This window comes from Delphinapterus leucas, chromosome 4 (genome assembly GCF_059928025.1).
Source record: "Delphinapterus leucas isolate spDelLeu-1000000601 "Yukka" chromosome 4, BTC_Dleu_Yukka2, whole genome shotgun sequence".
Lineage (NCBI taxonomy): Eukaryota > Metazoa > Chordata > Mammalia > Artiodactyla > Monodontidae > Delphinapterus > Delphinapterus leucas.
The window spans coordinates 10,618,966-10,763,144 of NC_143132.1; the positions used below are offsets into that span (position 1 = coordinate 10,618,966).

Consider the following 144,179-nt stretch of genomic DNA (forward strand, 5'->3'; position numbering starts at 1 on the left):
CCCCACCCCGCCCAGTCATCAGGCTTTCCCTCTCTACTGGGTCATCCTCATCAGTGTGCAAACCTGGGGTTTCTTCTCCCGTCTGTAAACACCAAAAAAACACCCCAAAACCTACAAAACTCTTCCCTTCCTCCCACTTCTTCCAGCTACTGTCCCATTTCTCTGTGCCCCTCTACAGCACAACTTCTTCAGTCACTTAAAGTCATCGCCTCCAATTCTTCTTATTCCAGTGGCGCATTTACCTCCCACTATTTCTCCAAAATTTCTCTTGCCGAGGTCAGTAATGACTTCCAAACTGTGAAATCCGAAACTCACTTTCCAAGGGTCCTCAAAGCCAGCCTTTCAGCAGCATTGGACACAGAGGACCTTTCTCTCCTCCGTGAAGCCCTCTCTGGCTTGGTTTCTAGGACACCCCACCTGCCCAGGCACCTGCTGACTGAGCTTATACTCCTCACTCCCTCCAAGGGAATCCCTCTCGACAGCCTCATGCCTTTAAATCCCACCTAGAGCTGCATCCCCCAATGCATGATCCCAGCCTTCTCCCCTGAACTCCAGATTCACTATCCAGTGGCCTCCCTGACAGCTCCCCTTTCAAGTCTAAGTGGTCTCTCAAGGTTAAGTTGCCCCTCTGTGAGCTCTTGATAAATGCTCTCTCCCCACGTGCTCCTCTCCAAGGGTAGAGGCAGCCTCTTCCTGGCAGCTGCGCAGATCACAAGCCTTGTAGTTAACCTTGACCCCCATCTTTCTCTTAGTGTGACATATACAATAACGGTCCCCCCAGAAGATTCCCACATGCAAAAACCTGGAACCTGTGACTATGCTACCTTTCAGGCGACAGGACTTTGCCGATGTGATTAAGGTAAGAATCTGGAGAATTGGGAGAGGATCTAGACCATCCAGGTGGACACCACAGTGTAATCCCAAGGGTCCTTATAAGAGAGAGACGAAAGGGCCAAGGTCAGAGCAGGACATGTGACGGTGGATTCAGAGGTTGGAGTGACACACAGGAGCACAGCTCTGCTGACCCATTTTAGACTTCTGACCTCCAGAACAATAAAATAATTTGGGGGTGTTGTTTTAACCACTAAATTTGTGGTGTTTTGTTGCAGCATCAATAGGAAAAGAATACACTAAGGAAATCCTGTTGGCCGACCTTCAAAATATAGAGAGACTCTTAGCACTTTCTCACAACTTCAGGTCTTCCATCCTGATCTGAATCCCCATCACTTCTCACCTGGATTATTGCAGTAGCCTCCTGACTGGTCCCCAGCTTCCACCCTTGTCCCCACACAGAGAACTGGGCACATAGCTCCTGAGCGAGCCCTCCTGAGAGTCATAAAAAGTCAGAGCATGTTAGTTGTTTTCTGATCAGACCTTCCGTTGGCTCCCCGTCTCAATGGGGGTGAAAGCTAAAGCATTCACTGCACCTTACAAAGCCCTTTAAGATCAGATCCTACCACCTCTCTGACCTCAACATTACTCATGCCCTGATCACTCACCCCAGCCACGCTGGCCTTCAAATGATCCCTTCAACAGGCTAAGTAGGTGTTGCCTCAGGGCCTTTGCACTTGCTCCTGTCCCTGGAATGCTCTTTCCTAGAAGCGGGCATGTTACCCTCTCCCTTCCTCAGGTATTTACTCATGGTCTTCCCTGGCTGACCTAACTGACATCCCTCTCCCACCCCCCACACACAATTTCCAATCACTCTTCCCTGCTTTATTTTTTGCTCCTCAGTACTTATCAATGTACATCTACATGTCATATTTATTTATAACCAACAACTACACGTTGTCTTTATTTATCTTCTTTATTGCCCCCCCCACCCGTCCACCCCCAGCAATCACCCAAGTACATTTCATGAGGGCAGGGGTTTCTGTCTGTTTTGTGTACCACCATATCCCTAGTATTCCAATGAGAAGGGGAGTCCCCAGAGTCAGAGCCAGGGTGGGTTTGGGCTTGAATGCGGCTGGCTTGGTGTTGTCACTTTAGCCCTGCTCCTGGTGAGTTCTCCAGCACCAAGTCGCATTATGCAAAACACCAGGCACTGTTAGGTGTCACAGGCAAGTCACATGCGGCTCCTACGCTATAGGGTAAAATCAAAGAGGGAACCCATCGCAGTGGTTAAAACCATCCCTGAGCAAGGGCACTGGGAGAGGCACCAATGGTGTCCTACCCTGACCCCTAAAACGAATAATGATGACATCAGCTAGATATCAGGACAGGCTCGCCCAGCACACACAGGCGGCTTCCAAGGACAGACTGTCAATAGACTGGGTGTGAAGTAGGACAAATCATTAATGTACCATCCATCTCACAGTCTAAAGAAGAACTCATAACAATTACAATAAGTAACTCGTCCCTAGACCCAGCCCCTGCCCTGGTTTCATTCCCTAGAAGCTGGCCAGAGGGGAAGATCGATTTACCTGTTATTCCTATGTTAAAAGACTTTAACATAGAGGAGAAGGGGGTCCAAGTGGAAGACCACAAGTAGAATTCCAATCCTTCCATTCTGAGCCCCTCCTCTGTGCCAGGAAGCGGCTCGACAAGGTTTCTAACCCCGGCAACACTTCTGAAAGGAAGCTATATTTCCATCACCTATCTGTACGAGAGCATTTGGAGACTCCGACACGTCAAGTGTTCCCCAAGGCCACAGAGATAATAAATAAAGGACAGAACTGGAATTTAGACCAGATCTACCTGGCTTCTGGAGCTATACAGGAGACTGTGTGATACTATCACAGGAGTGATCATTTTATGTCAAAACAAAGGGAGACATTTTGAACCATAAGCGCTCACTGAAAATGCACGGGCTACGAACTTTCAGAAATGGACACCCATTTGCATACACACCCATCCCCCTTCTCCAATGGTCTCAAGATGCTCCAAATGACAGCCTGGCTTCTGGACAGCCATTGAGGTCTGGTTTCTAGGACCTTCCCAAGGCCTGGCTGCATTCCTGCCTTTGGCTACCATGAGATGCCTGACATCTTTAATTTAAACCAGCTCCAGGGGTTTTGGTTACTTGCAACCAGAAGAATCCTAACTCAAGTAAAAGCCACACAAGTGTCAGCAATTTTGAAAGAGAACTTAGAGTAAAATGTAAAAGTCAGTGAATTTTCTTTCTAAACTCGGAAAGGCAAAGTAACCAAATTCCAATATTTCCCCCCAAACCTAATTTATAATTCTGGCTTTCTGATTTAAAAAGCACCAGAAGACCATTAAAAATAACAGGGATTTTTAGGGGATTGAGAGGTACAAACTCTTCTGTATAAAATAAACTACATGGATATACTGTAGAACCCAAGGTATATAACCAATAATTTAAAAAATTACAGGGATTTTTAAGAGGGGATTGTAAGAATGAAACTTGAGTAGGGAAAATCATTCCTTTCTCTAAAACAAACAAAAACAGCAACAACATAGGACATATTTTCATTCATTTGACAGGAGGTAATAAAATGGAAATTTTCAGTTGGGTTATTTAAAGGGTTTACTGGTTTGAGCAATCTTTGGAAAAGTTTATTCTTCGTAAAAGCAAACACTCAAAGACAGCTATTTGCCTTCTATCTTAAGTTTTTAAATGTCTATAATTTCCCGGAATGTGCAGAAATGCCTTTGGTTCATTTAATAAGCATTCAGTGGGTGCCTCCTGCACACAGCCCCCTTCCATTTCCAGAACAAAATAGGAAGAGATTGAAAGTGTCCAACAGCGAAACTTTCCCACCTGGCAAATGAATAGACTGGTTTATCTTCGCACAGGCATGTTTGCATAACTGGGCTGCGTTAGATGCAAGAGACAGGTGCTGAGAACAGAAATAACCAAATGTGGCTTTCTCAGCACCTCTTCGCCTTCTGCATTCTGTATTTGTGATGGCTGACACGAAGGAAGTGTGAGGGGAGGAACGTGAATGGGAGGTGGTAGTAGGATACACTAATTGAAATGTGCATCCCTTCCCTCGTTCCAAAAAAAAAAAAAAAAAAAAGAATCACTGAGAGCAGCTCTTTACCCATGTTGGGTTCCCTTCTTTTCTGGGTATCTAAAGATGTGGATCAAATTTGCTCCTTCAAGCCAATGAGGAGGAAAGGCTCGCTGGATAGAGGCCAAAGCAGGAAGCAAGGACAAATCTTAGATTCCACTGCCACTGTTAGAAGAAGAGGGACAGCTAAGAATTCCCAAAGGATGCCTCAGGAATTTTGTATCTGTGTTATGGTGAAATAACTCTTAAAAGATTACCCTCTCAAGTTTAATTGATTTCATCCTTAAAAATGTCTGCACTTGGGAAATTCCCTGGTGGACCAGTGGTTAAGACCCCGAGCTCCCATTGCAGGGGGCGCAGGTTTGATCCCTGGTTGGGGAACTAAGATCCCCACATGCAAAGAGGTGTGGCCAAAAAGAAGACCCCTAAAAGAAAAAATAGAAATGTCTACACTCATACTTAAGTAGCATGTTTTGCTTCGTTTCTGCCTGTGCTGTTGACAGCTCGTATTTTCTGTTTTTTCCTCCTTGGGAGAGACCACTGATTGCTGATGTTAATTGTTAGAGTCAGTGGGTGAAGGCATAAGACACAGCGTCTGCTATTCTTAAAGACAGAAGTTACTATAAAATTTTATTTTCTAGATGGAAAGGAGAATCTGACATTTTATTACTAAAGAGGTCTTCTGCGGTAGGGCAAGAACCTTGGGCACCCAGATGTGGAAGGCATGATGCTAATCCTATTTATTGAGAGTGTCAGTGGAAAAATGTTGCCTGTCGTATCAGTAAACAAAGAATTTTGCAGCCATCAAGCCATCACATTACAGCCTCCCCAAAGGTGAGCCCTGAGGGAACGCATAATAGAAATAGGATGCCCACCATCAAGCCATCAGGCTGCAGCCACCCCCAACAGTGCCCCCTGAGGAGACTCACGATGAGAAAGCACAGTATACTGGCCCCAGATAGCTAAGGTGCATATCAAAGGAATGATTGCACTGAGCCCAGATTCTTGCATCTTCCCACATAGAGAAAAGTGATCAATTCTTTAACTTGACACGTCTGGTTTTCTTGATTTAAGAGTAATCTTTTGATGTTCCAACTACCTGGTCTTTTTTGCAAAGACTCCTTTATATCCTGGATCCTCCCTTACCTCTTTGGAACTGTCCCTCAGAGCAAATCCTTGGCTTAAGTCCTCAGTATGTCCACCGAATAAAACACAATTCTCAACTTTTAGGTTGTGCATTATTTTTTCAGTAGACAAGAGCTTCCATGATTTCGCTCTGATATTTTGAGAGCTCTCTCTGTCTCAAACAGCTCACGCAGCACTGGCCCTGTATGTGTGAGAGTGGGCCCTGCCTGGCCGGCTCTTCCAGGCATCATCACTTTGAACTGCCTGAACATCTTACTTTCTGCTCTCAATCCCCTTACCTCTCCCTTTCCCCTTCTTTGTCTCTGCTTTATTTTCCCTCTCCTCCACCATTTTGCTTTGGTTCCTTCCCCTTTTCTGTTTCCTATAGTCCCAAAGGGCAGAGGCAGTGCTGGGATGAGAGAAAGAAAGCTGGTGTCCTGCTTCGCCATTTGCTGTGTGTTTGCTTATGGGGAGGTCACTCCATTTCTTGGAGCCTCAGTTCTATGGATCTGGAGTCATATTAACTGTTTGTGAGAACGAGGTGAGCTAGTTTAGGTGTACCCCCATTAACTCTTTAAGAGCCACCCAAATAAAATTGATGTTATTACTGCAGACATACAAACAACTACACAATATTACCCTCTTTGCCGCCTGCGGAGGGAGAGGAGAGAGAGAAACGTGGGACTCCGAAGTCACTGAAGGAACGTGTGAACATTTTGTGTCTTAGTGATGACTCATAGCGTTCCAAAGTCAATCACAGGTAACTTTGTCTTCGTCACTTGCCTGAAGTGGAACTTGCTCTTTCCTCTCTTAGCTCAGTTTCTTTCCTTTGTACTTTGTGTCCACCAGGCCCAGTCCGCTTGCGTCAGTGGTCTAGGGAAAGCCGGGATTGAAAGAGCTTGCTGTCCTAAGGGTGATGACAACACAGACCAACCCGGCCATGGTTTGGCTGGGTGTTACTTTTCAAAAGTGGTGCCTGAGGGGCTTCCCTGGTGGCGCAGTGGTTGAGAGTCCGCCTGCCGATGCAGGGGACATGGCTTTGTGCCCTGTTCCGGAAAGATCCCACATGCCGCGGAGCGGCTGGGCCCGTGAGCCACGGCCGCTGAGCCTGCGCATCCGGAGCCTGTGCTCTGCAAGGGGAGAGGCCACAACAGTGAGAGGCCCGCGCACCGCAGAAAAAAAAAAAAAGAAAGAAAAGAAAAAGTGGTGCCTCATCCCCTTTGTTAGTTTTTTCAGAATGTCTGGCTGAGCTTTCAGAGAGTTTTATATTCTGTGATGTCACCCACTCTGCCACACTTCATCTAACTCCTGATGGCCTTTATTACATTCTCTTTTCCGTAAATACCAGCTTTATTGAGATACAGTTCACATACCATAAAATTCCGCCTTTAAAGTGCAATTCAGTGATGGGTAGTATATTCATGGAGTTGTACACACATCACCACAATCCAAGTTAAGGAATTTAGTGCTTTTCTAAGTATGGGAAGATGCAAGAGTCTGGGCTCACTGAAATCTTTCCTTTGACATGCACCTCATCCTATCTGGGGCCAGTATCCTCTGTTTTCACATCCTGAGTTTCCTCAGGACTCACCGTAGGGAGTGGCTGCAGTCTGATGGCTGTCAGATGGCAGGTATTCTTTCCTTGCTGAGTTTCCTCAGGGTTTACCAGCTCACGTTGGAGAGCTGCAATCGCTGATGACTGTGCCATCCTTTGTTTACTGATATGGCAGGAAATATTCCATTTCTCATTCCCCCTTCTTTATTCTCCCAGTCCCTGGCAACCACTACCTACTTCCTGTCTCTATGAATTTGCCTACTCTGGACATTTCATATTCATGGAAACATACAATAGGTGGCCTTTTGTGACTGGCTTCTTTCACTTACCATCATTTTCAGCGTTCTTCATGTTGTAGTATGTATCAGTACTTCATTCCTTTTTATGGTTGAATAATATTCCATTGTATGGATCTATATCCGGTTTACCCATTCATCAGTTGATGAACTTTTGGGTTATTTCCACTTTTTTGGCTACTGTGAATAATGGGGCTATGAACCTTCCTACATAGACTTTATTTTATTTTATTTTTTGCGGTACGCGGGCCTCTCACTGTTGTGGCCTCTCCCGTTGCGGAGCAACAGGCTCCGGACGCGCAGACTCAGCGGCCATGGCTCACGGGCCTAGCCGCTCCGCGGCATGTGGGAACTTCCCGGACCGGGGCACGAACCCGTGTCCCCTGCATCGGCAGGCGGACTCTCAACCACTGCGCCACCAGGGAAGCCCCTACATAGACTTTTGTGTGGACATATGCTTTCATTTCTCTTGGGTAGATACCCAGGAGAGGAATTGCTGGGTCATGCGACAACTCTCTATGCTTAACTTTCTGAGGAATGGCCAAACTGGTTTTCTGAAGTGGCTGCACAGTTTTACATTCTCACCAGCAATATGTGATGGTTCCAATTTCTCAAGATCCTTGTAGCACATTCTCTTTCATGAGTTATCTCTGCATGCATACCACTACTCGCCTTGGATTTAAACTCCTGAAGTGCATGAACTGCACTGAGATTGTCAGAATAGCAACCACAGCACACGGCAGGTTCTGAGTAAATCTCAGCTGTTAGTTGGTTAAACTTTTAATTATAATCACTACAGTTCCTAACTAGAGGCCTACGTTAGGAGAAAATACAGGTCTAATTTCATGTCTTCCAAAGACACCTACACATAAACAGTACTGCCATTTATTGGGCCCTTACTGTATTCTTACCATATATGACGTAATTTTTCAGATGAGGAAACTGAGATTCAGCTTACTTGTCCAAGTAATTAACAGCAAAGCGGAAATTTAGACTCAGATTTTCACTGAACCACATTGCCCTTCACAGTGAAGGAATTCTATTTTGCAGGAAAGGTGGAAGGGGGAGAGGGAGAGAGAGAGACACTTATTAGAGGACCTCCGTTTTCTATCTGTAAACTCCCCAAAGGAAAGGACCAACGTTTTACTTCTTTCGTTAGCTCATATTGTTCACAGTACATAGTAGTAACTCAATGAAAGTATTTCTGATTATATAAAATTTGAACAATGATATAATGACTAATAAGCTAAAATCTAAAAGTAAGGTATTGTCGCAGGGGGGTGGGATGAATTGGGAGATTGGGATTGACATATATACACTACTATATATAAAATAGATAACTACTGAGAACCTACTGTATAGCACAGGGAACTTTACTCAATACTCCGTAATGACCTACATGGGAAAAGAATCTAAAAAAGAGTGGGTGAGTGGATGTACGTATACATATAACTGATTCACTTTGCTGTACAGCAGAAACGAACACAACATTGTAAAGCGACTATACTCCAATAAAAAATAATTTAAAAATAAAAAAAGTAAGCTATTGTTAACCACGGTCTCATTCAATTCACTATTGCGGCTATATCTGACAATATACGGTAAGTATCTAACCACTTGCCAAAGGCCATAGCCAGGACTATATCTCGTTTAAATCCCTCAAAGTTGGCCTATGTGCCTCAAAAACGTCACCCATGGGAACCACAGAAGCGCTGATTCTCCAGCTATTAACCCTGCGCCCAAGACACTGCCTGGCGCCTTCAGCTGGCATCGGATGTCAGAAAAGCGGAACTGGCTGAAGAGACCTTTGCCCCTAACCAACATGGCCGCTCTGAGGCTTCAGCTGAGGGCGGCAGAATGATGATCACGTGAGAAGAATCCCGATCCTCTATTCGCTTTCTCTTCCGGACGGCGGCGGGAAATGACCCACGTGGGCCGGCCTTAAAGGGCCCACGTCTAAATCCGCCGGAGCTCCGCCCTCGTTGCCGGGCGGGCCAGGCGCGGAGCGGAACGGCGGCGGGCGGGGCCGGCACTCCGAGGCCGCGTCTCCGGGAGCCGTGGTGACCGCAGCCCGCTGCGACGCAAGCCCGAGGAGGTTAACCGCCCAGTCGGCGGACGGGAGAGCGCGAGGATCCCGTGCGAGCCCGGCACAGCCGGCGGGGGCGCACGGCCGCGGGGATGGAGGACAGTTTGGCCGGGCCCCGGCTCGGGGCGGCGGCCGAGGCGCGAGCGCAGCCCGGGGTGACGCTGCGGCCCTTCTCGCCGTTCTCGGGGGCTGCCGAGGCAGACGAGGGCGGCGGCGACTGGAGCTTCATCGACTGCGAGATGGAGGAGGTGGACCTGCAGGACCTGCCCAGCGCCACCATCGCCTGCCACCTGGACCCGCGCGTGTTCGTGGACGGCCTGTGCCGGGTGAGGGCCGGGCGGGGCGGCCGTCGGGCGGAGGGCGGACACTTGTTGCCGGGAGGAGGCAGCGCCGAGGTCCGGCCGGCCCGGGGCAGCCTCTCCAGCCGGGCCGCCGGCGGGGCGGGAGGCCACCCCCGGGGACGCGGCGACGTCCCTGGCCGCCCTGCCGCGGTCCCCTCTGTCCCGGTTGGGGTGGGGGTGCTCTCCCCGAGGTCCCAGGTCCCCAGCACCTGCCGGGCCGCGCGCTGCGCGCCCAGGGGCTAGCCTTTCACCTGGGCTAGTAACCCCCTCCTAGCGACGCTCCAGTCCCCGGGTGTTAACTCGGGTGGGGAGGGGGGCGACGTAGTAGGAGACAATCGGAGGATGAATTAGCTCCCCGAGCGGCCGGCGAGCTCGTATCGTCACCTTGGGGCTTGGACCGTGCCGGGCACTTACTCCTTTGAGGAGGGGGTCGCCTCATTCATGGGGAGGAGGAAACAGACGTTGAGCGGCGACGTGACTCAGTGTTACAAACAGGACGGCGTCTCGGCATTCTCAATCTGCACGCCTGGAAGCAAAGCCAATGTTTGGGTGAGGATCCGCGGTTGCTCATTATCTTGCACTTGGCCAGTTTTGGTGGAATGGTGTTGGGGGGAAGGGGCCCATTCTCTACGCCTTTAGGACATTTAGTCTGGAATCTTGCTCCCTGAAGGGGTGACAGGAGACACTCAGTACAGGGAGAGTTGGATTTTTTTTTTCCTCTACATCCCCAGGGTTTAGACATGTTGGAGGGAGAGGGGGCAGGTATGAGTAACCAAGGGCGGTGGGAAGGAGGAATTTATTTGGAATCTGCAATTAGCGTGCAGAATAAAATTTGGACAACGTAGGCGTTGCAGAATAAAGCCTGTCTTTGAGAGAGATGCCCCATTAGGAGAGCAGCTGTCAAAGAAAGTGCTGCTTTCAGTGCTTGGCTCTGAGTCTGCATACTGTCAATGAACTGTAGTCAAGGTGGCTGCCAAGAGGAACACCACCGTGGAACAGAGAATGGTGTGCTTAAGACCCATTTATTTATAATGTATAGGCTCATCTACTCTCAGGATTTACAGTGGCTGTGTGCTTAGATAAGGTTCCATGCGTGCTTTCTAAAGGAACTATTGGCACAAATACAGGGTCTCACTCATTTTACTCTCCAACCTTTTCCCTTCTTGAGGCTAAGGTCTAACAGCATATCAAGACTCTTTCTTAAGGGTCCTAGGCTCTCATGCTAAAGAAACAAGATCAGATCATGTAAGATGCTGCTTGTTTGCCTAGCAATTCATAGTTTTACGGTCTTCCCAGTGTTGGGGACCATCCTGAAATTGCTTTGTCTGAAATGTTGCCCCCTTTGGTAGCTCTTCATTTTAACTAATATGTGTGGAGATTCTGCTGTGAGCCGGGCACTGTTCTAGGCTCTGAGGGCACAGCAGTGAATAAAATAGCATTACTGCTTTCAGGGCTGGCATTTTTGTTGGGGGAAACAGACAGTAAACAAATAGATAGCAAATTTGTTAAGAGGTGTTGGTGCTATAGGAAAAAGTTGGCCTTGGAAGATGGGGGGGGGAAGGGGAAGATTGCTGTTTTACGTAAAATGATCAGGGACAGGCTTACAAGGTGCTGTTTTGAGCAGAGACAGTGGGCTAGCTTTCATTCCTTCATTCACTCGTTCATTTATTCTTTTGCTGTTTATCGAATGCTTACCATGTTCCAGGTACTGTTTTAGGCCCAGTGGATAGAGTGGTGAACACAATGGGCTTCCTGCTTATGTACTAGCAGTTGAGGAAGAGATAGACAGTCAAAACAAGTAAGTGAACAAGGTGATTTCAGATGGTGGTCAGTGCAGTGCAGGACATACCCAGGATGGTGTGATCGGGAGTGACCAGGGAGAGGAGAGGGACCCGGTGATATCAGTCAGGGCCAACAGGGACCCTACGGTATCAGCCAGGGCCTAACAGGGACCCTACGGTATCAGTAAGGGCCTAACAGGGACCCTGTGGTAACCAAGAACTGGTTAATTGGGGCAGGACTGAGGGAGTGTTGGGAGGAAGTCGTATTGCTGGAACCCTAGGAGAGGAGCCTCTTGGCAGGAGCTACAGACGTGGAGGGATGGAATTGAGATGCTGAAGCCGCGAGTTGCAGGTAAGAAATACCCCAGCTTGCCCCAGCTTTCTGATCTCGTTGGCAGAGCCCAGCTGGCAGCCAGGAGGCCAGGGAGTCCAACCAACGCAGTCCGTAGGTGGGTCAGCCTTCCAGGGCCCAGAGAAGAGTGGAGAGAGCAGAGAATGGCTCTGGGATCAGTGCAGGTAAAGAGGGCGTGCGGAGAGGGTCAGCCTGCGGCCGCTTTAGACTGAGTGGCCCCAGAAGGCCACTCTGCACAGCTTGGACTTGCCTGGCAGGAAGAAGCTCCTCATGTAGATTTTGTGTGGCTGGCGTCCAGGCAGAGGGAATAGCGAATACAGAAGTTCCAGTGCAGGGATGAACGAGTGTGTGCAGAGGGCCCAGTGAGGGCAGTGGTGGTGGCCGAGGTTGACACAGCCGGGGAACGGTTCCATGGGAGCCTGGAGGCCCTGGGAGGGATTCGGATCCTGTTCTAGTTGCAAAGCTAGGTGGAGAATGTCTTTGGGGGAAGGAGGTTGGGTGGGCAGGAGAGGAAGCAAAGAGGCCCCTTAGGAGGCTCTTGACTTTGGTTGTCAGGGGAGCTGTGAAGGTGTCTGGACTAGGGTGGAGACGTGGGAGACAGTGCCTGTCCTTTCCATTCAGGGGTCAGGAGCCTCAGAATGTGGACAGTGGGAGCTCTGTGCCTTGGTTGCCCATCTCCAGGGTCCTGCAGAGACCGTTGGTAAGCCTTCCAGTAGAAAGATAAATTTCTCATTTAGCTGAAACCATTCCTGCAGGTGGGAAGATGTGGCTTCTGAGATTTCAGCCTGACGGCCTTATTATTTTGAAGGCCATTCTTATTAAAGCTGGAGTGTCACCTTTGGGTGGTGTAATGAAAACATGATTCTACTTCAGGTCAGTGGTATCTGACCCTTGAGTCGGCGGACCATTGACTGCATTGCCAACAAAAGTCCCTGTGCTGGTGGTGTGGCCACATCCTCTCTTTAACCAGTCTGTTGGAGGATCATCTGGGTGAGTGATGGTGTCTTAACCTGTTAGGGCTACTGTAACAAAATGCCACAGATTGGATGGCTTATAAACAATAGAAATTTATTTCTCACAGTTCTGGTGGCCAGCATGGCTGGGTGAGGGCCCTCTTCTGGGCTGCAGACTTCTTGCTGTGTCCTCCCATGGTGGAAGGGATAAGAGAGCTCTGTGGGGTCTCTTTCATAAGTGCACTAATCCCATCATGAGGGCTTCATCCTCATGATCCCTAATCACCTCCCAACAGCTAATACCATAACCTTCGGGGGTGAGGACATCAGTATATGAATTTGGGGGAAACACAGACATTCAGGTGGTGGCAGATGGTGTGAAGGAAAAAGGCTATGTCAGTGTTCTTTACGTGTGTTCATATCAGTCTCTAACCTTAATTGTAAAGTAAAGAAAGAAATTGACCTGAACTGCCAATTCATTTGGGAATTTATATTGGAAGCCCGTTTTCTAACTGAAACAGTTGGATCTGATATGTAAAATTTGTTTTTGTTAGCTGGATCATCAAATTATTATAAATAATTTATAATTAACATGTTCATTAAATGTTTATCCAAAAAATAACTGAAACTGTATCGTCATTAATTTCAAGCAATATTATTAGAGAGCTTCACACCATTACAAATGAATGAAAACTTTTATTAAAATAAGGTTATTTTTGGTTGTACAGGTATTTGCTTAGCATATTCCATTACTGTACTTTTTGTGAACTTTTTTCTTTTTACTGAGAAAGCAAAGCAGTGCTTTGAACCGGTAATTACATGTGCTTTGGATTGTTGGCAGTGGTTCGTTGGTTCCCTAGAATAAAGGTTCCTTCAGTTGTCACCAAGCTAACCAGAAAGTTAGAGTTCTCAAATAATATTGTTAGTTTCCAGGCAGTAGATATAATTTCATAGAGTAATGGAAACGAAGGCCATTTTTCTGTTGTCTGAGACCTGAATGTATATTTGATTGACAGCTCTGCTAGTGGCTCACCTTTCTTAAAACAAACGCCCACATAAGATTTATGATACTGGCGTGACTTTCTTTTCAAAACATGAACTATTCTGATAAGGCATGAAAGGTGGTTGAGGGGTGTCCTTAAATTCTTTGTATCAGTGAAGACCGCTGAGAAACTCTCATGCCCAGGCCTCTGCAGACCAATTCCAGTCTCAGGGGCTGGGAACCACCTGGAACGCTCCCCAAGGTGAGTCTGATTGGGAGCCAAGGTTGCGGCCCATTGTCTAGCCAGAAGGGGTCTAGCCTGACCAGAGTCATTGTTGTATCATGAAAAGATTATTGAATAATTGATCATTGGTTCCGCTTTCAGCCAGATCTGTGCCTCGATTTCCTCTAGTCCAAAATGGGAGTCAGGCCCCTAGTCGGGAGCCTCCCTTCTCCTAAGTGCCATTTGACCTTGTGGCTGGAAAGCAGAATGACCGGCTGTCAGCCTGAGAGCCCAGCCTTTGGGCGGGTGACACACGAGATAAGAACACATACCTGAACGTGGGGTCGCCTCGGGGCTTTTGTACACATCCTCTCGTGCTGCTGCTTGCTCTCCACCAGACGTCAGATCCCGGGCTCGTCCCCCCAAAGCGTGTATTTCGGTAGACAAGATATCACTCAGTAGCAATTTGATGATTGAAATGTTTGAAGCTCCAAGGTGGCACAGCTGAGATGCATAGTTTCCGCCTGTATGGTTGTATATGCTTGGCCGTGTATCTGCTTGTTCCCATCACAGTGTGTTGTAAAATGTGACATTCCAGCAGGATGGTAACAGTTGGGGGTTCTATTACAGTGTAACATCCCCGCCTTCCTAGGCCATTTTCACTTTTCATCCTAGTGTCACAGGCATGTGGTTTCTGAGATTTAAATGAAGCATAAAATGTCCCCTGAAACCTCCTCAAGTGTGGAGAGATATTAAACCCAATATGGTATGGTTTCATTTATTTGGGAAAGTTCAGAATGTTGTAAGTTTAAAAAAACAAAAACCTGCATATTACATATGTGCAAAGTTTACTTTAGAAGTTATCCACTATTTCCCTAATTTTAGAATTTCTGACTCTTAACTCTATCTATCTATCTACATATGTATATATATTTTTTTAACGTCCGTGAGGTTCTTTTGATCTCTCCTCTCCGCTTCCCTCCCTAACAAGGGTTTGGTCCCCTTTTCAGCACCATCCATTGCTCAAAGCATTTCTTCTTCAGTAGCAATAGCTTTCAACGTTATTGCCAGCAACTCCCAAGACAATTACATAAGGGAGCCAAAAAAAGAAAAAAAAAAAATAGGTTTTGTGATAGAATAGCTAAAGCAGAGGCTGTTTGATTCCAGTGTTTATATTTCAGGCTCTATTCTTTCCTTCTTTCCTTTCTAAAAATGTCATCAGATGGCACAGTCCCCTCTTTTGCATACATGCCACTGAGGGGCCTATTTGCCCTGTTCTGTGAATGCATCCCTCCTGTTACAGTGACTGCAGTTGTGCACGCATCAGTGTGTGTGTTGGGGGTAGGAGCAGGGAGGGGACTCCTCCGTGTGCGTTTTCTGTGCACAGTTGTTAGGACCCATTTCAAGGGCTGAGGGGGAGTGCCGGTCATTTGAAATACAATTCAGTTGTGACAGAATTTTTTCCTTTGTAAATATGAATCACTGTCCAAACATGGGGACGCTGACAGTTAATGAGACAGTAAGTGACTCTGCTCTATTCTCTGAGCAGTGATGGGCTATACCATGGCCGTAGGAAGTAAAAATAGCTCTTCTACCCTTCTTGGGCAGAACAGAAACATTTTCAAACTTGAACATCAGGAAAATATTAACTCCCTTAATTCAAACTTTGACGTGGAAGAAAGGGTTGGCTTCATGTTGTGTAGATTTCAGTCACTGTAGAAATCCTTTATTTGATTTAGTTGGTGTCGAGTGTTTTTGTTTATATTTTTAACCTCTAAAGATTTCCTTGGGTTTAAAATGCTCACATTCCCCTTTGAAGTGTGTCCGTGCGGAGGCAATGCAGCACGATAGTTAAGGGTATGAATCTGAAACACACCTTTACCACTAACACCAGTGTGACCCTGGGGAAGCTATTTACCCTACCGTGCCTTCACTTCCCTACCTGTAAAATGGAGGTGCCAGTAGTACTAACACCTTACGATGTACATAAAATGCTTGTCCCAGGGACTAGGACATAGTAAACACATAATGTAAGTTGTGTATTATCTACTGCTGTGTAACAAACTAACTCAAGACTTAGTAGTTCAAAACAATAAACATTTATTATCTCACAGTTTCTGTGGGTCAGGAATCCAGGGATGGCTTATCCTGGTGCCTCTGCCTCCACATCTGCAACAGAGTACCAGCTGCGGTCTCATCTCACGGCTCAACTGAAGGAGCGTCTGCTCCTAGATTGACTCACGTGGTCTTTGGCAGGATTGCATTTCTGGTGGGTTGTTGGACTGAGAGCCCCAGTTCCTCAGTGGCTGTTGGCTAGAGGCCCCCCTCAATTCATAGCCACACAGACCTCTGGCTTCCATCAGAGCAAGGGAGAAAGGGCATGCAAGATGGAATGCAGTTCACAGTCTTCTTGTGACCTAATAATCTCAGAGTGATATCCCACCACTTTTACTGGATTCTCTTCATTAGAAGTGAGTCAGTAAGTGCAGCTCCCACTCAGGGGGTGTGGGGGGCTTACACCAGGGCGTGAGTCCTGGTAAGTGGAGATCGCTGAGCCCATCTTACAGGCTGCCGACCACCGACCGTTACTGTTTATTAGGACATTTTCTTCCTTGTAAACTTTTCTGACTTCTTGGAGCAGTTAATGTTCAGAAATGTTTATGAAGGTATTTTCTCATCTGATTTTTTTAGCTTCAGCTCTATAAAGAATATAGTTTTAGACTCTACTACTTAACATAAAATACCTCATTGATAGGTTTATAGCTAGGTTCATAGCAAAAGCCGTCAGCCACTACACTTCTGAACCAAGAGCTCAGGAAACTAAAGCTTTTTTATGTTGAGAAGGTTCAGTACTTTTCCTTTCATTACTAATTTCAGCAGGTGCAATGTGAAGTTCCCACGTGTAATCATAATTAACACCATAGGAAGAGGTGTTTGAGGTTGGCCTGAATTCAGAATTAAAAGACAAAAATGTTATTTGATTCAGAAAGCTAATTTTGGATTTTTTTCATGTGACATAACAATAGCTTGTTTTACTTTATTACCTTTATAATTTTTGTTGACTTTTCTGCTTTACTTTACAGATAATAAAATAGTTTCTATTCATTAATGTGAAGTGCTTTATGTGTAATATGTATCATTTCATCTTTTTATAAGAACTCTATGAAATAGGTACTATTATTCCCATTCTGTGGACATGGAAACTGAGGCCAGAGGAGGCCAAGTAACCTGTCCCAGATCACATAGCCAGTAAGTGCTGGCCCTATGATTCAAACCTGGTTTTAGCCAACTACAAAACCTGTGCTGGAATCACCTTGTATGCAGTAATGCACATGAATTTTTCATATCTCTCACACCTTATTTAAACCCTAGGATATCTCTATGAAGAAAGTGCTTTTATCCACAGGAAACTGAGGTTCATCGGAGTTATAACTCTGTTATTCTCTAAGCCGTTTATTTATATTTAACAGATCTATTTGAGTGCGTTTTGTACATCAGTGGCAGCCCTGATGATATTCTCGAATTCAAGTGGAAGGCAGTGCCTGGGCGCTGGAGTCAGGCAGACCCGGATTTGAATCCTAGCTCCATCACTTCACTCATTCATTCATTCATTCAACAAGTATTTCTGAGGGCCTCCTGTGTTCTGAGCACCGTGCTGGTTGCAAGGCCAGCTGTGGGGCCCCAGGTGAGTCAGTCAACCTCCCCAGGCTTGGTCTCCCCCATTGCAGAAGGAGGACAATAAGCCCTACCCCACAGTCACGGTGAGGTCAGTGTGAGGGGGCCGCGGCCCTTGGTGAATGACAGACACCGTCTCTCCCTTTGTGAGGCTCACAGGCCAGCAGGGAGGACACACACTTTTTAAATTGTGTGTGTTATGTAAATATAACCAAAGAGCTTAACAGATCCATAACAAACCACACGTCCTTGGGCAAGATATTCACCCAGACCTCAGTTGCTTCATCTATGAAGTGACCGGGGTTGAGCCCGCATCATCTCAGCGAGGTCACTTCCAGCTCTTCTATCAGTGGAGCGCTTGCTCCCCTACAGACCTTTCCCAGTAGCAATTGACTCAAGAAGAGAATCTTTCCTAGTGTGACTCTAGTTCTCTTCCATCCAGCTTCCCAGCCTCCTACCTGCAGGGGAGACGGAAGTTTACCTCTGTCCATTCTAGGTTTTCAGCTGTGGCTCTTTAACGAAAAGGTGGGTCACAAGAGAAAAACAGAAGTCATTAATGCGTGCAGTACATGTCAGGTGGGAGAACCCTCATCATGACGTGGAGGCTTAGAACTTGGCTTATGTAGCCTCTTCGGCAAAGAATAAATTGATAGAGAAACGGCAGGAGGGAGGAAAGCAGTTTCAGGCTTCCACATGGCAGCACACTGGGGAAGTAAATACGTGGGAGGAAACTGATGGGTGCGTTTGCAGATTCCTCTGTAAGAGTCTGGCGTCATCTCCATTAAAAGGGGCATTTATATCCCACCTATAAGCAGAAAAGAGGGACAAGATAGAGCTTTCTTGCATATGTGCCTCATAATTGCATTCAGCTTCAAATACCTTTTATGTCAGAGAGGCATATTTGGGGGGTGACATTCTGGTTTCCTCCATCCCCACTCTCATGCCTTGTCCTGCACTGGTCCGTGGGAGGCCTGTCTGCTGGTTTGTGGGAGAGAGGAGGTAAATTTCAGTCACTTACACTTGTGTCTGCAATTGGTCTTGGAAATTTCACCCATCGGAGAGGAACCTGTGTCGGAGACCATCTAACTGAGGCCAGCGCCGATTCTGTCCAGTTGCCATTTGAGGGTTTGCCAAATATATGACCTCGCAAAGCCAGAACAATTGAGTGAAACTTTTTTTAAGTTTTTCCATTATTGGGAACTTTTCCCAATCGCCCAACAGCTGTTTCTTATGGATACGGTGACAGTATGTCCCAGTTTGTCCATCTGGTTCATGCCTGTTGTCCCGGGAAGGTTACTAGTAGTCCCCTCCTTCACTCTTAAGTTTGGGTCATCAATTATATATGTAGTTAGTAATTAAACAATTCAGGGACTTCCCTGGTGGCACAGTGGTTAAGAATCCGCCTTCCAGTGCAGGGGACATGGGTTCGAGCCCTGGTCGGGGAAGATCCCCACATGCTGTGGGGCAACTAAGCCCGTACACCACAACTACTGAGCCTGCGCTCTAGAGCCCGGGAGGCACAACTACTGAGCCCGCGCGCCACAACTACTGAAGCCCGTGCGCCTAGAGCCCGTGCTCCGCAGCAAGAGAAGCCACCGCACCGCAACGAAGAGTAGCCGCCGCTCGCCACAACTAGAGAAAGCCCGCGCGCAGCAACGAAGACCCAACACAGCCAAAAATAAATTTAAGAAAAACAATTCATGAGAAGCACCCTGTTTACTTAGCACATACTGTTTGTCAAATATTTTATGTACATCATTTCATTTCATCCTTCTTACAGCTTTCTAAGATAAATGCTATATTTGCCCATTTTATAGATGTGGAAGGCTTCTGCTCCCTTTGCAAAACTCATCAGCACGTAGAATCCCGCGGCAGCTGGGCGTCAGACTCTGGGCGCAGCTACAGAACCGTGGCAGAGAGGACCTCAGGCTCAAGCCTTCAACTTCTCCAAGGAGGAATCTCAGAGCAGTGGCCACATTTCCTCAGGGGAGCTCACTAGATATTGGCAGAACTAGAATTTTCTCCCGGCCCGCTGGTTACATTGCTCATCTAATTTCCTGGGAAATGATGTCCTCGCCTGCCACACCTCCCACCCCGTGCAAAGAATCCGGAGCATGAGGCAATGAGGAGGACAGCTAGAGCCCCGGCAGCTGAAACAGGCAGAACTGTCTCCTGTGCCACCGTTAGGGGGCTGCTGGAGAGCAGGGTACCTATGGTCCTTCCTGGTGGAAGGACAGAGGAGGCTGTGCGAGAGCTAGTCCAGGGCTGTTCAAACACCAGCGCCTGCCACCAGGGGGCGGTCACCTCACATAAGTTCTGCGATGGAGTCTGGTGGTTGCCTTCGACTTTATTTCAGGCATCACAGACAGAGCGTGCGTTTTCGGAGGGAGAAGTCACTCCTTGTGCTGCAGAAGAAGCTGTTATAATGATAAGTGTGTAGCTGGAACTTGAAACCGGAGACACACCCCCTCTCTTCCATTCTCCCAGCAGAAAGCCAAGGGAGGGGACTCTCCCTGCTGCTGGGCAATGGGACCCCCTTTGGTTAGAACAGGAAACAGGGACGCTGTGCTCGCCTCAGAGAGTGACCCTCTTTCACTGTGCCTAGTACACATTTGTGACATTCTCTGCCCCGTGCTCTGATTTTTTGTGACTTACTCGGACTATGACTCAAATGATCAGCATAAAGAAATGTAAAGAGGGAATTCCCTGGCAGGCCAGTGGTTAGGAGTCAGTGCTTCCACCGCCGGGGGGCCCGGGTTCAATCCCTGGTCAGGGAACTAAGATCCCACAAGCCAAGAGGTGTGGGAAAGAAAGAGAGAAAGGAAGAAAGAGAAAGAGAGAGCTCACTCAGATGAAACAAACACTTCACTTCAGAGATAAGGGGAATTTTCTGAGCTGTCTTCAGCTATTAGGTTGCTATGGAGATTACTTTTAAAAGGCAAAGCTTGTGCTGCTACATAGGTTGTCAGCCCCGCGTGGTGGACCCCTGTCCTCGGATGAATTACCTACTGCCCAAGCCATGTAGTGACAGTATTCTTCTGGGCTGGAGTCAGGATTTGGGGGAATTCGGGTAGATCTCAGCTCTGCTCTCATAACCACTTTTGCACCTAAGCTGCAGATCTTGGATGGTGATGGAGAACCCTCAGGTGTGGGTCAGCAGTCTATAAACTACTAAAAACAGACCACTCATCAGCGAAACTCACTGGGTTAGAAACAGGTCATGAACTGGCCTGGAGACCCTTGCAAACGTTTGGCAACATCAGGGTTGGTTTGTATCTATATCTCTCTTTCCGGAACAGCCCAGTCCAAGATATATCTTTCAAACTCAACCACCTGTTTGACCCTGACACAGCATTTCCAGAGTGGATTTCATTTTTAAAATCAGTTCTGAATTTGTGTATTTCTTCGAAGTGATTCCTAAGTGCCCCTAATGTGCTCTGTTATTCAGTTATCTCCTTGACATATATTTGGGCAATATCATTAATGGATCTTCAGATACGTTGTAACCTCCACATTCGGAGTATTTCAGTTATTTACAACATGTTCAGGATAATGACCTGGTCCTCAGCACCACGAGCCTGCCTGAGACGGTGGTACAGGTTAGGTGGATGGGGATAGAGAGGTTGTATGCTGAGGGGATGACTTCCTGCATTTGTTGGGAGGTAGTTGTGCAGAGGGCAGAATGGAGATCCGTGCTTCAATTCGCGGCCTGGAATGAAGCAGTAGCAGCTGGGCCATGGCTGAGATTCTGAGCACATTCTTTATCTTATATCATAAAACAAGGGCTGGGCGGTCCTTCACCTTACTAGGATGCCTGTGACAATTAAATACAGCAGGACAGTTTGTGATAGAAGCTGAAGGCAGGAGATGCCCTGAAATGATTTATTTAGTCTTTATCAAGGACTTCGTTTTAATGTCATTGACTGTATGACTAGAGATTTTATATTGAGTAGCCATTTAATTTTTGTTCATTTCCTTTCTTTTCCTCTGTTTTCTCTGCACAGGGACTACATTGGCAAGATCACCTACTTGTAGGTTTTCTTCTTGCTACTTATCTCATTTTTATGGCTTAGCTGAGAGTAAAAATGTATAAGAGAATATACACGTATTACCCGTGAGGGCCCACCTTCTTTGTGGACAAATACCTACCTTTCTTTGGAGCTGTGCATGTTAAAAAGGCAGTAAGATGCGGTAGTTAGGAGGGTGGACCCCTGAACCAAGTCAGTCTGAATTCAAATCCCGGCTCTGCCAGCAACTAGCTGTGTGACCTTGGGCAAGTAACAACTTCTCTGTGTCTCAGTCTCTTTGTAAAATGGGGTAATAAAAGTACCTACCTCATGGGGTTGTGAAGATGAAAAGACGACATATAAATAAAGGGCTAAGGATAATACCAGGCTTGTAGTAAGTATTTTGTAACTGTTAGCAATTTTATTTAAATGATTATTAAAATGCAAGGCCTACGGTGTCTGTATTGCGTACTGCTATAGTCCTGTGCCTAGGACAGTGCCTGCCACATAGTAGGCACTTAAATATTTGTGCAGCAGTGGAAGTAAAACGCTAACATAAAAATAAAAGTCTTGCTCTTTTAAGTTCATTAAATATTAAGCCTTATTTTCCCAGGAGTAGTTTTAGGCACTTCCAGAAGTTGCATAAACTATCTCGGGCTAGAAGGCTCTGCAGCTTTAAAATCATGGCAGTGATTGTGTGTGTGTGTATGTGTGTGCACGCGTGTGTGCACACACGTGTGTATGAAATTAACAGGCTGAGATGTTGCTGAACATTTAGAATGCATTTAGAGCTGTATTATACCAGAAGACTAGCATGGCTTGTTATCACCTGTAATGCTTAGAAAATCATGTTTTAACATGAATGAGCGTTGCTACAAAGTTGGAAACAAATTAAAAACCTAAACCCTTTAAAAAATAAATCTCGGGCTTCCCTGTGGCACAGTGGTTAAGAACCGCCTGCCAATGCAGGGGACACGGGTTTGAGCCCTGGTCCGGGAATATCCCACATGCCGCGGAGCAGCTAAGCCCCTGCGCCACAACTACTGAGCCTGCGGTCTAGAGCCCGCGAGCCACAACTACTGAGCCCGTGTGCCTAGAGCCCGTGCTCCGCAACAAGAGAAGCCACCGCAATGAGAAGCCCGCGTGCCGCAACGGAGAGTAGCCCCCGCTCGCCACAACTAGAGAAAGCCCATGCGCAGCAATGAAGACCCAACGCAGCCAAGAATAAATAAATAAAATAAATAAATTTTAAAAAATAAAACTCAATAAGATAATGGTTTTTACATAAAGTTGCTCTGAAGCATAAAATCATTATTTATGGTGGTAAGAAATCCTAGGCTTCCCAAGCACCATTTTTTTTTTAAAATCTATAATTGAGAAATGTCATGTTTGCTGGTGAGGTTTTCCCCTCCCTGCCTCCCTATTCTCTCTCTCTCTTTGCTTTCCCTCTTTCCATTCTCTCTTGTTGTTCTTAGAATGACTTTTAGGGAATACACAGATCTTTTCAGAAATTCATTGTCATCTGCTAAATCCCATCTACCAGCCAGCCTCTAGCACCCTTGATAGAAGGAGGCTGGTCATTCTTTGCCAAATCTCATCCTAAGGGGGCAAAATCAACCTGTGATCTTATCTCTGAATGCTGCCCTGTTTTCCACTACGTTGTACCAGGAGAGGTGACCTTCCTGAATGAAACGCATGCTGTCTGCTTAGTGCTCAGCGGCCTGCTGTGCTTTTAATTAAATGAACCAATCTTTAAAAACTCGAGTCTTATCCCCAAAGCAGCATGGCACTCACAGTCTATCCCCAGGTCAGACATTCCAGATGGTTACATCATAGGGTGGCACCAGTGAGCACTGAAGATTGGATCAAGGGGCTTTAGCATGGTGTGATCTGGGCTCATCGTTCTTGGAGCCATTTCTCTGTGCTTTTGGTCCAGGATAGCTCAGCCCTTATCCAGCCTTCTAGCCAGAGAGTAGAGCCATGACATGCTGACTTTAGCAAGACGTTACCCACCACTGTATTACGTCTACACTGTGCTGGGGTAAGGGTATATTATGTCACTGGGGAAAACTTTCTGAAGATCACAACTCATAATGAGTATTATTTGCTGAGTACCAACTATAGGTTATTACATTTGTCTAGATTGCTGTGTGCTTTGAAGAGTAATTCATTGTAAAATTTATATTTGATTGTTAAAGTGTTAACTAAAAATTCCTCATCCTTTTCTCTCAACCTGTTTCTTAGAAATAACCTCTAAGTTTTATGTGTACTCTTTCACACATATTCTATATATGCCATGTGTGTATATTTATAAATATCATATTACATATACTCTTTTGCTACTTGCCTTCTTAAAATATTGTGGACATCTTCCAACGGACTCAATGGAGTCTGTTCTTTTGATGACTGCCTGGCATTTCATTATAAGAATGTAACATAATTTAACCAGCAATTCCTACTGGTAGACATTTAGTTTGTTTCTAGGTTGTGGGTTTTTTTTTTCCTATTGTAAACAATGTCGCAAGCAGCATCCTTATACACGCCTCCCCAGGTATCCATGGGGGACCAGTTCCATGACCTGTGGATACCGAAATCTGCAGATGCTCAAGTCCCTTATAGTAAATGACATAATATTTGCATATAACCTATGCAATGTAAATGCTCTGTAAATAAATAGTTGCTGGAAAACAGCAAATTCAAGTTTTGCTTTTCAGAACTTTCTGGAATTTTTTTCTTCCAAATGTTTTTGATCCATTGTTCGTTGAATCTGCAGGTGTGGAACCCGAGGAGCCAGAGGGCCCACTCTGCATATATCTTTGTTGACTTGTGTAAACATGCTTGCAAGATACATTCCTAGAAGTGAAATATCTGAGTCAAGGGTTTTGCATTTTGATAGATACTGTGAATTTGCTATCCTGAATGTTTATACCAATTTATATTACCACCTGTGCGGCATGACAGTTCCCCTTTCCCCACATTCTTGCCAATACAGGGGATTATAAATCATTTGGGATCATTGCCACAATCTTTGATAAGTGGAAAATAGTATCTCTTTGTTTTAATTTGCTTCAGGTTGACCATCTTTTATTCATATTGGTCATTTGTTGTTGTTTTCCTGTAAATTGATTGTTTATATCTTTTGCTATTTTTGTGGTAAGTTTTCATCTGTATTTGTGAATTTTTCAGAGTTTTGTTGTATATTAAGGAAATTGTTACTTAATCGCATATATTACCGATATTTCCCCCAGTTTGCCATTTGACTGTGGTGTTTTTACCCCATAGACATTTTTGTCCTTTTTATTTGTAGTTCTGATGTAGAAGTTTTGCCTTCCTGTGTTCTGGGCTCTTATACCTAGAGAGTCCTTTCCTGGGCCAAGGTGTGTAGGCGTATGTTTTCTTCTAGTACTTTTACATTTTTATTTGTGATGTTTGCCTTTAATTCCCTGGATATTTTGGTGTAAGGAGTAAATTCAGTTTCTGATTTGCTTTTTTGCATGTTACTTGCAGGTTCCAAATCCTACAGATTTGACATACCAGCTAAATGGTCAAGTGTTCTTGAATCAGGGCTCTTCTGTTCATCTTTTTGTCCATTTCTGAGCCAGTTTTGTATTATTTACAGTGGAGCTGATTCTCCCCCATTCTCTCTTTCAGAATTTATTTTCCTGGCCCGTTTCCTTTCCTCATCTCCTTCGCAAACTTTAAGAATCATTCTGTCATTTCTAAGTATCCTCTACCACCCACAGAGAAGGAAAACAAAATGCAACAACCAAACCTGTTGGTATTTTGAGTGAGATTGCTCCGGGTTTACAGTTACTTCAGGGGAATTGACATCTTTAAATATTATGTTCTTATAATGTTGTTCTACTCATTTAAGCGATCTTTTATGCCACCTGTACAGGATTGACGCTTTCCATATACATATATATATATTCTTCACATACATCGCCTATATATTTTAGTTTGTTTTAGATATTTCAGTATAAATATTTTTATGTAAGCTTAAGAAATGTATTAAAATATGAGCTCTCTTTTCCATTATACTTACTTTTACTTTTATATAAAGGAAATTGTTTCCTGCATATTAACTTTGTAACCATCTGCCATACTAAAGCCTCTTACTGTTGCTAATAATGTTACAGTTCATTCTTCTGCATTTTGCAGGTATTAAATCATATCGTCTGCAAATAGTGACGATTTTGCCATCTTCTTTACAATACCTGTTTTATTCTCTAATCCACGTGGCACTTTGACAGTAGATCATAGCGTTGGCATATGGCATCCTTGTCTTATACCCAGCTTTTAAGGGAAACGTGCTAGTGTCCTACCATTAACCTTAACCTTGGCGTGGCAGTGTGGCATTTTAACTCACCTTCCTTCCGGTATCTTTGACAAATACTTTCCTGTCCTAGACCTGGTTACACACAACAGACACGTCAGCTCTCTCATTGCTCTTTTGTAGGCTCTTACCTAGCACTCAATCCTCCTTTTAAAGAAGCGGCTTCAGCCTTTTGGCCAGAGCCGTCATCTTCCAGTAATTCATCAAAATGACCAACACAAAGGGAACGAGGAGAGGCACCTGCTTTAGGTTCTCTAGGCCTCCTAGAAAACATGGAGCTGTTCCTTGGGCCACATACATGTGAATCTACAAGAAAGGTGATATTGTAGACATCAAGGGAATGGGCACCGTTCAAAGTGGAATGTGCCCCCAGTGTTCCCATGGCAAGACTGGAAGAGTCTACAGTGTGACCTGGCATGCTGTTGGCATTGTCGTAAACAAACAAGTTAAGGACATGATCCTTGCCAAGACAATTAATGTCCACATTGAGCGTATCAAGCATTCTAAGAGCCGGGACAGCTTCCTGAAACTCGCGAAGGAAGATGATCAGAAAAAGAAGGAAGCCAAGAGAAAGGTACTTGGGTTCAACTGAAGCGCCAGCCTGTTCCATCCAGAGAAACGTACTTCGTATAACAGAAACCCATGGAAAGGAGCCTGAGCTGCTGGAACCCATTCCCTGTGAATTCATGGCATGATAGGTGTAAAAAAATAAAAGGCCTCTGGACTATAAAAAAACAAAGAAAAAGAAGTGACTTCAAGAACACGAGAACAATTTTTTAATTGAAGTATAGTTGATGTACAATATTATACGTTACAGGTGTACAACGTAGTGATTCACAATTTTTTTTTTTTTTGCCATACGCGGGCCTCTCACTGTTGTGGCCTCTCCCATTGTGGAGCACAGGCTCCGGACGTGCAGGGTCAGCGGCCATGGCTCACGGGCCCAGCCGCTCCGCGGCATGTGGGATCTTCCCGGACCGGGGCAGGAACCCGTGTCCCCTGCATCGGCAGGCGGACTCTCAACCACTGCGCCACCAGGGAAGCCATGATTCACAATTTTTAAAGGTTATACTCCAGTTATTATAAAATATTGGCTGTATTCCCCGTGTTGTAAAATATATCCTTGTAGCTTATTTATTGTACACATAATAGTTTGTACCTCTTAATCCCCTACACTTTCTTGCTCCTGCCCCTTTTCCCTCTCCCCACTGGTAAGCATTAGTTTGTTCTCTATATCTGCGATGTTTCCTTTTTGTTATATTCACTCATTTGTTGTAACTTTTAGGTTCCACATATAAGTGATATCATACAGTATTTCTCCGTCTGACTTATTTCACTTAGCATCATGCCCTCCAGGTCCATCCATGTTGTTGCAAATGGCAAAATTTCATTCTTTTTTTTTTGTTGTTGTTGTTGTTTTTGCGGTACGCGGGCCTCTCACTGTTGTGGCCTCTCCCGCCGCGGAGCACAGGCTCCGGACGCGCAGGCTCAGCGGCCATGGCTCACGGGCCCAGCCGCTCCGCGGCATGTGGGATCTTCCAGGACCGGGGCACGAACCCACGTCCCCTGCATCGGCAGGCGGACTCTGAACCACTGCGCCACCAGGGAAGCCCGAAATTTCATTCTTTTTTATGGCTGAGTAGTATTCCATTGTGAAGCGGAATTTTACATTTTATTTCATTTTAATTAATTTAAATCATGACCAGCTATTGAGCACTTAAAATGCGGCTAGTGCTACTGAGGAACTGAGTTTTTAATTTTGTGTAAGTTTAATTTAATTGAAACAGCCACGTGTGACTCTTAGCTCCAGAATCAGGCAGCACCTGTTCCTCAATCATATCAATAAAGGATAGGACGTGAGCATAGAAAGGACCTACACAGTGGCTGCTCTCTGTGCCCAGAGAGGTTGAGATTGGCCCCAGATCACACAGCAAGCTCATGATTAAACTGAAGTAAGAAGCCAGGCTCCTTGTTCTTGTCTCAGGCTCTCCCCACGTTCCTTCTTTAAATGACAACCAAAGTCCAGGTGTGTACGGACCTATACACCTTCAGTAAACGTGTCTCACCCCACTGACTTCTCCACTATGTCTGGGTTGACCCCCGGGCTGGTTCAGATGTAGAGTTTTCAGCTGCATCTTCTCGCACTGCAGGGCAAAGGCTCGCTCGCGGGAAGGACAGGTGCAGCGGGCCTGGGAGGCCAAGCCGCACGGCTGTTGGTCCAGGTTCTGCGTCTGGCCTCTCTGCTGGTGGGATTAAAGCATCATTAGGCACCGTATTCCAGCATCCTCAGGAAGATTAGTTCTGTGCCCTTTCAGTTCACATGTATTTTCTAGTCTTTTTCTTCAAAGATTGCAGGCATCCACGCTTCCAGCAAGACAGCGGGGTGTTGCTTCTCGCCCCTGTGACTAATCTAAACCTTAAGAGAATTCATGTCCAGCAAGTTAGGGAGTCAGAGAGGAGGATAAAGGAAGGAGAACCTTTGAGAAGGCCCTCAGACGGGGGCCGCAGCAGAGAAGGAGGGCCTCTCAGCAACGAAGCACCCACAGCCTTGCTCTCGAGGCATTTAGAATCTTCCTGCCTCCGCCAGCCCTTTCTTTTCCTCAGGGGTCCCTGGTCAGTCACTCAGGGTCACTGCTGGTATCCTCCTTAGCTGTCCTTCCCAGCCACTAGTTGGCTGGAGGGGAAGCAGGAGTGACCCACCCTGGAAGGAACTCTTCACGTTTTCCGGCCAACAGGAAGACCCTACCTTCGCGTCTGAAGGTCATTGGTCAGCACTTAGCAGTGAAGAGTGCTGGACCGCCTGGGGTCCAGCCCAGCTCTGCTGCCCCTTCCACGTGGCTGGGCGACTCACCACCCACTCTGTGCCTCAGCTTGCCTGCCTGGAAGTTGGGGGGGCATAACCACACACACACACACCCCGCCCAGGGCTCCGGTGAAGAGTACGTGAGTCCATAGGTGGAGAGTGTTCAGAGGGCACACCTCCACAGAGGGTCATTCTTCACACGGGAGAGGTGATGGCTCTCCCTGCCCCGAGGGCAGGTGACCTCCAGGCTCGGTGTCCCTCTGCCCCTCCGTCGGAGCTCTCGATGCAGGTGGGTTTGGGGAGCCCTGCCTGGGTGCGTGCAGATGGCTATACCCATGGCCCCAGAGAGTCCCTTTTCCTGGCTGCATCACACGAATGTCCCGGCTCGGCAGAATGGCAGCCGGTGTATCTGACAGCAGGGTCCCAGGCCCCTTGGGGCAGCTTGTCCAGCCCCAGTGACCGCGTTGGAGCTGTCGGGATGCTGGCTCGAGGCTCATCAGGTAGCATGTTGGTGTTGGCAGCCATGCCAGTGAAGCGGCCAGCGAAGGCGCACGCGCGTCTGAACCTGTTTGCCAGTGAAGACGTCAGCTCCTCAGGTGGACAGGACCCACCTCCCGGGAGCCTGATCACAGCCCGCGTTTCTCTTTCTCAGCCCGGGCTTCCACCCACCTGCAGAGCCTGGCCCCCCGGATGCTGGAATTTGTGATGAATCCGTGGGTTGTGTAATTTGCTAAAAGGTCAAACTCGGCTTGATCAGAACACAACATTTCTAGGATTCTACTCCTTCTTGCGGACGTTGCTCCATTTTCTTTTTTCATGCTCAGGGAAGAGTCTTGGAGAACTTTCTTTAAAACTGGGTAATTTTTCCTGCCTCTCTGGTGATCCTCTTTCCCTGTCTCCCAGCACACCCAGAGAAGGGAAATGGCTGTGGTGACTTTCCCCACCATCTCCTCAGCACCTACTATGTGCCGGTCCCCATGGCACGGGGCTCATGTGCATGAGTGAAGTAAACGCGTGTATGGTGTTTGTTCTGTGCCAGGCGCTGTCGTATGTGCTTAGGAACGTGGACGGATTCAATCCTCACACGAACCCTGGGAGGGAGATGCTGCTATTGTCCCCATTGGATGGCTGGAGTAACTGAGGCAAAGGGACCTGCTCATTGTTGCACAGCTGAGTTGTGGCAGCAGGATTTGAACCCAGCCTGTCTTATCCCGGAGTCCGTGTTCTTAACCGCTAACCGCCGCCACCCCACTGCCTCTCCACTCTGGTCCCTCACTTTGTTTGAAGCCAGCATCCCTGGGAGGTACACACTTGTTGCATGAAGACGCGGAGGCCTGGAGAGTTCGTGGCCTGTGGCCTGCCTGGGGTTCAGACGCCACACCCGAGGCCCTGACTCCAAACCCTGCTCCTCCCCAGGTGCCTGGCAGCCTCTTCGGCATTACCATCCCAGCCCCTGGACTTGGCCTCACCGCCTCCTCCCGTTGTCTGTCAAGTACAACCAACTGACTTCAGGGGGCTCCAGGCTCCCCTAAAGGGGGCACGTCTCTGCTCCTTCTCTATGGAACATTCTCGTATTCTTTGTTTTTTCTGCTGTTCTTCCTTCCCACATGCGTGTTGACTGGTTCGGTTTCCTCTAGCTTATTTCCTCTGGACGGCTCATATCCTTTGCCTCTTCAGCTGCTGGACTGTTTACTTTAGGCAGCTCCACTGTCCTGCTGAAGGGTCAGGACAGAAATTCCTCTGAGTTCATCAATCGATATATAACATCTTTGTCCCTTTTCTGTCCTGTGACGACTCTGAAAATAATCACGAGTGCCCCTAATGCTGAATAAGGGAATGAGAACGTAGACCTTGTTCATCCCCCAGCTCTTCATCCAGCCTCACAATAAAAACCAAGTGTAGGGGCTTCCCTGGTGGCTCGGTGGTTAAGAATCCACCTGCCAATGCAGGGGACATGGGTTTGAGCCCTGGTCCGGGAAGATCCCACATACCGCGGAGCAACTAAGCCCCTGCGCCACAACTACTGAGCCTGTGCCCTAGAGCCCGCGAGCCACAACTACTGAGCCCGTGTGCCTAGAGCCCGTGCTTCGCAACAAGAGAAGCCACTGCAATGAGAAGCCCACGCACCGCAAGGAAGAGTAGCCCCGCTCGCCGCAACTAGAGAAAGCCCGCACGCAGCAACAAAGACCCAATGCAGGCAAAAATAAAATAAATTAGTTAATTAATTAAAAATAAAATAAACCAAGTGTAAACTGGCAGTCTTTTCCCTGCATGTATTGTAGACGCATATGTCTGTCTGGGGCAGTGGTCGTCCAGGGCACAAGCCAGTCCTCTGATCTGTACACCCATTCCTTGAGGGCGGGGCTGTGCCTAGTTCACCCTGCACCCCAACCTGGGGCCTGAAGTGCAGGAAACTTCCACAAGTGTCTGTCAAAAGGAATGGCTGTGGGCAGCTCAGATGTATTCAATGGGAAGGCTCAGGAAAACAAGCTGGCCCAGAACTTCCCATGCCCACAGCAGTTTTCTTCTTAGTTTTCTAGACATTTCCCCATATGTGTATTTCCTGAACCTATTTCCTGTTCTGAAAACCATGCATACCTTTTCTGCATGTACCAGTTGGCTCTGCAGCCAGAGGGCCCCTTAGCACATCATAGAACTCACTGAGGCCCAGTTCCCCAATCTCTGGGAGGCTCTGTGTCCGTGACTATAAAACCCACACAGTTATTCCAATTCAGGCCTCCTCTCGCTCCCCTCCCCTGCCTAAGAGAGAAACCGAGTGGGTTCATGCATGAGAATGCTTCATATTCTTAGTAAATCCAAGAGACGAGACAGCAGAAATACTAGCTAACTTAGCATCCCTTCGTAACTTCCCTAAAAGGAAGCTTGTGATTCGGGGTGGGGTGAGCTTGGGACCTCAGCCCATGTCACAAGCCAAATCGAATTCCTAACAGTTTAATTATTTTACAATTTGTGATGATACATCTGGGGATCGGCCCAGCAAGGCTGAGCTTTGCACGTGGTAAAAATAGGCTGTGCCTTGTCCAACAGTGATAGGCACTCTGTAAGTACCTGGCTGTCGGGTGGGAGGGCTAATTAGTATTATATCGAAACACATGAAATTGCCAAGATCTGAGTATTTTTGACCTACAAATACTGGCACTTCACTCTCATGCCTCCCTCTGTGATCAGGTTTCTCGTGTAAGACCATCTCACGGTGAACTTCTTCAACTAGAGCAGGATTGAGGTCAGCATATGAAGTCCCAGTCTATATACGCTCAGGTTAAGTTTTATTGTGATCTAGGTGAGGGAAGATATAGCTCATTTTGGGGAGAAGGCCAACCAACATGCGTTTGGGATCCTGTCCAGCGCTAGCGCGTGACTGGGCTCATGGGCCCTCGGTGTATCGAAGCCCCTGTGACTGCTTAGAGCTCAGGGCCCGATCCTGTCTTCAGGCCTCCAGATGCGCTTAAAATGATCAGCACCGTGTCCCCTTCCCAGGTCCTCCCGGCTCTCCAAATTAAGTCAGGCCATTGAGGTTTTCCTGTGATTGCAGTGATGGTAGTGTGACGTCTCCTATAAATCACTAAGTGAGCAGAAGTCATAGGAAAATCTGGTCAGGGACAAGACGGCCTGAGCCAAGCAATGTTTCTTCTTGGAATCAGAAATCACAAGGAACAGACGACTGGGTCCTGTGTGCTTTTGTAGGCCTCACAAATCAACGTGGTCCTTGATACATGTCTGTGCTCCTGTAGGCTGTGGGTCCCAGTGTAGGACAATGACAGGCCCCTCGACGGCCCCAGAAAGGTGGCTCGGATAGAAAAGGAGGTCTGGGGTTTGATGGGTGTGTGTGGGAACAAACTGTCCCACTGAGTTGACTTGCCAACTAATCCTGGTGCTGGGAAAACGGGACTGCCCCTCTCCCACCCCCAACTTTAATCACCTGACGGATGTTGTATTCAGGGCAGCAGCCTAAATACCGATCCTTGGGTTTTATCAAATCTGTTTTTAGCCAGTCAGTCAGGGACAGTGCCAGCTGGGTGTGGCCATGTGCTTGGGTGCTGTCACGCTGAAATAAGGAAGGCGGGGCTATTTGCGGAGTAGGCCCCAGCCCGGCAGGGGGCGTCCTGGCTCTTCTTGACCCCCAAGTGCGCTGCGAGGCTGGGCGTTCCTCGCTTCCCCTCCGCCCCAAGCAGCCCTTCTCTCCAGAATGAAACTTCAGATATTTGGGTGAATTGGGTTCGTTTTCTCAGGTTTTTTGGCTCCCCGTCGTTTTTTTTCATCTATCTAGAGAGGAAGATTTGGTACAGACGGTGGGCTCTGAAAGCCTAGCAGGGTGCAAGGGGGTGGGAAAGCACCACTTTTCACCACTTTTGGTGGCATTTTTACAGCTCAAATCCTGGGCTTGCTGCAGCTTGCTGTGTAACCAGCTGTGTTGTACTGGAGGTGGGGAGAGGGGATGGGTCGGGTTAGATGACGGCTCTTCCGGCCACCTCCTGGGAGCTGATGGCCCTTCGGGTATTAGCCTGACCATCATAAGATCCAGCTTGTGGGGACCACGAGCCTTTAGGTGGATCAGTTATAACCGAATTGGGATTCAGCGGCGTTTAAACGACTTAAACTCTGTTTAGTCTCAAAGTAGTTGTGTTTGAAGCTCAGCTTTAACTTCCGTCGCTTTATTCATACCCTCCAGGGTTTCCCTTTTCCCCGGAGTCCAGCGGCATCCCTGCAGTGGCCGGTCCCTCTCCACTGCCTCCATGTGTCCCCAGGCCTTTGTGCTTGCTCTTCCCTCCTCCTGGAGTAGTTTTCTTCCAGAAAGCCGTAGCTGGCTTCCTCACCCCTCTGGATCTTGGCTCAAATGTCACCATCTCAGGGAGCAGGTCCCTGGCCATCCTATTTCAACTGTACCCCCTTCCCCTGCACCTTCTGTCCCCCCCCCCCGCGGCTTTGTTTTCCTTTGTGCCACTTATCCCCACATGACATGCCACTTGCCTTACTTATTTTTAATTTATTTTACTTATTTATTTTTGGCTGCGTTGGGTCTTTGTTGCTGTGCGCGGGCTTTCTCTAGTTGCGGCGAGCGGGGGCTACTCTTCGTTGCGCTGCGCGGGCTTCTCATTGCGATGGCTTCTCTTGTTGCGGAGCACGGGCACTAGGCGCGTGGGCTTCAGTAGATGCAGCACGCGGGCTCAGTAGTTGTGGCTTGCGGGCTCTAAAGCACAGACTCAGTCATTGTGGCGCACGGGCTTATGCTTCGCAGCATGTGGGATCTTCCTGGGGTCTTCAGTTGCTGAGAGGGGGAGGTTCGTTAACCTGAAAAAACGTGTGTCAGGATAATGTGGAGAAAAGACTCAGTTGAAGAATGCAATTTAGAAAGGGAATTCAGAACGTTTTTCCTTAGGTTTCCGTTCTCATCCCCTTTTAGGTCAGAGCCCTGAGGTTGATATCCTGTGAGGCGTGCTCATCGGACATTCATTTATTCATTCACCTGTTCGTCCAACCAATATTTACTGAACTCTTCTGGCAATGTCCTGAGACCCAGGGGAAAACCAAGCCATGCCTTTGCCATCAGGGAATGTACACTTCATGGCAGAGACAGATAATTTTTAAAAATTTTAAATACTGCTGCAAGTAAAGCCAATGGGGAGCTGCGAGGAGCAGTAACAGGAGGGATTTCGTGGGGGCCCGGAAGTTTCTCTGAGGAGGTCTGAGGGGTGCAAAGAGGCAGGTAAGGTCCAGGCAGGGGGATGGCTGGTGCGGAGAGGCCTCAGCAGAAAGAGTGCGGGGCATTCACCCAAGAAGCCAGTGTGAGCAGGAAGTAGGGAACAAAGGGAAAGTGGGTAAGTATTGAAAAGTGTTTGCTGGACTTCTGTATTAGTCAGCACTCTCCAGAGAAGCAGAGCTCAGAGGAGAGATGTGTATCTACAGGCAGACCTCAGACACAATGTGGGTCCAGTTCCAGAGCCCCCTAGAAAGCAAATGATTGCAATGAAGCAAGTCACGCGAATTTTTTGGTTTCCCAGAGCACATAAAAGTAATGCTCACACTACACTGTAGTCCGTTAAGTGTGCACTAGCATTGTGTCTAAGAAACAACGTACATACCTTAACTAAAAAATACTTCATTGCTAAAAAATGCTAATCATTATCTGAGCCTTCAGTGAGTCATGGCTGTTACATCAGAGACCGCCAATCACAGGCGCCATAACAAATGTGATCATAATGAAAACGTTACCACAAACCTGCGATCCGTGAAAAAACGCAGCATCTTCGAAGTGCAGTGAGACGAGGTCTGCCTGTATCTGTATGTATCTATGTGCCTATGTACGTATAGAAGCGAAGCTAATTTGCATATTTATAGATATCGGTACAGATAGCCTTACTCAGATGTCAGTTCCTCAGAGAGCTTCCTTGAATCGCTAGCTAAAGCGCTGCGCCGTCCCCCTATCCCTTCCCATCTGTCCTCACAGCTGTCTTCAAACAACTATATAAAACTTTAAACCATTGCCCCTTCAGCTTGCGGAACTGGTATCCACTAAATGCACATCAAAGCATGGCCCTCAGATAACAGATAATTCTTGTCTTTAGTACCTAATGTCACACATTTACGTGAGGCTGGAGGGAGTAGTACGTAGTGTGCATTTAATTTTTGTCATCCGCATTCAGGATGCTCTTATGAATCCTCTGGTGAAAGTCAGACTTAGGAAACAGAGGTTTCTCCTCAAAGAGACTATCCCCGGGAGGCAAGCAGTTACTTGCTTCTGCGGTGGTTTGAAGAAGTCTGGCCTGCGAGCATTTTTTAAAATTTGTAAGCACATGATCCAAAGTTAAAAACAACTTAGGATCTTCTCAGTATTTACCTCCTTTGGAGTGATGCCCTCTGCATCCTTTGTAATTTCCCCCCCCCCCCGCCCCGCTGGCTGTCCCTAATTATGCCAGCTCACCTAGCAATTTGATGAAAATCTTAGTAGGTGTTAATATCAACAGGATTATATTTCGTAGGGGAATGTAATTTTCCACTGCAGTCAGCGATGAAAGAAGAGGAGGTTGGTGAAAGAAAACCTTTTGCCAGAAGGATGTATTTGAGGAGTTTTTCACAAGAACACACTATAATTATGAAGTTTTATTTTTACCGAGACCAATTTTTTTTTTTCACCATGGTAATGTCTGTTTTCTTAGATTTGGTAGAAACACTAGGAAAGAGAAATACTTTTGATGTTGGAAGGCTTGTTTTTCATCATTATTTTGCTGTGACGTTGTTTGCTGCATTCATCATGAATGAAGAGAGGCATTTTGGATACTTCGGGCTAACTGAGTTTCTGATTTCCCTCGGGTTCTTAATGTCCTCTGAGAGCCAGGATGGGATATGAATAGAGATTTCTTGAAATAGGTGTGACTTTTCTGCATCTAGAATTCGGGCAAAGGTGAAGCTCAGCAAATTGTTGCCTGATGGCAGGCAGTGGGCTGGGCATTCCAGAGGGCTCTTGTAAGCTGTCTCTGGCCAGCCCTGTCCTTGGGAATCCGTACAGGAGCCGGAGCCACTGTGCCCTTCAGCAGGAAGTTCAACGAAAAGTTGTTCTTAGGTAGTTGGGAATAAACAGGTAGCTCTTGGTTAGACTTCTTAATCTGTTTAACTTCACGTGCCTGTGCCTGCGTGCGTGCGTGTGTGTGTGTGTAGTTTTTTTTTTTTTCTTTTTTTTTCCAAGAAGATGTTGGGGGTAGGAATTTATCAATTTATTTATTTATTTTTGCTGTGTTGGGTCTTCGTTTCTGTGTGAGGGCTTTCTCTAGTTGTGGCAAGTGGGGGCCACTCTTCATCGCGGTGCGCGGGCCTCTCACCATCACGGCCTCTCTTGTTGCGTAGCACAGGCTCCAGACGCGCAGGCTCAGTAGTTGTGGCTCACGGGCCTAGTTGCTCCGCGGCATGTGGGATCCTCCCAGACCAGGGCTCGAACCCGTGTCCCCTGCAAGGGCAGGCAGATTCTCAACCACTGCGCCACCAGAGAAGCCCCACGTAGTTTGGTTTTTTAATGGTCAGCCTTCAGGTCTCTACAGTGGCTGATCTGGTAACAGGATCTCTATAAAGTGTGGTTAAGTTTATCAACCTACAGATATTCAAAACAACATAGAGGCTCTTGGTATTAATTTGCCAGGGCTGCCATATCCAAGTACCACAGACTGGGCAGCTTAAACAACATACATTTATTTTCTCACAGCTCTGGAGACTGTAAGTCCAAGATCAAGGTATCGGCAGGCGTGGTTTCTCCTGAGGCTTTTCTCCTTGGCCTTGTAGACGGCTGCTTCTTGCTGTGCCTTTGCCCTGTGCGTGTCTGTGTCCTAATTTCCTCTTCTCGTAAGGACACCAGTCATATTGGATTAGGGCCCACCCCAAAGGCCTCACTTTACCGTAATCACCTCTTTAAAGGCCCTATCTCCAAATATAGTCATACTCTGAGGTACTGGGGGTTAGGGTTTCAAATATGAATTTTGGGGGGTGCGTCACAATTCAGCCCATAACACTATTAGTGTAATCTTAGCTCTCCAGTTGAAACAGAGTGTAGAATGGGGGTTATCAGGACTTGGGGGATGTGGGGGAAATGGGGAGATGTTGGTCAACGTCTTATAAGTTATAAATTGGTCTTACAACTTATGGCAGTACAAGATGTAGAAGTTCTGGGGACCTAGTGTACAGCACAGTGGCTGTAGTTGATACTCCTGTAGTGTATACTTGAAAATGTGCTAAGAAAGTAGATCTCACCATGCACGCGAAAAAAGGGGGTAACTATGTGAAGTGATGGATGTGTTAATTAGCTTAATCATAGTAATCATTTCACACTGTATGTGTATATCAGTTCATCACGTTGCACACCGTAAATATATACAATTTTTATTGTCAATCAGACCTCAGTAAAGCTGGAGAAAAAAAAAGTATCCGCAGGAATTTATTAGCACTGTTATTCCTAAAACACGCAATAGGCGTTCCGCCTTTGACCCTCAGCTGCTTTCCCCACACCTCACATCCAGCCCAGGTGCGAGGCCTTTGGGTGTCTCATCAGAAGATGTTCTGAGTTCACCTACTTTTCAACTCCACCTCCCTCTCCACCATCTAAGCCAGCATCATGGATTGCCTGGATTATTGCAATGGCCTCCTAACCCTGTCCTCCACCCTTGCCCCTGCTGGAACTCTGGCTCTCCACGTAGCAGCCAGTGGTGGTTTTTGTTTTTGTTTTTGTTTTTGTTTTTTGCGGTACGCGGGCCTCTCACTGTTGTGGCGTCTCCCGTTGCGGAGCACAGGCTCCGGACGCGCAGGCTCAGCGGCCATGGCTCACGGGCCCAGCCGCTCCGCGGCATGTGGGATCTTCCCGGACCGGGGCACGAACCCGCGTCCCCTGCATCGGCAGGCGGACTCTCAACCACTGCGCCACCAGGGAAACCCCCGCCAGTGGTGTTTTTAAAACAGAAATCAAATCCGCTCACGCCCTTGCTCAGAATTCCCCAGCTGCATCCCAGCACATTTAGTGCAAACTCCAGAATGCTTTCCTGGGCCTATAAAGTTGTCCATGAACTGGCCCCTGTCTGCCTCTCCTCCTGGTCTCTGCTTCGGTCATGCACCCACCACACTGGCGCGTTATTTCTCCAACGCGCCAAGTGTGGTCCCTGCCCCAGAGGCCTGGAATCCTGGAATGTTCTTCCCAATCTGCACACATGGTATACTTCCTGTCTTCTAGGTCTCTGCCCAGGTGTAACATCCTCTGAGATCTTCCTTGAGCCCCCGGCTAAACTAGCGCACTGTCCCGCACCCCGCCCCTCCCGTATGTACTCACAGCTGCCTTCAGAGCCCTTGTGGCTCCCCGTCCCTCCACTGCCACATCTGGGTACATAATGGCGTATTTCCTGTCTGTGCTGGACTGTAAACCTCCCGGAGGCTTCCGTCCTGTTGACCCCTAGATCCCAGCACCCGGAACAGCGCCTGCTAATGAATGGGTGGGAAATCACAACTGAAATTCTGGGGCTCACGGGAAACTTTGGTCAAAGGCCGAGAACGCAGAGTGCCTTTGCCCGTGAGCAGACTGCCCCTCTGGTCCAAAGTGGTCACAGGGAGAAACCTTCCACCCAGACTCCACTGGGCCTGGGCCAATTCGTTGAGAAATTACCTGCAAGAGTAATGACCCTTCTGGCTTGAAGGAGAGCAGACCTGTTGGCATTTTGATAACAAATTCAGAGCTGGGAGGTCACAGACAGTCTGGTCCCTAATTCTGGGGCTCAGTGGAGAGGCACCTGCTTTGTAGGAATGAAGCAAGCCCCCCCCCCCCCAAGGAGCCACCCAGAATGCACGCTCAGCTGGCATGCCGGCCACTTCCCCATCTTCCTTTTTTTTTTTTTTTTTTTATTAATACCCTGTTGGAACTGTCATGCAAGGTATCCTGATTGGGTTTAAATTTTTCAGCTCCTGTAAGCAATAGGGACTTTTCATCTCCAGTGAGTTTTGTCACAGATGATGGGATTGCCATCTGGGAATAACCGCTCTTTTCCTTTGGGGCTCTTGGCTTCCAGGATCAGAATTTAGCAAGTGGTGCCAGGAGAGTTGGGGGCTTGCAGGGGAGGGAACTTCCTGAATTTCCTCTTCCTCCTCCCCCTTCTTCCTCTTATTTTTTTCTTCTTCTGTTCAAGGGAACTTTTCATGTAAGAGGAAAGAGCGGGTATGAATAAGACTTTCTCAGACTGACAAGATCTTATTTTTTTTTTTTTTTTGCGGTACGAGGGCCTCTCACTGTTGTGGCCTCTCCTGTTGGCTCACGGGCCCAGCCGCTCCGCGGCATGTGGGATCTTCCCGGACCGGGGCACGAACCCGTGTCCCCTGTATCGGCAGGCGACTCTCAACCACTGCGCCACCAGGGAAGCCCTGATTCATTTTGTGAATCTTGGAGGTGTTCATGTTTGTGCTGCTTTGCGTTTCAGAAGGCTTTACACTCTCCTTCCTTGCTCTGCCCAGTTCCAAGGTATCTGAGCAGAGGCGGGCAGGACCCTAGAAACAGCGTCTTGATTTGACTGGGATGTTAGAAACGGCATCTTTCAATTCTAAGACACTCTGACGAAATGATGAGGGAGGCTCAAACACGTTGGTTACCTAAACTCTCCAGGTTGGATGCATGTCCGGTTGCTCTTTCCCACAGAGAGGAAGACAAATCTGGGGTGACTCTGGGCCCGGCTCTAGAATGGCCTAGAACTCCAAACTCACTGCTCAGTGCTTTTGTTTTTTTGTGGTTCTTCTTGTGCTTGTATAAAGGCCATATTTGGGGAGAGTGGGATGCATTGGGAGATTGGGATTGGTATATACACACTACTGTGTATAAAATAGGTAACTAATGAGAACCTACTGTAGAGCACAGGGAGCTCTCCTCAGTACTCTGTGGTGACCTAAAGGAGAAGGAAATCCGAACAAGAGGGGGTATAGGTATACATATAGCTGATTCACTTTGCTGTACAGTAGAAACTAACACAACATTGTAAAGCAACTCCAATAAAAATGTTAAAAAATAAAATTGAAAAATGAAGGCCATATTTGAAGTTTTGGCCTAAAACCCCGCCCTGTCCTCCTTACCTGTCCTGTTCCCAAGCCTCTCCTGTGTCGCTGGCCTTTCTCTGCTTTGCCTTGACTCACAATGGTCTTTCATACCCATGTGAATGGGACACAAGCAGAGTGGTGGGAAGCTCCCAGGTCTCAGGCTTCAGACCCAAAGGGCCCGGGCTTGGGGTCCCTGCTCTGTGCAGCATCAGTCAGGTCCTTTAATCTCTGTGGGGTTCGATTCCATCATCCATAGAGCAGGGCGAATACCGCACACCTCTTAGGATCACGATGAGGCTCCCACCAACGCGAGCGGCCTTGGAGAAGCTTCCAGAGCCCTGCCGGGCACTTGGAGGGTGAGGAGTGCAGGCGGCCACCCCCCCCGCCCCGTCACCTCCCCCACCTCGGTTGTCCGGAGCCCATCCCCCTCCTCCTGCTTTTGCAAGTGCTGTCCGTCCAGCTGCCTCGAGTCACAGCCCATAATTCCTGCGGCCCCAAAGGACGTGCCTGGATGATATAGCCTGTCAAGTGAGCTGCACTGATATTTGAACACGAGCCTCGATCTGATTATGCTTCAGTCATTCAACCCCAGGCAAGAATGGATTCATACTTTCCACTGCTGCCTGCGCCAGCCAGTTTCCATATCAGCTGGAGCCTCAAGAAGATGCAAGGACACACTGTCATTCTTTCCATCCCTGCTGACCCTGCTTGCTATCGGGGTGAATGCCAGCACGTTTGGCCAAAGGAAGTTGCAACTGCTGACCGGGCCATGCAGACCGGCCTCCCTTTCCAGCACACTTGGGGAGAGATAAGCTGCCTCTCGTTGTTCTAAAGCTGGACTCGCCTTGCCTGGGAAAGCAAAACGAATTCTCCTTGGGAATTCTTGGTCGGGTTCTCTTATTCTGAGCTGTCGACGTAATTGCAGTGCAGACGCTTTGAGTCTGAAAGTAACGCAATATGACATTCTCCCCTGTGTTCCCTGGTGTTAGTTGTAAAGAGTGAGATTGATAGCAAATTCCATATGGATTCTTCCCAAGAGCCCTGGGAGACAGATTGGAGGTTGTTATTTCTAGTTTACAGAGTAGAAAGGCAATTTTTAAAAAAAGCAAGCAAGAAAGAAAAATTCTTCTGCTCGGGAATATCACTGAAAAACCAGTGGCCCAAGTGGAATCAGGGTTCACGGCCCTGGACCTGCCAACCCTGCCCCTCCCTCCTCTGAGCTCAGGGACGTTGGTTGCTGATTCTGTTTCAGTGTTAGAAAATTTGTTCAAGGGAAATGAGACACGGGTCTATTTCAGGACCCCTGACTAATTTTGTTTTATTCTGTTTTCTGTAAAGCAAAGAGTTATTCATCAGTGAGCATAGGTGACGTCTGAGTGACGCAAGCACACTGGGTTAGGTTTGGGGTCACGGTTATTGAATTGGTCGTGAGCATTTATTAAGTACATGCATTGAATCATATGGTGTAAGAGCTGGGAGGAACTTAGTAATCATTTAACCCAGTGGCTCCCAAACTGGGCTGTTTATCAGAATCACCTAGAGAGCTTATCTAAAACACAGGTGCCCCAGAACCACTTCAGGCCCCGGGTCAATGACCTGGCCTGTCTTTAGCATTGCATTTCTGACGAGCTCCCCAAGTGCTTCCTCAATAGCCAGCCTAAAAGTCCCTAAAGGACCCGCATTTGAGAATCACTAAATACAAATCTTTCTTTTTCTCATCTGCTTGTTTTTTTTATTTGTTTGTCTGCTTATTGCTTTTGTTGTTCTTGGGGTGAGGAACCCAGGGCCCAGAGGCTCAGTGACCTTGCCTGGGGGTCACACGACTAGTCAAGTGTCAGAGTTGGGACTGGAAACCCGGTTCTGCTCTTCCCAGGGCATCAGTGTGAACGTAGCTCGACAGCATGGCCAGCAGAGGCTGGTGGCCAAGACGCCGTCTGCACACCTGGTGACGTGTGCCCCAGGCTCCTGCAAAAGTCGCTCTGGCCAGGATGGACCTCTCAGAGGACCTACTAAGTTCAGGAGATTCTACCCCGACGCTTTGGAAGCATTGCTTGTGGGAGTGTCTAGAAAGCCGTCTCCGTCTCTGCGCAAGCCCACCTCCCCAGGGCACAGATTGGACCCACCAAGACCGGAGCAGGTGCCAGGGCTCGGCCCTGGAATAGAGCTGGTGTGTCCAATCTACCTTCTGCCCTGCGACAGCACCCTGCCTGGGAATCCTGCTGTTACACAACCGGTTCAGTCGTTGTAGATAGTGAACTTCGCCTGTCAGTGCCTTCAGTTATATGGCCCATTTAATTTTATTAAAAACTTTTATTCTAAAAAAGAAAAAAAACCCAAACCACTTTTTCCTCCAGTTTTGTTGAGATATAATTGACATACAGCACCGTCTAAGTTTCAGGTGTGCAGCATAATGATTTGACTTAGATACCTCGTGAAATGACCAGCACGGTAAGTTTAGTGGCCGTCGTCATCTCACATAGATCCAAAGTCAAAGAAAAAAATTTTTTCCTTGTGATGAGAACTCCTAGGATTTACTCTCTTGATAACTTTCACAGATAACACACGGCAGTGTTAATTATGTTGTACATTACATCCCTAGTACTTGAAGTGGCCCATGTAAAAATGATTGTCCAGTTGGCTTTGGCGGGGGCACCGGCTATCTAATTACTTATTTGGCTCAGTGGAGAGGTGATAAGAGTGTGTAGTTTGTCCTGTCTCAGATTTCCAGGGGGTCTGGCTAATTGCTACTAGGAGTAGGAGAACTACTAACCTATGATGTAATACATTGGTTAATTTCCTCCTGCAAGATAATCCTGATGTTTCTCTTCCATCCCTCCCCCTTCCTGGAGTTTCTCAATCTAATATTCTAACTTATTTCGAGATCAAATAGGTAGAAATTTTCCATATTGTACCCACCCTTGGTACTCATTTAACATGGATTCCAGTATGATGTCCTCATTGTCTTACCTAAATTATGCATATTGGTGTGTGTCGGGGGATCATGAGGTGAGTAATCAGAGAGATACAGGGGCAAGGGCAATGTAAAATCATCTATTTCCACTGCACACGTCTTTGTGTGTGTGGTGTCTCTATTTCTTTATTCCCATTCAGATATAAATACAAACTTTTCTGTTCAGTTAAGAGCAAACATGTCAGTATATGTTAATAACTAAAGATTCCAAGGTCTAGGAACCGTATGACCTGAATTCCATCCTTACCCATGGTGTGAACTTACTGCCGACTCTGAGCTAGCCTCTGCCCCTGCCTCTCTGGATCTTACGTTCTCCATCCGCAGAATGAACGGCTGACTGAATAGCAGCTAAGGCTCCCTCCGACTCTAACATTTGAGAGTTGCATCTCTCTAATGATGCAAACAACGCTACCCAAAAGCCACACTTTTAACTCCTATTCGATTGTAAAAACATTGCCCATTCAAGTCATAAGAGTAGGAAATCAAAAGCAGAGAAATGTGTTTACAGTTGTCTTTTAGAAGTTGCAAATTCAAATGTCTACAGGTGACAGGCTTGCATGCAAATGGGTGAAGCCAACCATGAGCACGTATCTTGGGAACCAAGGAGCACATGCCCCGTCTACAGAGGGCAACTTGTCAGCTCCAGTCTACTGTCGCCATGCAGGAATGCAAGTCACCATATCATCAAGAGAAGTCAGACACCCAGCCTTTTCTGTTAGATTTCCTGATAGTTAAATCTCTGCCACATGCCCCTTACCCTTCTGCCTTTTTGAATCATCACCTCCATGTTGGTTTGTCCTCAGGACTCTAACCGTAGCTGCCTTGGCTTCCTCCTCCTGTTACCACTCCCGGTATTCTGCTGACTGACACATCCGGACCCCTCTGCAGGGCTGTGGAACCAGCTCGCCACCTTCCTAGGGGACCCTCCACTCGGACGCTGGCAGGCGTTTCAAGCTCTGTGTGCCAGAACCCTGGCCGTTGTCTTTACCCCTGAACTTGCCATCCCTCTTTTGTTCCCTCCCATCCACTCAGTTGTTTGTGCCGGAAACAGGGAAAATGCAGCCACCTTCTCTCTCATCCTCATTTAATCAGCCAAAAGTTTTGTAGATTTCACATCTGAACATGCTTTCCATGTGTTTCCACTTTCCCATCCTCTCTGTAAGTGCCTCAGTTCTCACAATACCTCTTGCCTTAGTTACTGCATCAGCCTCCTACCTGGCCCTCCTGTTCTGGTCCGATGACCTCCAGTCCACCTCTAGCCTGCTCCTGAGGGACCTTTCTAAGACCTATTCCCTCATATGCTGCTTTTAACAACTCTTCCACACTTATCCCTCTGGTCTATAAGGTAACGTTCAAAATCCTTACTTTGCAAATACGGCCTTTTGTCTGCCCCTGCTCGTGCCTCTGCCCTATTCTTGCAGTTCCCGAACACATCTCATCAAGGCAGGGGTGCAGAACAACCAGGGGTCCCCAGAACACAGCGCGCTGTGTGCTGGAAACTGACGTTGACTCCACCTGGGATGCCTCACTCCCCTTCCGCATGGAGCAGACCCTTTCCAGTCCTTCTGATAGCCTTTAATTTAAAAAACAAACAAACAAACAGACTTTCTGTTTTAGAACAGTTTCATGTTCACAGCAAAATTCAGTGGAAGGTAGAGGGGTTTCCCGTGTACCCCATCTCCACACGTGCCTAAGCTCCCCCATTATCAGCATCCCGCACCAGAATGGTGCGTTTCTTATACCCGATGAACCGACATTGACACATCATAATCACCCAGAGTCCACAGTTCACGTTAGGGTTCACTCTTTTTTTAAAATTTTTATTTCATATTGGAGTATACTTGATCTACAGTGCTGTGTTAGTTTCAGGTGTATGGCAAAGTGCTTCAGTTATCCATATATCTATTCCTTTTCAGATTCTGTTTCCCATATAGGTTATCACAGAGTGTCGAGTAGGGTTCCCTGTTCTGTACAATAGGTCCTTGTCGATTATATGTAGTCGTGTGTGTATGTTAATCCCAGCCTCTTAATTTATCCCTCCCCCGCACCTTTCCCCTTTGGTAACCATGAGTTTGTTTTCTAAGTCTGTAAGTCCATTTCTATTTTGTGAATAAGTTCATTTGTATCCCTTTTTTACATTTCACATAAAAGAGATATCATGGGATATTTGTCTTTCTCTGTCTGACTTCAGGGTTCACTCTTGGTGTTGTACATTCGATAGGTTTGGACAAATGGATGAGGACATGTATCCACCATGATAGTATCACACAAAGTAGTTTCACTGCCCTGAAAAACCTCTGTGCTCTGCCTGTTCCTCCCAAGTAGCCTTTCTCCTCCCAATTAACTTCTGATCTTCTCAAATGAAGAAACAAAGAAACTGTCTAGTATTGCCAGTGCCTAGCACAGTTGCTTGCAGTGTCCTTTATTATTAACAAGTGTTTGGTGAATGAATGAATGAGTTAGCAAGTCATTTAAAAACCAAGTCATAGAATTGACCCAAAGGGGAAAGCATAATTCATTAAGCATCTTTGCGTCTTCTCCCACCTGCTCCCTCATGTGTATGATAAAATTCATCTGACTGCAGTAGATTTCCTGCCGAGCAGCCATTAGACCCGCTGGAAACCTGCCCAGTTTAAACTTTTACCAAATTGTGCAGATTTCTCCAGTGCGTGTGCATTATTCTCAACCCGCTGTAATTCGTTTCTTCTAAAGACGATCCTTGCTGGCTGGTTTGGGTTTTGTTTTTAATAAAATTCATCCTTCTTCCTTAAAAAGGAAGCCTGAGTTTAAGAGCACACAGGACAATCAGGGAGTGATTTAAAGTAAAAAGGCTGAACCCCTAACAGCTGCCCACCCGCTGCTCGCCTGTTCTGAGTTGGATGGTGCCTCAGGGGCTCTTGTCTCCTTGTCACAGACTTGTCTGGAAGGCGGCCAGAGCCCTGCCCTTGGAGAGGCCACAGTTCTCATTGCTGGAAAGAACAGGTCAGGGAGAGGACTCGGCTGAGGCTGGGGGTGCAGGTGTGAGACTGTGGAGCTCGTGGACTTGGTCATTGACCTGCTCTGACAAAGACGGTGCAGAGCAATCCTGGGCTGGGCAACGGAAGGAGGAACCTGGGGGCCACGTATATTGATAGAATCATGGAGTTTTGTCTTTGAGTGGTTCCCAGAGACCATCTACATTGCTGAGTTGTTGGATGCAAATCAAAATCTTCCTCAAGCTTCCCCACACGTTGTCATTTTTTCTCCTCTAGCCGTCCCCGAGGGGATGCAGCATTTTGGAAACATCTGGAGTGTCCTGGTCCACTCACTCATGCACTCTCTCACTCACTCAGAGTAAGCGAGACTTAACCATCCCAGACAGCGTGGTGGAGAGAACCCCAGCTCTGGTGCTATACAGGCCTGGTTGGGGCCTACTCAAGTCCTTTGAGTTTGTTTCCTCATCAGTAAACTACACCTCAGAGTTGTCCCAGGGATTAATGAGCTGGTGTGTTTTTGTTTTTGTTAAAATTTATTTATTAATCTATTTAGTTTTGGCTGCGTTGGGTCTTCATTGCAGTGCGTGGGCTTCTCATTGCAGTGGCTTCTCTTGTTGCAGAGCACGGGCTCTAGGCGAGTGGGCTTCAGTAGCTGTGGCTTGTGGGCTCAGTAGTTGTGGCACGTGGGCTCAGCAGTTGTGGCGCACAGGCTCAGTTGCTCCACGGTATGTGGGATCTTCCCGGACCAGGGCTCGAACCTATGTCCCCTGCATTGGCAGGCGGATTCTTAACCACTGTGCCACCAGGGAAGCCCTGAGCTGGTGTGTTTGAGGGTCACAAAGTGGCTGCCGTTTCATCTACTCTTCTGGGTTTCAGCTGGTGAATTTTTATGCATGTCCTTGCTTAGGAAGTCCTAACACTGCTCTTTCTATGTTAAATGCCTTTTAGAAAATACTTCTACTTTACATCTTCCTTTCTGTCACCTCCAGGCATAGAGTCTTCAGGCTCTAGGTGTGACCTTATTTAAGATGAAGCCACCTTGAGAGCAAGACCATCTCGGCCACAATGTTTGGCAGAAAAAAGAAGCTCCATGATCAGAGAGGAGAAGGGGAGGGAGGGAGAGGAGGGCAAAGGAGGGAAGAAGGGAAGTATGTCACTAGCAAGTTGAGTGGGTGGTCCCAGGCAGGGCCGAGGTGCAGAGCTCGTGTTTGCTTTCCTGTGGAGTATTGCCATCCATGCTGAGGTGGGCCTAGGCCATTTGGAGCCACCCAGGCATGGTGGCAACGAGGGACCAGGTACATGTTACAGAGAGTGGCTCACACTGACCGCATCTCTGCAAAGCCCCACCACCGATTTTGGTAACAAGTGATCCATGCTGCTGTTGGAAAACTCTTTGGATAGAAATTAGCCAGTTTTAGCAGATTCCCTCAAATTCTGGAATCACGAGTTTCCACCTTCCTTTTCCCATCATTTCTTCTCAATTCTCTCTGCCTGTCTATTTCCACCTTCTAGCAGTCATACTTTTACTTTTAGGTGGTTAACATTTGCCCGTGTTTTATTCATAACTGGATTCTAAAACCTGAACATCAGTAAGTAGGGTTTACGCTATTATAGCTATAAAAATATTCTTCAGTGCTGGGCCAAGCAGTTGTTAGGGTTACATTTCCTTCTAAGCCAGTCCAACTTCATGACCCGGAGGCACTTGAAGAGAATGTATTTAGCGTCAAAGGCAAATGCAAACTCCTTTTATACACTCAGAAAGCTGCCAATTTAAAATCATGTGACGCTATGCTTTACTTCATATTTGGACCTGACTTTCTTGACAGACTTTTATTTTTCTTAGAGTTCCCGTTATGTTTGTTTGTTCGTTTTTAAGTGTCACGCTGCTTCATCACAGTCTTGAGTTTGCGAGAGTCTTGCACCTACATCCGCACAATGATGACAGACATTCTGTTTCTCTCGTTTTGCCTTCTGGACTGACTCTTCTCAAGATCTGAGGTTTACCTGCCACCCCCGGGGAGTTTCCGTCAGTCCTTCCCTGCTTTCTCTTGTGTGGTTTACGCCTTCGTTTTGCTGGACTTCTGTCACATTAACTTCTCCCCTTCCCTAAAGAGACAATAAAAAGTAAGTTGTCTGATATCTTGAAGATATCTTGAAATATGTGTATTTTTTTAAAAACATTGCACCTGAGTGCTAGTTTCTCTGCGTGTAGAATTCTTTAGTGAACACTGTTTTCTCCAGAACTTTTAGGGAAAGTTCAGTGTCTCCTAGGGTCTAGTTTGGCTGACGTCACTCTGACTTATACACCTTTGTAGGTAACTGCTTTCTTTTTTCTTTTCAAACATCTCTCTTCGTCTTTGATATTCTGAGATGCTCTACTCATGTTTCCATGTGTAGGTCTTTGTAAGAGGTAGTCTTCATTTGGTAAGTTCTTTCCGTCTGAAGACTCATCTCCTTGAGACCTGAGGAATTTTTTTTTTTTTTTTAAGCATTCCTCATCTCTTCCCCTTCATTTATTTCTCTTCTTTCTGGAATCCTAGGAATTGAATGTTGGGTCTCCTAAATTGTTCATCTATATCTCATAATTTCTGTCTTTGTGTTTTTATGACACGGGTAATTCTGGCATTTTTCTACTAATTAGAGAAGCTTGTATATTGTATAATGTATATTGTAACAGCAACAACAAAAATTACAAGTAGGAGTAATTACAAGACGGATTCAGGCCTTGGGGGAGGCAGGAGGGAACAGAATTGAGGGAGCAAATGAAGGCTTTATCTTTGGGAAGGAGGAGGGATGCTTCTTATTGACAAGATAGACAAGGAGTCAAGTTAAGATACAGAATAATGTTATAGTAACAGAGGGGAGAGGTTGACTCAAGTTTCGTGGCCTTGATAATCTTATAAAGTAGAAGTTGAGGTCCTCTACTTAGACTGAAGACTGGAGGGTATGAAAAGGGATGAAACATCTGTTGGAGCGACAGATGGTGAATGGAAGTTTGACCCAGAAGCCCTGAAGACCCATCTGACATACACAAGACGTATTTGTAGTGGGACCGGTTGGCCAGGTTTTGTAACGTCCAATATTTAGGGGCTGCGAGCAGGAGGGGGATTGAAATTTGACGGCAAGCATGGTAACAGGACATGGATGAGAGGACTCAACCAAGGCAAAATATTTCCATCAGTGATGTTAATGCGAGAAATGAGCTCAGTAATCTTGACTTTATCCAAGTCGGTGACGCAGTGTTCTCTGTGTCCTTCCCCTCTCCCTTGATCACCGTCACCATGCCAAAGGGTGTCCCAGGAAGAACTGAGACCAAGAGGAAGCTGGGAGCTTTCGGTCCCCAAATTTGAGGGTCTCTGCCACAATCTTTCCATTTACATCAAGTCCGTGTCCAAACATGATCCTTGGGTCACCATCATAAAACCAGGCATTTCTGCTCGCTCACAGAATTTCCAGCTTGGATCTAGGGGTGCAGTACAGTTAAGCCAAATTCACCCACTTTCATGGACTTTAGAATGTTGAAGCTGTTTAGAGGTCCAGCTCAGTGCTCTTGAAACGGTCTCATTTGGGGTGTTGTTGTTAATGAAATACCTTTTTTTTTTTTTTTTTTTTTTGTGGTATGTGGGCCTCTCACTGTTGTGGCCTCTCCCGTTGCGGAGCACAGGCTCCGGACGCGCAGGCTCAGCGGCCATGGCTCACGGGCCCAGCCGCTCCGCGGCATGTGGGACCTTCCCGGACCGGGGCACGAACCCGTGTCCCCTGCATCAGCAGGCGGACTCTCAACCACTGCACCACCAGGGAAGCCCTGAAATACCTTTTTTTAATGAACTCTTCCATGGAACCCAACCCATAGAGTGAAGTGCAGCTGCCCCCTTGTGGAGCAGGGGTCTGCCCTGCATCATCACCACAGACCCACAGGATTTCCCCTTACTTTTTTTTTTTTTTTTTTTTGCGGTACGCGGGCCCCTCACTGTTGTGGCCTCTCCTGTTGCGGAGCACAGGTTCCGGACACGCAAGCTCAGCGGCCATGGCTCACGGGCCCAGCCGCTCCGCGGCCTGTGGGATCTTCCCGGACCGGGGCTCAAACCTGCATCTCCTGCATTCGCAGGCAGATTCTTAACCACTGCGCCACCAGGGAAGCCCCTCCCCTTACTTTATAATCGATGAAACTGAGCCCAAGAGAGGGCAGGAGAGGTCAGAACTGCACCCAGGCCCCCGGTGTTTTGTTCTCTTGTGCTGTCTCCCTGCCACCGAGAAGCATCGGGTTCTGGACCCGAAAGAGCTGTGGATAAATCCAGACCTTTGACATTCTAGCCTCGTCGGGATGAAAGGGGATATCTCAGGAGAGTTTTAATCCTAGGCTTTTTTACCTTGGCCTCTTATGAAATCCCTCGGTCATAGGGGAGTTAACTGCTCGTGTTCTGGTCCCACAGATGTGTATGTGCCCTTCAGATAAACTGTAAGTTCATTATGAAGATTTTCCAGCCTACTGTCCTTGGCGCTGCTGGGTACCATGTTTCCTTCATGACAAATAGGGCTCTTCTTGCAATATGGTGATCGTTCTCTGCTTTTTCCTGGTCACCAATTATGTTAGTGATCATTAAATTAGGAATGGTCTTTGATAGGCATGCAAGTAAAAGCAGTTTGTTGTAATTTACCAAATTAAATAAAGTGTCTTAATAATTAATTGTAAAGCCATTTTAAAATTGTATCTGTATCCTCTGTATAGTTTTAATTTTAAATGAATTGATTGGCATTATTAGGGAAATGTGATTTCATTAATTAAAAGTGCATTTGTGTTTTGGCATAATACTTATTTTTAAGAGGTAGGTGTTAGCTTAATTTTTAAGTAGTGATTTTTTTTTCAGGAGAATTTTGTCAGAAAATCAAACTATGTTTTGGCATATTTAAACATGTTCCAGTCATTTAGAAAGCAACTTCCCTCTGAGAACTCTTCAAAATCATGATTAGTTTTTGTGGGTCTTTGTTAAAGTTTGCAACGTGCTTGAGTCTGTGATTGGGGAAAGGGTTTCTGAAAATATATATATTTTTATACAAAATCATGTAAATCTCTAAAAACGAGCGTTTTCTTGTGCTGTACTGAAAGTAATTTGTAGGTCTTCTTTTCAAATTGTGTTTGGAGCAAGTTCACTAAGTACCTGAGAAAATTAGATGGGGGTTATGCTCACATGCTATTTTGGGCTTATAATAGTGTTACTAGGTTGACAATGTACTTCATGTACCAAAATTTTGGTTTCAAGTTTTCAAAAAAAAATAAAAAAGAAAGAAAAGAAACCAGATCCGCCATCATCAAAGGACAGAGATGTATCATCAGAAAGATGTGCTATAGATAATACAGAAAATGTCTTATAGATGATATAGGCAATATGGAACGTGACTTCCAAAAGACTTTTGAGCCATGAAGCACGAAGTACTTGGACCACATGCTTTATATATTTCAGTGGTGGAGTGCTAATTCAAGACTCCAGCCAGGCTGCTCTATAGCCTAAACCCTTATTGTTACCAAGCCCAAGCTCACTCTGCTCGCCTCACGACAGGCCGGTAAATCGGAGACAGAGGTGTTGAGGCAGGGAGTACGAGTGTATTCGGAAAGCCAGCCGGCAGACTGAGAAGATGGCAGACTAACGCCTCCAAAAAACATCTTCTTGGGGTTTGGGTGCCAGTTTCTTTTATAGCACAGAGAGAGAGAGGAGATGAGGAAGTAAAGTAAAAAGGCCGTAAGATTTGTAAATGTCCCCTGGGGATTTGTTAATTTCTTCTTTCTTGCAGCCATCCACATGTGGACAGGGTCAGGATGTTTCCCTGAACAAAGGCACTTCGGTGTAACATTCAGGCAGAGGGGCAGGGTTCCTGAGGCAGGCCATTGTGTATAGACAGTATCCTATTAGTGTATAGACAAGTATCCTTTTAGTGAACAAAAGCAATGGGAAGCAAAGGTTAAAGTAAAAGAAACAGATGCAACATGTAGTCAGATCTGGCTCTTCCCTGTTACCTTCTTGCCTAAGAAATTGTCATTTGCATCCTGTTCTTGGGATTTTCTTCCATATTCACGAGGCCCCTTACACCACTGGTACTTAAATGAATGGAAGTTAAATGCAGAAGCAAATCAGCTCATTTTCTGGGGAACTCGAGGCAAAAAAGCTTGCTCGGGCTTCCCTGGTGGCGCAGTGGTTGAGAGTCCGCCTGCTGATGCAGGGGACACGGGTTCGTGCCCCGGTCCTGGAAGATCCCACATGCCGCGGAGCAGCTGGGTTCGTGAGCCGTGGCCACTGAGCCTGCACGTCTGGAGCCTGTGCTCCGCAACGGGAGAGGCCACAATGGTGAGAGGCCCACGTACTGCAAAAACAAAAACAAAAAACAAAAAAACAAACAAAAAAAAGCTTGCTTGATTTCCTTACCTCCCTCCCCCACCTCTCTTTCCTCCTTTCTTCTTTCCTCTTTCTTGTTTCTTTTTTCGGTTATTATTCATTTACTTGATTTGTTCTTTTTTATTTTCTCCAGGGCATATTTTACCTATACCAATTTTTTTTTTTTTAAACTCTTCAGTTTTAGAGAGGAAAAGGCCTTTTTCATTGTCTGGGATCTTCTAGATTGATGGGTTTTCTTTACAATCTCTACAGGCAGCGTACTTACTGAAGACTCAGTTCATACGAGGGCCTCGGGTTCTCATGCGGGGCCTGGCGGCTGTAGTCACAGGCTCTCCCCTTCCCTGTCCCCTGTCCCTCAGCTTCAGTCTGTGGTTACACAATGAAACAATGGGAACAATGGGAAACAATGGGAGCGCCCCCGCCTTCCCCACTGCTGCCTCCGGCCTCCTCCAAGGCCTCTCCCCTCCCTGAGATAACTTGCCCTGAGCCCAGTGATCTTTGGCTTCAGAAAGGAATTAACTGATGAACTCAGACAAGGCCTTAACCTCTTTGAGATTGCTTCCTCTTTTGTAAATGGAAATAACACATATCAAGATGAGAAATTTTAAAAGATAATGTATATGAGCACCTACGCACAGTTGCTGGCACGTAGGATGTGCTTAAATTGTTAGTTGCTTTCCCTTCCTTTTCCCTCTTTTTCTCTCCAGCTATCCCTCCACTTCCACCCCCTCACTTGTTCCATCCTGGAAGCTCTGCCTTGGGACATCACCCCCAACCCAAGCAGTGCCTGGAGGGCGCACACAGCAGGAAATGCTCCACTTCTCAGGGTGGAGGGAACGAGAGGCACCTGCCTTCTGTCTGAAGCTCTGGAAGTTCTTTCCCACCAGATCATATTCAGGTTGGGTTTCTAGTCTAAGATATGCTAACGTGCAAAGAATCACCACAAAATAAAGGTAGCATTCGTTTTTTAGTATTTGTATTAAATTATTTTAAAATGACTGAAGGGAAATGGGCTCTTTTTTGAGTTTCAGTCTTTCAGGATTTATGGCAATTCCTATACAGCAATTCTCCCAACTTCAAAAAAGAAGTTATTTATTTGTTTACTTGTCTGCGCCAGGTTTTAGTTGCAGCGTGCGGGATCTAGTTCCCCGACCAGGGATCGAACCCGGGCCCCCTGCACTGGGAGCACGGAGTTTTAACACTGGATCACCATGGAAGTCCCCTCAAATAAGTTTTATTTCAAAAAATTCTCTTGTGAACCTGCCATTTGGGACTTGGGAGGCATTTTCCCATGTGCCCCTGGAAACGCAGGTCCAAACATGTCTATTCCGTGGGTTCCACCTCAGCAGTCCATGAGCACAGCAACTTAGAGAAGCAAAGCTCCCTTCTGCTTAGAGCCTCTCACCCTTAAGCAGTCAGCATGGGATTCCTCCCACTGATGTAAGGAGACCCATCTAAGGAGCCCCACGTACTGTAGACGTCAAGGAACTAAGGTGGCACCAGCACACCTTCGATCCCTGGCATCGCTGCCATTCCCCACCAGCAAATGCACATTTTAGACTCAGTTGCAACTTCACATCCTTGTGAAGATGGAAAACAGAATTCTCAAAGTTAATCGAAAAGTTAAAACATCCTCTACTCAAGGTCAAGCTCTTAACAGCCGATCTGATTATGTTAAAAAGGTCTTTCGATGGATTTGGTGAGGGAGGAATTGCATCAGATATAGAGTGCCTTTATTTGCCCTTTCTCCTGCCTAATGGGAGCACAGAAAAGTGTCTACCTTTCAAGACTTTGGAATTCTGACTTTGGGGGTGGAGGGCGATGAGGCGTTAGCGAAGCGTCAGCAGCCAGCGGAAGTGCTGAAGTAGGAGTCAGCTTGCAGTGTGCATATCAAACTTCCGTTAATAGGACCATGGTGTGCTTTCAACGCTGGAGCTCAGGTCCTGAGTGGAAGGCTCACGTCCCCGTGGACGCTGCTTTAAGTGCATTGCCACACAGATCTGTCAACACCTCCCCCGTTCTCAGGGCTAAGACGCTTTTAGGCAGAACCACCCAAATGCACAAGAGACATTGGACAGTATCTATTTCACCCTGATTATCTTCTGTCCACGAAGCAGACAGAACTCTGGAATATAAATGGCAAGAGAGGGACATGCTTCCTCCCCCCTTTTTCCTGTTATGTTACTATTTCATTACACCAGCAACAGCAAGGAGTAGGAAATTCCAATGAAGGCTGTACTTGCTAGAGATGTCTTTGTTGTAGGTTTAAACCTCACAAAGATTTCCCTAAACATTTTCCCTGTCAGTAACTGGGCTGAGGTTTTCAGTTTCAGAGTTGATTTGAGATTAGTCTGAATGGCTGGTTACCTTTATCTAACAGAGGGATACTCTTAGAGCTTGTGTTCTCAATCTTTTAAGTATTCAGGGTTTTCTTTTACTTGAAAACATGTGGTTTGTGGCTACACCACCTCAAATTGTAGAAACACGCAGAATCGTAATGGGGTTTGGGGGCGGCCTGGGGTGGGAGGAAGGCAAAGCGATACCATCTATCAGATTTGTAGTTTAAAGCCTTCAGGTAAAGAACGCTGAAGTGAGAGTGCTTGGCGTGATTCTGACCTCTCCTTGGCCCCCTCTCCAGGTAAGGATGAGGCTCACTGGCCCTGTGCGTCCCCTCCGGGTCGGAGGCGCTCTGACCCCATCCTGCTCCACCCGGGGAGCAGTGATTGGTCCAGACCTGCATGCGTGCGCTCATGCGCATGCGCAACCGGGATGCGCACGTGTGCAGGTGTCCATGTGCGCCTTGCGCACCTGTGTCCGTGTGTGCCTTGCGCACATGTGTCCGTGTGCGCCTTGTGCACATGTGACCGTGTGCGCCTTGTGCACATGTGTGCGCGCATTGGGAAGGGAGAAAGGAAAAGGATCAGGGAAGAAGAGGCAAGGAGAGTTTGGTTCCTTGTAACTGAGAAGCTAGAGGACAAAGGAACTGTGTACTTTTAGGGGTGGGGTTGGGAGGGAACCTGGCAGTGCTTGTCTTGTAATCAAGAGCTCAGTAGACCCTGGCAATGGGCACCGGCCCAGGACCCAGTGCTTCCCCACAGTAGACCTCCTGTGTCCACACCTGCATGGCCCCAAGGAGACATGTCACTCAGACCCTGCACCCCTCCATTAACGCCACATTCAGGGTACAGGACCCTGCAGTTCCCTCCCCAAATGACCCAAAGCCACTTCCAAGGTCTGTATGGACCTCTTCCCCAGACCTGAGCCCTCACCATCCCAACCACCATGTAAATGGTGCAGCAGCCTAGATTTGGGGGCAGGGGCTAAGAGGCGCTGCTAGCGGCCAGTTGGAGCAGGCAGCCCTGTGTGGACCAGGCCAGCTTCTGAGAGCCCCCAGGTGTGCAGTGTGTTTCAATCAGCATTTCTCAAACTGTCTGCGAGGATGACCTGCTTTGTTCCAATTTCCAGTCTCTTGCCAACTGATAAATACAATAAAATAAAAATAAATTACTAGAAGAAAGAAGTGGAACAGGAAGACGTACAAAACCCAAGCCTTAATGTTTTATTATTAGATGCAACAGACACGCAATTTTTCTGATAAACTGCTTTGAAAGTTTCTAAACACTCCCAGTTTCTGTTCTGACCTCATTGCAGACTGGCCACTGTCCACAGACCACACTCAGGTAGCATTACCCTAAATGACAGTAGGGGTCAAAGCTTGGACTTACTTAAAATTATAAATATGTGTATGTATCATTGCAAGGTTTTCATAAAGTTTCTAGAAAAAGGAAAATCAATAAACATCATTTTCAATTTGCATTACTTTAAAATTTATGTTTAAATCTTTTCCAGTGAACAAACACACATGTTACATAGTTATGATCCTTAACTGGGTGTTTATTCTGCTATTTTATTTTGAAATATTTATTTAATTATTTAGGCTGCACAGGGTCTTAGATGCAGCGTGCGGGACCTAGCTCCCTGACCAGGGATCGAACCCGGGCCCCTTGCATTGGGAGTTTGGAGTCTTAACCACTGGACCACCAGGGAGGTCCCTATTCTGCTTTTGTTCACTGGCCCTTTTCTCAGGTGTGCATCCCCAGCGCCACTGCCTGGGTCCCAGCCCTCCTCACCTCCCGCCTGGTCACTGCTCCAACCTCCACACTGTTCTCCCCTCTCCCCTCTGTTCTGCGTTCAAGTCAAGCTCTACAAGGTGCCCAGAGCGGTCTTCCCAAGTCACAAACCCCGTCTTGTTCCTTCCAGTGGGCTCACAGTTCTCATAGTACAGCGCCTACAGCCTTCTAAGGTCTGACCTGGACCCTACTTGCCTCTCTGACTTCATTTCTTATTTCCCATGCCACCAGCCTTCCCACCACACCACGTGTGCTCAGCCACGCTGAGTTCCTTGCGGTCCTGGAAGGTCCCTGCCTTTTCACACTTCCCGGGCTGTGGCCCTAATAAACCAGCGCTCTGCACCCAGCGCTCAGTGAATGCTAGCGGTTAGTTCTTGCAGATAACAAGCTTCCCGTTTTGCTACATTTCCCCAGATATTTTTCTATCATAAACAGCACTGACGTAAGCATCTTTAGACTATTTGTCTTTTTTTTTTGATATAGGAATTAATTCTCCCAAATGGAATCATAGAGTCCAAGATTATGGACCTTATAAACATGGTTGCACATTGCCGACTTGTTTTCCAGAAAGGCTGAGCCACTTTCCAGTGTCAACGGCAATAAATCATGAATTTCAACTCAGAAATATGGTGCCAATATTGGCTGCAAGATAAGTTTCACACTAGAGTGTACAGTGAGTTCTTAGGTTTGTAACAGCTAATGTCAAACGAATTGGCTCTCTGCTTTGGATGTTAGTCCTGCAAAGGCAAGGGCCTGTCTTCCAACATTCTTTTTCCCTGAAAACAGTGGACACCTAATCAACACATGATGGCGACGGTGGTGATGACACCCAGCCTGACGCTGAGGTGAGTAGAAGTTAAGATAAAAGGTTTGTTGAAGGAAGGTGTCCCTCCTGATGTGCCCCGCAAAGGTGGAGCTAAAGAGTAACAAGGATAGCCAGGCATGCTGGTGGCGGAAGGTTGACCTGGATGCGCCATCAACAGCATCTTTGATTATTTGGGGTAAGGATATCTAATTAACACATGTGCTTGTTTTAATAGGACCAGCACGGTGAGCACTTTACATGTTTCCTGTTGAATCCCCTCCACAACTGTAGGAGCTAATACCCGGGTGTTCTTATCCCTTTTTACTGATGAGAAACTAAAGCCCATAGAGGTGAGATAACTTGCCCGAAGGGGTGGGTACACAGTGCACAGAGTGAAGCTGGGGTTCAATCCTGGGCGGCCCAGAGCCCTGACACCACCCTGTGACAGCACCGTGCTGAACTTCTGCATTTGCCTCACTTATAGTTCTCTTTTCGTGGTGGTTGGTATAGAAAAGTCACAAGTTCAATACAAGTAACTTTTTTTCTGAACCATTTGAAAGTAGTTGCCAAGCGTGCCCACCACCCCTGAATACAGTAGCACATCCCCTAAAACAAGGACACGCTGCCGAATAATCACAATACAGCTATCGGGATCAGGACATAAGCACTGATACGTTACGGCCGTGTAATCCTGAGACTTCGTTCAAAGTTCTCCATTTGTCCCAATGGCACCCTTTGGAGTAAAAGGATCCCTTTGAGGCTCACGAGTGGCGAGTGGCTGTCTGACCCCTTGAGTGTCCTTCCGTTTAGAACAGCTCCTCCGTCTTTCCGGAACTCTCAGGACCCGGACACTTTTGAAGGGTACGAGACCTGTCATTTCATAGAATGGCCATCAGTCTGAGTTTTGAGGATGTTCCCTCGTGATTAGATTCAGTTCTCGTATCTTTGGCGTTTTTTTTTTTTTTTTTTTAAGTACAGTTCAGCAGTGTTAAGTATATTGACGTTGCTGTCCCAGACACTTCAGGTATAAGAAGGCAGTGGGAGGATGCCGGCCCCTTGGCCCCGCCTTCCCTCCCTCCTGTTCTCCCACTGGTGTAATCCCTCTGCCCTTTGCGGGGCCTCCCCAGGGCGTTGCCACGTGCCTTTCTTCCTGTGCCCCCTGTGTGTCTGCCCCCCGCCCCCGCCCAGAAAATACGGCTTCCTGGGAGCGCCTGGCTTGTAGTAGGTATTCAACCAGTGATGACCAAATATTCAGAATATTTGGGGATCATTATGGAATATAGAGTAATTTGATTTTTCAGGAGCATGAGAATATGTTCCCAAACTGATGGCTGCAGATGAAATCAGGGCTCCAGGAAGTCTTTATTGATTTACAGCCGAAACGTGACCTTCGGAGATTACCCCTGAGGGAAATAGAGCAAGATGATTATTTTATGTGCCCTCATAATGGAATTCACAGAGCACTCGGTCAGATTTTCTTGAAGCGCTTGTTCTGCCTGAAATCACAGAAAATATGAGGCCGATTTGGGAGTGGCCCGCTTTAGTTAATGCAGTCACATTTAAGAGAATGTAATGGAGTGTAGCACTAGTGCACTGGCGTCACGCACGACGTGGAATTTTCTGGGTAGTTCCCTGAATTGGAAAAGATAGGATCTTGAGCCTTTGAAGGAGCCAAATCCCGAATCCTATGCGCCTGTGGAAAATTCGGTGGGCCAGGAGCCAGCCCAGGGCACATCAGCTATTTGAACAGCAGGACCATTGTGGTGCCCTGACATGGGACAATATTGACGGAACAGTTCTGAGTTAAAATTCAGGTTTTATTGCTGTTGACACCGTGTATGAATTCCTTTTTGGCTTCTTTTCATAAACAGATGACTCAGGTAACTAACTTTTATGTAATCTAATCCAGAAAGAGGGAAACATTTTCCAGAGAGAGCTCGTCCTTGCAGTTCTGCTGTCAACTATTCAAACAAGCCAAGTAGAACTAACAACAATATTTTTAACTCTTGGAGGAAAAGAAAAGTATTCAGATGTATTTTTGTTTACATAGAGAGCATCAGAATGGTATTTAAAGTAAAGAGGATATGCAGGCAGGTCGCTATTTTCTTTTCCTTCTTTTTTTTAGTTTTTTGTTGTTGTTGTTGATTTTTTTTTTGGCCGGGTGGCATGAGGGATCTCAGTTCCCTCACCAGGGATCGAACCCTCACCCCACGCCCCGCAGTGGAAGCGCAGTCTTTTTTTTTTTGTTTTTGTTAATGATTCCAATTTTATTTTATTTTATTTTTTTAACATCTTTATTGGGGTATAATTGCTTTACAATGGTGTGTTAGTTTCTGCTTTATAACAAAGTGACTCAGTTATACATATACATATGTTCCCATATCTCTTCCCTCTTGCATCTTCCTCCCTCCCACCTTCCCTATCCCACCCCTCCAGGCGGTCACAAAGCACCGAGCTGATCTCCCTGTGCCATGCGGCTGCTTCCCACTAGCTATCTACCTTACATTTTGTAGTGTATATATGTCCATGCCTCTCTCTCGCTTTGTCACAGCTCACCCTTCCCCCTCCCCATATCCTCAAGTCTGTTCTCCAGTAGGTCTGTGTCTTTATTCCTGTCTTACCCCTAGGTTCTTCATGACATTTTTTTTCCTTAAATTCCATATATATGTGTTAGCATACGGTATTTGTCTTTATCTTTCTGACTTACTTCACTCTGTATGACAGACTCTATGACAGACTCTAGATCTATCCACCTCATTACAAATAGCTCAATTTCATTTCTTTTTATGGCTGAGTAATATTCCATTGTATATATGTGCCACATCATCTTTATCCATTCATCCGATGATGGGCACTTAGGTTGTTTCCATCTCCGGGCTATTGTAAATAGAGCTGCAATGAACATTGTGGTACATGACTCTTTTGAATTATGGTTTTCTCAGGGTATATGCCCAGTAGTGGGATTGCTGGGAAGCGCAGAGTCTTAACCATTGGACTGCCAGGGCACTCCCTAGATCACTATTTTCAACATCAAACATCGTCCAACCATGGCTTACGGGTATACTTCGGGGAGTTTTTTTGTACTAAAAATAAAAGTTTTAAAGTAACCACTTAACAAAAAGTTTTTTGGTGCATAGAAAGTGGCGTAGATTGGGAACTTTTATCTTGTGTTTACACGGATCATGATTTCAGTATTCTCAGAGAGTCTTTGCTGGATATTACTCTTTTTTTGTTTCTTTATTTCGCCATTAATTATCCATATATATATATATATATAGACACACACACACACATATATATAAACACACACATAGACATATATATATGTTCTTTTTTAGATTCTTTTCCATTATAGTTTACTACAAGATACTGAGTATAGTTTCCTGTGCTATACAGTAGGTCCTTGTTGGTTATCTTTTAATTTTTATTTTATACTGGAGTATAGTTGCTTAACAATGTTGTGTTAGTTTCAGGTGTACAGCAAAGTGATTCAGTTATACATATACATGTATCCATTCTTTTTCAAATTCTTTTTCCATTTAGGTTATTACAGAGTATTGAGTAGAGTTCCCTGTGCTGTACAGTAGGTCCTTGTTGGTTATCTGTTTTATATATAGTAGTGTGTATATTTTAATCACAAACTCCTAATTTATCCCACCCCTCCCTTTCCCCTTTGGTAACCATAAGTTTGTATTCTATGTCTGTGAGTCAATTTCTGTTTTGTAAATAAGTTCATTTGTATCATTTTTTAAGATTCCATGTATAAGTGATATCATATGTTATTTGTCTTTGTCTGACTTACCTCACTTAGTATGATAATCTCTAGGTCCATCTTTGTTCCTGCAAACGGCATTATTTCATTCTTTTTTATGGCCGAGTAATATTCCATTGTATATATGTACCACATCTTCTTTATCCATTCCTCTGTGGATGGACATTTAGGTTGTTTCCATATCCTGGCTATTGTAAATAGTGCTGCTATGAACGTTGGGGTGCATTTATCTCTTCGAATTAGAGTTTTCTCCAGATATATGCCCAGGAGTGGGATTGCTGGATCATATGGTAACTCTATTTTTAGTTGTTTTAAGGAACCTCTGTGCTGTTCTCCATAGTGGCTGCACCAATTTACATTCCCACCAGCAGTGTAGGAGGGTTCCCTTTTCTCCACACACTCTCCAGGATTTATTATTTGTAGACTTTTTGATGATGGCCATTCTGACCAGTATGAGGTGATACCTCATTGTAGTTTTGATTTGCATTTCTCCACAGAGGAGTTCTAAACTAGGCTTCTCGCAGAAACTTCCAGCCCCTTCCAGTGTGGGTGCTTCCTTCCTAAGCCCCTTCATGGGTTGCTTGCATGTGTGCCAGCATGTGCCTTTGATCAGCCCACACCTTCAGACTAAAGCATGCTTGTCAGAGTCATAAATCACACACCTCTGTTAATAGTTTAGGCAGATTTGGGGTTTGTGCTAGAGTGCTCAAGAGTGCCTAGAACCTTACTTCTTGGATTAAAAGATTAATTGGGGGAAAAAAATTTGTACTGGTCGGTTAACCCTATCTCAGTTCAGAGCCTAAGACGTGAATGAGCTCACAAGTCAGTGTTCCCTTTAAAGTCATGTTTACTGACTCACCACAGAAATCTGAGGGCATGTGTGTATACCTCAACTATGCCTTTTTTGGTACTGTCTTAAGGATTTACAAGAAGGTGTTTTTGGGTACAGCCATTCTGGGTAATAAACAGTCAGAAGGCATGAACATGCATGTAGATGTTGCCAGTAGGAGCTACATGACCTTGGGCAAGTGATCTGAGCTCACCGAGCCTCACTTCTCAAAGGTAAGGACGAGAATGCCTTCCCTATATCCTCCAGAGAATTTCCAGAAACTCAAATGAGTTAGTACATGTGAAAGGACTTGTAAACTGCAAAGTGTATGTTGAATGTAACTTAAAAATATTATTATTCAGAGCCTGCATAATAAACTGGAAAATGGGAGGTACGTTCTCAGGAGATCGTCAGTACCTTCTATGGGACCCGGTTCTGGGTATTTTGACTGACTCAATCCATGGAACAAGGGGATATTTGAGAGCACAGCGTCTAAAGCGTTATTAGGCTGATTAGACCGTTGCCAGCAGGACGTTTGTTCACCTTACAAACAAGTTCTTTATCTTCTCCCTTGGCTATGAAAGTTATAGAAACGCCTACATAATAGGAGTCTTCATGGAGCTTATTAACTTGAACTTGTCTGAACTCATCATTCACAAGCGGACCAGCCACTGTCCAGAACAAACAGGGTTAGATAAGAGTTCTTACAGAAAGCATCCTGGGCTGTGACTCAAACACAGATTATATTAAGCTTCCTGACACTACTTAATTTTTCAGGCAAGTTTTCTTTCTCTTTTTTCCCCCCTTATCCTGACCTTGTATGAATTTTCCAACGATTCCTGGAATAAGTAGGCTACATTTATCTATCTTTGCATTCTCACAATTTCCAGTGATTCTAACAGAAATTTCATGCAGCTAGGATGACAGTAATTTATGGTTTTTTTAAAAAAATTATTATGATTACTCGGAAGCTTATTTTTAGTATTCAGGTGAAATGGGTTTATAGTACTCCATTAGCATAGATATTAATACATGAGTGTTAATATCTCTGCCTTGCTTTCCCACAATTTGTTCCATTATATAAGCTGAATTATGTTATAGGTGATTATGATCTTTCCTGTCCCTGCTGTCATCCTTTTGGATCTCCTTTACCATTGATTTTGCAACAGATGAGACAGATCCAGGGAGGTGAAATGTTCAGCCCAGCACAGCACAACTTGTTTTTGCCAAAGCTGGGGCTAAAGACCAAAACTGACTCCTGGACCAGTGTCCTAAGATGCCATAGCTTCTTGGGAAACCAGTGTAAAACCTCTGCTCTTCAAAATCCTTAGATAGCCAGGTTTTCTGTAGAAAAAGGATATAATGTTCTGATCATTAGAAGTTTAATGTTCAACTATTTGGGGATCAGTGTCTAAAATGGACAGTCCAACCCTGCCTTAATCTTAAATAGGGCTGAAAGGATTTTTTCTTGAGAATTTCCTTTCTTGGTAATCCTTGATAATGCCTTTCCTAGGTGATTCCACCTCATCAATCACCCCGAGCCTCGATCACTGTGTCTTGCTGTACGTGGAGGTGGTGTGGTGTATAAGGTAAGGAACAGGGCCTGAGCCTGAGGCCCGCTTTCTTACAGAAGGTCGCTGGCCTCGCAAACCTTTTCATCTTTGTCTTTCTCTAGCGTGTTCCTTTGTCCGCCTGTCAGTGCAGGATGCCCGCGTGGGGTAGCATCTTCTCTGGAGTGGCCAAATGTCTCGTGAAGTGTCAGCAGCATTAAGAGAATTAAGCTTTTTCCATTAGTAGTTCATGGGACCACAGGCGTCTCCTCGACGGCTTGATCTTGTCAACATAGTTGGCCACCAGGTATGATGGATCATTCTTCACCATTTTAAGAATTTGTGTTCGGCCGGGTACAGTTTCATTGTCACTTTGCTTCAGATTCTCATTCCAAGTCAAGCATCCAAGAGAATTCGGCATGACCTGTAGCCTAATTCAGTTAGCCTAATTCGCGGACAGTTCCTCGGCTGTGAAAAAGCAATAGCGCCTCTCTCACAGAGAAGTTTAAGGAGGAAGAGAGAGAACAGATGCCGAGTACCCGCCCCCGAACCTGGTAGTTGCCAATTTGAGAGCTACTGCTTCCCCTCCTCTTCATCGTTACCATTGTTGGCTGCCGAGGCTATTAACGTCATCTTCTCCTGTGAAAAATGGACACCACCTTTCTCATCTTCTAAGTGGGTTCAATGTGAAAGTTGTTGTAATGTTTCTTCTTTTAAAAAATTATCTGGAAATTTAAAAACCCGCCACCTGATATGTGCTAATATGCATCTGAATATGTCACTCAGTTCAGCGTCTTCCCCAGGCTTGGAACAAAGTAGATCGTGATGGTTAACACTACATGCTGGGCTTTCCAACTGTTGGATTGGGTTTTATTTCCGGCCCTCCTCTTGAGTCTTTCTCTGACTTGGACGATCATGTGATCTGCATCAGTCTTTTCATAGATGAAATAGAAACAGACAGTTGCCACCTCCACACCTCACTGGATTGTCGTGGGAGTTATGAGTTAGTGCCTCTGCAATGGGTGGCTGGAGTGAGCCATGCGGGCATGAGGTGTCCCCGTGGCGTATCCGGTCGAGTGGACGTTACCCTTACCCATGGCTCCAGTGTGGTCGTCACAGCTTTAAAGTACCATAAAGCATCCAGTGTTTCATCAACCGTGTAGTTAGAGCACCCTTCTCAGCATGGTCCTTAGACCTTAGTCATGTGACTGACCTGACCCGGGTCTGTTACACAGTAAGAAACAAAAACTTCGATACTACTGGGTCCTCATCTGAAAGGTGGACTGAGATGTTTCTTTGTACATGTTTTCCAGCATCTTGAAAGTTGTTCTAAATATTTTCCCTGTTGTCTGTAGGACAATACTTGCAAAAAAATAAGCCATGTCCAAGAGAGTTAATGTTGTATACCTTGTGTCAGGGTATGACGTTTTTCATCAGAGACCTCGCTCTCTTGAAAAATTGCTAAAACTTAAAAATTACGTACTTTCAGCTTTTGTGAATTATACATTTTATTAGGAAAGCCATCTTATACCATGTCTGTTTAACATTAGTACAGGTAGTGCTGACCTTATCTTAAATCCCCTATCAATTCTTCACTACTTTTTAAAAATAACTTTGTTTACGGAGGTTTTCAAACACTTACAAAAGTAGAATGAATAGTCTAATGAACTCAACATGGACTCAACTCATCACCCAGTCTCAGCATTGATCACCACATGGAATTTCCCCTTCCCATCCTCACACCATGGGGTAATTTTAACCATACCCCCCAGACATCATATCATTTCAGAGGTATGCATCTCTAACAGATAAGGACTCTTTTCTTTTAAAAAAGAGATAAAAGTACTTTCTAAATATCAAATACCGATTCCGTGTTCCAATTTCCCAAATTGACTCATGAATCTGTTTTTGTCCTTAGCATGTTTGGGTCAGAGTTCAGATAAGATGCACTGATTGCACTTGGTTGATATATCTCTTCTGTCTGTTAATGTCTGGGTTCCCCATCCATAGTCATTTGTATTTGAAGACTGGGTCATTTGTCTGGTAGAAAGTCCCTTTTTAGACATTTCCTGGCATTTGCACCCTGTTAGCACATTCCTTTATCCCTCTATTTATTGTAAACTCGTAGGTCTGGGAAAGTGGTCAAATCAGTGTTTTGCTAGTTTTGTTTTTGTTTACGTGAGATGTCCTGTTACTGCCGTCCATCGAGAGGTGCATAATGTCTGGTTGTCTCCCCTTTTGTGTGTCAGATCAGTCCATCTCCGAGTTGAACTGTGGTCAATCTGATCCAGCTGACAAAATTCCCTGTCTGCTTTTCACCTGATGGTTTTAGTTGCCATTCTTGACCCTGGCCTCCGGAATCATCATTTCATTAGGGGTTCAGCACCCAACGCGTAACTCATTTTGAAAGATTTTCCAAAAATGTTCCTTAGTGGATATTAGAAATGCTGAGTGATTCTGATAAGATAATGATTGCATGATTCAAAAATGCTTTCACATTTTTATATTAAAACACATACTTTTCAGGATGTTAACTAGAAAAATAAAAATAATTCTAAGTCTCAAAGATAGAAGATGAGTATGAGAAATAATTAGTAAAGAGTTGGCTTGTTTACTCTTTTCCCAGAAACTCTGACTAAAGAGTCGAAATGTGCATTGCTTCTAAGGGATTTTGTTTTTTTAGAGAACAAAAGTAATTTTAAAGCATTTCTCTTCCTTAAAACACGGGCAAATCAAGGCAATTTAGAGTACTCAATGTTAAAAGAATAAAAAATAAAATAAAGTTTTCCATGCTCCTTTTGGTAATAATGTAAAAAATTTGGGGATTAAATAGTGAAATGTTCTTTTAAATAAAGCATGATGATGATCCCATCTTATAAAACAGAAGGGTCTATACGGCTTCTAATCCCTTTTGCATCCTCGTCATACTTCATCCCGACTTCAGACTCCTTTGTGGTCTGAAAGTATTTTTTTCGGGGGGTGGTGGTTTGCGGTATGCGGGCCTCTCACTGTTGTGGCCTCTCCCGTTGCGGAGCACAGGCTCCGGACGCGCAGGCTCAGCGGCCATGGCTCACGGGCCCAGCCGCTCCGCGGCATGTGGGATCTTCCCAGACCGGGGCATGAACCCATGTCCCCTGCATCCGCAGGCGGACTCTCAACCACTGCGCCACCAGGGAAGCCCTGAAAATATTTTTGCTTTATAGCCTATTTGTTTCATTAAAAGTAGATCTGATTCTGAATTGAGTTCAGTAATTTTGATCGCGAGCCCAGTACTGTGTTATAGCCTCATCTACTGGAGTGTGTGATGTCCTTGTGAAACCCAGAAACATGGGTCCATCTGATGAATTTATGACAAAAGTTTATTTGGGACTTAGAGTTAAGATTTTTAAATTGTACCTAGGTTTCTGGATTTTATATATCATTCCACGTTTTGTGTGGAATAACCTTCATCAGAATCATTTCAGGAAATGAGAAAAGTAGGATATGGTTATGAGTCAGCCTTGGAAAACTACAGCATGGAATGAATTAGTCAGAAGAAGGGTTTCAGTGGCCAACATGAGCTGTGCGCTCTCAGGAAGTGGTGTGACTTTCCATGATTTTATGTACTGCAAATCATGTGGCATAACGCTCCAGACACCTGGAGTCTTTTTTTTTTTTTTTCAATCATAAGTTTTGAGATAAAATTGAAAAGTACCATGGAGTGAAAGCACAGCCCTTTCAGTACTTGTGGATGCCTGCTGTCAACTCGAATGCATTTCCACTCCACTCCCACTCCATGGGGGATACGGACATTCACCCGAAAGCCCATTGAGGCTGCTAGGTCAAGTCGGAAAAGCAGCTCATCTTGACAGAGGTGCTGCTGCAAAGGGGTGGCATCTGTCCTTTTGTTTCTAATACCTTTTTTCATACTCCTGGTGTTGCTGCTTATAAGGCAATGTCATTTACAGTCTGCAAGAGAGTTGCTTCTCCCTGTGTTGTGCTGTGTTTTATTTATTTATTTATTTATTTATTATTTTATTTGCGGTACGCGGGGACCTCTCACTGTTGTGGCCTCTCCCGTTGCGGAGCACAGGCTCCGGACGCACAGGCTCAGCGGCCATGGCTCACGGGTCCAGCCGCTCTGCGGCATGTGGGATCTTCCCGGACCGGGGCACGAACCCACGTCCCCTGCATCGGCAGGCGAACTCTCAACCACTGCGCCACCAGGGAAGCCCATGTGTTTTAGAAGGGTGCTCTGAAGTTGAGAAGGAGGCAGTGTGATCTGGCCTTCTATCATCCTGTTAAAGAGAAAAGAGAACCTTGGGGAAATGGAGTGGATTAAAAGTTTGGATCATATAAGTTTCATAAAGCTACATTGCTAGAGGAAAATGTTGAAAATATAATCAACCACTAAAACTAAACATGGAGGGAAATAAGTTTGTTGTTTTATTGGCAATAGAAGTCAGTTAAAGATAATCAAGTAATCAAGCCACCTCTTCCCTGTCCGTTAGACTTGATAGGTACACATAGCATTCACTAATTACAGCTTGAGAGATAGATGTATATAGAGATATATACATATAGATATAGAGAGAGATAGAGATATATGTGTAGAAATATAGCATGTATATTTTAACCAGCATATCTAATGGAACAATTCAATGAAGAATGAAGCCTGCATGTGAATTCCCAACTTTCCATTGAACAACAGTGAAAGTCCAGTTGACTCTGATGCCCTTGGCAACCTGGTAAACATCCCTCTGGAAGAATCCTGCCAACCAGGTTTGCCTTGTTTGCCATGTGTGGCCATCTGGCAAGGTGTAGAGAATCATCTGTCCCCAAGCTAACCCAGGATGGTTTCATGTCCTTGTCACATGGTATCACTGAGCAATCAGATGGTAACAATGGGCGTGTTCTTCCTCCCCTTCCAGCCTAGACCTCACTGTATGCCACAGGTGAATGCTGGTCTCCCCTGAAATTCACACATTAAAATCCTAACCCCCAATGTGATGATATTAGGAGATGGGGCCTTTGGGAGGTGATTAGGTCAGACAGCAGAGCCCTCACGAATGGGATTAGTGCCCTTATAAAAGAGACCCCAGAGAGCTCCCTGCCCCTTCTGCCATGTGAAGACACCATGAGAAGTTAGCCCTCTATGAACCAGGAATTGGGCCCTCACCAGACACCAAACCTGCTGGCACCTTGATCTTGGACTTCCCAGCCCCCAGAACCGACAGAAATAAACACCTGTTGTTTATAAGCTGCCCAGTCTTAGTCTGTTTTAGCACCCGAACAGACTGATAGCATGTGTGGGCATCACCTGGGAATCGTGTGAAAATGCAGACTCTGCTTCAGTGGATCTCAGGTGGGGCCCGATGTTCTGCGTTTCTTACAAGTTCACAGGTGAGGCCAGGACTACTGGCTCAGGGCTGCCCTGTGAGTATCTAGACCATCCAGGCCAGAGCTGCATAAACAAACTATATCTGCAGAGTTAGCAAAAATCCCAACCCTAAAGGGTGTCACCACCTGATGCCAATACCTGCAGAGCTCTGCATGTCCACAACCTCGAGTCTCTTTACGTGACATTCATACCTCTCCCCAGCAGGATTGGGAAACACCCCAGGGTGGAGGGACCCTCATAGGCACCTGGCAGGACTCCCCTGCTGGCCTCTTCACCTAACATCTCTTACTATATACTTCATGCTCTGAGCACATGCACAGTTGTCTGCCCCGGACTCTGCCTTGTAAAGATCTGATCATTCCTTCCTTTTCTCCACTGACTGGACTGTTTCTTAGTATGAAGAAAATTTCTAGAACTGTTGGTCATCTGAGTCTTCTCATGGGACCCACGAGCCCTACTCTTAATCTTCATTCTAAGATTTTTTATCACCGCCCACTTGTCCTCAGCCTCCAATGTGCTGGGCTCAGAAGGACAAGAAAGGATTTCAACTTCAGTGGCCAATGGAGAAATGCTAGAAGTTCTGCAAGTGAAGATTTGAGAGGTTTAAGAATTCCTTAAGGCTGATTTAATGAAAGAAAGAGGAAAGAATGGTCTTCAGGGAGGATCCCAGCCTAGGCACTTCCAGCAATTGCTGTATTTCAGAACCACCCATTGTCAGAACGTGGGTTTCGGACTCGCCGAAAAATCGTTAAGCCGAAGTGTCAGCTGCTTTCTGCCGCCTCCTTTTCCCTTGACTGCTCCTATGGAAATAGGTTAAATCTTTAATTGGTTATTTTATTTTATTACCATGGAATTTTCAAATAAACCAGCAAATCAACATCATTATTTTAAGATCCTAGGAAATATGATTCAGGGCTTGTCATTATTTTTTCCAAGGAAGAAACAGTTATAGATATTTTCTGCAAGGGTAAATTTCTGTGACTTTTCCAGTTAGAAGCCAGCCAGCAACCTTTCACACAGCCCGTTTGAAAAGAAACAGTGTTCAGAATGTAGGATGCACTCTTGGCATGCATGCATCCTCGTGGGTGGCTTCCTTGGTGTAATGGGTGCCTTTGAACGCCTTTCTGCTATTTTCCTTGGGTCTTTGTTTAGTTTAAAAAAAAAAAAAAGCTCCATTCCAAATGATTGCCAAAAATGTGGCGTTTGCAAAGGCGAGTTTAATCATTGTCATAGAGTTGCCTGTCTTACATTATTAACATCAGAGAGTTCTGTGGTTTTGCATACATGAATGACTGACTTACAGCTTGGTACTGGATGGTGGCGGAATGTGAATTCCATCAGATATGTGGCAAATCTCTGCGCGCGCCACTGATTGTGTCTGGGGGTAGCTGGGTGCGCGTTCCAGTGCTGACATCTCTGTCTAATCGTTTTCTTCCAGACACTTTTCCTTGAAAACATTCAGGCAAACCGTAGATAGGAATTTGTGCTTCTGCAGAGACCTTATATGAGGATTTTTAGTAAGAGTGGTAGTTCAACATGGGCCTCGTTTATATGGTTATATACTCTTAAGTTGGAGGTCGTATTAGTTTGCTAGGCTATAGCTGCTGTAACAAAATACCACAAACCGCGTGGCTTGTCCAACAGAAATTCATTTTCTCACAGCTCTGGAGGCTGGAAGTCCAAGATCAAGGTGTCAGCAGGGTTGATTTCTTCCGAGGCCTCTCTCCTTGGCTTACTGGTGGCTGCTTTCTCACTTTGTTCTCAGGTGGTCCTTCCTCTGTCTTGTGCACCCTGGTGTCCCGCTGTGTGTCCACATTTCCTCTTCTTATAAGGACACAGTCTTATAGAGAGCCCACCCTAACAGCCTTATTTAACCTTCATCACCTCTTTGAAGGCCCCATCTCCAAATACAGTCACATTCTGAGGTTCTAGGGGGTTTAGGAATTTGGGCGGGGATGCAGTTCAGCCTATAACTAAGGTCATAGAAACCACTTTGAGATTGCAAAATTATTTCCTAGGCTTGGATTATTTTGCAGTCCTTCCATTTCTTTTCAAGAATGGTTCTGTCACCGTCTTAGCAGAGAGATGGCAGATCTGGAATTTTACTGTGGAAGTAAGAATCGCAAAAGCAACATCATTCTCTAAGTGGTATTTCCGGCCACTGGAGAGGCTTTCACTGTGGGAGAAGATGGATTTGGGAGGACATCTAGGATACTCTAAAGGTAACAGCGCGGACCCTGCCACCTGGGAGTCTTGGCTGTGCTTCTCCTGTTCTCACTTGCCAACCTCGCCAGTCAGGGGCAGTCCTGTACCTGCAGGGCATCTGGGGGCAGGCCCTCAGAAATACACCTGGATTCTGTGTTCCGTAGCTCCTGGGGTCAGATTGGGTGGCCATGTCTGCCCTGTGGGCCTCCCAGCTCCTCAAGGAACAACAGTAGAGACATATCTGGGCCCCAGCACCTGGCCTAGGCCATGCCTGGCCTGTGGTAGATATTCAACGAATGGATGAATTTCAGAAGCATGTCAGTCATCAAGGCTACTGACCTCCCGTCCCCTGTCATTTTCTCCGCCCTGTGCAGCCCCTTTAGGGGCCGCTGCTATAGATCCCACTAGTAGAGTTAACCCTCATCTTTTTGCTTTTAGGTATATTGAAAGCAAGGCGGTATTGTGCAGTGAGGGTTTAACCTGGACTGGAGGGGCACCAACACCACCTTGGCCGGGAGAGAGTATTAATTTTCCAAGTTTACCTCCATAATCGGTCCTTTTGGGGTCTTAGGCGCCCACCATTAATACTGATTTCGAGCAACCACAGCACATCACGTAGTAGCTGCATCTTCAAACTCACCTAAGCCACCAGGTGCAAAAATGCCACTGCTATGAAGAAATAAAAATAATAATTATACAGAGTTATAGGCTGTCCTAGAAAGTGCCTTCGGGCAGATTTGGCCTTTTTGAACGCAGGCTGCTGTAACCATGGCTGCTGGCCATCTGACTCTCGACTTTCCCCCCGTACCTTTGAGAGCCACCGACAGCCTGAGTCGGAAGACGCCAGGACCCAGACAGAGCAGGCATGGGCACGACGCCTTAGTCATTGGCCAAAGACACGTGGCTGCCTTTCATCATGTAGGAGGGAGACAGGAAAGAGCAGAAGCAACGGAAGGCAAGTGAAGGCGAGCTTCAGACACGACTATTTGGTCGTATCCCGGCATCCGGCAAACGAAATCTCACGGTCCCTCTCCTGGTTGTTGACCACAAGACGGTTTGTTGGCAGCGCAAGTCAGCAACATCATGGAACCTACACAAAATAAGAAACCAGCATACAGAATAAGCGCAGAGAGGAAAAGCGTGCCTTTCTTTGTAATTGCTTTGTACCGTGATAGTCTTACAATATCAACTGGGAAGAAAGTTTTCTTTAGGTGGCACCAAAACAGAATTTGACATTCTTCTGCCAGCCCGTTTTGCACTAGACATGAGTAGATTTACTGAGAGATGTAGACATTCATAAGAGCCTTTTAAATGATCACGAATAATGTTTTTCAGTTAAAGCATTATTTCTCGTGATGTTAAGCAAAATATCAGTTTTATCACAACATAAAGACAAAGATATAAAAAATACCGTAATGGTGGGCTTCCCTGGTGACGCAGTGGTTAAGGATCCACCTGCCAATGCAGGGGACACGGGTTCGATCTCTGGTCCGGAAGATCCCACGTGCCGCAGAGCAACTAAGCCCGTGCGCCACAACTACTGAGCCCACGTGCCTGCCTAGAGCCCGTGCTCCACAAGAGAAGCTACGACGATGAGAAGCCTGTGCACCTCAGTGAAGAGTAGCCCCCGCTTGCCGCAACTAGAGAAAGACCGCGCACAGCAACGAAGACCCAACACAGCCAAAAATTTAAAAAAAAACAAATAAGTTTAAAAAAAAATACCGTAATGATATTTAAATTATATCTCCATAAAGCTATTTAAAAAGTTCTATGCTCGGGCTTCCCTGGTGGCGCAGTGGTTGAGAGTCCGCCTGCCGATGCAGGGGACACAGGTTCGTGCCCCCGTCTGGGAGGATCCACGTGCCGCGGAGCGGCTGGGCCCGTGAGCCATGGCCGCTGAGCCTGCGCGTCCGGAGCCTGTGCTCCGCAACGGGAGAGGCCACAACAGTGAGAGGCCCACGTACCGAAGTACTATGCTCAACTCGCTGATATAGAGAACAAACGAGTGGTTACCAGTGGGGAGAGAGAAGGGGGGAGGGGCAAGATAGGGGTAGGGGATTAAAAGGTACAAACTATTAGTATAAAATAAGCTATAAGGATATACTGTAAAACACAGGGAATACAACCAATATTTTATAATAACTATAAATGAAGTATAACCTTTAAAATTGTGAATCACTATATATACACCTGTAACTTATATAATATTGTATAGCAATTACACTTCAATTTTTTTAAAAAAAGTTCTATGCTCATATATTTCACACATTTCAATATTGCAGAGAATTTAAATCCTGAGCAGGTACTGACTTAACCTTTTCGATCACTTTTACCCTTTTGAAACCTGCACTTTCGCAAGTTTAAATCTGAAAACTCAGCTTTCCCAGTTTAAGAGGTCATTAAAGAGCTTTTGCAGAAATCAGAGAGATGTCATTTCATTAAGAAAACTGATTCGACTGTTGTGTGTTAATTTCAGAAATCTGAATCACCCAGCACATATCTAACCATGCAAAACAAATTTCATATATAGCTTTGAAATCAAACAGCACCCTGTAATTAAAACACATTGAATGTCTTAATTCAGTGTTTCTCACAAAGTGATAAAGTGCAGTTCTTAAGAACATGAGCTTAGAATCCATAGACTTTGGTTCACAGTCCTGTTCCAAAGCTAAGTGATAGTGAGTCTTTTTAGTTCGGGCTGCCGTAACGAAATTCCATAGTCTGGGTGGCTTGAACAATAGACGTGTATTTCTCACAGTTCTGGACTCTGGTAAGTCTGGGATCAGGCACACGCACGACACAGGTTCTGGTGAGAACTCTCTTCACCTTGCTGGTGAGGCTGAAGATGGCTGTCTTCTTGCTGTGTCCTCATGTGGCAAAGAGAGAGTGAACTCTGGTCTTTCTCCCTCTTCTGGTGAGGATCCTAGTTTCCATCGTGCAGTCTCTACCCTCATGACCTCATCTAAACCTAATCACCTCCTGAAGGCCCCACTTCCTAGTACCATCACATTGGGAGTTTGGGCTTCAACATATGAACTTGCGGGGACCCAATTTAATCCATAGCACTGGGAGAGGTACTTAATTTCTCTCATTCTCCTGGCCCCTTCATGACAGGTTTTTACTTTTTCTGCTGGGACCATTGTTTCCAAATTTTCTATCTCCTAGAGGGTATTTGCCTACATGGCAGGGAGCAGGTGAGGAGAGAACTGTGGAGATAATAGATCACCCATGAAAGCTCTTCTCTTGGTTCCACTGGAAATACCCCAATCTCTCAGGTGTGCTGGGAGAGTCCCCATGCCTGGGCTCAGGTCCTGAGATGCCCGGGTGCTGGGGACCCTAGTCCTTCCCTGACACCACTGCCCCTTGGTTCTGGGGGTGGCATGGCTGCAGCCTGGTGGAAATTTTTCTGTGACCCTTTGGGTTCCAAACAAAACACCGCCACCAAAATCCACTGTCTTGCTTACTACGTAAGCCTTTCCAAAGCAAGGATCCCAATATAGAGGTTGTGGGAAATGTTCGTTCATGCAGGTATGTCCCTGTTATCCAGAAAGTCATTTTTAACAAGTCATGCACTTATGACTAATCATTTCTCCACCTTTTAAATTTTCCAGATAGGATACAGTAATGGGAGAAGCTACTTATACCCTTCCTGTTTCCCCTTTTAGTGGGAAAAACACACTGTTTCCATATCTAAAATGGAATTGAACATTTCTTGTAAAATATACATCTCAGGGAAAAACCCATTGCTATTTTGAACATGCTTCCTCCTATTCTTCGGTTCCTGGTGCGGTAAATGCCTTCTGACTTCTACTTTCTGAGCTGGAGAGTTACAATAACTTAGTATTTGAGAACACTGTGTTTACCTTCAAACTACAAAGACAGTTTTAAGCTACGGCGATTTTTCTTTCATGTTCATAGGTGTAGCACCTTCTTTGTATCTGCTTCGAAAATAAATAGTAGTTACACACCTGTTGACGATATAATAGCAGCATTATTGGGATTTTTCAAATAATTTAATGCTCAATTATCCCAGTAAATGATTTTAAGTTAAAGCCTGCTTAGTTTGAAACAAAGAAAATGTTTTTTACATTTAAAACAAAACCTAAGGGAAAGGAAGAAACTGTGAACAAGGAATCGAGTCAGTATTTTTATGTCATTTCCTCTTAGAGCCAAAATGTAGTAAGTTCTCAGCCTGTTGGCAAATGTTTGGAGCGGGACGTTGTTATTAGGCAGAGTTTTGGGGTTGTTTTAATGGAAAAAGTGAACTTTGGCCTGATGTGATTTCTAGGCATTTTCTGAGTCACCAAAATGTTCGTTATCCGTTTTATTTCTGTAAATCACTTTCTTTTACCATCCTTCTAATGATCAAAGAGCATGTCATATCTCTGAGGGATTTCCTCTTATTCAAGATGCACTGAAATCTCCCAACATTTTTCCATGTGTTCAGCTGAGCAGCTGAGACTCGGACAGTATCTCCTTTGGACCCAGTTGAAATGACATGTCTCAAAGGAGCTCTATATTAAAAGAGGTCATTCCTTCCTGTTGAACAAGACGTTAAGTGAATGTGTTTGGCGCGCTGGGGCTGTTCTTAGGACGTTAGAATAAACCTGCTTGATTTTAGATCCCAGAGTTCTAAAATCCTCCTCCCAGGGACGTTTGCAGATCCGTGGGTGACGCTGGGGTTGCAGCAGCGACGGGGAGAGCTGCTGGCATCTGGGAGGGGGTCACTGAAACAGTCTAGAATGCAAAGGACAGGACCCCACAGGAAAATCTGTTTTGTCTAAAACGTCGTGAGTGTAAGCGTTGAGAAACGCTGAGACAAGCCATAGGCTCACAGACTCTTAGGACATAAAGGATCTTCCCATTCATTCATCTCCCCCGTTCTTCACAGGGACAGGCTGAGCGAACTCATCTCTTTTCTCAATTTTCTTTCACCCGTGTCCCACATTGCAGCAGCTTTCATCAGAAACCACAAGGAGCCCAAAATACACTTCCTCATTTCCAAAATGACCTTCTTAGTCATGGCTCAGATCAGCTTTCAGTGGGGATCCACTGTATGTCACTGGTACAAACTTTTGTTGGAAAATGTCAAGTCGGGGTTCAGATTGTCCTCCGGCCGGGTCTTGGAAGGGTGAGTGGCACGTGCTGACCAGCCCACACTTCCCATTGTGTGATGCTGTAGTCTCCCAACCAGAGCGAGAAGAAAACTTGAAGTGACATGACATGGAAACAAGGTCAGGGTAGAGGGGGGCTGCTCTTGTGAGTCTGCTTTGCTCTCGCCTCCTGGTTTAGCTCATATCCCACTGAGAAGTCGCCGGGGTTGCTGACCCAGACGGCCAGTAAGCCCACCCCCAATTGCAGGCACAGAGCACTGGAAAGGTGGTCCCAGTGGCTCTCACACGGCTGACAGCGCTGGAGAAGAAGCTTCGTCCACATATCAAATGCCTCCATGTATCGAACTGCCCACTGGCCTTCAGGGATGGATCTTGGAGTTCGTGTAGCACAGCCTTACGAGGCTTCCCGACCTGCACCCAGTGGTACCCTGGGCTCCCTTTCTTCCGCACGCATCACTCATACTGCTGTTTGCTAAGACTTAAAGGGTAGTTCCGAGTACCGGCCTTTTACTCTGACCTAAAGTGGGTGCTTCCCGAGAGCAAGGCGGTGTTGCTTCACCTGCTCTCTCTCGGAGACCACCTTGGCTCCTTGGACAGGGAAGATGCTCAGAAAGATGCTTGTTGAATGACTAAGGAAAGGAATCCCCAAATCAGATTTTCCGTCACTCACTCATTTACAAGTCTTCAAAGCTACCAGGGACTTCCCTGGTGGCGCAGTGGTTGGGAGTCCGCCTGCCAGTGCAGGGGACACGGGTTCGAGCCCTGGTTTGGGAGGATCCCACATGCCGCGGAGCAGCGGGGCCCATGCGCCACAACTGCTGGGCCTGCGCTCTGGAGTCCACGAGCCACAACTGCTGAGCCCGTGTGCCGCAGCCGCCGAGGCCTGCGCACCTGTAACCTGTGCTCTGCCGCAAGAGGGGCCCCCGCTCGCTGTGATTGGAGGGAGTCCGCGCACAGCCCGCGCGCAGCGGGAAGACCCAACGAGCCAAAAATAAATAAATTTTTTTTAAAAGCACTACCAGATATCTTTTTCTTTTCTTTTTTCTAAATTCCTCTTTTTAGATCAGTATTTTGGAGTTGACAGAGAGCGTGGTCATTAATTCATTCGGTCACTCAGTCAACAGAGAGTTGCTGAGCTGGGACCCGGGTAAGATGTGGCAGTGTGGCCAGCAGCAGGAAGGTCATTTTCCAGCCCTAAACCCCAGACCAATTACCGTTGTCATATGTGCCAGGAAGGAAAAGGAGTACTTAATAGAGGGCGTCCCCGTGTCTGTGGGGCCAGGGGCAGCTTCTCTGAGGAGTGATGTTTATATTGTTATTCAAGTAGGACTCAGCCCAGAGCAGATGCCCGGGAGATGCTCCAGGTAGACGGCAGCCCGGATAAAGGTTCTGAGGCCTGAAGACCAGCCTGGGCAGCATCGATGAACCAGGACAGTGGCCGGAGCTGGACTGTGTCGAGGGCGGGACCTGCACCAAGAGGCAGCAAGAGCCACTTGTGGTCACGATGCCGGGTTTTCTCCTGAAAGCAAATGGAGGCCATAGAAGGGCTGACGGAGAGAAGGACAGGCCATTTCTAACACCCAAGTTGGGAACGTCTCAGAGGAGAGGACGTGGCAGTGCGTTTTCTGAGGCTCACTTTCCAGCATCCTTCCCAAGACGCGTCCTCCTCTCTATGCTCCAGGTCCTGTCTGTGGACCGTCCTGCAGAGAATCGGGTGGAGCTTCCAGCCATGCCTTCAGATAAACAGGCTTCCCTAAGTTCACGCAAAAGCGTCCTTGGCCATCCACACGTGTTACCCTGCACCAGGACCCTCAGGAGAGCCCACTGTGAAGGAGTCCTCACAGGAGTAGAGGGGGTGGGGGGAGGGGGATGACACAGGAACCAACCAGAGAGATGGAAAGAATGATGCAGGGTAAGAAACTGGCAAGGATTTTAAAAGGAGAGAGAAATCCTAACAAATATGTCAGATACGAATCCAGCTAAATCAGTAAGCACTTTGAACGTCAATAGTCAAATGCACCAATTAAAAGACAGAGATTGTGACAGTGGATCAAAAAACAAGGCCAACCATATATTGTCCATAAGAAACCCACTTTAAATATAAAGGTACATATAGATTAAAAATAAGTGGGTGGAAAAAAATAAACCAAGCTAACACTAATCAAAAAAAGAGTCAAAAGGCTTCCCTGGTGGCACAGTGGTTGAGAGTCCGCCTGCCGATGCAGGGGATACGGGTTCGTGCCCTGGTCCGGGAAGATCCTACATGCCGCGGAGCGGCCGGGCCCGTGAGCCATGGCCGCTGAGTCTGCGCGTCCAGAGCCTGTTGCTCCGCAACGGGAGAGGCCACAGCAGTGAGAGGTACGCGTACCGCAAAAAAAAAAAAAAAGGAGTAAAAAAAAAGCTGGGAGAAGTGAGAAGGATGCAGAAGGATGAAATGGAGGAAGATGATAAAGGGGACAAAGGCAGGACCAGTTCCCCTGACCCCCCATCCCTGTGCCAGGCCCTGTGCTGAGTCCCGGGCATGGCTTTACAGCTTCATAACCACCCAAGGAGGTAGGTCCTGCTTTTATAGTTTCAGAGACTCTGGTCAACCTGCCCCTGCTTGCAGCTTCTCAGAAGATGGGATGTGGTCCTGCCTTCCCTGGCCCACTTCCCTTCGAACTTTCCTTCTGCCGCTGCTTTATGGCTATTAGCTCCAGCTGCCCCGGACTCTTAGGTTGAAGGGGAGAAGGGAAGTTTGCATGGACCCCTTGTCTGGTGTTTGCAGAATGTCCAGGGATCAGTCTGATCTTACACCTGAAAAGGGCACATCTGGAAGATTTTGTGCGTTCGTGCTTTTTAAAACTTTTTCAAATGCAACTAAGGAGCGGAAAGATCCTTAGAATATATGATAGGACAACCACAGCTGTTGCTCACGCTACCTAACGGCGCCAGGCCCGGCTGTGTGGACCCTTTATGGACGCCAGAGGTGCTTAAACTTGTGTGTGCCTCGCAGTCACCTGCAGGGCTTGCTAAAACACAGAGCTTCTGATTCAGTAAGTAAATTCTTAGCTGCATAATGAAATACCACAAATTGAGTGGCTTAACGCCACACCCGCTTATTAGCTATTAGCTGACAGGTCTGTAGTCGGGACTCAGGGTGTGGTGTGGTTGCCTTCTCTGCTCTGGGTCACACAAGGCTAGAACTGAGCCATAGGCTGGGCTGCCTTCCTTTCCGGAGCTCTGGGGAAGAATCTGCTTCTGGGAACAGATCCCTGTTTCCTTCCGGGACTACCCTCCCTCCGAGAGGCCACTCACATCCTTGCCACTTGGCCCCCTCCTCCTTCAAGCCAGCGACAAGGGATCTCTCTTCTCACACGTCAAATCTCTGCCTTCAGAAGGAGCCCGGTAGCTTTTAAGGGCTCAGCCTAGCTAATCTCCCTTTCACAAAGGGACTTTGTGGGGCTTCCCTGGCGGTCCAGTGGTTAAGACTCCTTGCTCCCAATGCAGGGGGCATGGGTTCGATCCCTGGTCGGGGAACAAAGATCCCGCACGATGCAGCACCTCCCCCCCCCCAAAAAAAAAAGCTAAAACAAAACACTGTGCTGTGTAACATAACCTAATCATGGGTAAAATCCATCATGGCCATGGTCCTGCCCGCCGTGTCCCCCAGGGAAGGGGGGGAATGGGCCATTTTAGAATTCTACCAGCTACAGTAGGTGAGGCAACATTTTGCACTTCTAACACATTCCCAGGTAATGAGATGCTGCTGCTTTGGAAATCACATTGTGAGAACTACTTACCTACACTAATTCCACCACCTTTGACTTCGATTGCGCCTAATTTACAGAAGAAGACACTCAGAGTTTTAAGCCTAGAGGTAGTAATATTTGAAATTCATAGCAACTAGGAGCTTGTGGGCACCAACCAATCAGGAGGGATGTCAAGCCAATCAGGCCAGATTCTGGCCATGTATAACCACTGTGGTCTTGCTGGCTGGTACCCATTGATGGATGATTCCCAGCAAGCAAGGGCTGGAGTTAGTGCTCATACCAGAGCCGGGGCTTCGGCTACTCCGCAAGCTAAGATTAAAGAGAAAATGTCCCACCAATGCTAAGTCAGGAGATGAGGAATAAAGAGATGTTTTATTGATTCCAAAACCCATCTTCTTTTCATTCTATCTGCTCCATGTTCTATAAAGCCACCTTCCTCAAGGTTAAAATCTGGATTAGTTTCCTATTGCTGCTGTAGCAAAGTACCACAGATTTAGTGCCTGAAACCACACAGGTTTATTATCTTACAGTGCTGGAGGTCAGAACTCCAAAATCAGTCTCAGTGGGCTAAACTCAAGAATCTTTTCCTTGCCTTTCTCCAGGTTCTAGAGGCTACAGCGTTGCTTCACAGCCCCATATCACCATGATCTCTGCTTCCAACATCATGTCTGGGTCCAACCCTGATGACCCTCCTGCCTCCTGCTTATAAAGACCTGCCCCCAGACAATCCAGGATCGTCTCCCATCTCAGGGTCCTTAAGGACCCTGTGCCTCCTGCAAAGTCCCCTCTGCCATGTGTGGTCACATGTTCAAAGTTCCAGGGGTTAGGACATGGACGTCTGAGAGGCTGTTCTTCACCCCTCCTCACCACGTAAGGCCGTTCTTCAGCCCACATTTCTGCGGATCACAACGGCAGACATTTTCCTAGAACTTCCTTAGTGCCAAGCCCTTTTTAGACATTAGGTCATTAATGTCACAACCACCCTATGAGGTAGGTCCTGTTATCGTGATCCTCCTTTTACAGACAGAGAAACTGAAGCACGTGGGAGTTCAGAACCTTGCCCAAGGTCACACAGCTAAGAAACGGCAATGCCAGGGCTCCAACCCAGACAGGCTGGCTCCAGAGTCTACACTCTTATGTACCTCTCGTCGATGGACAGGTGAAAAGCAGCCCACTTTATATAAATGGCAAGAAGCCAAAGTCACCGTCCCAGCCTCAACCCCTCACCTACCCTTCCTCTAACTCCTCTGCCTGTTAAGGATCCTACTCTGGGTGGGAAAGCAGTCAGTCACGTTGGTCTTTCCTTCCTTGCTTTCCAAGTCTAATCAGTTACAGAGGCCTTGTCACTTCTGCCATCTCTGAAATGTTGTTCCAGTTACTATTGCTGGGAAAGAAACCACCCAGAACTTAAAGGCTTAAAACAGCAACAATCCTTTATTTTGGTCATAAATCTGCAGTTCGTGCGGAGATGGGTCTTCCCTCCTCCATGTGGCGTCTGCTGGGTTTGCTTAACTGGACGCCAGGGAACCCACTCTCAAGATGTCACACTCATATGGCTGGCAGGTCGGTTGGGAGCTCAGCCAGGGCTTTGGGCCAGGGGCCTCAGTTCCCCTCCACGTGGGCCCCTCCACGGGCTGCCTGGGCTTCCCACAAACATGGTGACCAGGTTCCAAGAGAACAAGGCGGAAGTGCATGGCTTTTTATGACCTAGCCTCGGAAGTCATATGGTGTCATTTCCACCATACAGTGTCTTTTGAGACACTCACAAATGCCCTCCCACATTCAAGGGTGGAGGATACACACTCCTCCTCTTGATGGGGGAATGGCAAGGTTCTACAAGAGCATGTGGGATAGGAGGTTTGTGGCAGCTGTCTTCAGAAAATGCCATCTACCAGAATTGCCTTTAGAGTAGCCCGCTGCGTCCTCCTCTGCCCGCACACTGATGGATACATTATTCCCCAAGCCCCAGTTTGGCTATGTGAACTAACAGAAGATTTTTGTCTAATATGTTCATTTATTTTGGTATTTTTACCAAAATGTTAAAAACATAGCCACATGTATTGCACGAATCGTTTGTATTTTAGGAATAAAACAAAGTAACAAAAGTAGGATTTCCCAAGAAATCCAGGACATGAGATTAACAAATACCAACACTTAACCAGTGCTGCTCCAAAATGCAGGCAGTCAAAGAAATTTGTTCAAAATGAACAAACTGTATATGTCTTTTAATAAAAGCAGCTCCTTATTTGATTCTGCACGGATGAAGTGGATGAAGAAAATGTTAACTTTCCTAATACCTTTTATTCAAGTAGTAATGAGAAAATACAGGAATATATCCTTTCCCCACCTATTTAAGATCTAACCCTATTCTCAAGGCCTTAATCCACAGGACTTTCTGTAACTGGACTAATGGAGTATTGAGATAGGATCATCCCTGGTCACCGCCCTCCAACTCCAGTATCCTGAGCTCTTACTGCCTGCAACACAGATGGGGCTCATGCATGTTATCACGTTACTGGAGTGGCAGTCTTATCTCCCAAGCTTCAATCTTAAGCCCCTGTAAGGTCAGGCGCTATGGCTTAGGCTTTTGAACCCCCTCGTAGAGTACGGGACACCTGGTAATGGCTTAGTAAGAATTTCACGATGGATTTGACTGTGAGTTCTTGAAGGAAGAGTCATGCCCTTCTCTTCTCTGTGTCTGCAGTGAAGAGTCAGGTACTTAGCTGCATGCTTGATTCAACAAATATTTATGGAGGGTCCTAAGTGTTCCAGGGTCCATGACTTGGTCTGCCCTTAGTTTAGTGGAGGAAACCAGTTAAAATATGATAAATACTAAGAACTAGAGGTCCCCAGTGTTATGAGAATATGTAATAGGTGTAATTTGACCCAGAGGTGGAGTTCGAGAAGGCACGGAGTAGATCCTTGTTAAATGGTGGTTGAACAAGAAACAAATGAGTGATTTTCTTTAGGCATGGAAGTCTGTTCTTAACTCCAAACAGCCCAGACAAGAATCTGCTCAATGTAGATGCTCAAAAAAATGTGTGTCTCATTTCCAGGTAGGCAACACCCGGCCCCAGAAGAGCCCACCTGTCCAAGGAATTCTTCCCTATAACTGACTTCCTGTGTGGAACTTTCCCCCTTAGTGATGCCTTCCATGGGGGCTGAGACTTTGATCTCCAGAAGTTGCTGATTAAATACAAATTCTCTGGGAGGTCTTATACATTAGATAGCTGTCATCATTAATGCAGTCACGGTGAAAAGTTCATTAGGTACGTTCCAGTCTTCTTAGAAGGGAGCTGCAGAGGGCAGGACTGTCCCAGGGAGAGGGAAAAAAAAAAGACCTGGATGTGATTCTGGGACAGAAGAACAGAGGAAAAAAACACAGGTGAGGAAGCAGTAGATGTGGTGACATGGCAGTGACAGGAAAGAACTTGATAGTTTTGCTCTGAGAAGGCATCACCCTTGGGAACATTTGAAAGACCCAGATGGGAGATTTTCCCCCCGAGATCAGATATTCTCAGATGAGCACACTCGGGAGCCGTGTGAGTTCTGCTCACACTAAGGCAGTGCTCAGCCTAGCGACCCACACTGTGGAGCCGGACGGAATCGCAGGACCCTGTGCTGGCCAGTGCTTGACCTCGACTCCGTGGAGACTGCTCCAGCACATACAGCTGATGAGTTGGGCGTTTCACCAGATAAAGATGGCTGGCAGGAGAGCTCGTCAAAAGAAAAGCAAAATAAATATTTCCTGGTGAAATCCCTGTCTTTACAGGTATTTAAGTAAGACGTGGGATTTTTCCAACAGTTGGCACTCCGAAATATTAATGAGTTAAAAATACCAGGTTTGGGAATGGTGCATAAGGAATTAAAATTCATGACACCAGACTGCTATGCAAAGAAAGGAGTAGATTTCCTCTCTGACTAACGTTCCACCTTACTTAGTGTATCTGTTAACCACGGTTTCCTTGACCATTGATATAGAACATATAATGGGGGGAGGGGAACGAGAAAAGCCATTTGGTTATTGCAAAAGTAATAAATGTGCGTTGTAGAAATTCTAGTAAGTCCAAAGAAGCGAAGAGGGAAAACGCTGCAATCTTCTTTAATACTAACGTGCATGCTTTTTCTTTTCGCCAAATTGGAGTCACAACAGTAAACACTGCTTTGAAACCTGCATTTCTTCTCTTAACAGCAAGTTGTGAACATCGTTTTATGTCGTTAAGTAGTTTTCACTTCCTTCCTGTGAGGTGTGAGTGGCTTTATAGTCATTGATTCAGCATACTTATTAGCTGGTCACTGATAGGATGGTTAGCTTGTTCTAATGTGTTATTTGCATAAAGAATATGCAAATAACAGGGAATGTATTTGCATCTAAATCTTTGCCCACAGCCCTGAGGATTTCCTTAGAATAAACTCCTAGGAGGGAAACGGTTGAGTCATTATTCAAGGTTTTAGTTGACCTGGTTTACACTGAAAGTTTAAACTATCGAGTGTACTACAGTTCACTACCATATTCCTTTAGAAGTTCCTTACCTGGGGAGATGGGCTAATGATTTGGAGTGGAATCAGTCGTATTTTCATGGTGTCCGGTTTAAAGTCTGTCGTATTTGTCAGAAATTTCAGATGATTGACTTAGGGTGTAGATCTTTGAATTTGGGTCTTGTTGGTTCGTTGACTTTGGGTCTGTTTCATTGGTTCATTGGTTGGTTGGTTGAGGGACACAGTGACACACCCAGGTCCCTTCAAGAATAATGGATTTTTCCCCCAGCCGCCCTGTCACTTGCCCCCTTTGGGGATGACTTCAGCTGAGAGCCACCCCGCTAAGTCCCCTCCTTCTCAAGGTACCGCCCCCATCCCAGAGCTGACCAATGTGGGGTATCAAGGCCCAGCCCTTCTGCTCCAATGAGGGTCATCCTGTCTTCAGAACACCCCACAGGACCAACCAGCGAGGCTGCCAGTGGGACCACGTGTTAGCCCTACTCTCCCTCTACCCAGCCTCTTTTTCTCCCCTCCCCTCCCTCCCCTCCGCTTTCCTCTCCTTCCCTGGGTGTTGATCCCAGAAGAACCCCCTAATAAACCTCCTGCACAAGAAGCTCTGTCTCAGAGGATACCTGTTGGGTTTTCGATTGGTTGGGGGGGGTTATAAGAGCAGAAGTGGGGCTCAGCAGACCCTGACGGTTGATCACTGTATGTGCCACGTAATTTCTCCTCCACAGGACCAATAGTGCCACCACGACCTCCCTCGGGATGGAAGCGCCAGGGCAGCTCAGACTCAAGGGTGAAGTCAGCCTCCGTCTTCCGACAGCTAGTTCAACATAAGAATATTGATCAAACTGTATCCTAGAATCTTACAAGAGCAGTTTAAAATGCTGTCTTCTCAAAATGATCTTTTGAAAAACTATCTTAGAAGGCACACCCTGAGAATACCTGTATCTCAGTCTACTTTTAGATCATCTTCCCAACCGTGTCATTGAATATTGGTCGTAACAAAACCCTTCTGTCTTCATTCATCGTAAGCCAGTTTTATAGAAATACGTTAAGCTCTGATTCCCAGTCGTGCTGTGTGCCTCCCTGGTATGGCCCAATCATGTCGCCCTAATGATGGCTAAAGAAACCAACTGTGGTTTGAGCGGAATCTAGGTCAGCCCTATAATAACGTCCCCGCCATTCACTTGCATGAGAGTATAATTTCAGGAGTAGAGAGAACATCCTGCAAATGCCCGGGTAGTCACCCGTAGAAATGTGTTGAGCCAGAAAAAAAATAAAGAATTGCTGTGTAAGGAGCGAGGGACACACTCTCTCAACGTATTATTTGGAGTAGATTATGTGACACAGAACATTTTGAGCCATGGGGATATGGATGGGTAAGCTGCTTTGTGCGTATCCCTACCTCTCAGTATCTGGCTCAAAGCAGGTGACTGATCTATTTTTGATGACTTACTAAATTAAGCTAGAGGCCAAAAACTCAGATGCTTTTGGGGTCGGGAGCGACAGGGCCACTGGTATTCGAAAAGCAGGGGCTTAGCCAAGGGTTCAGCCGTTGCCGAGCAGACCTCTGGGCCCATTATTGCCACATCTTCCTTTTTTTTTTTTTTTTTTTTTAATCCCAAAGAAACCAGAAATTCTATTTCTATGTGAAACCTCCCAATGTTTAAATGTTGACAACTAATATTTTTATTTGGGGGAAGGGGGGCTGCCAGTTCACAACCAGTAAACTAACCTGGCCATTCTAGACTTGATGGAAAGGAGGCAGCTCTCACTTCTCAGATGCTCTGGTGCAAAGATGGGTGTGCAAATTTTAAGTCACTTGCCATAAACACCCCAATTTTCCTAATGAACAAAGTTGGCATGATTGTTCTTGCTTTTCATGGTGAAAAGCATGATATCCAAGTTGTGGTGATACCTTGTTTGTCCTGTGTTTAGAGTTTATTGTTTGTTAAGTATGTTTTGAATCACTGTGTTACCCGCATGGAGGCGACAGGAGATGGTTCCTCAGGCGACTTTTAAATAATCCTCAATGAAGGCGATGTCAGTGTGAAAAGACAGCATGTGCAGTGGTGCTGTCGGTAACTTCCCAACAACAGACACGGAAATGGGGCCTGGGGGTGGTAATGGAAAGAGTAGGTAAGAACACGTAATACTTTTCTCTTCTCCCAAACTTGGCAAAACAACGATTTCTGAGCTGAGATCCTGAGATTGAAAACTGGGTGTGGATACAAACTCTTCGTAGCCAAGTTATTGAAAACTGAGTTTCACATCTGGTGCTAAAGATTTACAGAGTTCGGTTTGACCTCATTCTTTTCCCCTTCCTCTTTTTTTGACCTTCGACTCTGGTTTGGCCAGTCACTCACCTGGTATTGAGGGGGTGTCTGCGTGCCCCCAGCGCTGTGCCAGGTTCCCTGGGAGAACCTTCCAGAACCAGAACAGGATCCGGGCCTGCCTCAAGGCAGCACATGTGCCCCCCAGGGTTTTAGTTGTGTCAGTTCTTCTGAGATGAGGACGGAACATAGAACGAGAGGAACAGGGCTTTTCCGTCAGCGTCCACACAACAGTGTCGAACTCATCCTTTGAATGTAAAGGGATTTACTGGGTGGGAATGAATCGGTCTGGGGTTGTGAAAGCTGTTTGTAGCTGGAATGGAAGATAACCAGGTCCTGGTGATCGATGAACACAAGCGCAGCCTGTCACCAGCCCACCCCTGTGTGAGTGTTCTTTTTTTTAATTTAAAGTTGAGTTTTATTAGACCATAGTCTCCCCCAACATTCTGTTTCTTTAGCATTACTGTGTTTTTTTTCTTTTTTTAATAAATTTATTTTACTTATTTATTTTTGATTGCATTGGGTCTTCGTTGCCGCGTGCGGGCTTTCTCTAGTTGTGGTGACGGGGGGCTACTCTTTGTTGGTGTGAGCGGGCCTCTCATTGCAGGGGCTTCTCTTGTTGCGGAGCACAAGCTCTAGGCGCATGGGCTTCAGCAGCTGTGGCACGCGGGCTTCAGTAGTTGTGGCTCGCAGGCTCAGTAGTTGTGGCACGCGGGCTCAGTTGCTCCGCGGCATGTGGGATCTTCCCGGATCAGGGCTCAAACCCGTGTCCCCTGCATTGGCAGGCATATTCTTAACCATTGCGCCACCAGGGAAGCCAAGCCCCTGCACCAGTGTTCTTGTCCACGTTTTTGTCACTGCAGGATTGTGCCCTGGCTTCAGAACAGCTTCAAAGCAGAAGTGAAAATCAATCATTAAAGCAAAGTGGGTCTGGAAAGGAATAAAGAGAACAATTGAGGATGGATTATTAGGGGGGCTTTGGCCCCAGCTGGCTTTAAATAAATGTTACCTCCCTTAATCCGGGGCTGCTGGTCTTCAAGTCATTAAGTATAGTTTTGATTTGCCTATGGCTATTTCTCCATCTTAAGCATTGCAAATAGTGCATTTCCAAGAAGTGACAGAGGGGGCGGTTAACCTTCATGTACTAGGGAAAGATTGAGGTAATAAGGAAAGGGCTGGGATGGGGAGGGTGGGAGGGAGGGAGACGCAAGAGGAAAGAGATATGGGAACATATGTATTTGTATAACAGATTCACTTTGTTATAAAGCAGAAACTAACACACCATTGTAAAGCAATTATACTCCAATAAAGATGTAAAAAAAATAAAATAAAATAAAAAAGTTAAAAAATAAATACATAAAAAAATAAATTTAAAAGAAAAGAGTTAATGGGATTTCAAGTGCACACGGAATTTAACAAACAAGATGAAATCTTGGATGAACTGTGACTTCTTTTTTAAGGTATCAATTTGAACATGCTTTCCTCCCAATCAGTTGGTTGTTTTATTTTACTTTATGTCATTTCTTTCTTTCTTTTTTTTTTTTTTTGAGGGTGATTGCAGTTTTCCTTCATTTCCACCACAAGCTTTAACAGAGCATGATTGCCATTCTACTAAAACATGCGTTTAGCATTTTCACCACTGCTTCCATCATTTGTGGCACTGGTGTCAATAAGCCACTTTTCTTTTTTTTTTTTTTTTTTTTTTTTTTTAGCGGTACGCAGGCCTCTCACTGTTGTGGCCTCTCCCGCTGCGGAGCACAGGCTCCGGACGCACAGGCTCAGCGGCCATGGCTCACGGGCCCAGCCGCTACACGGCATGTGGGATCTTCCCAGACCGGGGCACGAACCCGTGTCCCCTGCATCGTCAGGCGGACTCTCAACCACTGTGCCACCAGGGAAGCCCAATAAGCCACTTAAAAAAAAAAATTAAGTAATAGGAAGTTCCGCGTTATCTCAGAAATAGAAATTATTTGTATACTATCTTGTACTATTCTGTGTAAAGTATCAAATGATATTTCAGGCTTTTCCTTTTTTTTCCCCAAAGTATCAAAAATGACCCAGGCTGAAGCTTAGTATCAATATCACTTCTTTTGTGTTATCCTACAGATTCAGAAGATTAATGGTTATTAAACATAAAGGTGATTTTCATTAAAGATGGTTTCCTCAGCTCAGATTTAGAATTCATAGGCATCACCTTCTGTAGTGGGAGACAAGGGCACTCTCTTGTCTAAGGAGTTCTGGTTAAAGCCTTCTAAGTCCCACAAAAAAAGGTTATCAGCTTTGTTTTACATTTTCTTTCATACAAGGCCCCTCCCTGTGGCCGAGCAGATCTTACCAGTAATAAAGCAATTCTATGAGCAGTAAATTCCCGAGCCCACATCTGGCTCTGCCCAGCTCCCCAGCCCATTCCCTGATTACCCTTCAGAGAGAACAAAAATGGAAACGCCTTTAGAAATCAGAAAGAAGAATATTTTCCTGTTCTCTTTCTTACACGTGATCGTCACAAAAGAGCAGAAAATTGGGAATTTAATCACCCTACTGCTGAGACAATAGGCCTTCAAACATCTTTGATCATGAACCTCATGGATGAAGGATTTTTGGTACATCTGCCAATAAAAGCATTTTATTTGTAACTTCTATACAAATTCTACTCCCTACTGTGCACCTTATAAAACACACCCTAAAAAATAGGCATTTAAAAAAGACAAGTGAACATATATTAAATTGAACACGTTCTGCCCAAATGACAAAGCGCTGTCGAGACCCCAGCCACAGACCCCTAAGGAGAGTCACAAGGCCTCTGGGAGTGTCCAAGGGGTGAGGCCTCAGAGTCTGGAGCTGGTGGTGCAGTCCCGTGCCTGGACATCCTGCAAGCCACCATGCAGCAAGGACAGAGGAAGTACACCCTGGAATGTGACCAGCACCCGCTGAGCAAACTTGTACCTTTACCACCCCCTGCAATGAAAAAGAGGTCTTTGTTCAAACCAAAGGCACTGGAAACCCTCCAGTTAGGAACACGGATGGCCTTGGCCCTTTGATGGCTGGTGGATGCTGGCTCTTTGCCCGTCTCAGATGGACCCTCCCTGGTGTAGTCCCTGAATTGCACAAGCATTTATCCGCATCTCCAGGGAGTGGCAGTGGTGTCCTCGAGCAGCTCTCACTGTAGTAGGGAGATTGCCAGGCAAGAATATAACTAGGCTGCCAGGCAGACTGCACTGAGAGCTGGGGGGTGGGGGGGAGAGGTCACAGGGGTTAAAGGAGGGAGAGAACATAAAGTCCGGAGGGGTGCCTCCTGGAGACCGGATGTTTGGTGATGGGCTTTGAAGGATGAATAGAAGTTTGGCAGGCAGAGAAGAGACTAGGGAGGAGCTGGCTGACGGAACTGAGGAAAGCAGGCAGAGCTAGGGAGGAAAGCTGCCTAGAGGAGTCATGGGCTCCGTAGTCAGAGAAGGTCTCATGCCTTAGGGGTGCCTTGCCCCCAGCCTGTCCCTTCCCTCTTTTCTGAACCCAGACACTGGAGTGGTTCTGTTGCATGGAAGTTAGTTCATGCCTCTCCTCTGCTCAAAACCCTCTGATACCAGCATGCAAGCCAGAGACCTTCCAATGGCTCAAGGTCTCGCGTGGCCCTGCTCCCAACCACTTTCTCCACGTCCTTCCTCTACAGCCATTCTGAGCCTCCTGCTGGGCCTGGACATGCCAGGGGCCTTTGTGCCTTCTGATCCCTGGCCTGAGATGCTGTTCCGAGCATCTCACGGTTCACTCCGCCACTTCCTTCGGGTCTTGATGTACCCACCTGTCATCTTCTCAGGGACACCTTCCCTGGCTAGTCTTCCTTCCTTCCTTCCTTCCTTTTTCTTTCTTTCTTTCTCTCTTTCTCCTTTTCCCAGCTTTTCCTATCCCTCATCTCTGCCTTATTCCTAGCACTTACCACTATCTAAACACACTCCATGTGTGTTTAGCTCCATGAGGGCAGAGGGTTTTGTCTGTCTTCATCTCTGAACCCCCAACACCTGGAACTGTGCTTGGGTGAAAGAACAAATGGGTAGATAGATGCATGGATCGACACATGGATGAATACCAAGTGAAAATCTTCCCCTTTAACCTACAGAGCAATGGGAAGTCACTGAAATCTTTACACTAGGAGAGGAACGTGATCAAGCTCAGCTTCGGGAAGTTTTATGTTGTGGGAATGACGCACTATTTTGGAACAGTAAGAAATTGGCCACAGCGAGGCCACTTAGAAAGGTACTGTGGCTGCCTGAAATGGTGTGCAGGAGTGCCAGGTGGAGGATGCTACAGAGAACCTAGAGACCCCTCCATTGACCGGTGGGGCACGTAGGAGAGGAAGCCATCCAGGATGCCAGAGGGACTGAGAGAATGGAGATGGGGAAGTACCAAAGGGCACTGCTGCGAGGCAAGCATAGTTCCATGGAATCTGCAGTCAAAGGATCGGGGTGAGTCCTGACTCCTCAACACAGTGAGGCCCTCTGAACCTCAGTATCCTTACCGACGAAATGGGAACTAGAAACACAACTAACATGCATCAACCACTGATTGTGTTTCAAGCATTACGCTGGGCACTCTGCCTATGTCAGATTGTTCAATCTTCACTGCAGCTGGGAAGTTGATATTAACCTGGTTTCCAAGTGAGAACAAGAAGTGTCCCCTCAGTTAATAACACCTTTTAGACTGGGAAGTGATAAAGATGACTCAGAGGCCCCTGTGTACAGTAACTTAGGTTGGGGGAACAATGCTCCACATTATAAAGGGAAGGGTTACGAATATTAAATAACAGTAAAGCTATCCCATTATCTCAGAAGCTAAAAGCTCCATTAAAACACAAGTTTAATTGGCATTCAAGATAAACTCTCTGATACCTTTGATCTCAATCGGGTGTGCCATTTTCCCTCCCAGGAGATCTGCAGATTTCTTCTTCGCTCAGCTTTGATTTGCACAGCAAAGTCAGAACTCGGTTTCTCTCTGCGGTCATTCTGTAGAAGGCTTCACTGGTGGCACATTCTTGGCGTAGTTGTAAACTCCTTGGGGTTTATAATGGGCGTGCTGAGGTCATCCTCACTACGCTTTAAGAGTGCTGTGATGGGAATGATGGATTTCGACATAAACCTCAATTGTTCCTCACTGAAAATAGAAACTTCTTAATGAAAATATGCTCTCACTGCTTGGAGCCACAGGAAGCAAATGCAGGTTGAAGAGATTCATTTAAGATTTTTAATGGCGCGAATAGAAGAAATGCAAAACATCTAAAGCTTTCAGCGGACTCAAGCATTTCATTTCTTCTCTAACTTCTGGTTTCTGTTTTACTTTTTTTTTTTTTTTTTTTTGCGGTACGCGGGCCTCTCATCGCTGTGGCCTCTCCCGTTGCGGAGCACAGGCTCCGGACGCGCAGGCTCAGCGGCCATGGCTCATGGGCCCAGCGGCTCCGCGGCATGTGGGATCTTCCTGGACCGGGGCACAAACCCACGTCCCCCGCATCGGCAGGCGGACTCCCAACCACCGCGCCACCAGGGAAGCCCCTGTTTTACTATTTTAAGTGCAATTTTTAGTATGCTTTTCAAGAGTTCTAATGAGACGTTGCTGTGGGCCCTGCTTTCTTCAAATCACTTACATCCAACTTGCAAACAAGAATCAAAAAAGTACTTGCCTTTCAAACCACAAGGGATAGACAAATACCATAGGACGTTTAGAAGTGCAAGTTCATGTCTAATAGACGTGCAGTCGAAGAGTGGACATTCCTAGCAAGAACTGTCAGGTGAGCCGGTAAAAGGAAGGCCCTCTGGGTTCAGGGACAGGTGTCTGTTCCCTTGGCCAGCCGGGGCTTTGGAGCACCACGAAAGGTCCATGCTCCGTACCTCTCACGCTGTGGGAAGCCTGTGTTATTGGACCCTAGGTGCCATCTCTCTCAGGTACACTTTGTGACCCGGTGGTTTTTGCCAGCTTCCAATCCAGCCTCCCTACAGTCGGCCACAACTTTGAGCCCCTATCTCTGATCTAGAAATGGAAGCACTCAAGTTCCCTAAATATGATTCAGATAGAGCTTACCATCAATTCAAAGGCATGTACAGAACTGCATGTTTTGGGAGGCTTTCTGGACAGCCTAATGAAAGATCTATCATTTATCATTTATTTCTAGGAGCAAAGACAGTTGAACCATCTTCAAATACCTCACTATTCCTTTTTTTTTTTTTTTTTTTAATCCCATCTGTATTAATGAAACCACAATTGTAAATTTGGGTGAGTTCAGTGCTGTTGTCTCAGATGAACAGAAATGTTCCAGATTTGCCCACATGACTGAGTTGGAGCTTCATGTCATGCGTTTTAATAGGACGAGGAGGAGATGGTGAAATTAACCTCCTCTTCCTCCTCTGATCTCCTTTTAACCCTTATTCGCCAAGGTGGACTCCAGGAGAAAGAGAAAAGGAGGGACAGCTGCTCTGGAGGAGTGGAATGCACTTCTGTGCCTTCTACCTCCCGTGCCTTTCCCCTTGGCCTCCCATACCCCCACTGCCACCCCCGGGCCACCACCAAAGCCTGCATGTGCCTCCAGGGTACGCTGCAGGCTGTGCACCGAACTGCAGCCAATCCCAGGGCACAGTTCCCGGAACCAAGCACCACCCAATGGACCATTTCCTCTTGGCGTTTGATGCATGCCATACTATCTCACAGCGTTCGAAACTCTTCTAGAACACATGCACTTAGATCTCTTGGGTTGGCAGTTACGGGTAATTTGGCAAAGCAAACACCATAACTGGTCTCTTGCATAACTCTACAGCTGGCAGCAGGGCACCATCCATGGAGATTAAGCAGTGCTCACTCATGCAAGAAGACTTCGCATTTCCTTTTATGGGGGGATAAATGCTCTGGTTTGTTCTTTCCCATTGCATATATTCTTTTTATTATTGGCTGACATTAATGATTCTTTGTAGTTAATTTTTAAATGTGAATAGCAGGATTCCACTTAACTTTTGGAAGCTTAAGAGGTGTCCGCCTCTAGACTAGAGAATGTTTTTATAAATAATGAGACAGCATTTAGGTGATAATGAGTAGGAAGGACCTAGGACTCACACTGCCATAGGGACCTAAACTAGCAAAGTACTTGGAAGTTCAAAGACTTGCAGCCTTTTAATGGGATTAACAAATACATACGACTATATATAAGCACAGGGAACTACCCTCAATATCTTGTAATAACCAATAAGGCAAAAGAATCTGAGAAAGAATAGATATAGATATGTAGAACTGACTCACTTTGCTGTACACCTGAAACTAACACAACATGGTAAATCAACTATACTCCAATTTAAAAAGTAATAAAGTAAAAAGTTGCAAAAAAAAAAGAGTTGCAGCCTTTTCAAAGAACGGGCATCCTGACACCCAGTGTGCTTCTCCAAGACCAGACATCTTACCTGAAAAAAGGCCAACTGAACTAACTTTTCAATTGTAGTGTACATTCTTCCTATTTCTTCTTCCTTTCCTAATTAAAGTAAAAACAAAAACCTTCAGTCTGTGAGTCTCTAAGCAGACAACCTCTGAATGTTTCTTTTCTCAACTTCAGAGGCTAGATCCTCTAAAATAGTTTTGTATCTTTTCCCGAATTTAGCAGCTGTTAGAAAATGATCAACGTGCTGCATATTCCTGGTTCTCAAATTACAATAATAAAGTTTTCCAATGAAAATCCTAGGATCTCTTCTCACATTCTCACTGTGGAATACAAGTGGGAATTAGGACATTCCTCCAATAAAGTTTAATCAGAAAAAAAAAAAGGCCGTATTTCAAAATGAAGTCCACTTTTTCTTTAAAAGCAGAGTTCATTGACCAAGACTGATTTCAAAATGTTTTCTCTAATACCCCAGCCTCTGAAACTTTGATTTAAGTGTTCAGGAAATTACAGGGATCAAACAACTTGCCAAGACTTCGGTTTCCAGGTTTCTCCAAGCCTTGAGAGTTCCCTGGAGGCTAATTGCTGTTTACTGCTGTAGACCTTCCTCCTGTTCCTCTGTCACATTTTCCATCTTAAGAAGGGTCGTCCCATTCAGCCGAGGAGCCTGGTGACTGAGTGGCTGAATGGAATTACTACCAGTGGAAACTATGCTGCAAGAGGGGTAGATAAAGCAGCTGCACAGCAAACCTCGGCAGTTTTTTCCATCCTCCCCAAGCAAAGTTAATTAGCATAGGGAAAATGACTAAGGTGTTGACGTCACCTCTTTCCAGTAGAAACTTACACTCTGTCTCTGCCTGCCTGCGAGCAAGTAGGACTTGACTCAGGAATTTGGTGTCCAAACAGGATGCTCTGGAAGCGGTGCTTTTTTTTCCCGGTGGGGGCTGGACCTCGGTGCTTTATAAGTGAGGGCTCGAGAAAGAACCTACAGCCTCTGGTAAAGGAACCTTACTTGGGGCTTGACTGCGGGAATTGTAGCTTTCTCTGTAAGAAAGCAAGATGCACTTTAGAAACTTTAACTACAGTTTTAGCTCCCTGATTGCCTGTGTGGCAAACAGTGAGATCTTCAGCGAAAGTGAAACCAGGGTAAGGCTTCTGATATAATGTGATTTTTGAGAGTTTTCAAACTATTATGTTAATTGGGACTATTAGCTGAAAGACTTGGTGGGGTATGTGGCTGTCTTGTGGGTTTGGGGGTTTTGAAATACATCCAGAATGCTTTGAGCCTTAAAAATCAAAAGGTGTTGCCTGAGGAATTAACTGTGAAGGAATTTTTAAAGCTCTCAATATTTAAAAGCATCTGTGTCCCTTGACCAGTTAGTAAGGGAGGGTTTGGCGTGGTGTTTTTTCATTCTGTGTGGGCTGTATCAATAAGTAAACTTTTGGAGGGAGGACTTTTCTGACAGTGAACAGAATGTTTCACTTTGACATTTAGAGTTCAGGATACATTGATTTTTATCTCAGAAAATCAATACTGGAAAGATATTTGAATGTTTGCAGGAATTACAAGGGCCTGTCTTCAAGTTTCCAGATTTCTCTAGCTGGAGAAAATGCAGCCATAGCAAATAAATAATAAAACTGGATACATAAGTTAAGTGTGGGATGAGTATACCTCCTGGGAAGCAGCTCTCATTGATGGTTATTAGTATAATTAGTAATTTTAATTACTATGCTTTTCTTCTTCATTTGATTAAAATGTAAGATTTTCATCAGTAGCTACGAAGCTATCTAATTGATCTCTAACAATATTATATATGAATGAATTCTGTATGTTCTGTTTGGGGGGCAGTGATCACGTTATACCTTTATACCCAAAGCCCTACTGAGACATCAGAAGGTTCCTTTTTTTTTTTCTAATCAAATTTAACTCCATAACTGTGTACAATGCTTGCGAGCCGGGACTGTAGTTTTTGAACTAGATATTAGAGCATGTTCTACGTGTAAAAGTACTACAAAGTCTATGTTAATGTTAGCCTTATATGAGTAAAATCACTGATTTACTTAATTAAGTAGAGATGCCATCCGATAACTATAATTACTAGGTATTGGTTATTGGAACAAATAAGATTATTTTATAAGAGAATACTAATAACATAATAGCAATATGAAATTAACAAGATAGTGTGGGTTCTCTTGGGTTCTGGTCCTAAGCCCTGACTTGTATTCTAAAAATATTCAGCAAAGTCATCTCTCTTAAATTATGAATGATAACTTTAAAACTAAGCAGTTGGTCACAGTGCCTATGGATGAGGTCGTGTGAAATTCCAGATCTGCGCAGACACCCTTACGCCCCAGACTTGCCCCGTGCTCGGGAGGGGTGGAGAACAAGCCACGTGCAGCCAGATGAAATCGCAGCTGAAACATCTGCTGTGCATTCTTTCTCATTCTTTGCCTCTGCAACACCCCTCGTGGGAAAGTCACAGACATTTCCATCAACTAAAGAGAAGCCGGCGAATTCGAAGAGAGGACGGTTGTGAGCTGTTCCCACTCCCCCTGAGCCACCTGCCTGGTGGAGACACCGGCCAGCAGGGAATGCAGGACCTGCCCACAGCCCTGCCCTGTGGACCAGGCACTGACCGACAGGAGGGCCCCTCCCCTCCCCCGCTTTCTAGCCATGAATATCCTCGAAGATGTTCTCCCTTCTTGTTGGGAATCCTCTCTCCCCTCTGCAGAAGCACCGTGCTCTGCATAGGTCTCCAGGGTACTTGTAGGCTCCAGGGCCTCCCCTTCTCACCAGTCACCTGGGTGGAGGGCATGCTGCCCCATCTGGGCTCTCACCGTCTGCCATCCCACCCCCATCTGCCTCTCACCATCCTCACAGTTTAGTCTGAAAAAAGATTCAGAAAGTTCGGTGACTAAAAGTCCCTGCATAATCTTTCTGGAAGTTTCAAGACTGTCCATCACCTCCCTCTCTGGTCAGAAAGGTTTCAGTGGCCTCCCAGGTCCCCCCAAGGGCACCCGCACCCAGGACCCCACCGGGGGTCGCTCCCTAGAGCTTTTCCCAGGAGTTGATGAACGCTCTCGTGAATCTAGGCTTTTTGTCCTTGAACTTGGGCATTTCAATTCTAAGAGCTCATGCTGTTTTATAGTGTTCACTAGCTCTTTCAACACTAGAGCTAGATCTGTACATGTATTAAAGCCAGCGTGCAGAAATGAGTTCATTGGCAGAATGTTAATTTTTGAAACCACTACTATTTTAGAGAGTTAAAACGTAACAGATTGAATGGGAAAATAATAATGGGAATTTTTTAAAAACTGCCTCCTTTACATTAAGAAATGCAAGCCTTTTCATTAACTGCATTGGTTACCAATTCAATAATAATGTTTTTTTTTTTTTTTTTTGAAATTAGCTCCAGTGCTTTTAAGTCCAAAAGCAATATCTGATGGACAAAGCAATGCCCTGAGCTGAGTGGTGGGATTGGAGCTCACTAGACTGGGGGGGGGGGTCACAGGACAATAGGGTCTGGCAGGCCAGAAGGGTGACAAATGACCAAATGAAAATGTTCCTTCTACTTTTAAAAAGAATGTTTCCGTGACTGTAAGAAGTGTTGAAGTATTGGTAATTGTTCAGCTGATTAAATGAATTTAGTAAATCGTACATTCTTACTTTTGTATAAAATCACATATATTAAAAGGGCAGAATCTCCCCAGAGGAGAAAGGTGGGTTTTCTGTCTTCTCTAAGAAAAAAGTTGGAAGTTCTTGACATGATTAATAATTTGGTTCCTCCATAAGAAATGTAATGAAGTCATCCAGTCAAAGGTCATATGCAGGTAAATTTCAACTCCTTTTATTTTTATTTTTCAGGCCAAATTTGAATCCCTCTTTAGGACATATGACAAAGATATCACCTTTCAGTATTTTAAGAGCTTCAAACGAGTCAGAATAAACTTCAGCAACCCATTATCTGCAGCGGATGCCAGACTCCAGCTACATAAGACGGAATTTCTTGGAAAGGAAATGAAATTATATTTTGCTCAGGTGAATCGAGTTCATTGATACCCATCCTTCTCCCTCCTCCCTCCCACCCTTAAAAGTAGCTTAGACATCCATTACGTATAGGCTGATTTAAAACTCCAAGAAATCATCTTGAGAAGGGCAAAAGTCATACTCGAAATTTTTCATGTCACCTATTTTAAGAAGACATCGGGGTGTCTTTGAAAGTGCCCTCAGAGATGACCTTATGGGTTGAGTGATGAGGGGAGAAAGAGAGCCTTTCCTGACTCAGGAAAGTGGAGGACCGCAGCGTCGTGGGCGTGGCTACCCTTGACCCCACCCCGGGCCAGAGCGGTTCGGCTCTGCGCTGGGTCCCCGCAGCCCGCTCACTCCTGGAGAGCTGGTGTCTGCAAGCCGGTCCTGCGCATCAGAACGGGGCTGCCAGACCCGGCCTGCAAGGAAAAAAATGGGTTCACCAGGCAGGTAGCAAATGCTAAGAAATACTTCTGGTAAGCGGGGGTCCCGGCCCCAGGGCATTCCCGGGAGCTGTGCGGCGGGTTTGCTGTTTCTCCTGCATCACCCTTCCTGCCTCCCCCGGCAACTGCCTTCTAGGTAGCTCACAAAGTTCCATTTGATGATGTTACCGGAGTCTAAAGTCTTGGCAGGGGGAGGGGCAGGGGCTCTTCGGACGCTGCTCCCTGGTGAAAGAGACCCCCATTGGGGCCCTGAGTTCCCCTTGCCAGTACGGGAGCAGATCCTGTAGAGGGGCTTCCTGACCTTGCGCGAAGGTGAACTTGCCCTTCCAGGGTAAATGAGAGCCGGGATGCCCTGCCCCCTGGTGGTAAGTGCGAGGCGCAGGCTTCAACCTTGGATCCTTAGGAGCAAATTCCCTTCTACGTTTGGTGGGGCTCCATATAAGTAATTACTTGGTCTCTCCACGACTTTTTCTGGTTTATTAAAGTAAATGCATGTTCATTGTGATTTTTCTGGGGTGGGGGGAGGATACTAAAGAACAAAGAAAATCCAAACTGGTAACATTTCGATGTAAGATCTCTCCAAACAGCCCTCTAATCACTGGTATAATTTTTAAGCCCAAACTAGGATCTTGGTCATTGTTCCTTATCATTATTGTTTTAAATATGTATCCTGGAAGGCAGATGTATTTTTCCTTCCTCACTTTTGGCATCTGATTCAGAGCCCCAGAGGGAGGGAAGCCTGAGAGCGTGGTGGGCGGGAGTCCTGGGTCATCTTAGAGATGTCGCTTAGCCTTTGGAGCTTCTGTGATATGATGTGATGCCACCGTAATATGAGGAGCTGGAAGCAATTGATGCTGAGATCCCTCTTGACCTCAGGGACAGTGCTTTACTTTTCCCATGTTTACTAAAACTATCTCTGTATATTTTCAATCAGTCTAATTCAAGCGTAATTACTTGCAATCCCAGTGCCTGTGAGTCCCTGTCCTGCGAGGGGCCTCTAATCATGCTTGCACCATAATCCAAGTTCCCTTCCCCGCCCTTAGAAACCGTATTGCGATTCATCCTTGGGCTGCACCTGTTCAGCTGTCTGGACATGGGTTTGTCCTTCACACCTGTCTTCCGTAGGCTGCCATTAAGTGCGATTGCTGCTTCAGTTCTTCCCCCGAGGAACACCCACCTGCATTTATCTCTCTCCTCAGACTTTACACATAGGAAGTTCACACCTGGCTCCACCAAACCCAGACAAGCAGTTTCTGATCTCTCCTCCTGCCTCGCCGCCGGTCGGTTGGAAACAAGTGGAAGACGCTACTCCCGTCATAAATTATGACCTTTTATATGCTATCTCCAAGCTGGGGCCAGGTAAGCAGTGCCCTCGGGTGGAGAGGGGGCAAGGAGACGTGGAGAGATTGTGGTCAAGGCAGAGACACGCCTGCAGCAGGAGTGGCCACGACCCCATTGCTCTTTCCACTTCTCACGTGATCAGTGCCGGTGTGTGTTGTGAATTGTCTCTATTTGCTTTCTTCTGAATCGAAGTAACCCATGCCCCGGGGTGGGAGCGTGCACGCCTGCCTCTTACTTCATCCATTAGGAAAGCATGCAAGCTGGTCCAGGGGACCAAGTACCATGATCCCTCTGGGCCGCATCACGTGAATCCATCCCCTCACCCACTGAGCACAGCCGGTGTGAGGGACTCAAGACCCGGCCTCACGTCCTGTTGCCCCAAGTGGGGATGAGTGATTGGATTTTGGAAAGGGAAAACAGGCTTTCCCCACTTTTAGACATTTCATTTTTAGTCAAGGTAATTTCATCTATTGATCTGCTTCTCCCCTGACCTTTTGAATGTGTGAGGGAACAGAGACCCATAGATCGTAGTGGAGAAAGAGCCCCAGTCACAAAGCCCAATAGGGAGGGGTGCTCCCCTAGTGAGCTTGCCAGGGGAAGAAGAGGTTCCGGTCCTCAGAAGGAACAAAGGTGTGAGCATTTAGGAAGAAAGGTACTCTGGCCTCAGGCTTCTCATCCAGAAAATGGGTATTACCGGGTGGAGTAGTAAACGAGATCATCGTGTGAAAAGCACTTCATATAGTGCCTAGCTTATGAGCAGCGCTCACAACATGTTTTCTGGAAACAGTACAATGTTGGAGGTTCCTGTCCTACCTGATAGGGTTTGGATGAGCTGGCAGGTGCAAGCGGGGTTCTTGGGGGTAAAGAGGTTTGAGCCCCCCTTCTGCCTTATTCGTGGAGCAAGTGCAATAAATGCTGAGGCCATCAGCTTTCTCCTTGACCAGCAATCTGGTGTTCCTCTGAGGGGACGGTTTTATTTTCTTGGACCATTAGCGGTTTCACATGGAAAAGATGACATCTCTGTAAACATCGCTCTGACGGAAATTCCCCCTGTGGTAGAAAGCAAGAATCACATTACTTACTGCTCATCGTGGCATGAAGGTCAAGACGGAAGTGGCCAGCGCTCCTCCTGGCAGCTCCAGGTCAAGGTGTATTAGGTAGCGGAGGGCTGAAACCTCCTGGGATGTTAGAGAAGGGAGGAAGGGGACGTCCACCTGGGGAGAGGCGTCAAACTGCTCCAGAGGCAGGAAGTGATGCTAGCGGGCATTCTTCACACTCTAGAACCTACCACTTCTTTACAGACGGCTTGTTTTAGAAACCCTTCTGGAAAATAGCCATAAGATCAATTTGCCCTTCGTTTACTTAGGGCTTGTGACCTTGAATAGTCTTTCTTTCAACAGTTGAAAGATTGCAAAGATTTTGCAAATATGATCCTGTCCCCATGCTTCCTGGATTGCGACTCCTCAGCAGGTAGATAGGGATTTGTAAAGGGGATCGTGACCCACATTTTGAGTGATCTCTCTGGCCCTCCACCTTAGTTGCCCCCAACCCCGAGAATGCTGAGGCTCTTTCCCCCTTTCAGCCGCAGTTACAATAGCATTCCAGTCTCACGCGTGGGGTAGGGAAGAGGCAACACCTTTTATGAGTAAAAGCATCTTGACTGAACCTGATAAAATTCAGGCTGACGGAGAACAATAGGACACTCCTGGTTCAAGGGGTTGATAGTTGTGTGAAAAAGGATATGGTGTGGTCAAAAATGTTTTCAGAGCACCTGTTTCAACCAGCACACCTGTGCAGGGTTGTGCAGGGCCTCCCTGTGCTTCCTGTCCCTATCGTGGGCTCAAGAGGTCCTTTCCTAACGCCTTTATTCATGCACCGTCTTTTCCTGAACGGGTGCTCCTTGCGCCACACCGGGGAAGTCCTCTGGGTAGCTCAGAGGGCCTGGTGAACATGCTAAGTGTAATTAAAAAATACACTCCTTCCATACCTTCCATATGCCTGGACTCAGAGTGTTTGATTGAAAGCTGAGTCATTTACGGTGGTGAGATATAGAATGAGCCACCAAAGAAGCACCAATCCAGAGTGTGGCTGCCTGTGGCCCTCAGTCCCCGTTGGATGCCCACGGAAGCCCGGCTGAGCTGACCTCTACGTGCGTATCCGTTTGCTCTTTTGCTTTGACCCTCGGGTCCTTGCCTGAGTTACCCTGCAATTGTTCTCTTTCCCTAGGGGAAAAGTATGAATTGCACGCAGCAACCGACACCACTCCCAGTGTGGTGGTCCACGTGTGTGAGAGCGACCAGGAGAACGAGGAAGAAGACGAGGTGGAAAGAATGAAGAGACCCAAACCCAAAATTATCCAGACCAGGAGGCCGGAGTACTCGCCCGTCCACTTAAGCTGAACTGGCACCCGGATGAAGTGTTCTGAATCATACTCACGAGAAGGAATCTTTTACTGTGGAAGCGGCCCGGTCACAACTTTGGAGATGGCAGCCTGTGATCGCTGTGGCAGAAATTCCATGTTGCTCAGAAGAGAATCGAGGCTTTGTCTTCTGGTTCTAACGCTGCGCATCAGTCAATGTTCATGGCTCCTGGGAATGTCCTGAGCCAATCACTGAGTTTGGGGTGATCGCACAAGGACTTCTGGGAACGTCTCGAGAAAACCAATAACGATAGTGTTTTGTACTTGTTGTTTTCTGGTAGGTTCTGTTTTTGCCAGGGGTAGATTGATCAGTGGGTCCAGGGAGAGCCTTCTGTTTCTAACCAGCCTACAAGGTAGACTCTCTCTCCCAGTAGGAAAAGGCACCACATGAAGCCATAAGGTGTCTGGTGCAGAAAGGTTGTGAAGACAGCAATGCAATGTGGAAATTGTAGTGTCTCATTTTTCCCCCTCACGTTCTAATGTTTGTGCATGTGTATTACTGATTTTCAGAACTAACCTTTGGTCGTATATAGAGTTATGCCATTGTTGTTTTACATCTTTGGGGAAGATAGGAAAGCATTTGCAAAATCTGTCACCTTACCAGATTCAATGACTGTCTTTGCAACAGCACACACAGGGGGATTCTACCGGTAATACACCCACTCAGCATCCTATCTGATGCCACCTAGAGCTTGTGCTTTTGCAAAAGAAGTCGATCTGAAATTCCTACGTAGCGTTTCGCTTATAAAACTCAGAAAAGAGCAGTTTCACTGCCAACTTTTAGGGGGTGAGAAATTTTAGTGTAGATGTTTTAGGTCAGACAATAAATGGGTTTCATTTATTTCTTTTACGTGGTGGTTTATATACATGAACCATAGCCAAAACCCTTTTTTGGGGGAACTTTCAGTTGAGATCATTGATTTTTTTTTTTTAACCCCACTGAAACATCAAGATAAACTTGTAAATAAAGCTGATAGCATATATTCATACCTGTTGTGCCCTTGGGTGAGAAATACGGCCGTGGAAGACTAGTGTAAGATGTATTAACCTCCCTGTGAATCGTATGTTATAGAAAATGCCTTTCAGCTATTTGACAGGACCTGAATTCAAAGCATGTGAAGTGGACAGTAGATGCGTGGTGGTATGAGAAGGATGCAGTGCCTTTCCCCATTCATTCCTGACGGAATTGTCACACTAGGTTAAATGTTTGTAATTTTTTTCTAGTTGTCATGTGTGTGTCTGGTCAATAGGTATTCTATTTTGGCCTTACAATACCGTAACAAGGTTTGTCCTTTTGAAATACCTAATGCCAAGTAACAATGCATGCTTTGGAAATGTGGAAGATGGTTTTCTTTAAGAAGCAAAGGTATGTGGCTGTTCATATCAAGACATTGACTGAATGTTCTCAAAACCCTGTTTACAGTACTTGGTGGGGGGTCGGGGCAGATGAGGGAGAGACCATTGCATAGCTGTTCAAGTGTCCCTAGTTAAGTGCTTTTAAACTGGAGAGGCTAACCTCAAGATATTTTTTTTAACTGCATTCTATAATAAATCAACACAATATGCTCTTTACGGAAAAGTTACCTGTTTGTCATTTTATTTCTAATTGTCAACCTGTGCACCCTTTAAATTCTGCAGTCTCAGAAGGACGCATCCCTTCATCAGTTTGAGTTTGGAAACTCCCAGATCCTTGCTGTGATTCACAGAGGGTCAACCACACTAATGCTGCATCACCTAGGAAAGGGGAAAATGGAGAAAACTGAAATCAGAAGTCTGAGTCTTTCCTTTGCCCAGGGAGAGGATACTCTGATGAAAACCCTTTTCGCCAGCAGATCCACTAAACGACAATCTCTCTGATTGTCCATTTAAGGAGTTTTCTTTCCTGTTAGAAAGGATGCCCATGGAAGATTCTAAGTTACAAAGGCCAGTTATGTTCAGAAAATCTGTCTGTAAGCCTCCTCTTTGAATCTCACCTGGAATTCTTATTACAAATGGTGGTGAACTCCTGGCCAGCCCCCAAAGGCCTAAACAACCCCATGTTTATTTGCCGAACTAGAGCAAATGGTGTTAATCTTCATCGAGATAAGCATCAGGCATTTTTCCATGAAAATTCACTTGCTCCTCTGTTTTCCTTGTACAAGCAGCCTCATTCTGTCATTCCCCAACAGCATTTGCCTATTTAAAATTCATATACGTTTGGGGTTTAAACATGTTGGAAAATCCACATTTCCACCACATTTCCAACAATCTGATTGTTGAGGAGATTCACTAATTAACCACGGGGGTGGGGGGAAGGGCTGTTATTTGTCATCATGTTGAATAACTAGGAGCCCCTGCAGAGCAGAACTGAATTGGGAAGTGCGCTGGTCCAGGATCCTGTTTCATAAATAACCCTGGAGGGAGTTCCCTGGTGGCCTAGTGGTTAGGATTCCGGGCTTTCACTGCCGGGGCCCAGGTTCAATCTCTGGTGGGGGAACTGAGATCCCACAAGCCATGCGATGTGGCAAAACAAAACATAACCCTGGAATAAAGTTGAATTGTGTTGTCAGTTAATGCAGATTTCCAACAGTTCCCCTTACACAACTGGGGAAATACAGGTGGCTGGTCCCACTGCCCGGGAAGCCGTCAGACCCTAGAGTAGAAATCACAAGTCAACAAACAGCCTCACTCCTGATGGACGATGTCTGATGAGTGGTTCTGTGGCAGGTACAGCCTCACCTGAAATTCCAAAGCCAATAATGCTCCCAGTCTGGTTACCTGGCAGACGATTATGAAGGGTCCCAAATCACGCACGTGCCCAGGACTCAAGCACCTCGCCAGCCCTGCTAGCGAGAGGGCTCAGTAAAATGCAAAACGACAGGCACAGACAGGCAGAATCACACGGGACGCATCCTTTGCCATTGATTGGATGTGTTCCTTAAAGAGATTTTCATAGACTATATTTCTCATCTGATGATAAGTAGCTTGGAGCCATCCATCCAAGAAAAGAAAATCAGCCCCTCAATGTATGCTACATCCAAGCAAAGGAGGTAAATGATGAGAGAAGTATAACATTTCGTGCGGCTATTAATACTCGGGCTATAAACATTGACTTGCAGTCAGCAAGCATTTAGGATTTTTCATGTCCAGAATCTTGTGAGAATTAGTGCCCGCAGGAGATGTGGGTTTTTGGAGAGCTTTAATTTTAGGTGAAATTGTACAGAGCTCACTACCAACTAAATAGATTTTCCCAAATGTTCATTGCAAAGGATTAAATATACTATACAGGCATGTTATGACCAAAAGTGCATCGGCAGTTGGGGTACGTCGTATTTTACAGCATTTAAATAATCCTGTGGAATATTTGCATTAAGTGCCTATCAAGTAAAGTTCATCTAAAGGTCAACAATTCAGATGGAAATTACATAAAGAATTTACCTTAAAATTATCTGAGAAGAAGTTAGGATATAATAAGAAATACATGTTTTTCTTCTCCAATTCTCGTGTCTTCTGATTCTAAAGTAGGACATGTAGGGAATTTTTTTTCAAGTATGCCGCCACGCTTGGCAATCTCTAATTCACATCTGAAATTCTCACTCTCGTGACTCACCAAAAGTTACACGGCAATCAGGTAGATGGATTTTATTCTCACATATCTCATTTTCTTCAGCACTCCCTCCCGCTGTTCGTGAAAGGTCATTTTAATCATGACTACGTTTATGAAAGCCAGAGAAGATTATTTGGAAGTGACTGAGATGCGGTGCCTGCATGCACCGTTTCTCCTTCTTTCAAGATTCTGATTAGGGATCCGATGACCATTCTATACAGCGACTGACAGCCAAGCCGCTCACAGCTTACTGTAGTCCCTGTTCACAGCTGTATCTTGCAAGGCTATCAAGAACGCCCCTCCTGGCTGACATTCATATTCTGGTCATGTGGAATTTGCAGTGTTTCTAACTCACTCTGTTCTGTCTTCCCTGTGCTCCACTGAGATGTTCCCTAAAACATCCCACTGCCCCAGCCCCGCCTGGGCTAACTCCACGATGATGTGTATACCATGAGAAACGTCCCATGTCTGCCCTACTCACCTCTGTCTGAATCACTAGCAGCTACCACGGTGCCCAGCCTGCAGTGCTCAATAAATTTCCTGAAATAATTAGCCGACTCATTGATATTTGTCCTACGTCTCCACCATTAATGTCACTTCCCCTGAGAATCCCTCCCAGCTACTCCTGCTATGTCACCCATTGTGTCCCATACTTCCCTGTTGTAGTATGTATTGCCTTTTTAGCATAATTGTTAAATTGTCTGTCTTCGCTGTTAGAACATGAATCAAGTGGAGATGGGATTCCCGGTGGCCTTTGGCTCAGAGCAGACATTCAAAAAAAGTTGGATGGATGGACAGGTGGGTGGGTGAATTGGTAGATGAATGGAATGGATGTATGGATGGATGGATGGAAGGATGGACGAATAGGTGGGTGGTGAATGGATGGACAAATGGATGGATGGATGGATAGATGGATGGATGGATGGATAGGTGGGTGGGGGGGGATGGATGGATGGATGCAGATTTCAGAGGATGAAGAGTGAAAAGGTCACTGAGAAAAAATAGAAAAATAATAAGGCATGTTTCTCTCTCCTTAGTCAGTAGAGCCAATAATCAGCTCAGTGCTTTAATTCAACAAAACGCCAGGCTGCTAGAGCAACAAGAATGAAAGAAGGGCTTCCCTGGTGGCGCAGTGGTTGAGAGTCCGCCTGCCGATGCAGGGGACATGGCTTCGTGCCCCGGTCCAGGAGGATCCCACATGCCACGGAGCGGCTGGGCCTATGAGCCATGGCCGCTGAGCCTGCGCGTCCGGAGCCTGTGCTCCGCAACGGGAGAGGCCACAACAGTGAGAGGCCCGCGTACCGCAAAAAAAATAAGAAAAAAAAAAAAAGAATGAAAGAGAAAGAAAAGGAGACATAATTGTGTTGGAGTAAAGCAATAGATGAGAAAAGAAAAAACTTTGCTTTTAAATTTTCTTTTCAGAACAGATTGATCGGCTAGAGGATGAGTGACTAGAAAGGAGCATCATGGAATTTTTCAGAATGATGGAAATGTTCTATATCTTGATGGAGCAACACAGTAATAACAGCAGTAACAACAACACAGTAGTAGTAAAACAAGTTTATACATTTGTCCAAAACAGATCAACCTGCATACTTAAAATGTGTGCATTTTCTTTTATGTAAAGTATGCCTCAGTAAAGTTGATTTATTTTTAAAATCAGGATAAAGGAAAAATTTAAATCTTAGACAATGGACAAAAGTTGGGGGAAGGTCTTAATTCTCACTCTATCCTTGTAAAAGCATTTTTCAAGTGTATAATACTTTCATAACATTCTTAGAACGCAGTGTTATACAGCAAGGCAAAGCAGCTTCCCAAATTAGAGTGTGAGCATTCCGATTAACCTCTTCCAGAAGACCTTGATATGTCCATGACAATCTGTTAACTTTAAAAAGTAACTTGGGTCATAGTTCTTTCCCTAACGTTTAATATATGACTAATTTTTCATATGTTCAGAACCAACCAATTACTACTTCAAGAATATATTCATCCATGGGACTTTGCTGGGGGCGCAGTGGCTAAGAATCCGCCTGCCAATGCAGGGGACACGGGTTCAATCCCTGGTCCGCGAAGATCCCACATGCCGTGGAGCAACTAAGCCCGTGCGCCACAACTACTGAGCCTGTGCTCTAGAGCCCGCGAGCCACGACTACTGAGCCCATGTGCCACAACTACTGAAGCCCGTGTGCCTAGAGCCCATGCTCCACAACAAGAGAAAGCACTGCAATGAGAAGCCCATGCGCTGCAACAAAAAGTAGCCCCCGCTCGCTGCATCTAGAGAAAGCCGGTGCGCAGCAACGAAGACCCAACGCAGCCAAAAATAAATAAATAAATAAATAAATAAATAAGAATATATACATCCACATGTAATCAGTGGTAAATGAAATTCATCTTATCACCTCTTTAATGTCAATCCACACTCTCATCAGACCTCGGGCAGCAGTGACGTACTGTACCAGGAAAATACATCTGCAATGATGCATTTGAAATTAGTGAATTATTAGAAAAAGAAAAAAAAGAAACAAACAAAATTGCACTATGTTTCTGCAAGGTCAATTTTATTTCTGAAGCTTCTAAAACATTTTTCCTGCAAACTGTACAAAATGTGCATCAATCTTTTTCTTATAGAAATAAAAATTTAAGCACCATGAATACTGGGCAAATAACTTACAGAAGCTATAGAAGATCCTCAACAACCATTATAAATAGTGACATATCATATCTGCATGTTTATGCCTTCCAAATCTAATATTTATATGTGGTTTTATTATAAGTTGCCAAATAACTTCTTTTAACTGAGTTAACTTGAATTCATGCTTTTTATAAGGTAAAATTAGTCCCAGCTTTAGTTTTTGGTATTTGTGGCAGATCTTTGGTGAGTAGAGGTACTAATAAGTAGGTATATAACAGATTACACACAGTCCTGCCAGACCCAGGAGACAGACAGGAAAAAGGGGCTTAAAAACCACAACAAGGGGGCTTCCCTGGTGGCTCAGTGGTTGAGAGTCCGCCTGCCGATGCAGGGGACGCGGGTTCGTGCGCTGGTCCGGGAAGATCCCACATGCCGCGGAGCGGCTGAGGTGAGCCATGGCCGCTGAGCCTGTGCGTCCGGAACCTGTGCTCCGCAACGGGAGAGGCCGCAGCAGTGAGAGGCCCGCGTACCGCAAAAAAAAAAAAAAAAAGAAAAACCGCAAGACGATGTGACCTGTTTTCATTTGGTATCTGGCTGCCAATCTACTGTTTCCCTAAACCTAACTGTGCAGTGTTCAGCCCCCGAGCTGCTTCCACTTCAAATCAGTTACTTCAAGTTTTCTCTGCTGAATTTCATAAATGATTTGTCTTCCTGTTTTGTTGAGAGCTGCTCTGTTCCAGATTCTTGATGGATTTAACCCTCACAGTGCTTGGGGCTTCACCAAAACAGGTGTCACTCTTCTCCCTGAAGTTACTCAGTATCTCTGACCGAGTCTACTGTCATAGCCTGTTGAGAGGTTATCCTCTGCACCGATGTTTTTCTTTTCTTTTTTCCTCTTTCTACCCCTGCAGGCTCATCAGGAAAACAATGGGAAGAGTTTCCCCTTCCAAAGTGTTGAACCAGGATACTGTGCTAAGGCCGGGCTTCATTAGCCTCCAGATGAGGTCAGCAAGATCTCCTTGGATCCTGGTGTCTGGGGCTCCCCTCTCTGAAAGGTCAAGGTCTTCCTGGTGGGTAGTCAAGCTTCCAATGTCTAAGAAAAGAAACAGAGTGAAGAATCTGTGCTCAGAGCTGGGAGGTTCGGGTTGGGGTGGGAGAAACAGAAGGCGGGGCTATAAAAGGAGAGAGCTGACCTTGGAAGAGATTGACTCATCCTTGTGAGGGTTTCAGGACCAAGTGTGAAGCCAGACTTGGCATGGCTCGAGTCACTGGCATCTCCCACTAAGGATCCTCTTCTTGGCCTGGGTCTTGCAGGCCTGAGCAAGGACCAGAGGCAGCCCCCGTCAATCAAGGACCAGGCCCTCCACGGTGGGGGGCTCAGGAGGCACAGCCCCAGGCTCCCTGTGTTCATAAAAAGAGCCCCGTACATTGACCTCCACTGAACTGCCGGCCAATCTCAGGAGGCGAGTTCCTAAGCAAATTTCATTTTACCCCGTGCTCGGGATGTTTGGTTTTTTGTTTGTTTTTATTTTGCTTTTCATTTAGACAAAATGTGCCCAAGTCCCAAATGTCTTTTTTATCTTAATTTCCATGCAGGACCCTTAGGCCTGTCCGTCCTCCCATGTTCCCATCAGTGGTAACACCATTCACCCAGCTCAGCCGAGAAACCCTTTGTCTCACTCTCCTCTCCAACCCATTAGCAAATGTTCTCCCCTCAGTCTTCAAAATACATCCAGAATCTCCCTCCTTAAGGTCACCTGGCCCTCTGAGGTCTCTGCCCTGGGGCGCTGCAGAGCTTCCTGTGTGGTCACCTGCTCTGCCCCTGCCTCTTCCAGTCACTTGTCCACAGAACTAGAGGGACCCTTGTTACAGTACATCAGATCCTGCCACACCCTTGCATCACTGCCATCCCCCCTCCCGCACCACGACTTTCTGTGTGATGGGCTGGATGGTGGACCCCAAAGATATCCAGGTTCTAATCCCTGGGACCTCTGGATGTGACCTTACAGGGCAACGGGAGCTTTGCAGGTGTGATTAAGATAAACATTTAGAGATGGGGAGATTATCCTGGTGGGCCTCACGTGTAATCACAAGAGTCCTGATAAGAGAAAAGCAGAGACAGATGTGATGACAGAAAAGAGATTTGAAGATGCTACACTGTTGGCTTTGAAGATGGAGGAAGAGACCATGAACCAAGGGATGCAAGAAATAGAGCTCTTGAAGCTGGAACAGGCAAGAAAAAGGATTCTCCCCCAGAGCCTCCGGGTGCACGTGGCTCTGCCCACACCTTGACTTCAGCCCAGTGAAACTGATTTTGTTTGTTTGTTTTTGTTTGTTTTGTTTTGTTTTTGTTTTTGGCGGTACACGGGCCTCTCACTGTTGTGGCCTCTCCCATTGCGGAGCACAGGCTCCGGACGAGCAGGCTCAGCGGCCATGGCTCACGGGCCCAGCCGCTCCGCGGCATGTGGGATCTTCCCAGACTGGCGCACGAACCCGTGTCCCCTGCATCGGCAGGCGGACTCTCAACCACTGCGCCACCAGGGAAGCCCTGAAACTGATTTTCGATCTCAGCCCCCAGAACTTAAGAGAGTAAATGCTATATTAAGCTACAGTGCGTGTGGTAATTGGTTATAGCAGGAGTAGGAAGCTAATACATACCCCCGCTCCCCGATTTAGAATTTAAAATCCTTACCGGGCTTTGAGGCCCTCTTGCTCCAGGCCTTTGTCCTTCTTCTCTGACCTCCCTGTCTACACTCTCTCCCTGGCTCAGCACTGGCTGGTTACACCAACATGCTAAACACACTCCCCTGTATTCAAGTTTGCCAAAGACACTAATTACCATGAAGTTCCCAGGACAGGACTGAAAGGAGTGTGGATGGTGATTCTCAGGCCTTTGCCTTGGGCCCCAAATACCAGCAACTACTGGATTTCCTGTCCGGAAGAAAGTTACACCCTAGACTAATGTTGCCAGACACCCAGGGCAGGAGATGACTCATACTGGCCCCCGCCTGGTTGTGCCACATGGGCTAGGCAGCAGGTGGGCCCCCGAGCCAGCAATGGAAATCACGAATTACCAAAAATTCAGAGTACTTTCTGGAAATGAAGTTTCCTCCCCAGGAAGCAAGATGTTTGGATCTTGACTGGGATACACTATTGGCACGTTCCAGGGATGGTGGTCGCAGGAAGGTACTGACCGACAGATGTCCTTAAGGGCTCAGGGTTAAGGGGACATTAATGGGGACATTCCCGGTCCTAATGCCCAGTCTTGGGTGACTGCAGCAAAGATCTCAAGGCCTCCAAAGTAAGGGTTTGGGCGGCCAAGAACAGGAGCTGTACAAGGCCATATATGGTGATGGGCTGCCCCCCCCGCCCCCCGATTCCGAGGGTCCTAGACTCAGGCCACGTGGCAAGGGCACCTTGAGGGACGTGCTTTGTTCACCCAAGTGAGTCTGAGCCCCACTCACAGCCTCTTCCAACTGCGGAAGCTGATGGAGACCTGGAGGAGGGAAAGAGAAGGGGAAGGTGGGGTAGAATACAGGATGGTCATGGCGCCAGGCAAGGTCTGCGTGCAGCGGCGCATTGCTGGCCCGCAGATCTCAGGGCCTTACCTGCAGGCCTGTGGAAGCTGGTGGCCAGGGCCCGGGGACCCTCTTCTACCACCAAAACGACAAGCCGCTCGGCCTGTCGTGAAGGACCCAGAAAATTGTGACCTGGAGCTCACCCAGTGGAGCTGTGCTCAGGGGGAAGAGACTAGAAAGAATGCCTGAGACGGCCCCGATGAGAAGAACCTACCGCCATGATGCGAACACTGCAGTGTGGCCGGGAGGGGGCCTCCAGACACAAAAAAGGGACAGGAGAAGGAGGCAGCGCAGGCCCCTCTTCAATCAGGGACCATCCGCTTCACTCTCCATCCTCGCAGCCACCGCCAGACCACGGGCAGAGGCGGAGGCGTGCTCATCCGCCAGCAGGGACCTAGCCATGGAAGCCCCCTACCCTTGCACTGCCACTCCCCTGCGGCAGGGCTAACTCCCCTGCAGAGACGCAGGCTGGGAGGGAGGAGACCTCAGGCATAGGCACGGCCCGCCTTCTCCTGGGAGAGAGCCGGGAATCGAGGAAGAGGCGCATGGCCTTGGGATGCGGTTGAGCTCCCGCCTTCTGGGACTGCCCGCCAGCCAAGGCCGGCAGCGCCCCCTGCTGCCCGTATTGAGCTGTACACACTCAGGGAGTACGGAGGAGAGACGTGCAGCAGCGAGCGGGGAGCGGAAGTTCTGGGGTGGAGGCTGACATTCTGGAAGACGGGAGGTGAGGCAGACAGGTGACCTGGGCAGGCAAGGGGGCTCAGCAGGAGGCCATCCCTGGTCTGATGAGACAGTCCTGTTGTCCCCAGTCGTAAGAGAGTTCCCAGAGTTTAGCAGAAGTCCGGCTGAGGCCGCGCTCCCTGGGGTTAGAAAGGATGGGATTGGTGAGAATGCAGTTGTGAATTGGGGTCGAGGGGTTGTGGTTGGTGGACTGACGAGGTTGACCCCCAAGATTCCCACCGCCATCCCTGGGGAACAAGCCCCTCCCTTGAGTGTGGGCAGGCCCTGTGACTGTGACGGGCTCTCACCCCCATGATGATATCACCTTATATGGGAAAAGGGATTTCGCAGTTAGAACGCAGTACCCGACTCAGTTGACTTTGAGTTAATCCAAAGGAAGATGCTCCCGGGTGGGCCTGACCTAATCAGGCGAGTCCTCAAAGGAGAGCAGAGCCGTAGCAGGGTTTTCCTGCTGGCCGGGAAGAGGCAAGCTGTGAGAGGAGGGCCGTGTGCCAGGCACCTGGGGGCAGCTTCTAGAAGCCGAGAGCAGTCCCTGGCCAACAGCCAGCTAGAAAAGGGGATGTCAGTTCTACAGCTGCAAGGAAATGACTTCTGCTAACAACTGCGTGAGTTTGAAAGAGGACTCCGAGCCTCAGGTGAGATCGCAGCCCTGGCTAACACCTTGACTCCAAGGGGGTCTCACCTGGGGAGAGACCCTGAGCAGAGGACACAGCCATCACAGACTTGGATCCTGACCCACCGAAACTGTGAGATGATAAATGTGTTCTCTGAAACTTCCAAGTTGGTGGTAATTCATTGAGCAGTGATAGAAAACTAATACAGAGGTGTAAGGTGTAACCTCAGAAGGGAGGTGTGGCATCTTCATCAGGCCAGACTCACAGTGCCGCATGACCTGTCCAAGGCCAGCTCCTCTGGGGCAGCCTGTGTGGCCCTGTGAGCTGTCAGCCCCCAATGAACCTGATATCTCCTCAGGCCATCCCTTTGTTGCACGCTGCAGGCCATCCCTTTGTTGCACGCTGCAGGCCATGTGGACTCAAACACTGATCTCTCCTCTCCCCTTTAATGCGGCATTTATAAACATATTTTAATAGTTACATTAAGCTCTTTCCTAAGCAATTTTGCAACAAAATACAGCCTTGAATTTGGGTGGGTTTTTGGGTTTTTTTTCAAGGATACAATACTCTTAGTACAAAGCATTGTTATAAAATGTGCAGGGCTTCCCTGGTGGCGCAGTGGCTGAGAGTCCGCCTGCCGATGCAGGGGACACGGGTTCGTGCCCCGGTCCGGGAGGATCCCACATGCCGCGGAGCGGCTGAGCCCGTGAGCCATGGCCGTTGAGCCTGCGCGTCCGGAGCCTGTGCTCCGCAACGGGAGACGCCACAACAGTGAGAGGCCCACGTACCGCAAAATAAATAAATAAATAAAAAATAAATAAAATGTGCAAAGTAAGGTTACTATGATTTAAAAAATCAGGCTGCCCATGATTATCAGAACCAATGGAAGAGTAGAAGCCCAGATAGTGCCACACATAGGCCACTGCACTATTGTCATGTTTCACTCAAGGCTCACTCAGGAAGTATTTATTCAGCATCCAGTGCCAGGCACTGTTGGCACAGCTGGAGATGAGGTGATGGAGACCAACACAGAGCCCACTCTCACAGGGCTTAGTAAGAGGAACTAGACAATCAACATGCACATAAATAAATGAAATAACTTCAGATAGCGAGAGATGCCATGAAGAAGACAAAGAAGATGCATTCATTTCCTATGGCTGCTGGTAGCAAATTACCACAAACGCAGGGCCTTGAAACCACATACATTTATTATCTTACAGCTCTAGAAATCAGATTTCTAAAATAAGGTGCCCTCAGGACTGCATTCATTCCGGAGGCTCTAGGGGAGAATCCTCGCCTCTTTTAGCTTCCAGAAGCCACCTGTGTTCCCTGGCTCATGACCCCTTCCTTGCACACCAAGCCTTTGCTTCTGTCATTGGTTTTAATCACCTCCCCTTCACCCTCTTCATGAAGGAGGGATTCCTACCCCAGGGTTATGGGGATGGATGAACACACAACACCCAACACAGGACAGATGAGATAAAAATCAGCTTATTAGTCACACACACTCACAGCCCGGGAGAGGGGGATACTGCATACCATGCAGGGGCACATGGGGGTTACACTCAGAACAGAGTGAACAAGCAGGGCAGTGGAAGGCAGGCTCTGTAGTAACAAGAGGGTGGGGTGGCCCCTGGTTCCCACGGGAGAATGTGACCGGCTTGTCTGAGTAATTCTACCAGCCGGGAGGGAACGGAAACCCACTACTCAAGGGTAAGCAGGAACTGAGCCTGATCTGTTTGATAAGGGGTCAGGGGGCTGGGTGTTTAGCTGGGGGACCTTATCCACAGGAACAGAGTGGGGAGGGAAACTTGCTGTTGGGCCATAAGAGGGCCTCCAATTTCACCAGATGTCAAGACCACGTAATCTTGAGTCTCATTTTATGTCTTACGCCACATGGTCACATCTATCGTCAGGAAGTGGTTGAGTCAAAATTTCAACCTGTATTAGTCTGACGCCAGATCTGTGGTTCTAACCACTTCACTGCTCATCCCTCTTGCACTGTGAACCGTGGCAGCCAGTGTGCAAAGATGGCCCCCAAGGAGCCACACCTGCCAGCATCAGTGCCCTGGGGACATCTGCTCCCGCACTGAGTCTGCATTGCCTCTAAGACTTGACTAAACCAACAGAACATGCTGAAACTGACACTGTGCCTGTTCAGATCCTGAGAGGGCTTAGCAGCCTCTGCTTCTGCCCTCTTGGCAGCCAGCTGCTGTGTAAGAAGTCCAACTACCTCTTGTGGTGAGAGGCCACACAGAGAGACCCTAGAGGGTAAGACCCCCTCCGTGGAGACAAAGGCCACAGGGAGGAGAACCAAGATGGCCGAGACGTCATCTTGGAATGTTCTAGCAAAATAGAGCCCTCGGAGACTGTACTGCTAGCCAACCTCATGGAGCAGAAGAGCTGCCAGCTCACACCAGCCAATCCACAGCCCAGTGTGAGAGAATACAATGGTGGCTGTTTTAAGTCACTAAGTTTCGGGGTGATTTTTTACTTCTACATAATTAAAATTCCAGTTTATATCTTCTCTTAGCTAACTTTATATCAGTACCATTAGTGAAGCATAAATACTTCAGACCAGTGCTGTAGTAAGGAATATGACCTGATTCTCTCTGTGTGAGAAGAACACTTGGGTGAATATACTCATATATCAATAAAAAAGGGTGAAGAGGGCTTCCCTGGTGGCGCAGTGGTTGAGAGTCCGCCTGCCGATGCAGGGGACACGGGTTCGTGCCCCGGTCCAGGAAGATCCCACATGCCGCGGAGCGGCTGGGCCCGTGAGCCATGGCCGCTGAGCCTGTGCGTCCGGAGCCTGTGCTCCGCAATGGGAGAGGCCACAGCAGTGAGAGGCCCGTGTACCGCAAAACAAAAAACAAAACAAAACAAAACAAAAAGGGTGAAGAAGGACCTCTAGCTGTATTGCATTTTTTATCATATATATTCACTTCTATGGATATTTTTATAAAGGTGTCCAGTGATTGCTTGCTCACTCTTTGCATATTTCCCATGTTTTAAAAAATACATTCTGTCCTAATGTTTGATTATTCTGAAGCCTTTCAAGAGAGAGTTACCTCATAGATGTCCTTCCAGAAAACACCAAATCGTGAGTTAAACCGATTAGCTAACCTAGACCTGAGGGGATGAGCTAGGCTCTTTGTATGCCTCCGAAGAAAGATGGCCTGTGGTTCTAGATGGTGCTGTCATTGTGCAGTCCCTGGTCTAAAAACATTCTAAAAGCCAGAGTAAGTGTCTCTAAATTTTTTCAGATGCTAAAGCTGCTGGTCACCAGTGGTCCTCTCACCTCTTACATGGTTTGCGATGCAGTGGAGTTTTAAGGCCAAGAATTGTATTAAACTGAATAAGACCTGCTCAGTTTCATCTCATCACCGACTCAGGTCCTCTCATGGGCAAGGGAGAGCCTGGTATATGCTACCCCTGCCCCATCATTTAATCCCCCCAAGAAAGATATTCAGGGCTGACCCGCTGATGTGTGTTTATGTCTCGCACCATCAGAGGTGTGCTTTCCTTCTTTCAGAAAGAAGTCTTGACATGCTTATGTGGGTCAGGCCCTTGTTCCCTGCACACTTTTCCACCCAGCCCTCTCTCAGGAACTCCAGAATTGCCTATCCGGCAGGGCTCATTGACTTCCCATCCGCATTTCCAGATCTCAGCCCTGTCCACCCAGTGACTCAAGCTAGGGCCATGGAAGGCGGCCTCTGTCTCCTTATCCCCGACTTCAGTCACTTTTGCAAGTCCCAGTCCCTCTCTGTTCTATCTTTAGGATGTGTCCCCTGTGTTCCCACCCCATCAGACCCTCACCCTTTCTCACTTTATTATAGGCAAAGCCTCGCCCATCCATTCTCCACACAACAAACATCTTGAGTGAGCTTTCTAACACGTAGGTCTGATCTTCATACCTCCTTCATCTTCATCCTAAAGTCCAAACTCAGTCTCCTAAGGTGCATCCACTTACACTGGGAATTCTTTCTCACCTCCCGCAGAGACAGCAAGCACAGTGGGCATCTGCGCTTCTCTGGACGTGCGTGCCATACTTCCACCTCTGTCTTCACCTGTGATGCCTTTCTCTGACTTTCCAGCTTCTAGTTGTTCTCAGGGAACTTCTCAGGCATCATGTCCTTTGGGATGACTTGCCTGCCACTTGCCTGTCCCATCAAATGGAGCTGTGTGTCCCTGGGACTTACCTGGCGGTCCAGTGGTTAAGACTCCGAGCTCCCACTGCAGGGGGCGTGGGTTTGATCCCTGGTCGGGAAACTACATGTCCCTGCCCCGGCTCCTGCAAACCCATTGAGTTCCCAGCACAGCTCTCACCCCACTGATCTAGACCCCAGTGGCTGGCCTCCCTTCCAACCCCCAGCCAGTTCGTCAGCTGATTTATTTGTCTCTGGTTTCTCAGCACCTAGCAGAGGCTTGGAATGAAATCATCACTCAATAGCTATTTGTTGAATGAATTGCTTACAACCCAGCTCGATCCCTTTTTCTTTAACTCTGTATGGATGTAGTTCCCTCAAGCACTATTGAGCGGGCCGTGTCTGTGTGGGAGGCTAGAACCTAAGGCAGGCGATGCACGCGAATATTTCACCGGGGTGTTTTCTGGGTGCAGACTCTGTGCACCAACATGGAAACGTGGGCCTGGCTTTCCGCAGATGCATCCGAGAGAGGCTGGTTCTTATCTCCACGCCCCCAGCTGTGTTCACATTGTGATCTGCCCGATCTATCCAACCAGCGGAGTTAAGCTAAAGCAAGAAATCACTGATGAGAAAACATTTGATTTCTCACATGGAAGTATGACACGCACGCATGAGAAAACAGTGATGAGAAAACATTTCAAAGATATGATCAGTCTAGACACCTAGCAGTTTTCTGAAAGGTTGTGCCCTTGGGATCTGCAGGGCCCGCCTTAAGGAGCTGGGACAGAAGGGACATTCCTGAGTTTTTGACCTGGACCTGCAATATGGAACCACTGCAGCCACAGAATTCTTTTTTTTTTTTTTAAGAAGCAACTATTTATGTATTTATTTTAAATAGATAAGGGTTTATTTGTTCACATATACGCAGAAGCCCAAAGATTGGCAGATCAGATCTGACACAGTGGCTCAAAAATCAACAGGGGACCCAAACACCTTCCCATTTTTCTTGTTGCAAGGCAGTCTCTATTGTGTCTGCTCTTGCACTGTCTTCCACGTGAAGAGCATGAGTTTGGAGCCTTAGTCTGATTACGATGTTTATTTCAATTTTTAATACAGTGAATATGTAGCATCACATATATGGAATTCAACTGATGTGGTTATCTTTGTTTCTTATAAAGTAAGGCACAGTCCTTCGGTCCTAGATAAATAATGTACTCTTAATATATTAAAAACTCATGAGAAGTACGACCTTCTGCATCGCCATTTGATGGGTAGGAATAATAGTTGTAAAACTTGGTTGCTGAATTGAGGTGTTCTTTTGTAAGTGTCAAAATGGTAGCATAGGGAAAGAGTACAGGTTGGGGGAGATATGCATTAAGAATCTTGTTACTGTTGCCATCTAAATAGAATTGAATAAACAGGTTATGAATACTAGTATTTATAAAGATAAAAACAATGCAGCCACATAATTCTGAATGCACAATAGTGATTCGTTCCTGAGGAAATCCCTGTTGGGTCTGAAAACAAAATAATCTCCGAATGTGAGGCATTTAACATACAAGTGCTATACAACTCCACTGACAAAGAGTATATGTTGCAATTACTTTTAAACAATGCTCCTTAAAAAAAAAAAGAAAACTGCCGTTAAAAAGTTTTTGCTTTTGTTTTTTTTCCCAGAAACTTCTGTCTTGTCTCACTAAGCTCAACACATGGGAATTTTTACCAACTTCGAGGTGGAAGCTAGGTGTCTTGGGGGTGGGAGTAACTAGGAGACACCCCAAGCCAAGGTGTTTTCAGGGGTGTAGTCTCGCCTCTTCTGAGCTGGAGTAACCAGTGGAGTCTTTGCCTGCACGTTATTTCACTTTTTCTCAGACAAGAGGGGAGGAGGAGAAATCTACAAGATGATATTCAGTGGTACTCAGGACACATTGACAAAGTGAGTACAGAGAAACCAGCACATTCCCAGCTCCTAGGGATTGCAGTGTGGATTAGAGGACATGTTTGCACCCTGATGTCAACTGGTACTGCTCGGGTCTCTAAGACCTGGGTGAGTTCAAACCCCAAGTCCATAGCTTAGGAAGCCCTGAGCCTTGTATGGTGCCTGCTGCTTCCCGCCTCACTCCCTCCTCACCTGCCTCTGCCTCTATTGGGACCCACACCTCCCAGGTCACAAAGTGTGCCTCAGTCACCAGCTGCCACAAGAAACCAAAAGGACAGAAAGAAGGTCTTTGATTTTGTTTGTTTGTTTTAAACGTCTTTATTGAGATATAATTCGCAGACATACAATTCACCCCATTAATGTGTACAATTCAATGGTTTTTGATATATTCACAGATATGGGCAACCATCACCACAGTCAATTTTAGAACACTTTCATCACCTCAGAAAGAAGCCCCAAACCCTTTATTATCACCTCCCTTATCTCCTCGTCCTTCCCCTGCCCCCGCCCCCAGCCCAGCCCTAAGCAACCAGCAATCTACTTCCTGTTTCTATAGATTTCCCTATTCAGGAACTTCATACAGACAGAACCCTATAACATGTGATCTTTTCTGACTGGCTTCTTTCACTTAGCACAGCATTTGTTAGGTTCATCCACATTGTAACATGTGTCGGTACTCCATTCCTTCTTATGGTTGAATCATATTTCATTGTACAGATATACAGTGCGCATTCACCAGTTGATGGGCATTTGGGCTGTTTCCACGTTTTGGCTTTTATGAATAATGCTGCTACAAACGTTGATGTGCAGTTTCTATGTGGACAATTGAAGTTTTGTTTCCCTTGGGTAGATACCAAGAGTAGAATGGCTGGGTCATAGGGTAACTCTATGTTTAAGCATTTGAGAAACTGCCTTTCTGTTTTCCAAAGCAGTTGAACCCTTTTATACACCCACCGGGAGTGTATGAAGGTTCTGATTTCTCCACATCCTTATTGTTTCTCCAAAATTTATTGTTTATTGTTATCTGATTTTTTCACGCCAGTCGTCCTAGCGGCAGAAGTGGCATCTCATCGTGGTGTGTGTTTGCATTTCCCTGATGGCTAGTGATGTTGAGCATCTTTTCCTGTACTTAATTGGCCATTCAGTTTGATTTGAGAGAAGCGGGTCTCATCTTGCAGAACATTCTACCATTTCCCTCTCCCTCCCCCTCTTCCTCACCCTGTATCCTCCTGAATCCCACCCACCCACAAACGCTCACCTAGGTCCAAACTACATGGAGTGGCTTCCTCTTCCTCTGAAGGCCCTGCACCAGTCAACACAAGGTCCAGGGCTCAGCGTCTGCCACACGTGGGCTCACCTGATAAAGGCTGGGCTTCTGACACCAGCTGCTTAGATGAAAATTTCTCTATCTTGTTGCATCTGTGTAACTGGAATATGGGAGGGGCTTACTAGGAAATAACTCTTGGTATTTACATGTGTTTGAATGTGTGCATTTCCTGCTTTGGAGTGTTACAAATTCACAAGGGGAAGAGCTACTCCAAAATTTCAGAGCGAAGGAAAGAGTTTGGTGGCATATGTTGAAATTCTGGATGCCCAAAGAGCTCACTTTTTGTAAGGATGTACTTCCCTTAAAGTAAAGCAGGTGGTTTTCTAAAGGAGGTGACTTTGGAATTTGAGAACCTCACCCATGCCTGACAGTAGCCATGGTGAGATTGTATGGAAAACTCAGAAATTCTAGAACCACCTTTCTTAAGGCAAACTGCCTGGCTTAATAAGGAGTATTGTGACCTCTGATCATGTGGTCATCTGACCAGCCCTGGCTGAGTTCCAGTCTCAGGCCAGTGCCCTTCACAACTCTTTGCACTTCGCTTGTCTAGGTCGAGAATAATCGACAGGATGTCCTCAGTGTACTCTTGTTGATTGATGGAGGGACCAAGTCTTCGGGTGGGGTCAGATGAGTGAGTACAGGGGATGGGGTTGGGTGGGGCATGAGTTTTCCTCATTGTCACACAATGTGAGCTCCACCCAGGTAGCCACTAGGGACTATTAGGTGTGACCAACAACAAAAACTCCATGGTAAGTCTACACCTGTATGAAGGACAGGACATGCCCTGAAATGAAAAAGCCAATCTGAGTTTTGGTCTTTATTCCTGGTTGGTTCAAAGAGATGAGAAACTAACAAGCTGGATGACTTTGTCAAATGGGCAAACCACCCTCAGACTAGTTTCTGCACCTGAATTCATTCATTCATTCATCTCTGAACAGTTATTGAGTTCCCTGATGGCTAGTGATGTTGAGCCCTGAAACCTGCAAGACCTCAGCTAGGTGCCCAATACAGGGCAAAATGATGGAGCTAGAGATGAGTCAAAGTCCTTATAATCCAGACAGGATGAAACCAAGCAGGACCCTGTGGGACCCTCCCGAGTACAAAAGCCTTTCTATGTCCCCCATTTCTTGTGTGGGGGAAAATGGTTTCAGCCTCTTAGACCTTCCCTGAGTTCCAAAGGGCAGATTCAAACAGTCACTAATTAGAGGAATGAGGCAATGCAGAAACAAAGGAAAGGCAGTCAAGAAACAATAGTGCAGGGGTGGGGCAGGATCCTGCTTCCTCCTGGGGGATATACATGGCAATATGCCTCTGGGTTCTTCTATTGGAACCAAGGCCCCCGTCCATGAGGACCCCAGACTGGTTGGAAACAGAAGGCTGAACACCAGCTTGTTACCTCACCACCAGCCAATCAGAGGAAGGTCACATACACTGCAGCCCACCCCCAAATTTTGCCATTAAAAACTCTTCCCCCCCCGGGGTTCCCTGGTGGCGCAGTGGTTGAGAGTCCGCCTGCCGATGCAGGGGACACGGGTTCGTGCCCCGGTCCGGGAAGATCCCATATGCCGCAGAGCGGCTGGGCCCGTGAGCCATGACCGCTGAGCCTGTGCGTCCAGAGGCTGTGCTCCACAACAGGAGAGGCCACAGCAGTGAGAGGCCTGCGTACCGCAAAAACAAAACAAAACAAAAGAAAGCTCTTCCCCCCAGATCGTTGGGGACTTTGGGCTTCTTTAACACGAGCTGCCTGTGCTCCTTGCTTGGACTTCCAGTAAACTTTTCTCAGCTCCAAACTCTAACGTTTGGGTTTGTTTGGCCTCACTGTGCATCAGACACACAAACTTGGTTCATCCACAAGGACTGAATGCAAGAGGAAGGATTGGGCCATTCGACCTAAGGGGACCCAGGAAAGGTTCCTTCAGCAACGTGATGCTAATGTTGACTCTTGGCAGACAGGAAGGACTCTGCCACATGGATCAGAAAAGGAAAGGTGTTTTAGATGGTTGGCACAAAAGCAAACTCATAGAAATGGAGTGCTTATCTCGTCTGTCCCCAGTTCCCAGGGCATCAACATTCCCACTCTCACCAAGGTATGGGACTTCCAGGTCCACACCCACTGGTTGGTGATAACACCAAGCTCAAAGCCCACCTTGGGATCTAGTGCTACCCAAGGCTTACAGAGGTTCCAGATTATTATTGAGCTCACTCCTCCTGGAGTCCAGAGTGTAGCTGAGGTGTACCTTGACTGGAGAGTAACAGATACTGCCCATCATTAGCTTGCAGAAGTCATGGACACTCCAACTGCAGAGTGGGGGCCTGCGGGGATGAGGTTATAGTTCAGGGGTGGGTTCTCTGTCTGGGCTTGATCCTGGCGCACTAGCATGGAGCCCATGGACCTAGAGCTTTCTTCTGTGTACCCACCTGTATGGTCCCAGGCTCTAATGGCTCTTTAAGACTCCCCTGTTCTCACCAACCACACCTCTTGGACCCAAAGACTGTAACCCATCTCATCCACCTCCACCCGACCCTCGGGGTCCTGAAACCTATTTTTCAGGCCCTGAAACCTGCAAGATCTCATTTTCTTTCTCAGACAGTTAAGTATCAACCTCTAGGACAGTAACAAGAGTGGAGTCCAGGAGATGGGCATTTCCTCCCAGACCAGTGGGTGCCTGTCCACACTTCCATGCTAAGAAACCCCTTTCCCATTCCCAGTAGAGCTGTGAGCAGCAATCCTCAAGTTCTACCTGGGAAGTTGCTCTCATCTTTTCCTGGAGCAGACGACTCCTGTGTTTAAGAATGTGGGGGACCTTTTTCCATCGCTTTTTCTTCGGGCAGTAACTTACTATAGCGGGTAACCCTGACTTGCCTGGTCTTACTCCCTGCTGTGATATGTATATGAGCTCCTGATCCCCCTTCCATGAGATTTGGGATGGCCTGCACTGGTCAGCTCATGTGTGCTTATTGGGCAATCCAACTGCCATGGCAGTGCATGTCCTACCTGGCCTTTACATAAGCTTATCCCACTTCGCTAGAGCAGGAGACAGCAGTGGCAAACCAGAACCAGTCCTATAGCTTTGGGTCGAGGGTGCCTGAGTCTGGAGTGATGCCCCCAAAAGTCTCACCTCCCTCACCCACTCCCAAGCAGAATTAGGCAGGCAACACCTAATGTTAAGAAAAATTAAAATTCTCATGCCTTTGTCAAAGCAGGAAGTTACAACTTGGAGCCAGAGAGACAGGGAGTCAGGGTACCATCCTCCTTGATGTTCACATTTCAAAGAGACGGCTCCAAGGCCCCCAAGAAAGACGTCTCTGGGGAGTCAAACTGGTAAAGGGTTATTAGGTTTTATTGAAAGGCTTACACACATCTCAAAGAGACAGAGAAAGGATTGTAAAGGAAACACCCTAAGAAAGGGAGGGAGGGAGTTCTCTTTCCCTTCTGGCACCAGGGAAAATCTTTTCTTTCCATTTGTAGTTACCCTTACACCGCCTAGGGAAAAAGGAGCAGGTGAAGATCTGCTGAGGGGCCGAGCTGCCCGGGAGGATGGTCCCCCCAGTGGAAGTGCCCCTGTAGTCCAGGAGGATTGGCCCTCCTTTTCCTGTTCGCTGGCTGCTTCACTTCTCGGGCCACTGGTCAGTCCTGGGGCTGCTGTCTATCGAGGTCTCACAAGCACCCTCCCAAGTCCGGGTTCCCACATTTCCCTTCCGCATCCCCATCCCCATTTCTCTGTCTGAAACCTACCATATGCTGCATGGAGTGACCTTGGAAACACAACAATTTTTCTTCTTTTTGAGCTGCTGGAATCTGCAAATAGTTCAAGAAGGTGTCACCAGGCCTTGGGGAAGTGAACTAGAACTCTGGATACCTGGGGCCCCCCCAGACAGATTAAACCAGAACCACTGGGCAGATTTTGTTTTTGGTTTTTTAAAAATATTTATTTATTTGGCTGTGCCGGGTCTTAGTTGCGGGAGGTGGGATCTAGTTCCCTGACCAGGGATCGAACCCAGGCCCCCTGCATTGGGAGTGCAGAGTCTTAACCACTGGACCAGGAGGGAAGTCCCAACTGGGCAGGTTTTAAAGCTCCTAAATCTTTAAAGGATTCTAAAGTGTAGCCAAGGTTGAAAACTGCTGGCAGGGGCAGAACGTGAAGGGATCTTTTGTGTATTATTAGGGAGTCCAGACTGGAGCCTTTTGAGAAAGGGAAGACCTTTGAATTTTTGTAGGGAGAAGGATAGTACTGATAGATTGGGGATTTTGAAAGATGCTCTGGCAGCCGTGTGAAGGGTGCACAGGAGAGGAACAAGCCCAGGGAACCAGGTAGGAGACTGTTGGGTGATCCAGATGAGAGCCTGGGCTGGAGTGGAGGCAGCAGGACAAAGAAGAAGACCCTCAAGGTCGTCCTTTCCCTGTCTCTCTGCTCTTAGGTTTCCGCAGCCTCTAAGTCAGTTTCCAGAAGAACAGGAGTTAGCGTTCACATCTAGAAGTGAGGCAAATGTCCCCTCATGAAGAGGCAGAAACATCTGCTTATGTCACCCATCAAATTCAAGTGTAAGGTAATTCTAACAGAGCAATGATAAGGGAGAGAGATTCTGGATAATTTTATCTGTTCTCAATTGTACGTGTTTTTGTAACATGGTTACATTACGTAGGTATAGGAAAACCAAATTCGTGATAGTGAAAAGCATCGTTAAACAATTTCTTCTCATGGTTAACATTCTTGTGGCAGATTTGAAGTTCCTGGGATGGAATGCTGGAGATTAAACTGGGACTGCTGTCTTCAGTTTTCTTTGCCTTGTTTCTAACAGTCTGTGAAGGAGAATGACCAGGGTCCCAATCTACTTGGCAGTAGAATTCCCTAAAATGGAATAATAGAGCCTTTAGTGTGGAGCTTAAGTCCTGGGAGCGGGCTGAGGTTCACGGAAATCTCAGGTTTTATCTAATCAGCCAGTATTTCTTCCCAGTAGGGGGCAGTGTTTGCAGCTCAGTCCTCCACAACGATGTAAGGTGCCACCTGCAGGGACTGACTGGTGTCTTCTCTTCCTAATTCATCCTGTTTGTTCCTGTTTCCAACCATTGCCACAGGAAAATGTTTCTCCTGTGTGAGAATTCAGCAAGAATGATGGTTGCATCTCTTTTTCATCTGGAAAACCTCGATCTACTTTTGCATCTTCCTCTTATCAGACATTTCGGCGACCCTTGCCAGTTAACCACTCCCTCCTTCTGGGGGCGCTTTATTTTCCTGACTCCCAGGGTGGTGTTTTTCCTTGCTCTTCCTCCTACCTCGTGCTGTTCCCTCTTAGTCTCCTCTTCTGCTTTCCTCTCCGGAGAGACTGAATATACAAATGGACAATAGTCAGATCATATATAAAAAGAGAACTCTGACCGACAATCTGCAGCAACCTGTCCAGGAAAGCAACCCCTTGACTCCAGTAACCAGCCCAGGAAGCCAGCCTGCTGTCAGTCCGACGTGTAGGCAGCTAGACTGCCATCTCCAGTAACAATACAGGAAGTTCATCAATAAGTTCTGCAACAACTGACCCCAAATGGCCAGGACTTAATAACTGACAGCTTCCCAATTTTTGTCCCCGCTTCCAACTTCAGGCCAACAGAGAAAGCCAAATATGCACCCTAAGCATTCACATAGGATGCCCCGCTCTAATTACCCCACCTCCGGCTTCCCCAGGCCCACAGCCTCGAATCAGGGACACTAAAGCCGTCCCCTTCTTCCACTACGAGGTTTTCCCGCTCTTCTGCCTGCCTTTGAGTCTGCCAAAATGCAAGTGATGGTGGCCAACTCCCTTGCTGCAGAAAGCTCTGGAATAGCTTTGTTTTTCTCATTTGGTTCCACACTCCTCTGTGAAGCTCGAATCCCTGGAGCGTCTCCAGACTTGAACCTCAGACCTCTCTTCCCTAGCTACCCTTTCTCCATGGGGGTCTCATCAAGTCCCCTGGCATGAAGTACCATCAGTATACTGATGACAACCAAGTGTATATCTCCTCCCTGATTCCTCTCTGAGCTTCAAATTCAATATACAAGCGCCCACTTCTAGACCTGGACTTTGAAAGGCATCCCAAATTTCCCGTGTTCAAAAGAAAAACTTCCTAAATTTCTCCCTCACCTTCACCATCTCAGTTCATGACACCAACCTCCATGCAGCCACTCAAACTTTGCTGGCAACCCTAGCTGATGTCCTAGATTCCTCTTCTCATCTGTTGGAGTCCTGGACTCTGCCACATTATTCAGAGCCATTCAGCAACTTCTGAGAGCTCAGTCTCAAAACGTTTCTATTTGTTTGTTGTTCTCCCCTCCCCCACTCCTCTGCTACCAGCCGAGTTCAGACCCCATCATATCTCACATGGTCCGTGCTGCAGAGTGAATGAACAAGCAGCTGGGTTGCTTTCTCATCAGCCTCCAATATCTGACTGTTCCCAGTGGTACTAAAGAGCCTTGTCAGCAGATGTAATTTATCTTCTAGGAAAATTTGAATTACATTTCATGAAAGATATGTTATTAACAAGGGGGTGGTGAAATGTAAAGGTAATTAATCTTTGAGTTAGGCTCTTCATAAAAAAAAAGCCAAAAGTTTCCATATTGCAAAAGATTTACGTATCCATTCATCCTCAGAAACACTGAGGCCAAGTATTGATCACAAAATACTTATTAATTCTCCTAGGTTGTTATTGTTCTATATGGTATTGGTTGCATGTTCTTATGCCCCTTTCTCTCTCTCTCCCTCTCTCTCTCTCTCTGTATACATATGTACAAATATATGCAAGTGTACTAGGAACAGGAACAGAGGTTAAAATCATGATTACCCACATAGCTGAACCCAACTATATCACAACTTGACATCTTGTAACATGTATTCCAGATATTTCATATTTATAAAACATTATAAAGACCCTCCACACCCCACTCCTTCATTCCATTTCGGTTCTTCCCTCTGCAGAGGCAACTTTATCATGAGTTCACTATTTATAATCTCATGCGTGTTTTTGTACTTAGACTGAATTTTATAAGTCTGTAAGTAAGATACAGTTTGTTTTACTGATGGTATGTTTTTTAAATTGGTATATTTTAGGCATTATTTGGCAAATTACTTTTAAAATTCAACATTGTTTTTTATGTTTACCCATGTGGAAACATATTCGGATTCATTCTTCAGGCATCCTTGTTTTCTTTCCATCACTGAGGTTTATTGAGTTGTACAGAAAAGTAGACAATAATGAGCATCAGCTCGATCAATTTTCATAAAGAGAACATATTCCATGTGACCACAAACCGGGTTAAGATATTGAATATTAATTACACCCCAGAAGCCCTCACATGACATCACCTGGCCATCATCTACTCCACTTCCCCAGAGAAAACACTTTCCTAACTTCTCAGGCCATAGTTGCCAGTTCAAGAACTCTGCATGGAGGAATCAGAGTTTGTAGACTTGTGTCTGACTTCTCTTGCTCAACTTTATATTCGAGAGGTTCATCTATGTTTTATGCATAGAGGTAGTCTGTTCATTTAAAATTTTCCCTTTAATAGACTTTACTTTTAGAACCATTGTAGACTGTCAGAAAAATTGGGAAGATAGTACAGAGAGTTCCTATATACCTCATCCAGTTTCCCCTATTACTAACCTCTTACGTTAGTATGGTACATACTAATGTAACTAATATCGATACCTTATTATCAAAAGTTCATAATTCATTTCGATTTTCTTAATCTTTACCTAATGCTCTTTTTTTTCTGTTCCAGGCTCCCACGTGACATTAGTTGTCAGGTCTCTTTATGCTCCTGGTGGCTGTAGCAGCTTCTCAGACTTTCCCTCTTTTGATGCCCTTGAGAGTTTCTATGAGCTCTGGTCAGGTATTTTGTACGGTTCCCCAATATTGGGATTTGCCTGGGTTTTATTTTATTTTATTTTATTTTTGCGGTACGCGGGCCTCTCACTGCTGTGGCCTCTCCCACTGCAGAGCACAGACTCCGGACGCACAGGCTCAGCGGCCATGGCTCACGGGCCCAGCCGCTCCGCGGCATGTGGGATCTTCCCAGACCGGGGCACGAACCCGTGTCCCCTGCATCGGCAGGCGGACTCCCAACCACTGTGCCACCAGGGAAGCCCTGCCTGGTGTTTTTCTCATGATAAGACTGGGTTTAGGTTGGTGGGAGCCAGACCACAAAGGTGAAGTGCTTTTCTCATGACACCATAGCAAGCATATGTACTGCCAACATTATTGATGACTGTTGACGGTGGCCTTAGTCACCTGCCGGAGGTAGCGTTTGTCCGGTTTATCCCCTGTAAAGTGACTCCTTTTCTCTCCCTTTCTATGTTGTACAGTTTGGAAGGAGGTCACTCTGCACAGCCCTCACTTACAGAGTGAGCAGTTTTACTCCCTCTCCTTGGAGGCAGAGTATCTACATAAATTCCTTGGAATTCTTCTGTATGGGAGATTTGTCTCTTCTTCCTCATTTACTAATTTATTCAGTCATTTATTTACATCAGTATGGACTTGTGGATATTTACTTTATTTTCTGGGTTATGATCCTTTGACCCCTGGAACTCTTTCAATGGGCTACTGTGGTCCTTTGTCCTTTGACACACCGGTCAATGTTTTATTTTGTTTTGTGTTGAGCTCTTCCTCACTTTCAGGGACTACCAAGTTATCCAGGCTCATCTTGTGTATGTCCTGCCTAGTCTTAGAATCAGCCATTTCTCCAAGGAGCCCTGGTTCATCTTATTGGAGAACGGTGTTAGAAACCAAAATTTGGGTGTTAAGCCATGCTTGATACCGGGGTGTCATTTCTTGTTAAGACTTCTCTGATGACAGAGCAAAAAATATATGTGTACTAAGTGGTGTGTATATAGTGAAACTATAAACCCTTGTATATGTAACCATCTGTATCTATATTAAGCAAAGCATGAGTTCGTATTGATATCTCAAATCCATTACTACATGGATCCTACCCTTGTTTATCCATAAACTCCCATTCTAATACTGAGAAACCTGGCTCCACCATCGGCCATACGTTGATGTGATTGTTCCAGTCTAGTATACATATATAGCTGTATCAGAATTGTTAACCAGTACCCCGAGGGAAACAGCTTTATCCACTAGTGTACAGAGCTCGTATGCAGTTCCTTTTGCCTTTAGTCTTAGAGATCTCGCTCATTTCCAAAGACACTTAGGTCAACACCTCTCCCCACCCCACCTACCCATCCCCTTCAGTGAGGTTGTTTCTTGTAATAGTTAACTTGAGAACTGCAATAGTTAACAAGTTAGGGCTTCCCTGGTGGCACAGTGGTTAAGAATCCACCTGCCAATTCAGGGGACACGGGTTTGAGTCCTGGTCCAGGAAGATCCCACGTGCCGTGGAGCACCTAAGCCCGTGTGCCACAACTACTGAGCCTGTGCTCTAGATCCCGCGAGCCACAACTACTGATCCTGCACTCTAGAGCCCGTGTGCCGCAACTACTGAAGCCCGCACGCCTAGAGCCCATGCTCTGCAACAAGAGAAGCCACCACAATGAGAAGCCTGCGCACCGCAATGAAGAGTAGCCCCTGCTCGCCACAACTAGAGAAAGCCTGCGTGCAGCAATGAAGACTCAATGCAGCCAAAAGTAAAATTTTAAAAAAGTTAACTAGTTAACTTCTCTTGTCACAGTCTGCATTCCTTCCTGAGGTCCCCCAACTTCTTAAATAATTTTTTTAAAAATTTGCAGTCATCAGATTTCACTCTTTGTTCTATAGATTTTGACAGATGCATAGTATCTTGTATCCACCATTATTGTAATTTTACTGCCCTAAAAACTTACATTACAACAATTTTACTGCCCTAAAAATCCCCTGTGTTATTCATCCTTCCCCCCTTCCTCCTGAACCCTGGAAACCACTGATCACTTTACTGTGTCTACAGTTTTACGTGTTCCACAGTGTCATATAAGTGGAATCATACTATATGCATCCTTTTCCTACAGACTTCCTTTACTTGGCAATATGCATTTAAGTTTCCTTCATGTCTTTTCATGGTTTGATAGTCATTCTTTTTATTGCTGAATAATATTCCATTGTATGGAGGCACCACAGTTGGTTTATTTGTTTGTTTAATCAGTTCCTGCTAAAAGTGTGTTAAAATTCCACCCTGTTCGTAGATTTGTCTTTTTCTTCTTTTTTTTTCTACACTTTTTGCTTTATAAACTGATGATATATTTAGTACATACAAATATAGAATTTTTATATCTCTCTGATGAATTGAGTCTTGTCATTATGAAATTCTCCTCCTTATCTCTAGTACGCTTCTTCTATTTTGTCAGTTATTAGCATCCTTATGCCAACTTTATTTTGTTTAGTGTTTGCATGGCATATTGTTTTCTGTTCTTCTGCTTTTAGCATTTCTGTACCCTTATATTTAAAAGGTGTCTCTTATAAAGCCCATATAGCAGGCTTTATGTTCTTATCCTGCCTGATAGTCCTTGCCTTTTAATTGAAGTATTCTGTCTTTTATGTATAATATAATTACTGATGAATTTGGGTTTAAATCTACAATCTAAACAATTATTTTCTGTTAGTTTCACTTGTCTATGTTCCTTTACTTTCTTTCCTTTTTTGGATTACTGAAGTTTTTATTTCATATTTCCCCATAATTAATTTATTATCTATGCATTCTTTCATTGTTATTTTAGTGACAACACCAGAGATTACAACATGCTCCTTGAATTATTAAGATCTTTATTTTGCTTTCAATTTTAAAGGATATTTTCACCGGGTATAGAATTCTAGGTTGGCAGCTATTTTCTTTCAGCACTTTGAAAATGTCATTTCTTTTTTTTTGGAGGGGGAGATTCTATCATTCCTTTTGAGAAATAAGACATATATTTTATTGGTGATTCTTTAAGTTATGTATGTTTTTCTTCCCCCATCTCATTTTAAGAGGTTCTCTGTCTTTTGTTTGCTGCATTTGTATTATGATGTGCCTACAGGTGACTTTCTTTGAAGTAATTCTGCCTGACATTTTTAATATTTTTTTAATCCGTGGCTTGATGTTTTGAAATCAGTTTGGGGAAATTCTCAATCTCTACCTCTCCAAATATTTCTTCTGCTCCATTTACTTTCTTCTCTACTTCTAGGACACCAGCTGCACTTGTGTTAGTCCTTTTCCCTATATTTCTTATACTCCTTTTTTGTACTTTCCATTATTTTTTTTCCTTGTGCTTCACTCTAGATATTTTTAACCTACTTCTTCTAATTCATGAACTCTTTCTTTAGCTGTGTCTAATCTACTACTAAATGTATTCACTGAATTGATATCTTTTAATAGATTCTAGCTTTCTGCTGAAATTGTATTTATTTATGAATTAACTTTGGTAATTTATTTTTTGCTGGAGAAATATTTCATCTAAATATTCAAATTTTGTTTATTGAGTGGCTTTTCATTTAGTTGATCCTTTCTATTTTTCTTTGTTCTCTTTTTTGTTAATTTCTGTTCTTGGCTTAAATTTTAATTTATTCTACTTTCTTTAGTTTATCGCATAGTTTTTTTTTGTTTTTTTTGTTTTTCCACACTGTGCAGCATTCAGGATGCTGAACAGGGATCAAGTCTGTGCCCCGGGTTAGTTCCCTGACCAAGGATCAAACCCATGTCCCGCTGGCATTGGGAGCATGGAGTCTTAACCACTGGACCACCAGGGAAGTCCCTCTTCTTTTGCTTTTTGAGTTTAGTTTCATTTATTCATATTATTTTTCTTTTTAAAAATGTATTTAATGCTATAAATTTACCTCTAAGAACCACTTTATGAACCCAGAGGTTTTCATATATAGCACTCTATGTCATTTAATATCTTATTGTTTCCACTGTGTTTACTTCTTCAATCAATGAGTTAAGTAGACATATATTGATTTTTTGGTTCTCAGATATAAGAAGGTTTATTGACTATGTATTTATTATGGATTCATAACTTTTTAAAAAATAACAAACAGTATTTATTTTTCTATCAAATCTCTAATCCATGTTCCAGCCAATGCATGGAGTGTAAATCAAGCCCCATGTAGACTCTTGGTAAAAACAGTTGTAACTTTCTACAGGGCAAAAAAAAAAAAAATCAGCATTTTTTTCTTTTTTTTTAATTGGAAAAAAATTATATTTTGGAAGAACTCACTACATAAGGTGACAGAATTCCAAAATCAAATTACATGAAAATATACATCATAATTTCTCTGTACAATAGGTGAGAAAAATCTGCAGTATAGAGAATACAGGCAAAGAAATATGAAGGGCTGAGGAAAAGGGTATGTGGTTAAACAGCATTTTAAATAGCAAACCCAGAAGTTAAGTAGAAAACCTGTAGCTGTGCATGATTAATTCATCCAATATTCACATTAGGTAACTGAGGGCAAAAATAAAACCAAATCAGAATTTTTTACTGTTTGGGGTACATTTCAATAATGTTAAATCTGAATTGAATTCAGAACCAACCCTTTTTAGTTCATGGGGATAATGACTGAATTCAAGAGCTTTCAACAACGAAAACATGTTATTGAAACATCCAATCCAAGAGATGGATGCAAATATAATACAAAAGGGACAAAGCACCTAGTGACAACCATTCCTCTGAAGTCATCTTTAAAAATCAAGTAGTTGCTTATTGAGTGTTTCAGAATTTGCACTAAATGATTTGAAAACTTCCTGGTAGACAGAGGAGATTAAAGCAAAGGGAAGTGTGTCAAAACAAAGAAGATACAAAGTTTAGTAAGTGAAAAGAGTTTAATGAAGCTTCAATAGTTTAAAGGAAGTTACATGGAAACTTTTAATCCTAACTGCTTTTTATCTGACATGCTTTAAGGAGTCTTTTAAAACTGATAAGAACAATGAATAGGGAAAGAAAACCTGCTAAAATCTTTTTAGAATTTACATGATTCTTATTTTACTACAAGAAAGCATTATTGGGTACAAGGTGTGTTTGTGGATGTACATGAACGGTATATATATTTTCCGGATCATGTTGTGCTATGTACAGGTCTTTACAATTCTTCCTGAAGGTTAAAGCAGTTCTTTAGAATTCAAAATGCATAATCATCTGTAAGTTGGCACTTGTTAGGCTCCTGTCAGCATTGATACTGGCATGTTTTATTGCAGCCCAGTTCCAGCCAGTGTTTGCCAAACTGTTACAACAGAAGTCCAGCAATAGGTGGGTAGAGTGCAGGAAAAACAGTGCCATGTTTCTCAATCAGAGACCCTGAAATGAGTGAAGTTACAGCTGTTGAATAAATGTCACTCAAAAGCAGTCTCTTGCTTTTTCTTACACAGCGGGCAACCTTCCTTTCGAATTCTCCATTTCTGTCTTCCCTCCATTCTTTTGCAGCATCAACATTAGCAGGTGAGTCTCCATTAGGATCTGGAAGCATAGAAATTACACTAATCGTGATGGTTTCCACGGTGTGAATAGGCAGCCAGTGTTCCTCTGGCTTTTCATAGCCATATTTATCTTCCCCTGGCTCGTGAAGAATAGAAATGCATGCATCACCATTTTTATCAACATTTGGGTGCCAGATTTCTGTAACGAATTTCATTTTAGGAGGCCTAAGGGGATAATCTTTTGGGAAAGTGAGATGAGCCTGAAAAACATCGCCTTCATAAAATGTATCTGGAGGACCAATAATGACTTTCCATCGATAGAGATCGTTGTCATTTATTCAACCTGCTGAAAAGCCTTCCACTGGATTTTTGTTGAGTTCTGCCAGCTGTCTTTGCAGTAGCAGTGCAGACTGCAGCTCCGTCATCCTCCCCGCCAAGGGCCCGGGCTGGCGCCGGGGCTTCCGAAGGACTGAGGACAGGCTCTGGGGCTGCTGGAGCTAGGTCTGCTGAGGAACCCAGGCCCACACGACGGGAGCGCCAAAGGCGACGGAGGCTGGGCTGGGGCAGCGCCTCGCTGCCCGTGGAGGCCGCTCGCTTCTGCTTTCTTCACAGCGCCTCACGCCTGGAAGGGGAGGGTGCCCATGCCGCCGCGGAGCGCACAGGGCAACATTTTTTTCTTTTAAAGAATATTCTAGATGTTTTTGTGCAGATGAAAAAGTTCACATATTACATGGGTCTGTGCTCTCTTCGTTTATGTACTCAATTGTTCCCTCCCTGCTGTCAATTCTGCACAGAGGAGGCATGGATCATTGCTCTGCAGCTGCACTTACCCTCCTATCTCCACGTCGCTGCACTAACGCTCCTATCTCCATGTCACTCCATAGTTTGGTAGCCTGGAACCATGGTATGATTTCACTTTATAATGCCCCAAGAGCAACTGGAAAGTTCTGAATTAAAGTCTTCAGACTTTTTTTGAGTGCCTACTCTTAAATCACAAGGAAGTGATTCTGCTGGTTCTGAGAAACATAAGCGGTGCTGGGAGAGGAGTTTTCCTCTGAAGTGGCAGGAGGATGTTTTCTAGGAGTCAAGGGAACCAATTTCTCCTCTGCTTAGATTACTTTTGGTAGGTATGGATCTCAGGCCCTGGGAATGGATGCTGTGCTCTCTTCTGACAGATGCTGCCATGGAAGAACCAAGAGCAGTAGAACCAGGAAGACCTGACATCATAGTTCAAAGGCTGTCAGGCAGAAGTATTCTCACTTACTCTTACTTATGGCAGAGTCAGTCTTTTGTTCTATTCAGGTCTTCAACTGATTGGGAAAAGCCCACCCAACTTGGGGAAAGGCAATCTGTTTTATTCAGTCTAAAGATTTAAATGTTAATCTCATCCCAAAACACCCTCACAGAAACACCCAGAATAGTGTTTGAACAATTATCTGTACACCATGTGGCCCAGTCAAGTTGACACATAAAGTTAACCATCACATCATAATATTAATATTAATACTACTAACATGTTAATTACACCCACTGATTTTCTCATATTATCCTGTGTTAAACCAACCTGGCATTCCTGGATAAACCTACCTCTATTGTGATATAGTGCTTATTTTAGAATTACTGGATTCAGTTTGCTAATACTGTATCTAGCATTTCTTTTCTTGGGGGGGGGTTGTTTACCTTTTTATTATTGAATTGCAAGAATTTTTTTTTTACATCTTTATTGGAGTATAATTGCTTTACAATGGTGTGTTAGTTTCTGCTTTATAACAAAGTGAATCAGTTTTACATATACATATGTTCCCATATCTCTTCCCTCTTGGGTCTCCCTCCCTCCCACCTTCCCTATCCTATCCCTCTAGGTGGTCACAAAGCACCAAGCCGATCTCCCTGTGCTATGTGGCTGCTTCCCACTAGCTATCTATTTTACGTTTGGTAGTGTATATATTTCCATGCCACTCTCTCACTTTGTCACAGCTTACCCTTCCCCCTCCCCATATCCTCAAGTCCATTCTCTAGTAGGTCTGTGTCTTTATTCCTGTCTTGCCCCTAGATTCTTCATGACTTTTTTTTTTCTTAAATTCCATATATATGTGTTAGCATACGGTATTTGTCTTTCTCTTTCTGACTTACTTCACTCTGTATGACAGACTCCGGGTCCATCCACCTCATTACAAATAGCTCAATTTCGTTTCTTTTTATGGCTGGGTAATATTCAATTGTATATATGTGCCACATCTTCTTTATCCATTCATCTGATGCTGGACACTTAGGTTGTTTCCATCTCTGGGCTATTGTAAATAGAGCTGCAATGGACATTTTGATACATGACTCTTTTTGAATTATGGTTTTCTCAGGGAATATGCCCAGTAGTGGGATTGCTGGGTCATATGGTAGTTCTATTTTTAGTTTTTTAAGGAACCTCCATACTGTTCTCCATAGTGGCTGTACCAGTGCACATTCCCACCAGCAGTGCAAGAGTGTTCCCTTTTCTCCACACCCTCTCCAGCATTTATTGTTTCTAGATTTTTTGATGATGACCATTCTGACTGGTGTGAGATGATACCTCATTGTAGTTTTGATTTGCATTTCTCTAATGATTAGTGATGTTGAGCATTCTTTCATGTGTTTGTTGGCATTCTGTATGTCTTCTTTGGAGAAATGTCTATTTAGGTCTTCTGCCCATTTTTGGATTGGGTTGTTTGTTTTTTTGTTATTGAGCTGCATGAGCTGCTTGTAAATTTTGGAGATTAATCCTTTGTCAGTTGCTTCATTTGCAAATATTACCTCCCATTCTGAGGGTTGTCTTTTGGTCTTGTTTATGGTTTCCTTTGCTGTGCAAAAGCTTTGAAGTTTCATTAGGTCCCATTTGTTTATTTTTGTTTTTATTTCCATTACTCTAGGAGGTGGGTCAAAAAGGACCTTGCTGTGATTTATGTCATAGAGTGTTCTGCCTATGTTTTCCTCTAAGAGTTTGATAGTTTCTGGCCTTACATTTAGGTCTTTAATCCATTTTGAGCTTATTTTTGTGTATGGTGTTAGGGAGTGATCTAATCTCATACTTTTACATGTACCTGTCCAGTTTTCCCAGCGCCACTTATTGAAGAGGCTTTCCTTTCTCCACTGTACATTCCTGCCTCTTTTATCAAAGATAAAGTGACCATATGTGCATGGGCTTATCTCTGGGCTTTCTATCCTGTTCCATTGATCTATATTTCTGTTTTTGTGCAAGTACCATACTGTCTTGATTACTGTAGCTTTGTAGTATAGTCTGAAGTCAGGGAGCCTGATTTCTCTAGCTCCATTTTTCGTTCTCAAGATTGCTTTGGCTATTCGGGGTCTTTTGTGCTTCCATACAAATTGTGAAATTTTTTGTTCTAGTTCTGTGAAAAATGCCAGTGGTAGTTTGATAGGGATTGCATTGAATCTGTAGATTGCTTTGGGTAGTAGAGTCATTTTCACAATGTTGACTCTTCCAATCCAAGAACATGGTGTATTAAGAAAATGGGAATAGGAACATACATATCGATAATTACTTTAAATATAAATGGATTAAATGCTCCCACCAAAAGACACAGACTGGCTGGATGGATACAAAAACAAGACCCATATATATGCTGTCTACAAGAGACCCACTTCAGACCTAGAGACACATACAGACTGAAAGTGGGGGGATGGAAAAAGATATTCCATACAAATGGAAACCAAAAGAAAACTGTAGTAGCAATTCTCTTATCAGACAAAATAGACTTTAAAATAAAGACTATTAGAAGAGACAAAGAAGGACATTATGTGATCAAGGGATTGATCCAAGAAGAAGATATAACAATTGTAAATATTTATGCACCCAACATAGGAGCACCTCAATACATAAGGCAAATACTAACAGCCATAAAAGGGGAAATCGACAATAACACATTCATAGTAGGGGACTTTAACACCCCACTTTCACCAATGGGCAGATCATCCAAAATGAAAATAAATAAGGAAACACAAGCTTTAAATGATACATTAAACAAGATGGACTTAATTGATGTTTGTAGGACATTCCATCCAAAAACAACAGAATACACATTTTTCTCAAGTGCTCATGGGACATTCTCCAGGATAGATCATATCTTGGGTCACAAATCAAGCCTTGGTAAAGTTAAGAAAATTGAAATTGTATCAAGTATCTTTTCCGACCACAACACTATGAGACTAGATATCAGTTACAGGAAAAGACCTGTAAAATATACAAACACATGGAGGCTAAACAATACACTACTTAATAACGAAGTGATCACTGAAGAAATCAAAGAGGAAATCAAAAAATACCTAGAAACAAATGACAATGGAGACACGATGACCCAAAACCTATGGGATGCAGCAAAAGCAGTTCTAAGAGGGAAGTTTATAGCAATACAATCCTACCTTAAGAAACAGGAAACATCTTGAATAAACAACCTAATCTTGCACCTAAAGCAATTAGAGAAAGAAGAACAAAAAAGCCCCAAAGTTAGCAGAAGGAAAGAAATCATAAAGATCAGATCAGAAATAAATGAAAAAGAAATGAAGGAAACGATAGCAAAGATCAACAAAACTAAAAGCTGGTTCCTTGAGAATATAAACAAAATTGATAAACCATTAGCCAGACTCATCACGAAAAAAAGGGAGAAGACTCAAATCAATAGAATTAGAAATGAAAAAGGAGAAGTAACAACTGTCACTGCAGAAATACAAAAGATCATGAGAGATTACTACAAGCAACTTTATGCCAATAAAATGGACAACCTGGAAGAAATGGACAAATTCTTAGAAATGCACAACCTGCCAAAACTGAATCAGGAAGAAATAGAAAATATGAACAGACCAATCACAAGCACTGAAATTGAAACTGCGATTAAAAATCTTCCAAAAAACAAAAGCCCAGGACCAGATGGCTTCACAGGCAAATTCTATCAAACATTTAGAGAAGAGCTAACACCCATCCTTCTCAAACTCTTCCAAAATATAGCAGAGGGAGGAACACTCCCAAACTCATTCTACAAGGCCACCATCACCCTGATACCAAAACCAGACAAAGATGTCACAAAGAAAGAAAACTACAGGCCAATATCACTGATGAACATGGATGCAAAAATCCTCAACAAAATACTAGCAAACAGAATCCAACAGCACATTAAGAGGATCATACACCATGATCAAGTGGGGTTTATTCCAGGAATGCAAGGATTCTTCAATATACGCAAATAAATCAATGTGATACACCATATTAAAAAATTGAAGGAGAAAAACCATATGGTCATCTCAATAGATGCAGAGAAAGCTTCTGATAAAATTCAACACCCATTTATGATAAAAACCTTCCAGAAAGTAGGCATAGAGGGAACTTTCCTCAGCATAATAAAGGACATATATGACAAACCCACAGGCAACATCTTTCTCAATGGTGAAAAACTGAAAGCATTTCCACTAAGATCAGGAACAAGACAAGGTTGCCCACTCTCACCACTCTTATTCAACATAGTTTTGGAAGTTTTAGCCACAGCAATCAGAGAAGAAAAAGAAATAAAAGGAATATAAATCGGAAAAGAAGAAGTAAAGCTGTCACTGTTTGCAGATGACATGATACTATACATAGAGAATCCTAAAGATGCTACCAGAAAAGTACTAGAGCTAATGAATGAATTTGGTAAAGTAGCAGGATATAAAATTAATGCACAGAAATCTCTGGCATTCCTATACACTAATGATGAAAAATCTGAAAGTGAAATCAAGAAAACACTCCCATTTACCATTGCAACAAAAAGAATAAAATATCTAGGAATAAACCTACCTAAGGAGACAAAAGACCTGTATGCAGAAAATTATAAGACACTGATGAAAGAAATTAAATATGACACAAATAGATGGAGAGATATACCATGTATCTAGCATTTCTGCATCTATTTTCAAAAGTGATATTTTCTTGTGATTTTCCTTTTTTGTCCTTTTTTATCCAGTTTGGTATGAGTGTTCTAGCTTCATAAAATGAGTCAAGGATTTTTGACTGTCCTTCATATTATATTTCTTCACATGTTTTAGAGTTTTGATTTTTAGGCTCAATTTGAGTGGGGTTTTGTTTTTATTCTTTTCGTTTTTCTGCTCACCTGCCTCCACCCCACCCAATGAGCTTTTCCCTGATGATCATTTTGTGATAGCTTTCACCTGGACTCTGTGACCTCATCCTGGACCAGATTTTATAAAGGCAGTTTGGGGTTTCTGTCCCATAGTGATTGTGGGGACGTCCATGCCATCATGAGGCCAGCATGTGACTAGGCTCAGTTTTTCGCTGGGGCTTGGGTCTCCAGCCCCATATTCCTAGACTCTCATTCTTCTAAAATATTGGTCTCCAGGCAATGGAAAGCCATGGGGCTCCCATCCCAGTTCTTGACTTAAGCAATGTACTTAGTTCTTGTCTGCCATCTTGGGTGTTTGTGTCTTGGGTTTATCCCATAGGAGCCAAACTCCCTGCTGATTTTAAACAAAGAGCTCCCTGGGTCAGAGGCTTTCAGGAGTTTTCTTCTGCCTCTGTTGAGCCAGATATCTCTTTTTAGCTTTCTATTTTTATACCTTATCTGTCATGGCTTTGTGTTCAGGCTAAAGGATGGATCAAAGCAAGAACTCATTGAGCTGCCTTGTTCAAAACACTCTTCCCTATCTTTCTTATTTTCAATTTACTGCCTTATCTCACAGGGATTTAAAGAAACTATTTTACTTTATGATGCCAATGCAATGAGTCAGATAGAGCAGGTATTCCTATCACCCCGAGTGACAAATGAGCAAAACAAGAAACAGAGAGTTCAATTGCTTTAGTTCAGGTTTAGAGAATAGCTGGTTACCTGCAGAGCCTGTTCCCCCAGAGCCCATCCCAATTTTACTTTTACTCATTCTTGCTGCCAAGAGAAATAGAACACTGAATGATCACGTCATTCATTAAGGACAATTTCCTTGACCAATTTTTCAATGCTTTTGATACCTTGAGCATTTTGTAATTTCAAGAATAGTATCAGAGGAGAAAATGTCCAATCTGCTGTCACAGCACTGGATTTTAATTTAGATAGTGTCATTCCCACTTATTCCTCCCATTTACCTTTCTAGTACAAATTTCCATGCTCCAAAATTCAATTCAATTCAGTTCAATTCAGCAAATGTTCACTGAGGCTCTGTCGTGCTCAGACACCATCAGGTGGTATGGTCTGGTCCATGACTGGTCCAGAAAGGGGCGTCCCCCAAATCACGTATAGATGAGCAACTCATTTTCCACTCAAGAAATATCTAGGAATCTCTTTCCACATGCCAAGCTCCTTGCTGGTCATAGTAGATGACTGAAAGGCAAGTCCCTTGGTAGAGCCTGTCCCTTGGTAGAGCTTACTGCTGGAGGACAGCCGACATGGTCATTGATTACTGACATGTGAGGCAGAAAATTAAGAGTGGTGAAGTGGACCATGCAAGGATGGATGAAGAGGGTGGGACTGGGCCAGGAGATCAGCCCTGAAACTCTTGTGAGATTCCTGGTAAAAGTCGGTACAGGCTGGCCTTTGGTAGGGACTTCAGAAATGCAAAGAAGTCCTGAGATCACTGTTGGGGGTGGAGGGCATAGTTATAGGTGACACCCTGGTGTTGGAACCTGCACAGTGGTCCCCAGCAGAGAGAGAAAATCACTTCTGCCAGAAAGTCTTTGTGTGTGTTGGTTGGGACATGGGGGAGGTTAGCAAGAGAAAGGATATTTTAGCTCTAATCTGCAAGATGGGTGAATTTGAACATACATTTGATTGGGTGCTCTACAACCTACCCATAGAGGAACTCAATAAATACTGAATTGAACTGACTAGTCATCCATGGAAAAGATTTATTTATTGGGAAAAATTGTAAGGAAAGGGATCCGAGTTTAAACTAGGGCACTACTTAGAATAAGGGTTCAGTTTGAAAAATCAAGATTGTTATCAACCAACAAGGACCTACTGTCTAGCACAGGGGACTATACTCAGTATTTTGTAATAACCTATAAGGGAAAAGAATCTGAAAAAGAATATATAAATATAACTGAATCAGTGTGCTGTACACCTGAAACTAACACGATATTATAAATCAACTTTACTTCAATAAAAAATTTTTAAATAAAATAAACGACAATTTTAAAAATTAACAAACAATAGACTGTTATCAAAATCTTTTCACTGTTTACAAATTTTGCACTTAAAAACGAACTTTTTGGCCAACCCAGTATTTTGGAATTTGCTTTTCTAAAGATTTCCTTTGAATATTTTTCCTCTCATCCCCTTTTGAGTCATGCTGGACACCACCCCTGATTTCTTCACTTTTTCCTTCAATCCCCGTGGAGGACCTGCAGAAACCCACATGAATCCAGACTTCCAGGCTGAGGTCCTGGTTGAAATAACACAGAAACCATGACAATGGCTGTGGACAGTCCGTTTCTAAAAAAAAGTGACCTTCACACACATTCCCAGAAAGCCTGCCTGCACTGGTTTTAAATTCAGGCTTGCCAATGCATTTCCATTTCAGGCACTTTGGCCACAAGAGTGCTTCTGTGTTATCAGGAATTGGAGGTACACTGAAATAATCTCAGACATGCAAAGAACTGAAGAGATGCTAATCTCACTCCTGCGTCTCCTTGTTCTTTGGCTCAGTAGGACAGCCGACATATTGTTACCTTTGTGATTTTCAAATCCACAGCATTTAAAAGGATTAGACGTATGTCAGTGTAAACTGGACGGATTGAGGGTTTTTTTTTTAAACATAAGGGCTATGCTTGTATTCAAATGTCAAACACTGTATGTGTAGATTTAGTGTTCTTTCTTAGCCATAAATAACATTCCAAGCTGTAATTAATTTATCCATGTTCTTATCAGCACAGCATTATTCCAGGACATAAAGGGGTGGAGAGAGGCGGGGGGGTGGGGGCAGAAATCAACACTGTTATTTCTTTTGGAAAAACTTTCTTAATTGGATTTGTGCTCTTTTCATAACAAGGTGAAGGCTGTGGTTATTTGTCAAATGCAAGGGCAGCTGGGATGCCTGAATCCATGGGTCTATAGCATCGTCTTCTTTGAATGACTCGAGGGTGACAAAAATTAGTGCAAGTGCCCCCGAGACCTGGGCAGAGGCAGCTTAAATGACTATTTTAATGGATAATCTTGCCATCCGCCCACCAGGCAACGCTCAGTGGCACCGTGCACTGTAGAGCCCCATAGAATTGATGCCACAGAGTTGAATTTGTTTTATGGGAAAGACAGTCTTTGCCCTAAATCAGCAGTTCCTAACACAGCAGCCAAGAATCATCTAGCACATCAGGGGTCCATAATTCTGCGCAATTGTAGCTCAAACGTTGCACACGTGTGCATTTGGGGTAAGGGTTGGGGAGAGCCATAGCTTTTGTCAGATTCCCAAAGGAATCCTGAAGAATCCAGAACCATTGCTCTAAAAGGACAAACAGAACATACACATCTGAAACAGCCAAAAAGCACGTGCAACACGACATCTGAGCAAGGCCAAAACAAGTCAGTGAGGAAGTGAGTTCCCAGGTGTGCAAAGTGAAGGAACAGCCAGAGAAAGGGCATTGCAGGAACTTTTTCCTGGAAGGGAAGGGCCTAGAATAAAAGTGACAAACCCAGTAACTGCAGAACCAGGCAGGGCATTCCGTAAGTGGGGCCTGCTGAGTGTCCTTGTCAGGGAGAATGTGGAGTCTGCATTTTTCTGGAAAGGGGCTGGTGCCCTCAGCTCCTGCCACTTGTTCTGCCAAATATGGGCATAAGTTTCTAAATCCACTGGGTTTTGTGAGAGAAGCCAAAGTCTAGGTATTTAGTATAAGAGCTCTCAATTTTTTTAATCTAAAAACCAATTCAAAATTAAAGCTAAC

The 144,179-nt window shown here is 45.6% G+C and overlaps 1 protein-coding gene and 2 pseudogenes across 2 annotated transcripts; 2 read left to right on the forward strand and 1 right to left on the reverse strand.

Moving 5' to 3' along the window:
• The first annotated feature begins 8,999 nt into the window (after positions 1–8,999).
• Positions 9,000–106,359, forward strand: RCAN1 (regulator of calcineurin 1). 2 transcript variants are annotated; one of them, XM_022552792.2, is made up of 4 exons: positions 9,000–9,365; positions 98,006–98,179; positions 99,810–99,969; positions 102,178–106,359. In XM_022552792.2, the coding sequence occupies exons 1-4, from the start codon at positions 9,132–9,134 to the stop codon at positions 102,348–102,350; spliced, it is 741 nt and encodes a 246-aa protein (XP_022408500.1). In that variant the 5' UTR covers positions 9,000–9,131; the 3' UTR covers positions 102,351–106,359. The 2 variants fall into 2 exon arrangements, with proteins under 2 accessions (XP_022408500.1, XP_022408502.1); XM_022552794.3 differs by lacking the exon at positions 9,000–9,365 and adding an exon at positions 94,912–95,286.
• LOC149749269 (large ribosomal subunit protein eL21 pseudogene) lies at positions 9,372–48,593 on the forward strand (annotated as a pseudogene).
• Positions 106,360–133,903: 27,544 nt separating the features above from the next.
• Positions 133,904–134,778, reverse strand: LOC111163847 (ubiquitin-conjugating enzyme E2 G1 pseudogene; annotated as a pseudogene).
• Between the last annotated feature and the right edge of the window lie 9,401 nt (positions 134,779–144,179).

Excerpts from the sequence above, each read along its gene's own strand:
- RCAN1 (XM_022552792.2), top strand. The coding sequence starts at position 9,132 with ATGGAGGACAGTTTGGCCGGGCCCCGGCTCGGGGCGGCGGCCGAGGCG. Across the intron at positions 9,366-98,005 it reads TCGTGGACGGCCTGTGCCGG|GCCAAATTTGAATCCCTCTT; the intron begins GTGAGGGCCGGG and ends TTTATTTTTCAG. Across the intron at positions 99,970-102,177 it reads TATCTCCAAGCTGGGGCCAG|GGGAAAAGTATGAATTGCAC; the intron begins GTAAGCAGTGCC and ends CTCTTTCCCTAG.